The 144179-nt window shown below is 42.4% G+C and overlaps 1 protein-coding gene across 3 annotated transcripts; it reads right to left on the reverse strand.

Moving 5' to 3' along the window:
• Window positions 1-11382: 11382 nt before the first annotated feature.
• Window positions 11383-120231, reverse strand: PASD1 (PAS domain containing repressor 1). 3 transcript variants are annotated; one of them, XM_075259053.1, is made up of 21 exons: window positions 119758-120231; window positions 57488-57541; window positions 55966-56022; window positions 52469-52623; window positions 51269-51360; window positions 39518-39607; window positions 36921-37041; window positions 35782-35895; window positions 34387-34505; window positions 32104-32186; window positions 28261-28367; window positions 25687-25834; window positions 23471-23552; window positions 22524-22641; window positions 21808-21914; window positions 21624-21710; window positions 21157-21315; window positions 20020-20214; window positions 15253-15770; window positions 13468-13675; window positions 11384-12275 (listed from the first exon to the last, which is right to left on the reverse strand). In XM_075259053.1, exons 3-21 carry the CDS (start codon window positions 55995-55997, stop codon window positions 12120-12122), a joined length of 2691 nt encoding a protein of 896 aa, XP_075115154.1. In that variant the 5' UTR covers window positions 55998-56022; window positions 57488-57541; window positions 119758-120231; the 3' UTR covers window positions 11384-12119. The 3 variants fall into 3 exon arrangements, with proteins under 3 accessions (XP_075115155.1, XP_075115154.1, XP_075115156.1); XM_075259054.1 differs by lacking the exon at window positions 20020-20214 and having other exon boundaries at window positions 11383-12275; XM_075259055.1 differs by lacking the exons at window positions 51269-51360; window positions 52469-52623; window positions 55966-56022; window positions 57488-57541; window positions 119758-120231 and having other exon boundaries at window positions 36921-37037; window positions 39518-39609.
• Window positions 120232-144179: the final 23948 nt, after the last annotated feature.

Below are 144179 nucleotides of genomic sequence, written 5' to 3' on the forward strand. Positions count from 1 at the left end.
TGTGGCTGGAGCAAAATGGCGATCGATTCTCTCCATCTTGGTGGTTTAGGTTCAAAATGTGGTGCCGGGTTCCCTTTAACTCCAGTCAGTGCTGCCTACAAAAAGCCATTGAGAGCATGTACAATCATTGGGGCTCTGGTAATACAATCTCTGATCTTGTCTGTAGGGCGTTCTTGAGACATTGTGTGCACTGATTTTGCAAAAGAATACCAATGAGTAAATCGGAGGCGAGCCACTTTACCTGCTATTTTATATTGGAGTCCGTCAATCGCTAAGAACTATCTAGGAGACGTTATTGCTTCTAGTCTCAGTATGTGACAAATGCAGGGCTGTCCTTTAAGTGTCTGATAACTAGCTGGTACAAATGCATTTATCTACAAGTAAATCTACTAACACTAGTGAAAATAGGAGAATAGAATAATAAGGAAATATTCTATTACATGACCATTGAAGGATGAGAATACTCCGCTCCTTGTGTACTTACTTTAATACTTAAGAACATGCACTTATTGGAGGCCATTACATAACAGGCCCAATGTAGCGAGCCTCAGCTAAAAAAAAAACGCTGTGGTCTAGCTGCGACGAGATGGCAATGCAGGGTATTGGCAATCCGTCGTGGCTTTCTGCTGCTGATCCAGGGTCCTGTATCCACATGGTTATACAGGACCCCCATCCTAGTGATGGGTGGGGATGCCAGTGATCATACACCAATCTCCTATCTCATAGAAAGGTATATGTTTTTCATTGACCACCCCCTTTAAGTTGTAGTGTCATATTGTGGCCTGTCAGACCACTTCTATATCAGTACATCTTACGGCTACCCAATGACACAGCGCTGTTAGCGCGGCCTCCATGTTATACTCAGAATGTAATGGTAGAATAGGAAACTGTATCCACATGTAGAATTTTTGGAGGTTTTCTTCAACAGGACACGCACCAAGTGTGAAAAAGTGGGACCATACTCTGACCGGAATGAACCTCAAGTCACAGCTGCTTTACTTGGGCTACATTTATACGCGCTGCATTTTGTCATTTTATTTCTGCATTTGCACTTTTTTTATTTTTATTCGTATTCTGTTCATGATAAGACTAATGTAATTGTTCTGGTTAATAAACTCTGTTTCAGAATCATCAGTTTTCCCATTTCCCTTCTTACTTCAGTCCTTTATCGCCTAAACATCTTATAACGCATTGACTGTAGTCGCAGTAACATGAAAGCCTTGCAAGTACGACGTTTGGGGTCAGGATTACATTGAACATTGTGTTCTGGTGAATTATCAGCCCACAAGTACAAAATCATACAGTATGTGATAGAAATAATATATCAAGTGCGTATCATCTACCCCAACAGAACGGAAACGTAAAATATAGACTCGGACAGTTGTGATGATGTCACAGAATTCTTTATTTCGACATTACATGTTTAAGAACACAAATCATATACCCGGTTAGTTAGGTTATATAGCTTGGGCGTTATTTTCCCCACAAAAGGAAGGAACGTTCAGATCAGTGGGGATCCAACCTCTCAAACTCCCACAGATCAGACGAACTGGGGAACCTTCCTCACCGCATCCTACTATTCAGTAGGTCAGGATGAATGGGCCTAATCAGTAAGGAGTCTCGAGACGCGGACACTGCGGTGAATGAGCCGCGGAATCCACAGTAAGATCGAGCAGGATGCGTCCAATCCAAATTCATGGCAAATAAAACAGCCTTAAGAGAACAGTTCCTCATATACTGATTTATGCCTAATGCGGGACCTGAGGAACAGGGATTTGAAGAACACCAAAGATCTTTATGTCATGGAATGGACAAAGGATCTTTGTAGGTTTGCACATAGACGATAGTTGGCGATATGAATGTGAATCTCGATATGTCTTTGGAGATGCAATAAATTGGCTTTCCCATCCCATCTTCCCATATATTCACATGAGATGTCTGATAAATGAAGTCCCACCTCTGACACCCTATTTTAACAAAAGGGGTTGAAAAGGGAAATGTAGCATCTGTTGTCCTCTTCATTCGCTCCTACGGGATTTCTGAATGTAGCTGAGCAATCATGCCTTGCCTTATTTTATTTATTATACACTAGCTTTTACCCGAGACTTCGTCCGTGGAACCCCGACCCCCTGTGGGACCCACCTGGAGCGGTGCGCAGGCTTGTTCCTTTGCCTTGTGTTGGCAGCAGGCCCTTCCTACACCTGTGGGTCCATGGACTTTTGGGGCCCACCCTGCGGCCCGCTGGAACTGTTTACCTCCTCTCCCTCCTGGCACTCGCCACCCCCCTTTCTCCCTATCCGCTTCCCCATGTGGTCACTTCTTCCTCCTACCCCCTGCCCCTTTGCCCCCCAGGAACATGCCCCCTTCCCCCCCTAACCCCATGCCGCTTCTCCCGTGTTACCTATTCTGTGCTTTTTTTTTCCCCCTACCCCATGCCCCCTTCTTACCTACCCCGTGCCCACCCACCCTGCAGCCCGCTGGAACTCTACCTGGTCTCCCTCCTGGCGCCTGCCACCCCCCTTTGTCCCTACCCGCTTCCCCATGTGGTCACTCCTTCTTCCTACCCCATGCCCCCTTCCCCCGTCTTACCTACCCCGTGCCCCCTTTTCCCCCCCACCAGACCCTGCCGACCGTGTGTTTCCTTTCCCCCTACCAACCTGTGGCCCCGTCCTCACCACACCCTGGACTGCCAGTGCACCGATGTTCCGACTTGTAGTGTCCAGAGATGACAGACGCTGCGGGACACTACAGGTGACCCTCTGTCCGGCTGCGGCAAAGTACTGCGGTCCCGTGGTGAGGCCACACAGGTGGGGCAGCGTATGGACTTGTCGCTGGCCCAGAGTAGAGGCCCTTGTTCAGGACGCTCCGGACCTCTCAGAGACGCCATGTTGGTGTGGACGGCGGCCGGATGATAACTCCGCCCACATAGAGAAGCGGCACCCAATCAGGTGAGCTGCTGAAGGGGCAGGGATGACGTCATCCCAGATCCTACAGTGAATTGAACCATGAGAAGCATCGGGCACGGGAGTGAATTGTGGTGTTGTACAGGAATTCCATGCAGCCTATCGTTCAATCCGGGACCCAAGGTATGTATGTGCGCATTTTCAGACAAATCCATTCGCCCGTGTAGGTGTGATTGAGGAACAAACATCCAAACACTCAAACATGCGAACACACATAGCTTCACCTTTATAATATTAGTAGGATTTTATTATATTTTTTTTTCTCCTTTTTTTTTTTTTTTTTTTATTTTGGAGATTGACGATAACCCCTTAAATATGGCTGTGCAAATAGGTTAACAAATTCCCATTGGGATAAGTGGAGTTTGAATTAAGTTGACATTGTTGGTGTTGTGTAATATGTTGAACAATAGACGTCAGAGATACATCAGTGTTCTGATATTTATCCATTTTGTCCCATTTGCATTGCTTTTGTGCTTTTCATCCAGATTAAACCACCAGAAATAATCTCACTCGGGTTCCGCAGGCTTTAAAAGTAGTCTTTTTATTTTTTTATCTTTTTCAAAATATTATATGCACTCTATTAAAGCTTTTATTTTTTTTTCACGTTGCAACAGGCTCAACAAGAAAGCTTGTCCAAGACCAGAAAATAAATCTACCAGCCTGTCCTTTATAAGACACATTTCATTACAAAATTATATCAATAAGAACATTTATAAACGCCTCTATTTAACATCATATAAAATAAACTAATTTCAATATTTGACTCGAGATTTGTACAGGGGACATTTACAATATGTACATTGCAATAATATAACAAGAAAAATTGGTTATTTACAAAAAAAAAAAAAAAACAAAGTCAAAAAGTGCAAGGCCGTGTTAACCCTTTAAGTGCCAGTCACAAGTTTTACCCACGTACAAAAAGAAACAAAAAAACAAACAAGCCCAACAACAAGAACAAAAAAAAAAAACAACTGTAATGGTAACACCAGCGATGGGGGACGTTTAATAAACTGGAACTGTAAACAAAAGGTATATGGAAGAAGAGAATAAGGAAATTTCAAGGGGTTGAACTTTAATACTTGCAATACATTTCGCAGTATTATATGGCTACGGCTGGATTCACGGCTTCACTTTAGGATGCCGCTCCCCATTCCGCTTGAAAAATGTGGAGAGAAAAGTCTACATTTTTTGGGTGGAAAACTAATGGAACCCTTTATAGTCTATGGGTTCCACAGCATTCCGGGAAGCGGATTAGGTTTCCATTTTTCGGTCCCCATGTGGAACTGAAGAACAGAAACCCCAGTGCAGGTGTGAACCTAGAGTAATATTTCAGTTTTGTTCCAGAGTTGATGTACCTCACACTGTGGAATATTGAACCCAACATATAGGAACCCGCAAATCCTTCCAATATCAATAGAACACTGCAAAATGTTACAATGAATTGATTGTTTGACATCTTTGTCACAATGGATAATCTATAAAAAAAAAAAAATTCTCCCATAGAAACATGTTTTCCTTCCAGTAATACATAAAACCTGTCTAAATGCAGTGTGTAAGCCTATACCGCGTGGAGGGGATGGCTAAACCTTCTTCCCCCTTGTATTTAGCTCAGTACCAATCGTCCATAGGCTTGAAGACCCCTGTACATTGCGACAGACTGGTTACTACTAGGGAACTGCACAATGTCAACCCTGCCAAAAAGGTTTTACCTGTCATTAGTGTATCTGTAGCAATACGGATCTTTGGTGATTGATGGCTATTTAGTATAGAAGGGGAGCAGCACGTTGGCCTCAGTCACGCCATGCTGGTCTCCATCTTTGCTTGTGTTGTTGATCGGTTTTCTATAGACTATAAATACGTATATTCTTATAGGGGGATAGTGTGGTTGTGGAATGGTTGAAAACTGAAATATACATTCCAATATATACATTGAATGAACAAGAATAGAGCTAGGCCACAATTTTGTATAGGCTGCCTCCTTTATCGACTATCCCATGAACTGGGACTACTAACTCTGTTATAAAAATAATAAAGTACAATATGTAGAATATATTAATAAAAATTTGATAACACTTTATAACAGGTGACGCGTTTTAGGCCCGGTTCACATCTGCATTCGGGCCCTTATCTGCATGAAATATGCGGAGAGAAAAGCTCTGCAACCACACGGACCCCATTATAGTTTATGGGGTCCGGGGGTTTCCTTAGGTAACCGCTTTTTTATGCGGATAGGTTTCCATTCAGGCAGTCCCAAGTGGACTCCCCGAACATAAACCCGAACACAGATGTGATCCAGGCCTTAAATAGGCTTTTGTTCAAATAATTCAAACTATTTAAAAGAAAATATTTACTTTATAGTTAATGGGTATTTTTTAATTGTTATATTGTTGCTTTCTTCCAAAAACAGTGCTACACCTGGCCTCACAGGTTGTGTGTGGTGTTGACGCTCCGGCCCATTTACATCATTGGTGTCAATCAGAGATGAGCGAACACTGTTCGGATCAGCCGATCCGAACAGCACGCACCCATAGAAATGAATGGAAGCACCTGTGACACTGACTTTGCCGGTGGCCGACCGTCGTCACAGGTGCTTCCATTCATTTCTATGGGAGCGTGCTGTTCGGATCGGCTGATCCGAACAGTGTTCGCTCATCTCTAGTGTCAATCTGCAATACCAGATACAACCCACGCACCGGTGGGGCACTGTTTCTCAAAGAAATAAGCTATGTCTATCTATTCCTGGACAGGATTTATGGTCAGGTTTGGATCCATTTTGATAATAATGTAGCGTCCTAATATAATAATTATCTAATCCAACACTGCAATATTAGAATTAGATTAGTATTGTAATTAATTCAAGAAGGCAGAATAAAGATGGTCGCACACAACCGGGAACGAACGACACGGGCAGTGCGCGAGGGACACACAGATATCACCCATGTGGTTCCACGGATCCCTTCATTCAATGAATAGGAGCCACGGAAACAGGGCCACAATTCGGACAGGAATAGGACTTGTTCTATATTTTGCGGCCCATAGAAATTAATGGGTTGGTGTGCCATAGGGGTAAAACTCAGATAGCATATTGATCATTCATACGGTCGTGTGCGAGGGGAACATAGTGTAAGGAAATGTACTAGTGACAGCACTACAAAGGATGCAGAAAGAAACCGGATATCCCTGCCATTAAATAAAGAGAGAATGAGAATTAGGAAAAGATCTCATACATTTTACCAATGTCGCCTGCTTCGACGCAACACAAAGTGGGAATATACAGTATATTTCTATGGCAGTGACATCTGGTACATCTTAAATACATTGTAAACTGGGTGACAGCCATAGATTCAGTACAAACACTATAATTTAATGTCATTGCCACAGGGCTGAGTTCTAATGTCGTCGTCTGACATCCGAAAACTATAGGTTGGCCATAGAGCTGGGGAGTGGGAGTTTGTAGACTGGTGACTATCGTACATTGTACTAGGAGATTTCTTACAATGATGGACATATATTTAAGAACTCGTTCTTATGGTAACGGTCAAGAACATTGACCCTGATACAACGAAGTAAATAAGACCCTATACCTGTATATCACATGTCAGAGAGCGTACCTAAGAACTGTGGGGGATGTAGTTAATGGGGAGATGGGGAGCGGTCACATATAAGACTATAGTATTACATAAATACATAGGACATGTGCCATGTTGGAACTTACAGTGTTATCCACTTCAGTATCTATGGGAAGGAATAACTATAAGAAGCAAATAAACGGAACCTGCCAATTCGGCCAAGTTGACCAACACATGATCTTATAGATTGAAGTGTAAAATACGTATAAATTCCCTGAATTATAGTACAATACCTCACAATGGAAACCATTTCATCAATCTCTGTCTATTGATATGCCATAAACTGATGGATAAGCCATATGAATTTAACAAGGTTAATTTCTACCTTATGTGTGTGACGTATTCTTATTCGGTTAAAGGGGTTATCCAGTTTATAAAGTGTATGGGCCAAATAACAGGAAGCAACAATACAAAACAATTCCTGTTTGCATTCAGAACAGTTTATCGGATTTATTTTCAGGTCATTGACTTCACCTGTGATGTTTCGTTTGCAAGCTCACTACCCCTCCCTGTGAGCAGTTCAAATCAGCAAACAAAACATCACAGCATCATGTGACCTTAGATGTGGGAGGGATTTATTACCTGTGATTTAATTGCAGGGGATAGTAGAGAAGGGAGCGGTGCACAGAGAGGGAGAGCAGACAGATGAATGATGGGAAATGTAGTTTATCCACAGATTCACTGCATGTAAATAACAGGGATACAAGGAGCAGCAAGTAAAATAAAGCCAAGCAAAGGGTATGCAAGGGAACAGTGAGGATTGAGCACTTTTTGGAAGCTGGATAACCCCTTTAATACATTGTAAAGCCTCGTTCACATCTGCATTGGTAATACAATTGGGGGAGTCCGCACATAGACCCCCCTGAACAGACTACTCAACGCATTGGCAAGCGGTGTGCAATGAAAGCACACGGATCCCCATAGACTATAATGGGATCCGTGTGCTTTCCGCACAGAAACATGCGGACAGAATAGTAGTTCACAATCTACTTTCCTGTCCAAATGTCTCATGCGGAAAGCACACAGACCCCATTATAGTCTATGGGGATCCGTGTGCTTTCATTGCACACTGCTTGCCAATGCGTTCAGTAGTCTGTTTGGGGGGGTTCCATGCTGACTCCCCCGAACAGATTACCGACACAGATGTGAATGAGGCTTAAGCTAGCTGCGTTTTACTGCACTAGACATCCAGGGTGTGGCCCACTAGGATATACTGTTGAGTCACTCTGAAAATGAGCCAGAGCAAACATGGCACACCTAACACCAATGTGCACAGGACCCAACCACGTTGTATATTAACCAAATAAACAGACTCTCAACAAATCTGCCTTCACTTTTCACCAAACCAAATTCACCCCTGTGCGAATGACATCTAATAACATATTGCAATAACATTCACATGAATCTGCTCCACTGTACAAACTAACGTAGACCCGACTTCTTCTGCCAAGCATAGCGGTGACTACTACCATGCACCTTGTCAGGTCACATATGTAATACATATTAATTCAGTCTACATCATGGCTGCCTCCAGTGTAATCCTTAAAATCTGCCACCTCAATCTGGTTTTGGTCTGTAGCTTTTTCTATGATTGTTCTCTATGATCTGTACAAGCGTCTTCATGGCCAATAATGTGTCTTATAAGAAGATCCCTGAATTACTCGGCAAAGTGCTTTCTGGCTGTAGGAATGGACTGACCCTATTAGCAGCTCCCACATCACAAGTTCTCTATGATATAAATGGATTGTCAGTGGTTAGAATAAAGGCGCCATCTGGATGCAGATATAGAAACCCACTCAGAAATAGCGCCAATGGGGTCTAGGGGCTGTTTCTGATATTGCAGCTGTGCCCAACTTGAATGGATAGTCGTAGACAAAAATGGCGCTATACTGTTTATTTTCCAAAAAAAAAAAAAGTCACTGTAGGGACTTTTAAACATTAAAAGGGTTGTCCAGGATACATTTTTATGGCCTATTCTTAGGATAGACCACACATATGATTGATGGGGAACCACAGGCGGTCCTGCACCAATCCTCTGTCCAGGGCATCTCCCAACACCCATACTATACACAACACAGGGTTGGAGCAGTTGGTTCCGGGTTCTTTGTAGCGGCCATAAAAATATACATCCTGGACAATCCCTTTAAGCACCAAGTCAGACTTAAAGAGTTAGAAAATGGTCAGCGCCGTTCACCATTCACTTTTTCGAATAATATAATAATATGCCAAAAATAGTGCACCAAGGTCCAATAAATTTCACCTTGTGCCTGAACATTGTATTTGAATATACTTATGTGAATACATTGATAAATCTGCCCCATTGTCTAAAGCAGGGGTAGGGAACGTACAGCTCTCCAGCTGTTGCAAAACTACAACCCCCAGCATGCATACTGGCTCTGCTGTTCTTGCAACTCCCATGGAAGTGAATGGAGCATGCTGGGAGTTGTAGTTTCACAGCACCTGGAGAGCGAAGGTTCCATACCCCTGGTCTAAAGTGACCCACAAATAAAACATTCGGCAATTGGAAATTGGTGGATTTCTGCTTGCTAACACTGTACATCTGACCTCTGTGGTACAACGTGCACCAGCAATCTGCAGATAACAGCCCTGTGTGTGAACATGACCCTAGTGCGTCCAACAAATGCTTAAAGGAGTTGTCCGGGATTAGAAAAACATGGCTGCCTTCTTCCAAAACCAGTATCCCTCCTGTTCATGGGGAGTGAATGGATCGGAACTGCAAAACCACAAACAGATTGCGTGATTTTCTAGAGGAAAGCAGCCATGTGTTCCCAGTCTTAGATAACCCCTAATAGCCCTTATGTACTATATGGCTTGAAACGAGAGGTCTGCTATGTGTATACTTGTTTTACAGGACTCTAATCCTAAGGGAAGGCAGCCTTATAGTATTCCTATTGTTACTCGATACATTCCAATAGAATAAATATCTGGGCATTTACTTAATATACAAGTCACATAAATAACAGGTGTACCATAGATCATACACAATACAATACATCATAAAGGTGAATTTACAATCTGCCACGGTTAGGTGTACACGAGCTCGGTCGTCCTCACTAGACATAACCATAAACCATGCTCGGATGGACAATTTGTACGACGTGACCAGATGTGCGCCTGTCACCGGATAGGGGTGAATGACACGTCCCTAGCTGCCCACTCGCTTCAGTAGTCATATACATAAGCAGGACGAGCCATAACACATGAGCGATTGCTCCATAGTAGGAACAATGAGGCAGAGTGAGCAGCTGGGCAGCCATTACCTCTTCTCTATAGGAGGCACTATCGAATAGGGTGGAACATTTACTTGGAAACGACGAAAAATATAGCTTTAATAACACGTATCAATGCAATAAATATATTTATATAACAAATATAAATCATAGATCTGTACATTCTTATTTGACCATCTATTTTAACAATATCTGGGCACGTAGGAAATCAGTGCTGCATACCTGCATATTAACCAGCACGCAGCATTCATGTGAATTACAGTGCAAGTAATTCCAAAGCAACACGGCTTCGTGGATAGTATAGATGTGCCCATCAACGAACCGGCCAATCCATCTATAGACAGACATAGCAGGGCTGAATGACACATACCTTTTGATATTGCAGCACAAGTGACAATCTCAGCTCTGCTGCATTGACAAGCAAAACTGACAAGCAGAGACAGCACTTCAGAAGAGCGCCTTGTTTTTGGTGTTTTTGAAGTCATTGCTAACACAGTAAATGGGGTGTCCTAAGGCATCAATATCAGATCACCGGGAGCTGAGCTGCAATTGCATGGCATGTCCAATAGAAATTTTGTGTTCCCAACTGGTGGGTAGGTCAGGTGTTAGACCCAAACTCAGGGGCGTAACTGGAAGGGGTGCAGAGGGTGCAGTCGCACAGGAGCCTTAGGGGGCCCATAAGCACTGGCATCAGTATTAAGATTGCAGCTTCTATCTGGCCCATAAACCAAGGAGACGCGCAGATTACCCTAACCACGCTAAAGTGGATTAAACTCCTTAGCCCCCATAACTATCACTATCAAGAATTCACTATAGGGATGAGGTAGGAGGTCCCGGACAAAAGATTGCACCGGGGCCCACAAGACTTTAGATACGCCACTTCCCAAACTGATCTGATATTGATGACCTATCCTAGGGACCTCAACTCTTGGACAACCCCTTTTAACAATATTTTGGGCATATATACATCCTTCTTCAGGAAGGCCGCTGTAGAGAAGGATATGAGGCAGTTGTTAACAAGGAATAAGGCCTGGGCAAGAAGGACTTCACGATAAACCCAAAGTTAAAGATAACCGTTCACCATCTCCAAATGCTCGCATTTCTTAACAGGTGCTGCGGCACTAATCCTGGAACATTTTGGATTATTACCCACCCACCACTGCTCTGTACTGTCATGTCTTTCTGCTTCAGCCTAGGCCTGCCTACCTGACAGTAGAGAGCATAACTGTGCTGAAACTAATAGAAATGATTGCTCTGGAATGGTGAGGACTAGAGAAAAATTGGTGAATCTGTGCCCTAAGGGTGGTGAAAGGTCCTCTTTAAACAGAAACACGTCGGCGCTGAAGACGACCCTGAAAAGGGGCTACAAACTCGATGCCTGTGCATGCCCTACATTACAGTAAGGGAGCCTGAAGAAGGACATATCACCCGAATCACTATTTAATAAATCAATAAATCATAAAAGCCAGGACATCTTCTTAAGTGTGGTCTCCACTTTCTGAATGATGTTTGTGAAGAGGGCAGGGGGTATTGCTGCCATCAACCCCTTGGTGTTTATGCGGCATGGACAATATCAGCTCTGCTACATCTAGAGATGGACATGTCAGCCAACCAGCACCAGGCTGGAGCATTGCGACCAGTTTGGTTATACGTTGGGCACTTTTCTAGTTACTCTTCTGATATAACTCTATATAGAATACTTTGGCATTCAACTCCTGACTGATACAAGGGCAAACAAAAAAAATCACTATCGTAGCATATACCTCTGAATTTCTTCATAAAGTAGGTGGGAAAAGTTGTGGCTGTGTAATGTACATAAAAATAGTGCCTGAGGTTATTTTGACCATAGACTGCCACCCCGACCCGCCGAGTGCTCTTCTGGAACATTCTATGCTTAACCAAAACCACTAGCTTTATGGCTATCTAGTTTGCTGGGCATAGGTAGTTGTAATGTAGTTCATAGTCACTTACTGGGTATGCTTTGGCAAACCAAAAAGAAAGCCCCTGACATACACTTTGGTGTATAGGTAACATCAGAACTCGGAGTTACTCTCGGTTCTTCTTGAAGGCAGCTGGGAATCTATAATATAATATATGGGTTTGATATCTTCCTCCCCATCTTCAGTAGACACTTCTCCATCTCAGCCCTTTGCACAATCTTCAGTGCACTGGGCACGCTGTAGAGAGACGGCCGCTCGGCCCATCAGTGTCTTCTACTACTGTTGCACATGGTGCACACGTATAATGCCTGACGTCCTAATCTCCTTCCTCTGCTGTCACGGGAGTTGCATCTCCGGCATGTCGGAGATATTACCAGATTGATTCTGTTGTTGAGGATGCAGGAAATAGCCCATGGCGTTCTGTTGAGGGAGGTGAGGCTGCTGAAACATACGCTGAGACTGGCTCGATTGCATTGATTCGGGATTCTGCATCTGAAACACAATAGAAACAGTGAGAACTGATACCAACAAGGGGCGGATTAACCATTAATATATTCCATGTTTTAGGACTGGGCCCAGCATGGTGTGAACAACATGCAGCAAAAACTGTGAAGTTTAAACTGAACTTTTACACAAAGGCCTGGCAACTTTTAGTTATATTCCACATGTGTGAACACAATCCACTCTAATAGAGATAAGCGAACACTGTTCGGATCAACCGTTCCGAACAGCACGCGTCCATAGAAATGAATGGAAGCAGCTGGCACGTACACTTTGCCAGCGGCCGGTCGCTTAACCCCCAGTGTGCCGGCTACGTCCATTCATTTCTATGGGAGCGTGCTGTTTGGAACGGCTGTTCCGAACAGTGTTCGCTCATCTCTACACTCTAAGTATCACCAGATTGAAGTCTGAATGAATAAAGCTGATGTATACGCTAGCTTGCCCTTCGTTCACATCTGCATTCAGTGTTCCGTTCGGGGAGTCTGCATGGGGACCTACCAAAAGGAATACTGAACACAATTTCAAGCGGTGTGCAATGAAAGCACACGGACCCCATAGACTATAATGTACTATCCTCTCTGCATGTTCCCTGCGGAGATTGCGCAGCAAGCACACGGACCCCATTATAGTCTACGGGATCCGTGTGATTTTAATGCACAGCGCTTGTAAATGCGAGTGTTATTCTATTCGCGGGGGGGGGGGGGGGTCCCATGCGGACTCCCCAAAACAGAATATCAAACGCAGATGTGAACGAAGCCTTAGAGAAACACACCTACATACAGAGCTATGGTGTATATAGTGGGTTCTGCTTTAATGGAGGGAGAAAGGTAGGTTGGATACATCGTATAGACAAAGAACAGGTTGGACTAGTATAATTGGCATAACATGATTGGTGGAAACGTTGTAAAATAGTTCTGGCACGTGGCTATTAGATAAGAAACTGGAAGAGAAGTCACCTCCCATTAAGGCTGAGGGTGGATGTGAGCTCTATAAACAAAGAGGAATGTAAAATGGGTGCAGGCATGGCCCTGGAACCCAAAATGGGGGTTATACAAGCTCACATCCTCCACACATGTCAACTCCCCATTACACAAATAACTGGGAGAAGCCAGCCCAAAAGTCCAGATATGAGGGGCAACCAGTACCCAGGAGAAAACAGTGACGCTCCTACCATTTCCATTACCTGCAGATAGAGATGCTGTGTTTGGACCGGCTGCTGCTGACAATGCTGTAGGTGAATGGCAGTATGGGTCTGCTGGGGGGTAAAGCTGGCTGGGGGGATCATAACAGAGGGGGTATAGGCCGGAGCAGGGGACGCTGCAATCACTGTGCTACATGTGATCGGTTGCATCTGTATTGACGGCGGCCGCATTTGTTGGTCCTGGACAAACCTGTCACACAAAAACGACATGTAATAAAAATTTACCGTGAAACTCACAATATAATCGTAAAGGAAAAATGGGATAAGCCTTAATATTAGATATTTTTAACATTTTATAGAATAATTAGATAAGTTTTCTGGAATGATATGTGATGTTTTATACATTGGTCTTCAATTCAGAGTCTGCAAAACCATCCATACCTATTTCTGCTCTCATCTGAGAAGTGTATACAACAAGGGGGGGCTGCAGAGGGTGCCATCGCATCGGGGCCCAGGAACCTTAGGGGCATCTGTATTGAGATTACAGCTTCCATCTGCCCCATAAACCAAGGAGACCCACAGATTCCCCTAACCACACTAAGGTGGATTAAACTCCTTATCACCCGTAACCATCACTATCAAGAATTCACTGTAGGGACATGATAGGGGGCGCAGACAAAACATTGCACCGGGGCCCACAAGACTTTAGTTACACCACTGTATACAACTGTATCCAGGATAGGCAATATGAGCTAAGCAGCATGGACTTCAGACTGATACATTGTAGCAAACTACCAGTAGCTGCAGAACCTACACATGTATGGCGCTTATAGCTGCAGTAAAGACATATTTATCATTGTAAATGCAAGTGAAAATACGGAATCAGGATGATTATAATACAAATAATAAAGGAAACACTTTATGCAAAACATACACGTGTCCACTTTTAATTTAGCTATAATTTGCTAAAGAACTCAATTTTTTCAATGAACCATTTCAATACCATATGCTTGAAAGGCTGCAGTTCACAACATAACCACTAGGGGGCAGCTACTGATCTCAGGACACACAGTTCTTGCCAAGAGGATTGGAAAGAAAAACCGCAATTGTAGGATTATGTTTAGGAAAAAGTGGATAGGGTTCCAGAAGCAAAGCAAGCATGAGGATTTTCCACCTCTGACTGGCACTGTTTTATCCCACACCAGTGTATATTACACCGTTCCCATTCATTCCAGAAGACTCTATGTCACACTGGGGCATAAATGTGTACTTATTCACTGTATTCTGTAATACAGCTGAATATCAGGGGATTGTCACCAGCAAACAGCTCATTGCCAGGGAACTTTTCGAGGCCCCAGTTACACAACCGTAGTATTGGTCCAAGTGCCCCATAACAGGAGACAGGATACTGACGCATTCATTTCTATACACGAATGCACATGTCTGTAAGGTTCTCTATAGGAGCCATTTCAATCCCTATCCATTTTGTGGCTCAATCCATTCATTCTATTGATAGGGTTACATATCTGCCATCTCTGCTGTTATCCACAGACCCGCACACAACTATGATCACGTGCGCGGGGCCTATAAGAGATGTTCCCATCTTAATGTATTTATGGGATATCGCCAGGATATGTCATAAATATCTTATAGATGTGGCTCTCACCTCTCCAGACCCCTCTGTCTGCCTGGTGCAGTGGCTTCTATGAATGGAGTGGCTGTGCATGCTCGGCTCTCTATGGCGGTAAACTGAGCACACTTGTCCACGTATATACAAGTGTATAAAGTATATGCCTAGACATTGCATAATCCTATAACAATGCATACCTCAAATGCCGGTCTTGCGTGAAATCAGATGTTTGGGATCGTTCCACAGTATCTGTTGAAATCCGTGAAGACCCAGAAGCAGCAGCGGCAGCAGCAGAGGGATGAGTTTGTGGGAACATCATGGTATTATTATATAGGGGCATCACAATGTTGCCGTGAGTCTGTAGCACAGTGGCCTGCGGCGTCTGGTTTCCTCTCATCATCCGCTGATGCCTCTGTAGATGCTGGTGCTGATGTTTCTGGAGCTGCTGTTGCTTTTGCAGCTGTTGTTGGTGATGCTGCTGCTGGAGCTGCTGCATTTGCTGCTGGTGCTGTAGTTGCTGCTGCGCTTGTTGGACTTGCTGATGCTGGTGTTGCGGCGTTTGTTGTTGTAGTTGCTGATGCTGGTGCTGCGACACTTGTTGCAGTTGCTGGTGCTGCTGCCCCTGTTGTTGTATTTGTTGATGCTGGTGTTGCGATGCCTGCTGCTGGATTTGCTGACTGTGTTGGTGTTGTTGACTTTGCTGGTGAGAGGCGTTCTTTATGTCCAAGTGAAATAAAAAGAAAACCAGAGTTAATAAAAGCAGCAAATACCCTTAGTTTATCTTATTGCCATTGTTCAATATATGACTCTGCTTGGCGGCATTTTCCCTAGCGATAGTGTCAGTGGCGTAACCAGGAATGGAGGGGCCCCGTGGCGAACTTTTTACATGAACCCCCTCCCCACCCTCAATGATGGCCCCAGACATCACTTGAGCCGGGGCTTGTGTCTCCACGCATAAGGAAGCAAGCCCCGGCCTACATGACATCTGGGACGTCACACAAGTAGGCATGAAGCCTTCTGGAGCCAGGTGAGGTACTGTAGGTAAAAGTGTTTCTAGTGTTCCTTCACCTCTCCTGGGCCTCTGATCATTATAATTGGGAGGTCCGAATAGACCCCCTGAGTGTAATGATAGTGTTTGTGGGGATCAGGGGCCCGCTGCCTTACTTATCCATCCCGGCTCCTGCTTATAGCCACCTCCGCAGAAGGGGAAGCGCTGGTGGCCATGAGCATCGGTAAGTAAATAGGGCCCGTTACCTGCAGGAATTATTCCAGCACGTAATGGCCTATCCTACTAATATTATAAATGTGAAAGTTTGTGTGTTTGCATGTTTGTGAGTTCGGATGTTTGTTCCTCAATCACGCTAAAACGCCTGGACGGATTTGCGTGCAATTTTCCACAAACATAGTTTTCCCTTAGGATTGAGTCACAGGCTACTTTTGGTGCCACTAAACAACATGGCTTCCTAGCAGGAGACTCACAAAAGCAGGACTCCTAGCCCCAGCTATAGACTCACACACACTGCCTGGCATTTCCTGCCTCAACCTGCCTGCACACTCCTTACTGTCACCTCAGGAGTAGCCCTCACTCTACTCACTCACATTTACATATAGCTTTCCACTATACATACACAATACAACACATCACATTGTAATTACATGTATCTCCTATCACTGCTATATACAGTACCTGATACATATATACTCCTGTACACAGGCTGTATATACTATATATTACATGTATCTCCTATCACTGCTATATACAGTACCTGATACATATATACTCCTGTACACAGGCTGTATATACTATATATTACATGTATTACCTATCACTGCTATATACAGTGCCTGATACATATATACTCCTGTACACAGGCTGTATATACTATATAATTACATGTATCTCCTATCACTGCTATATACAGTACCTGATACATATATACTCCTGTACACAGGCTGTATACACTATATAATTACATGTATTACCTATCACTGCTATATACAGTGCCTGATACATATATACTACTGTACACAGACTGTATATACTATATAATTACATGTATCTCCTATCACTGCTATATACAGTGCCTGATATATATATACTACTGTACACAGACTGTATATACTATATAATTACATGTATCTCCTATCACTGCTATATACAGTACCTGATACATATATACTCCTGTACACAGGCTGTATATACTATATAATTACATGTATTACCTATCACTGCTATATACAGTGCCTGATACATATATACTACTGTACACAGACTGTATATACTATATAATTACATGTATCACCTATCACTGCTATATACAGTACCTGATATATATATACTCCTGTACACAGGCTGTATATACTATATAATTACATGTATTACCTATCACTGCTATATACAGTGCCTGATACATATATACTACTGTACACAGACTGTATATACTATATAATTACATGTATCTCCTATCACTGCTATATACAGTACCTGATATATATATACTCCTGTACACAGGCTGTATATACTATATAATTACATGTATTACCTATCACTGCTATATACAGTGCCTGATACATATATACTACTGTACACAGACTGTATATACTATATAATTACATGTATCTCCTATCACTGTTATATACAGTACCTGATACATATATACTCCTGTACACAGGCTGTATATACTATATAATTACATGTATTACCTATCACTGCTATATACAGTGCCTGATACATATATACTACTGTACACAGACTGTATATACTATATAATTACATGTATCTCCTATCACTGTTATATACAGTACCTAATACATATATACTCCTGTACACAGGCTGTATATACTATATAATTACATGTATTACCTATCACTGCTATATACAGTGCCTGATACATATATACTACTGTACACAGACTGTATATACTATATAATTACATGTATCTCCTATCACTGCTATATACAGTACCTGATACATATATACTCCTGTACACAGGCTGTATATACTATATAATTACATGTATTACCTATCACTGCTATATACAGTGCCTGATACATATATACTCCTGTACACAGGCTGTATATAGTATATAATTACATGTATCTCCTATCACTGCTATATACAGTACCTGATACATATATACTCCTGTACACAGACTGTATATACTATATAATTACATGTATCTCCTATCACTGCTATATACAGTACCTGATACATATATACTCCTGTACACAGGTTGTATATACTATATAATTACATGTATCTCCTATCACTGCTATATACAGTGCCTGATACATATATACCCCTGTACACAGGCTGTATATATACTATATAATTACATGTATCTCCTATCACTGCTATATACAGTGCCTGATACATATATACTCCTGTACACAGACTGTATATATACTATATATTACATGTATCTCCTATCACTGCTATATACAGCGCCTGATACATATATACTCCTGTACACAGGCTGTATATAATTACATGTATCTCCTATCACTGCTATATACAGTACCTGATACATATATACTCCTGTACACAGGCTGTATATACTATATAATTACATGTATTACCTATCACTGCTATATACAGTACCTGATACATATATACTCCTGTACACAGGCTGTATATACTATATAATTACATGTATCTCCTATCACTGCTATATACAGTACCTGATACATATATACTCCTGTACACAGGCTGTATATACTATATATTACATGTATTACCTATCACTGCTATATACAGTACCTGATACATATATACTCCTGTACACAGGCTGTATATACTATATAATTACATGTATTACCTATCACTGCTATATACAGTACCTGATACATATATACTCCTGTACACAGGCTGTATATACTATATAATTACATGTATCTCCTATCACTGCTATATACAGTACCTGATACATATATACTCCTGTACACAGGCTCTATATACTATATAATTACATGTATTACCTATCACTGCTATATACAGTACCTGATACATATATACTCCTGTACACAGGCTGTATATACTATATAATTACATGTATCTCCTATCACTGCTATATACAGTACCTGATACATATATACTCCTGTACACAGGCTGTATATACTATATATTACATGTATTACCTATCACTGCTATATACAGTACCTGATACATATATACTCCTGTACACAGGCTGTATATACTATATAATTACATGTATTACCTATCACTGCTATATACAGTACCTGATACATATATACTCCTGTACACAGGCTGTATATACTATATAATTACATGTATCTCCTATCACTGCTATATACAGTACCTGATACATATATACTCCTGTACACAGGCTGTATATACTATATATTACATGTATTACCTATCACTGCTATATACAGTACCTGATACATATATACTCCTGTACACAGGCTGTATATACTATATATTACATGTATCTCCTATCACTGCTATATACAGTACCTGATACATATATACTCCTGTACACAGACTGTATAACACATCACATTGTCTGTATCACAACATACACAATATAACACATCAAATCACATTTGCTAGCCCACCAAACTTTTTAAAGCACTTTTACAGTTTCACACGACTGTGTCCGCCCAATACTCAACTCACCGCAGACGAAGTCGCGGGTAAAAGCTAGTTAAAAATAAAATAAAAATCTGCAGCGGTAGCGACTGTCGCCGGGCCCCCTAATGTCCCGGGCCCTGTAGCGGCCGCTACCATTACTACCCCGGTAGTTACGCCCCTGGATATTGTGCAGCATCGGTGACATCGGAAGTAGATAACATGCATCAGCCAATAGTGAGAATGTGTGACCATCATAGAGGACCAGTATAGAAACCATAACATCTAGTCTATCTCCAGTAACATGGATCACTACAATAAGCTTGACATGGCGGGACGATGAAAGGTGACATATTCAGAATGAATGAGTTACCTGATTTGGTGTAACATACTGGTGCGTGGAGCTTATCTGAGATCCACAAAAGCGTTTGGAGCTCATCATGGACTGAGATTTCTTCCCCATTTCCAGACCTTGCCTGGCCACTACTCCAGACGTGCGTGACACCCGCCTGGAATCGGACGGCTGAACATTATTGAATCCCATTGGGATTGGTTGCTGCATAAACATCTGCACAAAAAAAGGACAAAAGAAGAAAAATAAAATTAGATTTATATGGCATATAATGCTACATTTTATTCTGATGCACTTTGTCCACTCTTATCTAACACTAACACTCCATAGCTCTATAAATATTTCAGTGCTGCTCGCTGCTGTCCATAGGATATGAAGGTAAACTCATTGGTAGTATAAAAGGACTTGACTATATCAATATGGCAGATATTCCTCTACCAAATAGTGAAAGATTTAAGACCACTTCTGCTATCTAACTACAGTGGTTAGCCTGGTGGTGTCAGTCCCTATTCCCTACAACCGCTATACTCTTCACTTCACTGTGACTGATGGGTAAAGGAACATTGCCTCTGTTATCTCAATAAGTAAATCCAGAGATCACTGAGCAGATGCTCCTTGCTAGATCTGTACATCACATGGGCTAAGGCTGCCCACCAAATTGTCACTGAACGCAGGAAGTACATGGGGAGAGGAGACCAAGAGAAACCCTGAAATGGGTAAACCCCTTTAAAGCCTATTAATACTTGATAATGTGCAATCGATCAAGAAATATTGCACCTGTCCAAAATCTGAACTGGAAATGAGGAATATCTTTTAATAGTTTAACAGTGCACCATGTACATCAGGGCATCAAGAAAAGAAGAGGAAACATTTTCCCCATTTATTCTGCTTAGATTCATTGCCATAGGAAAAGCAGAAATGGAAACTAAGATTAAATGCGCAGGACTGACCAATCTGTAAACTCAGGCTCGTACCCGCTCCAGACACCAACCACTCCTACTGCTCTGAATTCTAATAATCCAGGATTACAATCCAGGGAGGAACTACTATTAGCAATAATCCTGTTATCTGTAGAGTGTGCTTTAATCTTCTTGAAGGAATGTTGATTTCACCAATATCTTGGAAAGGTTTTCCCTAAGCAGACCTTATGTTTGATACCTGTAAATTGGAGTCCTGCACTAGCTGTAGCTGTTCCTTCAAGACGTCTAGCTCTTGCTGTTGGGTTTTGATGTCTGCCTGTAATATCCGTGTCCTTTCTTCCAGTTGCTCCTTCAGTTGGGTCACCATTCCTAGGTGAGTGGGGTAATGACACACCGGCTACAGAACATAATGGTAGATGTTATTGAGTGGATTAATAAAGAAATCAATCAATAGATACATATTATCTCGTAGATGGTTAATTGAGTGACACATGCTTCGATCACTGATAATGTGCCCTAGACGTTGAATAGGGTGGCAGTCGATCATGGTCCCGGCCACTCCATTCAACTCTTCCAAGTGGAGGTTCTCTAAAGGATCTTCAAGCTTCTTATTGTTATATGAAGATCTTCGGTGGGCAGGATCTATCCCAATCTCACTAAGAACCTCAGAATCGTTCCAGTCTTAAAGATATATTTTATAATTACCAAGATAGCTTGCTGTGGCGAAATAGTTGGCTGTGGAACATGATGCTGGGGTATATGTTCAGCTGGAGGTTGAGGTGTTACCACCGGCTACAGAAAGACACCGAAGACATTTTGCTAATGTAAGACATTTTGGTAACAACGTTAATGCTTTGCTGTAGTCACATACAGTATATACTGTGCATACCTGGTTGGCAGTGGGTGGCATTCTTATTTGGGGCATGTCTTGCTGACTCAAGGTCATCGAGTGTCTTGAAGGAGTACTGGCCTCTGTGCGTCTCATGGATGATGTGGCTAAAACACATGGTAAAATAACATTAGGACATGAACACGTCCATAAATTACACCCTGTATCCCAAGTCATGATTTACAGTCCCGGTATTCAGGTTAGCACTACAAGAAGGCACATATATATACCATGGCATGGCTCATAGTGTATATAGAAAATAGATATTAAAAATCTGCAGACCCTGGGAAATGGGGTGGGAATGCAAACGTTGGAGAAGAGGCCAAACTCTCTGCTGGATGGAGACATCCCAACTCCCATGGTTAGGGTCGGTCAGGCCACCACCGATGAGCAATGTGTTCTGTTTTCCAAGGATAGAGGAAATATACGTTTGGTGGCAAAACTCCTTTAACAGAGGTTTGTTAAGCAAGTCATGGCACCATGCCATATTTGTCATACAATGAATACCAATGGTCTTTGACAAACCCCATTGACTCATAATAGAATCCACCAGAGTTTATTGAGTTTGTGGTTATTTTGATGGCAAGAATATTTCTATTCTTGGATGGATCCCAAGGAATACATCTGAACTGAGCCTCAGCCATATCAAAAACACACATGAAATAGACATGTTAAAGAATAAGGAATAGTCTTATGCAGTGATGGGTCATACGTACATGCAGAGTCCGAGAGGGCCGTGTGAGACGATCTTCGGGAACTATGTGACGACACGGATACACCTTCCCTGCTCGGCTCCTGGTTATTTGTACATGGTCTAATATCTAGGTAGGTGCTCTGGATTTAGAAGAGAAGGCAACACTGTTATTAACTCAATGCAGATGGCGAGTACAATACAAGCGACAGGTAAGTCTACTCCATAGGTCACTGGGTTTAGCACTGGATACTCTGCTCTTCCCAATGGGCCCAACACAAATAATCCTAAATATCAATCTGAAATCAAAGAGTTCACTCTGATTGTGTGATATTTCAGAGGTTTAGGTGTGGCGTTCTGTAGATATGCCACTGGTTTGGATTTCTTGGAATCTTATCCACTTTGCTGCTACTATACATCACAATGGATTTACTGTGAATGCACTAAGTGTACGTAGTGTGGACATTACCTAAAACAGAAAACTCACTAATATGCCCTGGTGATGGCTTTGGACCGAGCTTATAACTATTAAAACAGTACATGGGTCTCTAAGATATTTATATTTTAGCATTGATATTACGGCTGTAACACCCGGACCTCCATGTTGCTCAACTGATCTGAAGTTTTATCACTACAGAGCCCTATAATGAACTACCTACTGTTTATAAGAATGCAAAGAGTTTGGGTGTTAACCTGTAAAACAGACCCTAAAATGTGGTTTACTATACTATAAACCAGCCAAAAGATAGTATTGGCTCATTGCTGTACATTAGGAACCTTGTACCTAGGATATGTCTGCAAATTGCACATAGTGGGATCATGGGGTCTTGGTATCCTGTTTCATAGTAGGCACAGGACTTCTCTATCCTCCATAAAATATAGAGCAGCAGATAATGGAAAATAACATAGTGACCAGCTATACAGCTCTAATAATATACGTCCATCATGGTATAAATGAAAGGCGCTCTCTACCTTTAGTGACGAGTCTGCGATTTCTAGAGCGGACTCCTCCAGACCCAGATCTCTTCTCCTCTCTGCTCGGACTTCAGCATAGCTGTAAATAAGAGTATGGTAATGTTATAATGCACGTACAATATAATCTACGCCAGTTCTATGATTACTCTATAGATACGTAATCTAGGGATATAGGTTATAACGTATATACAGTAGAGGTAACCTGTATACACATGAAGATGCAATGACCACTACACATATTCATTATTGTAATGCAACTGACATGTAAAGCTGTGTTAGCCTCATTGAATTCTCAGGCTTCCATATAGATTCTGGCACTCAAAAATGACCATTAGAGGGTGCTGTATACCAGATGTAAAGCAGGTAGATACTTGCACATGCTCATTAATCTATATGTAGTAGAGTATGTATAAAGGGTTAATGCCATCCCACTTACAAAACCAGTTTCTGTAATTTTATATCAATTAAAAACCTTGCGACAGAGTTGTGTATTAGTCACTAAATATTTCCATCTGCATTTTGTAATATAATGATATGTACAATGATAATGTAAGTAGTAGGGGGGCATTAGAATATTGTAAAATAAATATATTGTATAGGGAGGTCCAATGTAATATAATATGAACCCTACATCACAGGGTACCCCCTGATTTCTATTTAGTCCTAGGGAGAAGAGCCGGGTTGGCCCTGTCTAATGAGAGGACGGTTTATATTAATAAAGATTTATCATTGTATAATAAAAATAAGTTACCATATATACTCGAGTATAAGCCAAATTTTTCAGCCCAGTTTTTGTGCTTAAAAAGCCCCCCTCGGCTTATACTCGAGTCAGCAACAATTTTTTTTATCTCCCATAAAATAGTGCAAAAAAAAAAAAAAAAAGCTTTAAAAAAAAATAAAAAAATAAAAGTTGTAAATCCCTCCTATCCCTAGAATACATACAAAAGTAGAAAATGACTGTGACACACATACACATTAGGTATCCCTGTGTCTGACAGTGCCCGCTCTACTGAATATAGGGGATCTGCAGTGCTCCTGTTCTGTCAGGAAGAGGTTAATAGAAGCACTGCAGATACCCTATATACAGCCAGACTGAATTCCAAGTGGGGGGAAAAAAACCCAGTCCTCAAGCTCAGGGAAGGGGCAGACAGACAACCAAAACACCCCCTCCCCTTTCCCAGCAACTACTGCACCCAAAAACTCCGACCATTTTAATTTTTGAAATTTTCCAGTAGCTGCTGCATTTCCCCCCTCGGCTTATACTCGAGTCAATAAGTTTCCCCAGTTTTTTGTGGTAAAATTAGGGGCCTTGGCTTATATTCGAGTCGGCTTATACTCGAGTATATACGGTATGTCAGTTTCTAACTATATTTTATGTTTCAATGACTCAAAATTTGTAAAATCTTTGCTTGCTGTCATAACAGCAAGCATGAGGGTGCAAGCCCGGCCCACATGATGTCTGTGATGTCACCAAGTAGGCCTGAAGCCTGCCGGAGCAGGAAAGGTGACAGTGTTTTTTAATGTTCCCTCACCTCTCCTAGCCCTCCCATCATTATACTAGGGGGTCTGAAAAGCCCCCCTAAGTATAATGATAGGGTTTGCAGGCCCACGGCCTTACTTACCGCTCCCGGCTCCTGCTCACTGCCACCTCCGCAGAGGAAACACTGCTCACTGCCGTGAGCAGGAGCCAGGATTGGTAAGTAAATAGGGCCTGTTACCTGCTGGAAAAAAAAAATCTGCAGCGGTAACAGTCGCCTAATGTCCCGGGCCCTGTGGCCACCGCTACCGATTCTACCCCAGTAGTTACGCCCCCTTTAGGCAGGTGTTTATCCCATTTAGAGTTACATTAACTTACTATATATTCCCCAGTTTTTTTCCAAGCCTCGACACAACCACTAGTAAGAAGATTTCCTTTGTAACAATTTCCAACATTCTGTCCAGGGAATACATAGTTTAATTTCTTTACTAAAAAGTAGTATATACATCGGCGAGCTTTGTTATGGAGTCCTAGGATATTCCAAGTCGTACAACAAGTTTTTCAGCCTTAGTTTATCTTACAAAACTTCAGAAATGATTTAGACAGAACTGAATAATAAGAAAAACACACGGCCAAACAGCTGCAAGGTTTTGGCGCAGCGTCAGGATCTGCTTTGGTGTTCAGTTCGTAAACTACAGTGATGTATAAAACCACTCAACAATATGGAGACTCTTACCTAACAACCGTGTGTGTACAAACAATGAACTCGGGTTTGGAATTCCACTGGTGGTAGGTGATGTAGTAGTGCGTCTGCAGCCAGATCCACTGTTGGCCTTTGGTTAGAAACCTGTAGTAACAGGACTTTCCTTTCCCGTATTGCATCACTAGTAGCCAATAGATGGAAAACAACATAATCAGTGACAGACATATAAGGAATACCGAAGCCAAGAGACTTGCTGAGAATCTTATTAGAACACAGCATACAATGAGCCTGGACAATAGAAAAACATAAGGCATGTTATTATAATCCACCGCTCAGCGTATTACATATGTAGCAAAGTTACAATTGCACAAATTTACAAGTGACAAACTTAACCCTGCCATATCTGACAGCTCTGCTACATCTTATTATATTATTATTTGTTCCTAGGTCTTATTTGCAACCTATAATAACAATTGCAATAGAAATGCTGGGAGTCAGACCCCTATGATCTGATATAGAAGAGTGATCGATATTAAATTCCCTTTAGACCCCATAAACTACTTCTCAGCTACAACCTACAAGACTAGAAAAACATGGCTGCTTTCTTATAGAAATCATGCCAATCTGTCCGTGCATTGTGCAGCTCCATTGAAATGAATGGGATTGAGCTGCAATTCCACAAACAACCTGTGGACAGGTGTGGTGCTGTTTTTGGAAGAAGGCAACCAGGTCAAAAATGCTATGTGACAACCAATATTTGCTTTCATTACAGGTTGGTAAGCAATGCACATTTGGTCATATTTGTTGTTGGCTACCTAATTCAACAAATAGGTAAAATTAACAAATGTCTAAGATTATTTTAGTAGTCATGTTAATTTTCTTTAATCTGCTGAGCCCCCTTGTTCTTTCCTATGGATTATATACAGCGGTTTACTAGCTATTGATTTTTCCAGAGTAATTTTCTCTTGTCAGAACTGCCATTATTGGGTATATCTGGCCGGTGCCCTCCACATGGCTAGTGAAAGACGTATTGAAAAATAATTGGAATGGATTCACTCTTGGACAGAACTTCACCTCTACATTCATTGCCAGAAGATGTTATCCAGAGCAGGATTTTTCATAGGCTGAGCGGCTGCAGCACAGCTCTCCGTGCGGCTTGGTAAACACTTGGGATTTATCGGAGTATTCTGTCACTTTATTTTCAATTGTATAAAAACACTTGGAGCTGAGATACCAGTCTGCATGGCGTATAAAACAAGGGAAATAACTGCACCACTTCAGGAGCCCATAGAGAGGGTGCATGGTGTAGACAGCTTGTAAATCATAGACAAGGGTGGAAGCCTTCAAAACCTGAAGACTAGTTAGCGTTCAAGGCTACACATCTTGAGATGGAACAAGATTTGGAGTTCTGTGTTCTTCTACTTTTATATATAGTCTCTAGGTCAGTGATGGGGAACCTATGACATGCGTATCAAAGGGTTGGCTACATTACACCCAGAAGGCGGAAGCGGACAGGACTGGAGGGTGGACAAGTGAGTAAAAATTATCGACCGCTACTCTGTGTGGGGGTGGAGGGAAAAAGGGTTCGTATACTTTATGGGAGTATAAAAGGGGGTCATAAACTGTCTAGGGGGTTTAAAAGGGGGTCATAAACTGTCCAGGGGGTATAAAAGGGGGTCATAAACTGTCCAGGGGGTATAAAAGGGGGTCATAAACTGTCCAGGGGTATAAAAGGGGGCCATAAACTGCCCAGGGGGTATAAAAGGGGGTCATAAACTGTCCAGGGGTTATAAAAGGGGGTCATAAACTGTCCAGGGGTTATAAAAGGGGGTCATAAACTGTCCAGGGGGTATAAAAGGGGGTCATAAACTGTCCAGGGGGTATAAAAGGGGGTCATAAACTGTCCAGGGGGTATAAAAGGGGGTCATAAACTGTCCAGGGGGTATAAAAGGGGGTCATAAACTGCCCAGGGAGTATAAAAGGGGGTCATAAACTGTCCAGGGGGTATAAAAGGGGGTCATAAACTGCCCAGGGAGTATAAAAGGGGGTCATAAACTGTCCAGGGAGTATAAAAGGAGGTCATAAACTGTCCAGGGGGTATAAAAGGGGGTCATAAACTGTCCAGGGGGTATAAAAGGGGGTCATAAACTGTCCAGGGGGTATAAAAGGGGGTCATAAACTGTCCAGGGGGTATAAAAGGGGTCATAAACTGCCCAGGGAGTATAAAAGGGGGTCATAAACTGTCCAGGGAGTATAAAAGGGGGTCATAAACTGTCCAGGGGTTATAAAAGGGGGTCATAAACTGTGTGTGGGGGGGGGCATACAAGTTTGACATGGCACCAGAATTAAGGTAGTGTTTTTTTTACGAATTTTGACTCCCCGAGCACAAAAAGTTAGTCATCACTGTTCTAAGTAGTAGGATAAGACTACAGTAGTTTGCATCATGCCTGGGCGCTACTCTTGGTAAGGTACGTAACTAAATGCCTAAACGCACTGCACTTAATGCATTATATATGTTTCACTTTCGCTTACAGATGTATCTAAAGCCATAGCTAACTGCATGAATGAAATCTGGAAGTTCTGAGAAGCAAAGCAATGAAAACTCACAGTGAACATGGCATCTTGCTAGGAGCTCCAGGTCATCTGCGTGGTAGTAATCATACCCCGATGTCCCCAGCACTTCAAAGGGTAAATAGCCAATTATAGGTGGCGCCCTGAAATGATAAAAGATCGATGTTATTGGGGGCTGCATTGGTTACTAGAACACCAAAGAACACAATGCTCAATCTAAAAGCAGCCATCTCTGCAGCACCCTATAGGCGGACACATTACCAGGAGCCAGCAACCTGTTTTAATGACAATGACAATGGTTTGCTGAATGTGGTCAGTGTTTGTGGTTATGTGTTATGGCGTTTTATCCATGTATCATGTAGTAGAAACCATTCAGGACGTGAATATCACTGCATTTCCCAAGAGCCCCACAAATAGAAACTGCAGCTGTGAATCCAGGAAGCAGTATACTTGCCCAAAGCAAAATACCTGGTCCAGGTATATAAAGATCTACTTCCCCATTCTTTACAGCAAACAATCATGGCAGCCTTCCAGTGCTAGCCCTGCAGACATTGCTAAACCTGAGAGATTTGACAGCATTATATGCCCTAGAATCCTGGTCAGAGTTATCTAGGTTCACTACATGCCTGAGCAAGCTGTAGCAAGGTTGTCTTTCACCTGGGGCAAAGGTTCAGTTTGATGCCCTCACCCTGGCTCTAAATACCATGGCCAAAGAGGGCAGGTGAATCCCCTGGCGGGTCCTTGCGTGCGCCCTTAACCCCTGCATACAGATAGCATGCAGCATCTTAACCTGCCTATATGTCCATAGTAAACTGTGCAGCTTATTTAACAACATTTTGGTTTATCTTATACAGATGCATATGGTGGTTGAGATGAAATCTAGGCATAGAGTATCTTAGAGTATCTAGAATACCTTTCCTCCCCAGAATCCGCCAGAAACAATCAGAGACAAGGACCAGGCAGCAGACTACTGACAGGACCCCATGAGAGAAACAGTTCGAGGCAAGGGCCAGGCAGCAGACTACTGACAGACACCCCATGAGAGAAACAGTCTGAGACAAGGGCCAGGCAGCAGACTACTAACAGGACCCCATGACAGAAACAGTCCGAGGCAAGGGACAGAAGGCAGACTACTGACAGGACCCCATGAGAGAAACAGCTCTGAGACAAGGGCCAGGCAGCAGACTACTAACAGAACCCCATGAGAGAAACAGTCCGAGACAAGGGCCAGGCAGCAGACTACTGACAGAACCCCATGAGAGAAACAGCGCTGAGACAAGGGCCAGGCAGCAGACTACTAACAGGACCCCATGAGAGAAACAGTCCGAGACAAGGGCCAGGCAGCAGACTACTAACAGGACCCCATGAGAGAAACAGTCCGAGACAAGGACCAGGCAGCAGACTACTAACAGGACCCCATGAGAGAAACAGTCCGAGGCAAGGGCCAGGCAGCAGACTACTAACAGGACCCCATGAGAGAAACAGTCCGAGACAAGGGCCAGGCAGCAGACTACTAACAGGACCCCATGAGAGAAACAGTTCAAGGCAAGGGCCAGGCAGCAGACTACTGACAAGACTCCATGAGAGAAACAGTCCGAGTCAAGGGCCAGGCAGCAGACTACTAACAGGACCCCATGACAGAAACAGTCCGAGACAAGAGCCAGGTAGCAGACTACTAACAGGACCCCATGACAGAAGCAGTCCAAGACAAGGACCAGACAGCAGACTACTAACAGGACCCCATGAGAGAAACAGTCTAAGCAGACTACTGATAGGAACCCATGAAAGAAACAGATTTAGGCAAGGGATAGGCACCAAGACACTACTAAAAAATGTTGGAAATATTTCAGACATTGTGACAGGTGTCAGGTAACATTTGTATATAGTTGTATGGTAGCCCTGCAGAATTAATTTTACCGGAGGATCTTAGGCTTGCATAGAGCTCATAGCAAGTGATGAACTCCCCTGGAGTCTTCTTAAAACATTGAGTAACCTTGAAAACATTTTCTAAAAGCTTTCTTGTACACACTATAGTCTTATATAGTCAATATAATATAGTCTTTATTATATACTACAGCAACATTTACATGTCTTCTCCTTCAGGGTCTGCTCAACCATATCTAACTTCCACTCTGTATTATAGGATCTCAGCTCTTAGCGCTATGTCTGAGGACAAGTCTGTTGACTGCAATGATGAACAGCAGAATTATGAATGCAGCTCTGGGTCGGTAAAGGAGATGTAGTGTACTGTAATGACCATTAGCTATGTGCATGAACTATACATAAACTATAAAGTAGTGACCAAAGGGTGCATGATCTGTGGGGTCGCCACTTCTAAAGGGGAAGTGCGGGGGGGCACCAGTGACCCTGAAATTTAAGCTGCATTGAATTGGCTACTGTAGATTCCCTGGTTTAGTTTTAGGGTTATGTGTGCCCTGTATCAAAGTCTTATAAGGGGGAAAGAGTTAATAGAGAGAACTGCACAGGGCACCCTCCAAACCTGGTTGTGAACAAAGATGAGCAAAATACACTACAAATTTACAAGTATAACCCATAAAGAATCGCAGCTGTAGATGAGGTTTATACAGGCGAATCACACAGAACTTAATCCTCTTTCTAATCCCAAACCATAAACTAAACCCTGTGGCTAGTCAGTAATTCAATCTACAGCCGGATTACTTCTTTCACACACTTCAAAATTACTGTAAGAAGGGATGTGAAAGTGGACAGCATGCTGTGTGCAGGTGCCGAAGTGTGCTGGGGACATTATGGTGAACCCTGAAATTCGGATCACACCCTAAGTTGTGTAGATGATAAGTCACAGAACATCTCCCACCACCATCACACATCTGCAACAGCCTTAGTCTTACAATGTACCATCGTACTGCGACCCATTACGTCATCACATTTAGTTCAGCCTGCCTGTCTTACGTCCTGGCAGTGAACTAAGTAAATACGTGTTTGCTCATTGAGAAAGAGACAAAGATTTGAGCAACTGTGATAAACATCTCAAGAAAAAGAAAGTCACAGGTAGAAATGACTGAGAAACTGGATGAAATATTACTAAATGAATGAATCAATGACATTACATGTAGATAACACTGCAGAATTAGCTGCCCATCTTAATGTCTACCTAGTAGGATATAATGCAGATTTGTAAGTCACCATACAACTAGGGTTGAGCCGATCTTGAGATTTCAGGATTGATTTTAAAATCTGATTTCCGATCATTTTCCAGTGGATCGCGATTGTGAAATTTGCTTGATCGCCGATGGGGATCCAATCTTTCCCGATCCCGATCGTTCAACCCTAGTCAATGCTTCGCTATGGGAAAAGTCACTTTTAGGGTTGAGCTGATCTTGAAATTTCAAAATCCGATTTTCGATCATTTTCCAGCAGATCCCGATCGAAATCATGAAATTTGATTGATCTTTTCCAATCCTGATCGCTCAACCCGACATATGACTTAATGGGGCTGAGACTGAATTCTGGCTGAAAATAGGTGCAGTTTAGGCAAAAAGTGCTCTGAAAAAGTCTGTGGCTGAAACGCGTTGTGTTTTATTTTGCAGCATTCACAGAAAGCCTGCACCGTTTTCCTTTGTGGACTTTCTGTCCATGTTCTACCTATACAGAAAACATCAGCGTTTCCGCAGGTATAATTGACATCGCACGTCCACTGGGGGTGATGAGATACAGGGTACAGAATCCATACTTATAGCTTTATATCATGCCTACGGTGTATTCCCTCATTGTACTATGATAACTGTGTGTTCTGCAGTATTCTGCACCTTTGATACTTTTAGATGTGTCTCGCCCTTTCTTTTGGATCTGTAAAAGGAAATTGCTTTTACGGTCTTTAAGTTTGATTTTGTTTTTCACCTGTGGTCTAAGAAGAGAAATTTCCACTCTAAACTGTGCCTCGAAGTAAATTCTTCACAAGGCTCTTCTACATTGCACAATTCCTGCAAACATAGGAAGACACAAATGAAAATCCTATTGTAGCAAAAGAGAGATTTGTTATAGCAACATAAAGTCGTATAAAAGACAAGGAGAAGTATAAAGCAAAACAACGGATTATAATGTAAGGTCTCAGATGTCGAAGGATGTCTAACAAAGGAAGTGAATTGTGTCTTTGTAATGCCGCTACTTCATCATGGGACAACATACAGAGGGGGCTGACTTAGAAGCAGAACCCATTTTATAGGTCTGTATGTGAAATAATGGAACTTTGTTGGGTGTAATCAAATTTTATTGAATTTTTACATGAAATAAAACAAATGCAAAATGTAGAGCACAGGAAAAAGTGTGAACGTCATTAACATTGCTTCCATGGACCTACAGGTCCAAAAACAATGGCCTGTATCCTATAGGAACAGCAAGGACGAGTAATCCCACTAGAAAGGGCCTTTCCCCAATCCAAATAAAGCGCCCTGTGCGTCTACATTTAGCACAATTTGGCAAGTTCCTAAGAGGATGTTTTATGTTTCTTATTCTGGATTCACGCAACTAAATACTATAATAGACAAGGCCGAAGTGGAGTTCGCCATTGGTGAACCTGCCTTAATTTCTGAGAGGGGAACACTTCCAAGCACCACCACTTTTCATTGTGTCTGGGTCCATGGGGAGATTATGGAGCACATTCTGGTTGGGGGACTTTCGGTTTCGGCCTAACAGCGGGCCGGAGCCTATTTAAGGAGGGCTCTGGGTCTGGACCGCTGATGGCTATTCTATTGTACTCTGTTTCCTGATAGTAAGCATTCTCCTGTTATCTGATTACCTGTGTTTCTGACCCCATTGCCTTTATCTCTGACCTTGCCTTTGCCTCCTGATTTTGTGCTGTGCCTGCTCTTGTTTATGACCCCGGCTTGCCGCTAGACCTCTGCTTCCTGAACACTGTTTTGTACTGCTCTACCACTCCTGTTACTGACTCGGTCGGCCTGACGTTCCCTTTGGATTTCCCACTGCACTGTGTTGCCCTCTTGTTGACAACCTGGACTACGCTTTACTCTCTGCTGACACTTGCTGACCACCCACCGCAGCCTTCTGAATCCTTGTACATTGACCGCAACCTGAAACATCTGCTGATAAGAGACCTCATTGTCTGGTTTACTGTGTGTTTGGCATTTCCCAACCCTTGTTGCTCCACTTGGCAATGCAGCCAAGTCCATCTCCACCATCTGTGGTTCTGGTGAACACCATTGTGGGGTCGGAGTTGGTGCAGCTCGTGGGGTGTAGGACACATGGCGCCGTGTTAACCATTTAAATCTGTGTATATAGTGCTGGTTCTCACTTTGGCTCTGAACTGCTATCCTAACAATATGTCATAGGGACTGAAGGATACTCTCCTATACTAAATTAGGGTTAAAGGGATTCTACCATTAAAAAACTATTTTTTCTAGGTAACACGTCAGAATAGCCTTTAGAAAGGCTATTCGTCTCCTACCTTTGGAAGTGATCTCCGATGCGTCGTTTGTTCAAAATACCGGTTTGTACCGGTATGCTAATTAGTTCTCTCGCAGCGATGGGGGCGGGCTCCAGCGCAGGATATGCGATGGGGGCGTCCCCATTGCTGCTTGAAAACCGACTCCAGCGCCGCCTCTGTCTTCTTCTGCATCCGCCTTTTCCTTCTTTGGCTTGACGTCGGACGTCTGCGCAGTACGCGCTGTTCGGCGAACTTTGTTGAACGTACTGCGCATGCGCGAAATTGCGGTGTCGGCATAATGTCTGAGGGCATGCGCAGTACGTTCGGCGGCGTTCACCGAACAGAGCGTACTGCAAAGGCGTCCGACATCAAGCCGAAGAAGGAAGGGGCGGATGCAGAAGAAGACAGAGGCAGCGCTGGAGTCGGTTTTCGAGCAGCAATGGGGATGCCCCCATTGCATCTCCTGCGCTGGGGGACGCCCCCATGGCTGCGAGAGAACTAATTAGCATACCGGTACAAACCGGTATTTTGAACGAACGGCGCGGTGGAGATCACTTCCAAAGGTAAGAGACGAATAGCCTTTCTAAAGGCTATTCCAACGTGTTACCTAGAAAATCAAGAGTTTTAATGGTAGAATCCCTTTAAGGATGTGGTGGACAATTTGTCATATGCACCCAAGGTAAGAAAGCACCTTATCCCACCCCAATACCTGCATATTATAAAACCCTTATTGTACTCACCTTCAGAAACTGTGGCGTGACAAGACGGACTGTCGCTACAAGACATATCTGCTCTTCCGTGGCTGACCGGAACGCCCTTGCAACAGCTGACTCAAAGCCATTATATGAGGATGTAGGCACTGTAATAGAAGCAGACAGGTGGCCACATCAGCACATTTAAGATGAGATTTTTCTACTGATCAGAACACAATTGTCCTTGTGTCAGCAGTTCAGGTGCACACATAGCACGACATGATCTTATCATAGCTGCACCTTAAGGTAAAGGTGGATTACTTTAAGCTGCGACTCTGGGGAAATAATATTCCCAAACTTACAAGTGTTTGTTCATCCTATAATTGTGCGACTTTAATGCAACGTGTTGTTACATTGCTGTGGCACAATGCGATTTTGCCGCTATGTTGTTATTCCACACATGCGTTTGCAATGTGGGGTCTCAGCCTAAGAAGGGCCTTGCACTGAGTGCAATTACATCCTTACCTCTACATATCAGTTCAATGACAAACTGCGATCTGTAGATCTGTTTTTGTAACCAGATTTCATGGTATGCAATAATCATTCATGCATCTTATACTACATGACAAATCTCTGCTTCCGTGAATAATGACAAATTCATGTGAATTTACACATCTCATCTATTAGTAACCCAATTCCTGATGAGATAAATCTCATGTCAATGCTGTGAATAAAGAGACTGAAAAACAAATGCTGAGACTTATAATGAGATGTTTTCCATTGGTATTGAATAGCACAATAGTAGAATTACTCACATTGATATAAGACATAGAGCCATGTTAGTCACTGACAACGCTAGGCCGCTCATTATCACATTGAATATGTATGGATGGCAGAAGAGCTCTTGGCATAAGGTTAATTGGGAAACACTTGTAAATTACCATTTTACATAAGGTTACCGTGTTGTTCATTATAATAGCGTATGTGTCCATATAGCTGGACGTAAGACTGAAGCCAACATAAGAGGCGCATCCACAGGCACCAGCCTGTCTTGTAAATCATAGGCCTGAAGTGGCTTGAGCTTTACAAGACATTGATGGGTTTTAACTAGATCGGTGTCTGCAGACACCTTTCCAGTTAAAAGCATTACTGACGGTCCCGAAGTGGGCCCCACAGAGTCAGTAGGCCCAGGACAGCCACCCCTTCTGCACCCTGGCTAGCGACACCACTGCTACATCTCTACAGCAAAGTTTTGCAGTATCGGCTGTATCGTAACAACAAAAGGTTATCTGTTGCTACTCTTCACAATCACTATATATATATATATATATATATATATATATATATATATATATATATACACACTATATATATATATACAGTATATTTTATTTAGTTGTGCGGTCATTACATCTAATAATATTTTACAAACAAAATACTCACCGTGTGTAAAAAACTTAAAATCTACGACAAATTTTACATATTCGTAAGTTGGAGGTTCGTTTGGGTCCAGGCTTCCTCTCGCTAAATGACAGCAAAATTCTACTTGTTTGTCATCTGAAAATGGAAATGTCACACCACAAAATGAGTACAAATGGTCAATTATAAAACTATGTAATATCTGTTCATTGTTTTCTACCACTCATTACATTGAGTCCAATTTCCCCTCCTATTTCCCACCTTATAAAACTGTGAGACAATGCATTGTTCATACAAATATGCCGTTCATGACATACTTTCGTTTTATTGAGAAGTAAATTTAATGAACCGCATATTTTGCATGTATTTAATAGGGTGCAAGTTTACAACCTCCTATAAAGTGCTCCAGAAATGTCTCCACCACTGGCCCTCACCCCTTATGACTGGATACGATGCTATAAACACTTCCAGGATTCAGACGCAACGCGTTTCCAGATTTTTACACAATTTATTTTAACCGTTGTGGCATATGGATATATAGTAAAAACCATGGGCGGAAAAATACGTCTAGACAAGGCTCACAGCAGTATGGGCAGCCAACAAAAAACAGACTGGTGGGTCCATATTGGTCTACAATTCTACGGGGAACTCTTTCTCACTGTTGGACCCTCCAATTGATGTAGGGTATACACAAGTCCTCCTCACTTTGTAGTTCTATATACATCTCTGTCTGCTAAATATATGAATATATTACGCCTCATAGATACCAAGGATGGACCTACAAACCCCTTCACCACCCTAGACCACCAGGGATGTGGCTATGCTAATATTGACTATTACTTTAGTCAAAAGACTGAATGCAAAAATAGTCATCCTGTAGATGTCTACCTGCTATAGGACGATTCTGGTCCTGGACCTCATGTATACCATATGCTCTCCATACTATACCATGTTAGTTATGCGTCACGCGTCTCATAGTAAGAGGCTACCTTAGGAGTCGATGCTATAACTCATCTCCATCTGTACTGCAATATCCGGAGCCATGGCAATGAATCATGTGTCTGTTTTTAGTGTCAGATTTGTATATTTTATCAGTATTCTAGGACATCCTGAACTAGAACAGAATCTCATACGTCATCATGATCTATTACGAGTTTACTTACTGTTGAAAAATTCTGGAGTGATCGGTTCCGTCATGAGAATATGTGGAGCCAACATCTTATACACTTCTCCATGTTCCCGCTCCGGCAGGAAGTTCAATATATTTTGGTCCACCAAATCTGACTGATACAAAAAGATGTTCAGTAAAGAGAAAGCCTCGTATAGGACTGTGAACGTACAGGATAATGCGACTTACAGTGTTCTGCAAGTTTTAGGCAGGTTTGTGAAATAATGCTGAAAAATAAGAATGCTTTCCAAATTAGAAGGTAGCTGCATACACTGACATACCGGCTGAGACTTCATGGCATAACCCTGGCTTGACGGAGCTACTCTGTCTTCCTGATGCCCCTTGTAGGAACAGTATGAGGTCTCTGTCATTTACAACCAGGGTGCTTTTACCACCAATGCACAGAATATCCCAAGAACTCAGTTCTTCTAGTTCCTTCAACTATGACATGATGACCCCCCAATTTTCCTAACCTGATACTCAAATCTCCAACTATCCCCTGATAGGTTTTCTCTGATCTCATGGACGCAGGGGTTTCATTCCTGGCCTCTATGCTCACCTGATTCAGGCTAAGATGTTCCACTCTGACACATCTGCGGTCTCTAATTCTCAATCTCATAGACAAAACTTACTAGAGAATCCTGGAATCAGCCCAATTTGTTTCCCATCTAAGAACATATCAAAGCTTTGGCCCCACGTTGCAGAAGTGCAGCTTTTGTTCTTGCAGATTTTGCAGCGTTTTTTTGAGTCAAAGCCAAGAATGGCTACAAAAGGAATGGGAAATATATAGGAACCCTGTATACTACTACCTTCTACTCAATCCACTTCTGGCTTTGGCTCAAAAAGCCACAGCAAAAAACACTGCGTTTCAACATCTAGTCTTATCCAGGTTTATATACTACACCAATGGTATCTGACACCTACTCATTTACACTAAATGGGCCGTGTATCCCACCTAGGATGCCTTAGATACTCACATAGATTTCTGGCATAGTGTATGGGCATGTCCTATTATACAATCCTTAGGGACCATGGATCTCCTTTCAGCAGTATTGGATATGCCTATTCCGTCGTCCCCTGACATCTGCCTAGTTAGTATATTGGATGAATTTTGTTAATTGACAAAAAGAAACTATTAACACTTCTATTTCTGAAAGCATTCTTACTTTGCAGAATTTTACCACACCTGCCTAAAACATTTGCGCAATACTGTATATCATACAGACACTTCAGGATCAGTTTATATGACGGGTATAATGACAAGTTATTTTATGAGTTTATTTGATGGTTATAAAAGTCATGAGGAACGTTCTTATATTGTTCTTTATATACACATGTTATATATATATATATATATATATATATATATATGGATATAGTTACCATTACTGGGGACAACAATGCAGTTACAATCACCTGGTTCTACTCTTACTTGTTCAGAAGAAGTGGAGCTACATCTAAGTACGCAGCTTTCAGAGGTACAAAATCGCTATGAAACTTATAGAGGCTGGTCTAGAGAATCCATAGATGAGAGCAAAGAAGAGCTCTTTACTTTGGAGGACTCAATGCGACCATGTAGCCTATTCAATTACATGCACATCATGTACTACCGTATGACGCCTGCAGAGGTCACTGTTGGTAGAATATAAAAGACTACCTGCAGCCTCTCCGGATATAAATAGGTGATCATTAATTTCAGGCAATTAATCAGCAGAAATGAGATGTGAAACAGGAACTGCATGTATTAGTTATAGGGGTCATCTAAGTTTCAGATAGATGTTATTGTTTGTATAATGAAATTTTTTTACATTTTTCCACTATATTTTCTGTATCAGTTCCTCACAGCTTTCTAGATCTCTGCTAGCTGTCATTCACTCTATCTATCTATCTATCTATCTATCTATCTATCTATCTCCTATCATCTATCTCTCTCGCTATCTATCTGTCTATCTATCTATCTATCTATCTATCTATCTATCTATCTATCTCCTATCTATCTATCTATCTATCTATTTATCTATCTATCTATAGTATTATCTATCTATCTATCTATCTATCTATCTATCTATCTATCTATCTATCATCTATCTATCTATTATCTATCTATCTATTATCTATCTATCTATCTATCTATCTATCTATCTATCTATCTCCTATCTATCTATCTATCTATCTATCTATCTATCTATCATCTATCTATCTATCTATCTATCTATCTATCTATCTCCTATCTATCTATCTATCTATCTATCTATCTATCTATCTATCTGTCTCCTATCTATCAATCATCTATCTATCTATCTATCTATCTATCTATCTATCTAGCTATCATCTATCTATCTATCTATCTATCAATCAATCATCTATCTAGCTATCATCTATCTATCTATCTATCTATCTATCTATCTATCTATCTCCTATCTATCTATCTATCAATCATCTATCTATCTATCTATCTATCTATCTATCTCCTATCTATCTATCTATCTATCTATCTATCTATCTATCTATCTATCAATCATCTATCTAGCTATCATCTATCTATCTTATCTACACATATTGATCTATTAATTGATAAGTTAGATAACTTACCGGTAAATGACCAAGAAGGGACGAAACGCTGTCAGAAACGTATATTATCATGCCGTCTGTGGTCAGCGCAATGAGAAACCCATCCAGAGCCTACCAAACAAAAACACAAATTCAATCTTCTCTTGAAGTGTTAAATCAAACCGCGCATTGATTTTTTTGTAAAGTGCCAAGACTTGCTATTTATAGACCATGCAGATGGCAATTCAATTTATTTTTATCTAAGCTTATTTTTAGGAAAGGCTGAAATCCGCCTGAAGCAGGCCATACAGTCACACAGAATCAATGTCACATATATGCTGTATGTGATCATTAGAGCACTCTCTTTTATAATATAGCTCGAGCAGTTTGGCATCATTATTGTCAGATTCAGAATATTCTAATTGTCAGCTCCATATCACACTGTACGTATACATGAAGCCGATGTCATAGCAGTCGCGTCTTCTTCATTGTCAGATCTATATCACTATATATTTTTATCACTATTGTCTTCTCTGGGTTACGACTGTCAGGTACTTACCATTTAGTAACATAGCTGTCAGCAGACGTCAGAAAGAAATTAGAAAAGTTCTAGCTACAGCAATTGTGTTCTAAAAATGTGACTGGTTTCTATTCCGTGCCCTCGATCAAGACATCAGAGCTCACACAATTTACACATCATGGATGTTCTTACATCACTTTGAGTCCATGGTAGTCTCTTTTTGCAAAGAGCCAACAGTTAACCCCTTGTTCAATGGATAATTCATCTTGTAATATTTAAGAATATCACAAGAATACTCTACAATCTGTAGGGAAATGACTCCCGCCAACTAAAGTGAATGGGGCAATTTTCCCATGCACTTGGCTGTATGGATGCATCACAGTGCTATAGAATATTGTAAAGGGGCCACAGACTCCTCATAAGACTTTTACCATGTCATGGTGACATGCTAGAAGTTTTGATCATTGGGGCCCAAGTTATAAGAACCCCACTGATCACTGAAACAAATGAACAAGGGCTCAGTTGAGTTTGGTGCCCTTTGGCACAGCTCTGCTTTACACTGTCTACAATAAGTATTTGGACACCTGTGATAGAATAGAAAAACAACATTTATTCATATTCAATAGTCAGTAGACCCCAGTAGATACTTCCTTACGGATGGTATTGATGGACACAATACTCCTGGATGCCTGGTGACACTCCTGGTGTATGTGAGCCATCGGTTGGGTGCGGTTTCTCTGGCCAGCACTCGTCGGTCTCTATCTCCCAGTTTCGGGGGTCTGCTGACTCGGGGCACATTCCAACAATCACCGTTCACCTTCCACTTTGTAATCACAGAGGCCACTGTCGATTTTGGGTAATTCAGTTTACTTGCTATATCCCTTAAGGATCGACCATTTCTGTGGTACCCCACAATTACCCCTTTCTCATAATTGGACAACTCTGCACTTTGTGGCATCTTGCATGTGACTAATGCCAATGCACTAATGTCAATGCAGTTTCCTATTTAACGGCGGAAGGCGTGACGCACATCACGACCACAGATATCTTCATTTGCATGGGTGTCCAAATACTTATTGGTAGACAGTGTACTGGAAAAACAGTGAACAGACTCAATAGACTTTCTATGGCTCTATAAACCACTTGCACTGAGAAGAGAGAAAAACACAGCGCCAAGCACTAATAGCGTGATACTGTAGAATATAAGGAATAAAATACCAAATACGGTAGAAGGCTCACCTTCTGTGGTTGTGACAATAGTTCACAACCACTATGTAGACATGTAAGTGATTAACCTCCAGGGTGTGGAGAGAACCTCTACAAATAGACGGACCCCAGCAGGCCTTTGATATGCCAAATAACCTGTTTGGGCATCTGGAACATCCAATGTAGAAAAAAAAAGGAGGCACGCTGGTATAAACGTAAAACCTTTATTGAACACACAACGCGTTTCGGGGTTATGTGTACGCACTTGAGAAAGGTTGATAAGCCCGAAACGCGTTGTGTGTTGAATAAAGGATTTACGTTTGGACCAGCGCACCTCCTGCCTCCTTTTTCCTTGTCCATTGGATCTATAAACACTTAGCTTTGTGGAAAGAGCCGAGCAAGGGTCAAAGGGACAAACTACGCAAAGCTTTGGACCTGTATGTTGTTACTGCTTATGGCGGTGTAACATTTAGGTAATGGTCATCTTCATATTTTCCCCTTTTGTATTGGTGTCTCCAGCTCTTTGGAGCAATGAGAGCTTCGTTGTTGCTCCATAGAGCTCATCCGCATATTGGGATAAACAGATATGTTGGCAATGGAGTCTCCAACTCAGGGACCTTAACCTATCTATCTGTGGGGCTAGGTGAAAGAACATAAGACATATGGTTGACATATTTCCTACTGTACAAACCCTACCGTAACCGAAGCTTCTTCCAATATCTCCCATATAAACTCCGTAGTATGCGGTGACTGATTTTTTTTTATTAAAATGTTCCAGGGATAGATCATTTTTAGAATCAGATAATTTCTCCTCTTTTCCCTACAGTACGTATAGATATAAATAAAGGAGATTTCTCTGTTGTCCAGGATAACTACAGTAATGGCTATTGCAGATATAATACAATTCCCATTATAGCTGCCATGTTTTATTGATTTATTGGGTTCTACAACTCCTTCTTTATGTCCGCTTCCATGTGTACGTACACTACCGTTGCATTGTGGACATTTTTTTGCTACAAATTTTCAATGTTTTTCTGGCAATTTCTACTAGATGGGAGGTAAGCCCTGCTGTGTCCGACAATGTAACATGTGGCCACTGAAAGGCTCAGCGTGTTGATTCACACAATAGGACATTACCAGTGTAATGGAAAATGAGGGCTTTTCACAACATAAAACTACATAAAAATAGCGCAATAAACGTAAGCACTTCCCCGCGGAGCCCCTTGTGTAGATATTTGTGTCTCTCTGTTATTACAATGCGTGAACTCGGAGACATCTGGAGTTGGGTAGACACATTGTTTTGTGATATTCTCACTTTTACATACAATCTCCGCTAAAGTCAAGGCAATAAAACAATATGAGTAAAAGCGTAATTGCAATGTGGATTTATGAGCGCAGGCTGCACCCTTACTAAAATTAGAAAGAAAACTTCTCCTCCCGCTCGTCATCATAAATGATGGTATTAATTATGTTCAATTTTGCTTAAAATGCTACTATCTGATCTCTCTTTCAGTGACTGTATGGTACAGAAAACGGAGGGTGATTAAATTTTTTTTTATTTTTTTAAAAAAGGAGTTTTTGGGGACCCAACATCAGATTGGTGGGGGGTCAACACCTAGGACCCCCATAATCAGCTAATTAAAGAGAATGTAGTGCTTATCCTCATTGCTAACGTAGCTCAGGGCCAGACACTTAAAGCCCCACTCCAGTAATTGTTTTTAACCCCCAACCCTTTCATATGGGGCATACTATAATGTTGTCCTTCATTTTCTTTAGCTTCCAAGTGGGTGACCTACCGAGTCACACTGCAACCGGATGGTACATGAATCAGTAGGTCAGTCTGTTGATCACATGACCAGCCGGGGGACCACTTTTGAAGTTAAAGAAAGTGAATAATCTCACCCATCAGTATACTCCAGTATGTCTTGTACTAAAGGACTGGGGGGTTAAAAATTGACTGGAACGAGGGGGCTACACGGTGGCTCAGTGGTTAGCAGTGCAGCCTTGCAGTGCTGGAGTCCGCTTAGTGTGGTTTGGGTAATCTGTGGGTCTCCTTGGCTTACGGGCCAGATGGAAGCTGCAATCTCAATACTGATGCCAGTGCTTATGTGTCCCCTAAGGCTCATGGGCTCTGGTGTGACTGCACCCTCTGCACCCCCTCAAGTTACACCCCTGTCTGTAAGACAAGATTAGGCTATGCTCACAACTGCATTGGCGGTTCTATCAAGAATTACAGGTGAAAAAAGGCATGTTTGCAAAATGAGGCCTGGAATGGACTTCTCTTTTCGGAGACCCCAATTAAAATTTCTAAGCCACATCCCTTCTTTACCAGCACTGCCCACCCATTTTCAGGTCCATAAGCTCTCTTTATTGACCCCCATACAGTCTATTTCCCCCTATATTAGACTACACAGTATATTCCTTTCAATACTGATCTCTACACATTATGTTTCTCCCTTCAACTGGCCCAATAGAGTATATTTCCCTGTTTCACAGCCCCCATATTAGGTCTTTACCATTTGGACTATTCCAAAAGGTAACGTTAATATTCATTCACCCATTCCCACTTTTGTTCAGTACCACCTCCGCTTCATCTTCTAGGGGCTGCCGTACACTACATCTGGATACTGAACAATATCAGGTTGTGATGTTTGGACGTAGTAGGTGGTACCCCCTGGAGTCCAAAGTGGATTGGGCATGAACAATAACCGGGATTGGTGAGTAAAATGTCAGATGCAATGAGTTGGAATAATCCAATACGTAATGAGTAGAGATGAGCGAACAGTGTTCTATCGAACACATGTTCGATCGGATATCAGGGTGTTCGCCATGTTCGAATCGAATCGAACACCGCGTGGTAAAGTGCGCCAAAATTCGATTCCCCTCCCACCTTCCCTGGCGCCTTTTTTGCACCAATAACAGCGCAGGGGAGGTGGGACAGGAACTACGACACCGGGGGCATTGAAAAAAATTGGAAAAAGTCATTGGCTGCCGAAATCAGGTGACCTCCATTTTAGACGAATAGTGGATTTCAAATCCGGGTCATATGAGAATGTGAACTTTGTGACTATGAGACAGGGATAGCTGTACAGGCAGGGATAGCTAGGGATAACCTTTATTTAGGGGGGAATGTTATTAAAAATAACTTTTTGGGGCTCTATCGGGTGTGTAATTGTGATTTTTGTGAGATAAACTTTTTCCCATAGGGATGCATTGGCCAGCGCTGATTGGCCGAATTCCGTACTCTGGCCAATCAGTGCTGGCCAATGCATTCTATTAGCTTGATGAAGCAGAGTGTGCACAAGGGTTCAAGCGCACCCTCGGCTCTGATGTAGCAGAGCTGAGGCTGCACAAGGGTTCAAGCGCACCCTCGGCTCTGATGTAGGAGAGCCGAGGGTGCACTTGAACCCTTGTGCACCCTCGGCTCTGCTACATCAGAGCCGAGGGTGCGCTTGAACCCTTGTGCACACTCTGCTTCATCAAGCTAATAGAATGCATTGGCCAGCGCTGATTGGCCAATGCATTCTATTAGCCCGATGAAGTAGAGCTGAATGTGTGTGCTAAGCACACACATTCAGCTCTACTTCATCGGGCTAATAGAATGCATTGGCCAGCGCTGATTGGCCAGAGTACGGAATTCGGCCAATCAGCGCTGGCTCTGCTGGAGGAGGCGGAGTCTAAGATTGCTCCACACCAGTCTCCATTCAGGTCCGACCTTAGACTCCGCCTCCTCCAGCAGAGCCAGTGCTGATTGGCCGAATTCCGTACTCTGGCCAATCAGCACTGGCTAATGCATTGTATTGGCGTGATGAAGCAGTGCTGAATGTGTGTGCTTAACACACACAATTCAGCTCTACTTCATCGGGCTAATAGAATGCATTGGCCAATCAGCGCTGGCCAATGCATTCTATTAGCGTGAACTGAGTTTGCACAGGGGTTCTAGTGCACCCTCAGCTCTGCTACATCAGATTGCTACATCTGATGTAGCAGTGCCGAGTGTGCATCAGATGTGTAGTTGAGCAAAACTGACTCAGCACTGCTAAGTCTCTGCATTCGCATAGGAATGCATTGGCCAGCCTTCGGCCAATCAGCGCTGGCTCTGCCGGAGGAGGCGGAGTCTAAGGTCGGACCTGAATGGAGACTGGTGTGGAGCGATCTTAGACTCCGCCTCCTCCAGCAGAGCCAGCGCTGATTGGTCGAGTTCCATACTCTGGCCAATCAGCACTGGCCAATGCATTTCTATGGGGAAAAGTTAGCTTGCGAAAATCGCAAACTGACAGGGATTTCCATGAAATAAAGTGACTTTTATGCCCCCAGACATGCTTCCCCAGCTGTCCCAGTGTCATTCCAGGGTGTTGGTATCATTTCCTGGGGTGTCATAGTGGACTTGGTGACCCTCCAGACACGAATTTGGGTTTCCCCCTTAACGAGTTTATGTTCCCCATAGACTATAATGGGGTTCGAAACCCATTCGAACACTCGAACAGTGAGCGGCTGTTCGAATCGAATTTCGAACCTCGAACATTTTAGTGTTCGCTCATCTCTAGTAATGAGTCCAACCTATTTATTTATTTTTTAAAGGCTATAATGCAACCCACCACTGAGGGGCCCTCTGTGACCTTCAGGGCCCCACACAATTTTGTGGGCTGCATTATGGTCAGCTAAACCCCTCATAAGATATACCTGGCACACCTCATTATAGTCAATGGGGTCCATTTGTGTCTTATCAAGATTTCTGTTTTTGTGATGGAACGCAAACATAAAAACCCATGACAGAACTGTGATCATCGCCTTGCACAGTAGGATGGGAGCAGGAGATTTAGCTCATAGTAAGAAAACATGTTGCAACAATAGACTTGGCACAGACCTGCTGCATTTCATACGACCTGAGATGCCAGCAGCGGTGCCCGTCTAACTAGGTATAAATAGACTGTCATCCCCAGAAATGGTCATTGTCTAGCACAGGTTAGATGAAGGACTAGGTAGTATTAGTTAATCCATGCTTGCATTTTAATCTACCAATACTTTTAGATTATTTTTAGGTTATGAGCCAGCCATTAAGATTACATAAAGCTGCTAGTCCTGGTCAGTTTCCAAGAGACCCAGAGCTGACCAGGTCGCAGTGTGTTCTTATCCTCAGCCGCGCTCATTATTATCATTGCCTCTCTCTGTTTCCTTCCTCCTTCCCAGAGTGGTGCCAAGTCTGTATTACCCTTCAGGCAAGCGGTGCCTGTGGAACAGCTTCTTCAAATGCTTACGCTATTACCATGATAATTGCAGAATTACCGATGCCAGCTCTACCCACTCCCTTCTTCACAGTGAAAACAAGCCTTTTACTCTTGACATACTGTGCCTCCACTTGCCCAAGTGGAAAAACAGAAAAAAAGGCTGGATTATGTATAGAGCGGGATTCATTGTTTCCCAGAATAAATTAGCCTGATGACTAAAGAAGAGCTGGCACTGATTTCTAATGCATGCAAATCGCTAACACAGGCAGAGGATCCAGTCTGCTAATACAGACGGCAGGACGCTGCAAACCTGTGGTTCTCAGGCTCACATACTCATTTACATTTTTCTTTGGCGATTCATCTTCTAAACTCGGTTTTGGAGAATAAAAGAACATAGTTGTGGACGTGTTACTGTTGGTTTAAGAACCTCTGATCTCTTTATGAGCTCTGTCTTGGGTCTTGTATTATACATACTAGGCAGATTTATTGAAAGCAGGTTTTTTTTGCCATTGTGTAGGGGGTGGTGAACATTTTGGTAATATACTTAATTAACCTATCTAACTTCACTTTAGTAGAAAACAGGTTCTAAAATTTTCTCAAACTGAGCTGTTAATAGGGAAATCCATACTCATTTGTATTAGGAATATGTAGAGCTGTAGGGTCACTTCAAATGGATCTATCTCTGGTTTTATACTGCCTTAAACAATGGCGTAACGTGTCCGCCTGTTCGGGTTTCTGCACCACCCTCCACTCATATGCTGCGGTGCAGGAGGTGTGTTCCATTTGATTCCTTGCTTAGGGTTCTTGTTCTCTGTCGGAACACTGCTCTATTACCACTTCTCTGTAATTGAATTTCCACCACACCCATCTCCTGCACCTTTGCTTCCTTTGCTCCTGAAACAGCTAATCGTAGGCTGAGTTCACACAGGGTTTTTTCGTCAGGATTGTGACGCAGAAAATCCTGACCAAAAAAAGTCTTCCATTGCAATCAGTGGGTGCCGGTTATTTCTTTTTTCCGCGAGCAGTCTGTCCCCGCTTACGGAAAAAAGAAGCAACATGCCATTTCCTCAGGCAGATTCTGCAGCCGGTTAAGCCGCGGATGTCTGCCTGAAGACACTCCCTCCTGACTAGGCCCATTCACTTGAGCCTATTCCAGAGTGGCACCGGCATCCAGTCACAGCTACCATTTTTTTGGTCTGGAATCTGAGGTGGCCTCGGTGTCAAATTCCGGTCCAAAAAATCCTGTCTGCACTCAGCCTTAGCCTTGTCCGCGTGATTGACAGCCTGTCTCCCAATCAAGTCTGGGGCGGGTTCTGGACTTGTTATATTCAGGTCATCAACCAACATGGGTTTGCTGGCTATTGTGACTTTGTTCCTTCCTAAGCTGTTCTCTTCTTATTGTATTGTATTATTGACTTCTGATCTTTGGCTTCCCCTGTGACTACTCTTTTGGATTACGATTTGGTACTGCTTTGTCTCTCTGGCTTTGACCCTTGATTTGCTGACTCCTTTTCTTTGTTGTTTGTCTTGTTCTGTGCTGTTTCTGTTCAAAGAAGGGACGGTTGTTAAGTTGTCCTTGTATTAGGACCGTTGTGGCCAGTAGGTAGGGGCAGGGACTGGGTGAAGTTTAGAACTCACTGTCACTGTCTTCCACTTCCTCCCTGATTTCCGCAGCAGCAGCACTGGGAAATTGATCAATTGGCAATTCCCTAACAAATGGTTTTGGTATCAACGGAAAGCTGAGAGTATCAGAAGATTGCAGTATTGCTGATAAAATACCCGAAGATGTCTTTAGTCAAAAACACAGTCCGTCCCCATCTCTATTTGGCAAGTGCTACAACTCTGCATACTGCATTAAGTACAGGTGTATGGGACAGGCTGTCCCTGGCAATGCTTGGAACCTGTTTTCTATTAAAAGGGAGTTAGATAGGTTAATTAAGTATATTACAAACATTTCACCAAACACCTCCCTATACACAAGTAAAAAAATAAAATAAAATAAGAATTACACTTTAAATACATGAAAAGTATGATTATGTATCTGTATACTACATTTCTGTAACTCCATGTATAAAAAATATAACTTAGACTTTATTAAGAGCAGCAGTCACCTCTCCTGATAGGTATATAAGGCTGGGGCTACACTGTGACTTTGGCGTTGACCTCCATTGCTTGACCAAAGACCGTAGTGCAATTCCTTCACAATATAAGTGAATGTAGTCACATTATGACCCCAAGGGTGCTGCGACTATGATTTCCAGTTACAGAAAAACTGAACAGCACTCGATCTATTAGTGACTAGAAGTTGCAGTTGCAGCAGCCCTGACCTAGGGCTACACAGAGACTTTGGCCATGGCTCCCATCATGTGATTGCCAGGTTGCCCTGTGAGTCCTTCACAATATAAGAGAGAGGAGTCTGCAACTCCAAGGGTATTGCAACTGCAGCTTCTAATAGCAAAAAGTTTGAGAAGTGCTGGACTCTTTTGCAACTAGAATATGCAATGGCAGTGCCCCCGGGGTTGCAATGTGATTCCACATGAATGCACATCCACCATCATAAAATATCTGTGCAATTTACTAACATGATCCAAACTGCAGTGAACCTGAGAATATATAACAGGCAAAACATTTTTCACAAGCTTTATCGTACTATTTGCATAAGGGCCTTTGAGGTTGAGCTGTCACTTCCTGGAGAAGAATTCTTCTCTGTAGTACATACCTGTTCATTTCAATAGTCTTCATTCACACTGAATTTGCAAATATTAACACCCATAAACCTATAAGGAATCAATACCACTGTAACCTTTGTCAGACTTGGGGCTCAAGTGCCATTATAGGATAATGATATGACCCAGGTAATGCTATGTCATTGTACTGTCTGCCTTATACAACTTAAAGAGGGCCTATCAGCTCCCCAAGCATATTCACCCGTCACCATAGTGTTACAGAGCACATAACAGTGATCAATAACCTACCTTAGTTACTTATGTTACTTTTGTAGATTTGGAAAAAACTATTTACTATGTACTAATCTTATTTATACTTTATATTAGGAACTTGGTGCACTGGGGGCGGACCTTCCGCTCCCTGGAACTTTGCTCTAGCCCTCAGACCCCTCCCATCTCCTGCCTACACCAATGCAGTGAGAGTTCATCTTCCCACTGCTATGCATTCTACATGAACAGCTCCCATGGTAAAAGTTCCGCCCCCAGTGCACCAATTGCCTAAATTTGCATAAGATTTCAAAGTTGTTTTCCAAATCTATCTAAGAAGGTATCTTGTTTATCACTGTAATGTGCCCTGTAATGTGGTGTGGCAGTGGAATATGCTTGGGATCGGGGGTCGACTCCCATTAAACAGGACCTGTCACCCATCCTGCATATCTAGTGAAGTAAATATGTCCCTACGAAACAGCAATGTTAGAAAACATTTTCTATCAGCTATATATTAGGCTGCTCCTCTGTTATTCCTGTATGTATGGAATGATAAAGTCGGCATGTCCATTCCCTGTCATGGGTGCGCCTCTAAAGAGTCTGACTCATCGGAAAGTATAAAAATGGGCAGGAACACACCCTACTGACAAAGAGAATGGGAACACATAGGGGGAAATATACCATGCCTTGTGTTCTGGAATGAAAGAGTTGCAGGTTTTGGTGTAAAATCACAACCTGTGCAAAAAAAAATGCCACTTTTTAAAAATGCCTCCTTAATGTACAGAATACACAGAGCGTAAACTCCATGTGAAGGGGCCCTTAGCCCTCTTTCTCACTTTCCTGAAAGGGTATCAGGACCCATGGGATGTGAGAGATCACCAGCCCTGTCAGATTTATGATCCCTTATACCAGGGGTGCCCAATACGTCGATCGCGATCTACCAGTCGATTGCAAAGGACGTATAGGTCGATCACGGGATGCAGCCAGGGATACCCGGTGTCTGCTTGTTCACAGTGCAGGCTGAGAGTCGACTCTCAGCCTGCTCTGTGAACAGGCACTCCAGACACTTGCAGGCCGGGCAGCAGCAGCTCCGGGGGATGACGCGCTCCCTGCTCTTAGGGATGGAGGGGGCCCCGGTGTCTGCTTGTTCACAGCGCAGGCTGAGAGTCATCTCCGGACACTGGCAGGCGGGGCTGCCGCAACCCCAGCCTGCCAGTGTCCAGAGATAACTCTCAGCCTGCGCTGTGAGCAAGCAGACACCGGGGATCCCTGGACAGCCACAGGACGCCGCTGTCTCCTGCTCTCACGCTCCCCCGCCCACATGCATGACCCACCCACAGACACGCCCACCCCCGCCCCGCCCACAGGCCTGCCCTGGTCCCGCCCACAAGAAGTGGGTAGTAGATCTTTTGCCTTGGTCAGTTTATAAAGTAGCTCACATGCTGAAAAAGTGTGAGCACCCCTGCCTTATACATACAATCTACATTGGCTAGGCATACGTAGATACCTCCTCCTATAAATGAGATGCATCCTCCGGCAATGCAGAGAATATCGAGACTGACGTGTTAAATTCCAGCCTTGATAAATTCCCATTGTAGTTGTCAATTTATCCATTTATTTTTAGGATGAATAACAGAGGAAAGTACAGAAAAAAGTTCTAAGAAAGGAGGTTTCAGCATTTTTGGGGAATATATTATGTACTAAAATAAACTATGGAAAGTAGCTGACAGGTCTGTATCCAACAGCAGATCCTACAACCGAATTGAATCATTGCGTTTGCCATATAGACAGTGAAATCATTTGGTGCCCCCATTTTCAATAGACAAGTCAGCCATGCTTATGAAAGTGCATCTGTATATAATGATATAGTAAGTGCTGTCAAATCTCTATAAATAACAAGTCTTACCTCTAACATCAACTGGGTAAACTCTTCATTACTAAGAAAAGAAGGTTTCCAGTCCTGCCGGATTTCACATGCTTCTGTCTGTGCTGTAATTTCTAAGGGAGAGACATATACATTGTTCACGTGAATTCATCCCATAGGACATATTTAATAAGTGTGATACTGTATAGCATATAGTACCACAGCTATGGATACACAGTATATGTTACAGCAGTTAGGAAACACCATGTAGTAACCCAACAGTATGGATACACCATATAATAACGCAACAGTATGGAAACACCATGTAATAACCCAACAGTATGGAAACACCATGTAGTAACCCAACAGTATGGAAACACCATGTAGTAACCCAACAGTATGGAAACACCATGTAGTAAACCAACAGTATGGAAACACCATGTAATAACCCAACAGTATGGAAAAAACATGTAATAACGCAACAGTATGGAAACACCATGTAATAACCCAACAGTATGGAAACACCATGTAGTAACCCAATAGTATGGAAAAAACATGTAATAACCCAACAGTATGGAAACACCATGTAATAACCCAACAGTATGGAAAAAACATGTAATAACGCAACAGTATGGAAACACCATGTAATAACCCAACAGTATGGAAACACCATGTAATAACCCAACAGTATGGAAAGACCATATAATAACCCAACAGTATGGAAACACCATGTAATAACCCAATAGTATGGAAACACAATGTAATAACCCAATACTATGGAAACACCATGCAATAACCTAACAGTATGGAAACACCATGTAATAACCTAACAGTATGGAAAGACCATATAATAACCCAACAGTATGGAAACACCATGTAGTAACCCAACAGTATGGAAACACAATGTAATAACCCAATACTATGGAAACACCATGCAATAACCTAACAGTATGGAAACACCATGTAATAATAACCCATATGGATACCATATATACCAAAACAATCTGAATAAATGATATATGCCTGAGCAGTTTGGATACTTCATATGTACCAAATCAATTTGGATAAATGATATATACCACAGCAGTTTGGATACATCGTATATGCCACAGCTGCACAGGTACACTATATAATACCAAATCAGTTTGAATACACCATGCATACCATAACAGGATAGATACATGATATATACCACAGCTATATGGATTTATCACACTATAATACTATCATAGAATAGGATACCTTTCTGTTTCTGCAAGAAATCAATAGTTCTTTGGAGAATGGTGGACTTGTCCATCTTGAGGGGGTGTCCATGGCCATGCAGCATTGTACACAGCTCCTTAATGAGGACATTAAATTGGTCTCTTCTCTTCTTCTCAGATTTATTCCGTGAAGCCCTGAATTCAGATGCCAGAAAGAAACATCAGTTTAGGAAGGGAAAACAGCAAAACCTGCCAGTGCATGAAGTAGGACGATAAAGCCAGTACATGGCTGTAAACATCTGACTGCCGAAATGTGGGAAACTTCCTCCTCATCCCAGGCATTTCTGATACAGATTTGCATAGGACACATCTATTTAAATTGGGTTTCCAGGAATGAAAAATGAGACTGCTGAATGAGATATTTTTCAATGTTGCAAGAATGGTCTGTAGATTGGTCTTTTTTGAGAGACAATAAATGTTACAAAAAATAGTAAATCTGTATACACTGCATACAGATGGTTTTATTATTATCACATGGCTCTGCAGAATCTGCAGCTCCCCGTTTAGTGTATTGCATAGACTGCTGATATTAAGCTTGCCTTAAATCCTACCTATTTGACTACCATGTACATGTACTTACTCTACTTTATAATACATTGCTCTATAGTGCCACACACATCTGTTTTAAGCCCTACCCACACAGCGAACAGCATGAGAAAAAGTACAGTAAATACAATCTTGGGTGTACTCATGTGTCCATTCCTACTTTTCCTCTTGGGTGGATATGTCCAGACGTCATGAGATAAGCAGCTTTTAAAAATACATGATTTTGTGATACTATGCCACAGGATGTCTACATTATATGTGTCTAAGTACAGACACCACCCAGTGGTTGTGATGTGAATTGCAGCCCGTCAAGGATTTTGCTAGCATGTTGCAATATTTTATTGAATTTATTTCATGACAACTTTGAATTACTAGAAAGAGTCTCTCATGACCAAAGCTTCTTTTAGGCTGGGGCTGCAAGGGTCGGAAATGCCGCAATTTGCCCGCAGCGGAAATGCCAAGGGAAGAATTGTGGCGTTTTACAGTAACTGCAAAGTGGATGGGATTCTTCTGAATCCCATACTAACTTTGTTGTAAGAGCCGTGGCACGGACATGACGCGATTTCCAAAACCGGCGTGGTTTTGGAAATCGCAACATGTCAATTATATCTACGGGAATGCTGATGGTTTCCCTATAGATATAATTGTAATGGAAAGTCCGTAGAGGAAAACTTCCCAAACTTTCTGTTCAAAGTGCTGCGATGCGTTCCCACCACGGTTTTTCCAGCTTATTCTGTTGTACGAGTGGTTACTCACATTACTGCACATATCTTACTTGTATGAACATTCCCACCAAGGCTGGGGAGTCGGAGTCAGAGTTGGGATCAGTTTTGAGTGGAATTGGAAAAACGTTACCGACTTTGACTCCGGTTTATAGTTTGTTGCATATTTACTTTGAAAGGGATGCAACCACTGACTTTTTGTGAGTAAGGGGATCTCTCCTCCTTAAGTCTGACCATTTGTGAAGTAGTCGGAGTCGGGCGGTGTGCTTTGACCTACTGACCCCAATGCCCTGCTTGCTGTGAGAAATTCAGCTTTCCATGTGCAAATAAGCTGTTTGGTGCACTTGTAACAGGTTCACACCACAGTCCTATCACACATATCTATCACATTGAATTAAAGCAGTCTATCCCTATACCATGACTTGGTAGTGTCACTCAGTTTTGGATTCAGGAAGCAATATACCGAGATATCGTGTGCACATCACCCACTTCATGACCCCTCACGTCACCCAAAAAATGTGATCTGCAATAGGGATTTCAATCTGATTCATGTGGATTTCAGTAAGTACATATGATTGCAAGCAGCGGGTCTGCTTTGTGGGAGCTGCATGTAATGACTTTGTAAAGGTCTAGAGAGCTCCGGCATTAGTCACCGGTATATCCACAACTCATGTATAATAGAAATCACAATGACTGGATGAAAAACATACTAGCCAAAGCCAAGAGCCACTGGCTGACATACATAGGTACTCGTAAAGCGTGCTCCGACCAAACCAAGGAATTGTCAGCCTACTGGTCTACACCGGAGACATGACGGTATATAGTTTACAAAAGGGATCTCCTGCGGAGGTAGAGCAACCACATCCTACTTGGTGTTCCACACGTCTGTGCCACATCAGGACAATATAAAAATGTAATTGAGGATGATATCATTGATAATTACTGTGAGTCTATGAAGGCTCAGGCCTCGATGACTACATAATAACACCAGGCTCATCATTCTGGTATTCCAAACCATTTCAGAATGGTGACTGAAATCTCATGTCTTGTGATGCTGGAATATTCTTTACGAAATCGCTAGGACTTGTTCAGACTTGTATGCTGTAATAAAACATAACTCTAGAATATCGGTTCTCAAAGTTATTTCAAGGAGAATTCAGTATTAAAGGTCAGACTGTGCCGTATTGACAGGATCAGAGACCTTGGTGATAGTGTGACACTATTGTGTACTCCCCAACCCCTGAGAATCACGAAAACCATGAATCACAGATTCAAGTGAAGGCGCCAATGGAGAATGGATGGTGGACAGGAAAAGCCATGGGAACTGCTTGTACCTATCACTGGATTAAATTATCCTCTCAACTACCCTGGCCTGCCTGGGCCATCTGGAGCCTGGTCACTGTGTATGCGTACCCCTTGTAAGTAATGTACCGTCACTCGGTTAATTTGTATGGTGCCAGAAAAAGGCTTCTCATGGCCATAATCAACAATAAAAGGAATTTCCGGCACTCTAAGTTTAATGCTTCCAGTACAAGATTTATTAAATTTGACAGTGTTAGAGACGTTTCGGTCATGAGAGACCTTCTTCAGTGTGGTGGTAAGAGAAGTTGGAAGCTCAAAAGCAGAAAGTATGGAGTCCAGATGAAGTAGTAGCATACTATATACTCCATACTTCTGCTTTTGAGCTTCCAACTTCTCTTACCGACACACTGAAGAAGCTCTCTCATGACCGAAACGTCTGTAACCCTGTCAGATTTAATAAATCTTGTACACTGGAAGCATTAAACTGGAAATTCCTTTTATTGTGTATGCGTACCCTCATATAACCACTAGTCCTAGTACCTCCTAACATGATGGACTAGATGGAGGACAATCCATAAAAACAACCATCCCACTCTCAGTCCAATGATGTGTCCTCTCTCAGAGTCTGTCAACTGGGCAAATTGTCTTCAAGTGCATTGTAGAGGCAACAAGAGGTACACTACCCAAAAGTTGCCTGAGAGTCCTTTTAATTAGGACAACGAGATAAGCACTTTTAAAATCAGACCACCCCTGTAATCATTTCCATATCTGCATGAGTCACATCAGCTTGTCAAGTTTTTAGGCAATCCAACATTTCTATCTGTATGCCTTATTTTGTTGGTTTTTCTCATTGAGTGTCCATTTATATATTACAGCTCTATACTACTCTCTGTATTGCCTCGCTCACCTCTTCGCTCTGTCTTTCTCATCTTCATCCATCAGATCGTTTAGACAACACAGGATTCTAGAGGAGAAAATAAGACAGCGGTAAATGCAATTATTGAGAATTGAGTTTAAGAGCTAAAACAAAAATCTATAAAAGTGCAGCTAATGTGTAAATAAACATTGACGTTACTGACACAGATGTGTCTATTCCCTGCAGACTCTCGGTAATCGCTGCTTGGTAATGGGTATCATCGAAACATCTGCTCCTGCAGCACAACTGTGACATGGCCCGTGGTCTCTACTCCATTAAAGTGACAGACGCCCGGGTACAGATACTTTATACTGCATGGGGACTGCGCTGTCATTTTACAGCCTGGATTTGTGCTGACGTTCTACACTTGTGGATGGATGATCGTTTCCAAAATGCACATTTTTAAAATTTTGCAAAACTTTGGAACAAGAAAAATAATAAATTTCTAAATATAATGAATCATTATTTTTTCTATTTTGCTCACTTGTCAATCGCTGCCCATATGGGGCTCACAATCTAAATTTCCTTTCCTCTTATCCAAGAAGGCAGAAGACCCCGGTGTAAGAATAGTATGTGGGCCTCTACTGTACTTGCATCATAGCACCGCCTTGCAACATTACCAGGCACCGGTATGAGGTATGAGGATGCTTGAACCACACCAGGATTCTGTCATGGTGCCAGGAACGTATTCTTTCATGATTTTGTGACAAGAGGGTTGGTCTGATGTTTAATAATTACTTGTATTCTGGGGTCTGAAATAGATTTGTGTGTAGGGGTCTGAAAAATATTTTTGTGGGGAAATCTGTCAAAAGAAAAGTACTGATAGGGAGTGTAATCTGGGATCTGAATAGAACCTTGGAATCTCTACTTTCATATGACACCAAAAGCAAGGTTATAAGTTTTATAATGTCCAAGATATAATTGTTTGGAGTGACTATCCTCCACCCTCAATTTCTCTACATGTTAGGCCCAGTTCACATCTGCATTCAGGTTTCCGTTTGGGGAGTCCACTTGGGGACCCTCCGAATGGAAACCTATACACATTAAAAAGCGGTTACCTTCAGGAAACCCGCGGACCCCATAGATTATAACGGGGTCCATGTGGTTTAAGGACAAAACATGAGAAGAGTAAAGTGATGCTTGCCAGAATTTTCTCTACGCATGTTTTGTGCGGAAACCACACGGATCCCATTATAGTCTATGAGATCTGCAGGTTTCCCAGGTAACTGCTTTTTAATTTGTATAGGTTTCTGTTCAGGGGGTCCCCAAGTGGACTCAGAAACCCAAATGCAGATGTAAGAGACAGAAAAAGCTCTCAATACCGATGTCACAGAAAGAAGCCAACATTTGGTAATAAAGTATATAACAATTGTATGAATGTATTAAGTTGCCCGAAAGTTTAGTTACACTTTAATAATTAGAATTCACTGTATTCATCAGAACTTCATCTGCACATCAAAATGCTACAGTAATCCTTAAAAGCCTAAAACCTAATACACATTATAGTACTTACACATCAGTGTTCTTGGTGAGACTGGACTCAATGTATTCTGCTTCTTCCTGTATCCTGGAAAACAAGAGATAATGTATTCATTCATTAACGACATTAAATTATAGTATAATACATATGTAATAGTCAAGAACATTCTACACCTGATATATGATCACACCCAATTGTGACATGGTTCACACCCAAAAATGAGCACCACTTTAGACCCCAATGGGCTTTTCGTCGTCAAGCTTTCTGAAAAAGAGTCAGGGTCTAGGGCAGTGATTCCCAAAGTGGTCCAGGTGGACCTACAGGGGTCTCAGCCGCGATGCAAATTTCCATCGTTAGATCTAATCTTCACATTTTTTGACGAGTTTTGTGAATATGGTAGAAATGTAGCAGCAGGGGGTCCACCGAAACCAGTAAAATTTTGAGTGGTCTATGAGAAAAAAAGTTTGGGAACTTCTGGTCTAGTGTGTCCATGAGCCACAACACTTCCTGACAGATCCCCTGCCTTATAATGGGTCAGTTTGGCTTCTGTAAAAGTTGCAGTATTTTTGATGGCAAAAATAGCGAAACTCTTAATGAAGCTAAAAATACCAGTGTGGACGGAACCGTAGGAACAAAACCAAATAATGAAGTTTTATTTTTACATTTTTATATATTATTTTAGGAAATTATAAGATATTATTGGTGGAAAAAGCTCCTCTAAATTGTACAAAAGCAAAGCCCAACCTAATGTTATCTAGAATCCATAACAAACCTATCAAAGTGCTAAGCACTAGAGATGAGCGAACAGCGAAATATTTGATATTCGATATTAGTTTCGAATAGCCCCTCAATATTTGACTATTTGAAAGAATATCGAACTCCATTATAGTCTATGGGGAAAAAAGCTTTGTTTCAGGGGATCCCACTCTTCGACTCAGGAGAGTCACCAAGTCCACTATGACACCTCAGCAAATGAGGACAACACCTCTGCAATGCAACTGGGACAGCAGGGGAAGCATGTCTGGGGGCATCTAACAAGCCCAAGTCCCTGTATTACGCCACTAATAATGCAGGAGCTGACTTTTTCCATAGGAATGCATTGACCAGCCGGAGGTTCATCTGTGAGGTCGTGGAGTCTAAGATCGGTCCACAGCAGTCTCCATTGTGGTCCGATCTCAGGTATAGCAGAGTTGACACAGCTCTGCTACATCTCAGGTGTAGTAGAGCTGTGCGCTTAACTCTGCTACACCTGAGATGCAGCAGAGCTGGCTGTGCGCTGAGCTCTGCCACACCTGAGATGTAGCAGAGCTGTGTCAACTCTGCTATACCTGAGATATAGCGGTGTAGCAGTCTAATATAAACCAAATCTGAAATCCACTCTTCGTATAAAGTGGAGGTCACCTGATTTAGCCAGCCAATTACTTTTTCCGATTTTTTTCGATGCCTACATTGTCGTGGTTCCTGTCCCACCTACCCTGTACAGTTATTGGTGCAAAAAAAGCACCAGGAAAGGTGGGAGGGGATACAAATTCTTAGTGTGTTTGCCATGGTATTCGATTGGAATCGAATATCTCGAGCAGCCTGATATTCGATCGAATACCAACTCGATCGAACGCAGTTCGTTCATCTCTACTAAGCACCCAAAAAACAGATTTCAAAAACTGCACCCATAGGCTTGTGTTGAGTCCATCAGGCCGTAAAAACAGACAATAGTAGGACATATCCTATTTTTAAACTGATGGCAATTGCTGAAAAGTAACAAAATACTGACGTGTGTATATACCCATTGACTACCCCACTGTTCTAAAAACAGACATGTAAACTCTGCCCCCCCCCAAAAAAAAAAAAAAAAACAACACAATAACACTCAACTAGTTTCATGAGTTTTGGTGGCCACGTGACCAACATAACAAAGGTTGGTGTTATCTGAAGAAACGCCAAGGAAATAACTGATACACCAAAGCCAGAAGTCATACACTGCTCCTTTAGGCCCTATACTATAATAAAGAGGTATCACTGACCCTAGGTTCACCTTCGTGCTCGGGGCTCTGTCGTTCCGGTCCACATGGGGACTCAAATGACTGAAACTCAGTCCGCTTAAACAACGGTTACCTGCGGAAACGCGTGGACCCCATAGACTAAGGGAAATCTTAGCTGTGACCATAACCACACCCAAATCTTCTAACCTTATTATTAAGAAAGAAACTAAATACTTTATAAAACACACCTAAAAATCAGTATCTGCGCTTAATAACCCCAGGTAACGTACTGTTATGGACCCGATTTCTAAAACCACGGAGAAGAGAATGGTGGTCATGACATCACAACACTTCCTCTATCAATTGTGGGACTATAGACACTGTACACAGGTACATGCAACTCATGATCATAGGAAATTACTGTAAATCCAGTTCCTTAATAAACAAATGAAGAATCACGAAAGAGATTTGTAAGATTATGTTCACACCATGTTCAGTAAATATATGGGAAAGTTCTCAGTGCATTTACTGAATGTAGCCATAAGCCCTGATTCATCAGACAAAAGCCTAAAGATTCCCCTTATGACCTCTGGCAGTGCAACATACAGCAGCATATGCAAAAGTATACCACACGGTACATGATTGTGGCCAATAGCTGCCAAAAGCCACTGCAAAGGTGCATGGTGGAGGTATAGGATGGGAAAAACTGACATATATATCGGGGAATAAACTAACCCAGCTACGATTCTGGCTAATCCCATCCACACACTGCAGAAAATAAACCACGCGCCTTGAAAAACATTTGCATTTTTGCAACTCACAGCATGTCAATTATACCTTCGGAAATGCTGGCAGTTACTTTACAGCTTTAATAGAAGCGTAAGATCCGCAGAGGAAAACTCCAATGCATACACCGTTTCTGCCGTGGTTTTTCCCACTGCGACTCACTAGTTGTGGCCTTTGCCTGCACCAGCTTTCTTGCACAGATGGGTGTAAATGTGGCGCCTTGTTGGCCTTTCTTATGCCAATGATACACCACATTGTTCCTTCTATGCCCCACTTTCCACTTTTTGCAAAAGTGGAGCAAGGAAGAGACCAAAGTGGGATGGGTTGGAGATTGTCAGAAAAATCCAGCCGCCTAGACAAAATATCCTCCTAAAGTATGAGAAGCAGGACATTTCTCTCCACCAATTTCAGAGGGAAACCCATTGTCTGAGGGGTCTATAGTCTACGGGGTCCATTGGTAACCATTTTTTAAGCAGATAGGGTTTCTGTTTTTTCTGGTCCCCAAGTGGACCCAAAGAATGGAAACCAGAATGCTAGAGCCAACCTAGCGTAACACACCTTGCCTTTTATAACTTTAATGGTAAAGGGGACAAGGCTTCATGGAAGAAGGATGTGGTTTATTAGAAAATGGTCAGGACACGGAATGTGATACTTGCATTGGACAAATTTACTGTAACCAGGCGCAAAGAGTCCCCACCCCAGCCCATCTTGGTCTCTGACCTGTTCTGTCCTGTGGGACACAGAAGGAACAACGTGGCACAGATTTGGCACAAGAAAGGGCACACTTACACCCACAGTAAGTTTTCCCCAAAACCACACTTTGCTTTACTTCTGGCTTTACATGCTAGTTCGGCTGCACTAAGAACAGGTTACTTGACTATTTTAATTTCAGTTTTAATCTTATGCATAACAGCTGTGTCGGATGTATTAAGATATATCATTCAGATAGCAAAAAATACACCAAGGACTGACTCTCCGCGGCAAAGTCTTAATTGTTAATTAACTGTACAGAACTTCAATTAAATAAAGCTTCATACAGTACACGGACCACAAAATCCCACATAGACAATATATGAGATCCATCTAAGTGACGGTCAAAGATATTTTGATTAGAACTAAAGATCACAATGTTGACTATCAGCCCATAGGCACCTGTAGTGAGCGGTAATGGTGGAGAGACTGTCTTCGCCTTTTCAGCTAAGCAATTCTCGAGTTCTGATTAATGAACGTTCATGTACTTTGCAACATTTAATTAATTTTCTCTCTCTTTCTTTCAGTCTTTCGGTTATGTTGCGAGTTATTACCGCTATTGGCCAGTTCCTTGTTGGACATCATATACAACGTGACATTTTCATTCTTTGTGCTCTGTGTTCATTCCCGAGCAGAAGCAAGTTATAAAACACAGATTATAAATGCTTTCCAGCGATTTACTCATCCGGATACTGAAAAGAAACCTACACAACTTGTCAGGCAGAATTATAAATATTTCAGGAAAATGCCTCGTGTACGCCCAACTATAATGACACCCTAAAGAAAACTGCATAATCTCTATGTAAATAAATGATTACTATGTCATTAGTGTGTGTGGTTTGACAATGTATCCTATATACACAAGGATATACACTGTATAAATATCACTATTATCCTCGACGTGTGGAGTATATTTATATGTGGTTTTTCCCATGGGCTTATGGTTGTGCATACAGGTTCTGTAAAGTATCCGGTGCCATATGTGCCCATAGATGTTACAGATGGGTCTGAAGATCCTGCACATTGGTAAGATGGCGACACTGACATCCCATCTGGTCCCAAAAATATTTGATTAGCAATAAATCTGGTGGCAAGGCTGGCTAAGGAAGTATGGCAATATGGCGGACACATCAATTGGAAACCCTTGCTTTGTGTGGGTGAGAATTGTTCTGCAATAAATTGCCAGTTGGATTCCCTGCCATGAGAGGCAACACATGTGGCTGCAGAATGTCCTGTCCGTATCACTGAGCTGTTACTGAACCTCAAATCACTTCTAGGGGTGGCCGACTGTTGTATGTAGTAACTCCCCAAATAATGACACCAGCAGTGGGGCAGTGTGTCACCTCACAACAAAGGCAACATTGAAGCACTAACCACAAGGCCTCCATACTTAAACCAGATGAAACAGTCCTAGTCCATAGCAGTCCAGGCTTCTCATGTATAACATCACTGCAAACTAAGGTGATGGTGGCTGAATGTCAATGGTAGGACACATGATGTGTGCCGTGACACCATGTCCTTTTTCTAAGCACAAGAGTATAATGATGACGTCACTATGGAGAACCAGATAAATGTGGGAAAAGATCCTGCTTACTGGCAGATCAAACAATCCCCTCCACTGATGGTGGACTGTTGTACGGGCCATGACCTAACCACTGTTCCCAACATCTAACCGCTAGATATCAGCCAATTTGTCAAAATGATAATCACTAAAAGTACACTACCCAAAAGTAACTGCTTTTTATAGGGAAGCTGGAGAAACAATTTTTGGTTCCTTTGTGGCAAAACCCAGTTTCTAACTGGACCACATCTATAATTTACATCCCTTAGCCATAACTGCATACCAAGTTTCGCAGCAATCTGACATTCCTATGTAAGTGTATTACTTTTTTGTCAGCGAGTATATTTTTATTTAGAATTATTCTTATTGTTCACAGAAGCTTCCAGGTCATACCAGAGCCATTGAAGAGTTCTCAGTTTTAGAATGGACCCCAATGAATCTTGATTGATAACATTTACATATCAGCTTTACAGTCTTGCACTCCAAAATACCAAACCTTCTATCCAAAAATGAAAATCTCAAGATTGACGACAGGCTCAAGCTCAAAACAACCTCTTTTGACACTTTAATTTGTTGCAGGAAGAAAGATTTACGTACGATGAAATCCATCATTCTGTGACATCTACCAATAGAAGACAGTCGGATTCAGCCACGTTTTATCTCAGACATTAAGTGATTATGAGGAACTTTCCTCAGCTCCCTCCTACAGATGTAGCAATGGGTACTAGACTCCAAAAAAAGTTAACACATTACATGCAAGTCACCATACATTGTTACTATAGATTCCTCAACAGTGAGATTGTGTAAACACGGCACATACACATTATAGATATCATACACTTCCATAAATATAGGTTTCTTAAAGATCTTGTACAGCCTTGTTTACTGTCTTATTTGGAATAAGGCTAGGGCTATATGACTACTTTGCGTGTCCCTCTCCAGTGCAGGTGAATGGATTTGGATTGCGACCACAAGGGTGCTGCAACTGCACATTTTTGTTGCAAAATGATCGAGCACTGAAGGATTTTTTTGCAACCAGAAACTACAGTTGACTTGAGGACCACAATGCTATTCCATTCACGTACATTAGGGAAGGAGTCAGAGGGTGACAGAGTCACCTTTGATCGCCAAAGTCACCATGAAGTCCAAGACTTATATGTCACCATTCTCCTGTGATGATGTTGCATGCTCTCTCATTTTTAACATTCTATCCAGAGTCTGTCTATCCACATTTCTTAAAGTTTGAGATGTAAACAGAGGCAATGAAGAAGACTATGGACTGGATGTGCCATGCCGGATGGGTCGTACTATGAGCATAGTCACCTTCTTATTCTATAGTAAGTGGGTTTATACATATAGGAGAACACTTCATGGGCAAGACTTTCAAAACATGTTATTCTAAGGTTTAGGCTACTTTCAAGCTCTAGTTTGTAGAAGGGTAGAAATGTGATAATGAGTCATCATTGAAAGCAGAGTATAGCTCTAAAGAGGTTGGGCAGGATTAGAAAAACATGGCTACATTCTTAGTATTACAGCTCAGCCTAGCTTACATCAATGGAGCTGACCTGCAATACCAGGCATAACCAATGGGCAGGGGTGGCGCTGTTTTAAGAGAAGAAGTAGCAAAATTGTTTTTCTGATCCTAGCCTTTTAACATGGTTGTTTTGTCTTGTAGTGAAATAAATACTTCTTTGTTTTATATGTTCTTTGTTATATTACACTACAATTTTTTTTAAGATCTACTAAGTAGGGGAGCTGATCAATAGGTATTGTCCATTAATCCTATTCACTTCAATCTGAAGAGACCATACACACATGGCCTGCTCAAAATTTTAGAAGGTCCAACAACAGGTCTACTGATCAAAAACATGGCGAGAAATCCCCTTTTTTGATGGTGAGGATCTAACCTTTGGGATCCTATATTAAGATTAGACTGGCTTTATTTCAACTTGCCCATGAGAATTGCTAGTTTCACTCTAACGGTTGGGTCCGATTGGGGATCCAAAAAATGGAAACCCAACCCACTGACTTGTGGAAACCTACAGAGCCCATAGACTATAATGTGGTTTGCCAGGTTTCCACACTTGAAATGCGGAATGGGTGACGGAATCCCCGATCGGAGTCCGAGTGCTGGTGTGGTCCTAGCCTTACCAATTCTTGACAATAAGATGAATGAATGAAGGTTATGGAAAGTGAAAGAATATTGTAGTCTATGTAACCCCTATTAGAGATGAGCGAACACTGTTCGGATCAGCCGTTCCGAACAGCACGCTCCCATAGAAATCAATGGAAGCAGCTGGTACGTACACTTTGCTGGCGGCCGGTCGCTTAACCCCCCGCGTGCCGGCTATGTCCATTCATTTCTATGGGAGTAAGCTGTTCGGAACGACTGTTCCGAACAGTGTTCGCTCATCCCTAACCCTTATTGTTTTACAAAAACATGGTACGAAAACCCCTTTTTATTTTTGAAAAAGTAAAAGATTTTGCCTGGAGCACCGGCCGGGCTTGTAGGTCAAGTTCAAGACATTCACCACCCCAACCACTGTAGACCCCATCTTGTCCAATCCCCAAGTCCATATACTAGATGGCCTTATATTTCGAGCTAACAGGTTTTTAAGCATCCTTGAGTTCGAGAGATAAACCACAAAAGCAGAACACCTAATTATGACCATTGTGCAATTGGTGATGTGTCAACATGTACTTTAGAGAAGATAACAGCTAAACTAAGGTCCTTGCTTCACAAATGGAAAGAAAATAGAAAATTGCAGTAGGCTTTTGTCCCCTTTCTTTCTTTGTAAAAGATGAAAGAATACAGCTCTTAAGAAAATTACTTTTCCATGGTGACATTTCTATCCGGGGCTAAAATCAGCTTTGTGACCATCGTCATAAACACATAGCTACTGTTTAATAGTAGCGCTAATTCTAAAGCAATGTAAGGGGAAGGGATGTAAACATCAGATATAAAGCTTGGAAATAATAGCTTGATCAGATAAACGGCGCGCAGGAACCTGTTATTCCGACGTACAAGCGTCCTGATATAATCACTTGTAGACCATCTGTACGGTAGGAAGACTGAAGCCTTGGTATAAATGTCTGCTGATATCTGTTCACTCGGCATTACTATTTTTACACTTGTAGAATGTTTGATATTTGATTTGTCTACAACTCCGCTATGGAAAAGTAACGGTTGTCACAACATGAGGTGGCGAGAAGACAAATAGCAAATCAAAGAAATCAGCGGCAGAGTTTGTCTCCAGCAGTGGGACATCGGAGGACCTGGGCGCCCAGAGGATTTGGTTGCTGATTAGTTTGGTCTTTTTTATTTCTCCTATAATTTTGTTTTTGGGGTGGAGAGGATTGGGAAACATGACTCATTGCTTGGTAGATATATATGGGACATTTCTTGCTTCGAAAATACAACCTAGATTTTGTTTGGAAAATTACTTGTATGAATAACAGTGTAAACTTTTATAGCTCTCCGTCAGGGTTTGCACTTATTTAAAAGGGTTTTGTGAAATTTACAAAAATTTGGCCAAATGGAGGGTATGGGATTTTTTTTTCTTTAATTTCCCCAGTGCTCTTTGCCTGGTTCTACTTACTTTCTGGCAACAATGATGTGTTGTACATGTGCACGTGACTACTTTAGCCAATGACTATAACGGGTCCGTGCACTTTAACTGCACATCGCTTGCAGTTGTGCTGATATTCCGTTTGGGAGGGGGTCCTCCTGCAGACTCCTACTGTATAGCATTCGGCCAATCAATGCTGGTTCTGAATTGAATCTTTACTGCGAGTAGGAGTAGTATTCGACCGAGTACGAGTATTTTGAATACCATAGTATTCTATCGAATACCTACTCGATCGAATACTACTCGCTCATCTCTACTAATGAGGCGACAGAGGTCACATAAACATGTATGACATGTCAGCACTGCATATCAGTATATAGAGAATAGTGAGGACCACTGGAATAGAGTAGGGGGTCAAAAAGTAAGAATCATATTCCCTGCTCTTGACTTGATTTTTGTAAATTCTAGACAACCCCTTCAATTCTAGATTACTTCAATGCATCTAAAAATGAAGCAATAAGTCTAGATCACAATATTCTACCATTTTGTGTCTACGTCTATGGTTCCTATACATGCCTGTGCATCTCTGTTGTCCCAGACTACAAACAAACCCTGTGTGGTCTGATGTAAAGAGTATGACTGCAATACTCTTTTCCATCAGTGTCCTGCTTCATCTTAGTGGAAATATGGTAGGTTAGCAAGAACTAGGGGAAGGATGGATAGATGGGAATATATAACAGAGATCTGTATAGGAGTTGTATACATAAGCAGATTGGGAGAAACTGATCAATGTTTTATGGCAGTTTTTTTGCTGTGAAATAATTGCCAATTACTGATTTGTGTTTTTTGTTTTTTTCATGACAGTTGTGAATAAAATAGGTGCAAGTGATGGTTAGGCACACATCTCACTACTGACCACAGAAAGTAGGTGGGGCATGGGATCAGGACATAGGCGTCAAAAATGGAAGGAGCTGGCTTAGATTTTTGCCTATGTGCAGGGACTCCTTGAGGGTATGCCTAATCCATGATGTGGCTTGCAGGGACTCTCTAGTGCTGCAGGGACTCTCTAGTACTGCAGGGACTCTCTCAATAGTGATTGGTTAAGCAGTATCTCTAAGAATTTCCTGTCTGCACAGGTCAACATTATGTGAAGAACAGCAGAGAGCAGGGTAGTATCTGGTTTGGAGCAGTAGGGGATCAGGTAAACATTTTGTTATGGTATGCTAGGGCCACCATTTTATTTTTCTGGAAAATCTTTTAACTTCTAAGTTATCCTTAGGGTACTCCATCATGTTGTAATCCTGGTGGGCTCCGAACTAGAACCCCCATCAATTAGCAGACACAGTCATGTACTGTACATACAAGTGTGACTGTCCCTGGTACTGCAACCAGATCATTCAAGTGAACAAGGCTGAGCCTTGTGACCCCTTCATACTGTGGACTGTGGGGATCCTGAGAGGGGGGTCCGACCACCACTGTTATATACTGAATGTGCATTTAACAGACTACGTACACAAAATAAATAAGTGCACAATATACTATAATAGACTGGAAAACAACCATAAAGAAAGACTTACACAGTGACTTGTTGGGATTTCCTGGCCATAGTGTGGACATGTATAGTTTGTCTCAATGCAGATACAGACTAGACATTCATAGAAAACTGTAACCTCACCTGCACACCAGCTAAAATAAAATCTTAAAATACAGATTCCTCTGACAGTCAGCTTTTATGACAACCATCGCTAACACCTCCAGAACCTTCACTGACCCTTGGCTTAGATTTGGCTCCTGCAATTTTAATACTGTGATGACCCGAAGGTCTAAAATAGTGGTGAACGTCCTCCTGTCTGGTTTCAGAGATGAAGTCGAATTAACCTATCTAACCTAAGCAGCATGATCTCTCTGTACACAGCACAGGATGTAACATACTGACCTGACCGTCTGGATTACCGCGCCTTGTTTTACCTCAGAACGCTGCTTATATAATGAGCATTGTGGCACAGGATTCTTGGGAAGATCATACAGGATGAAGGCCATAGGTTTTTCTATTTTTAAATAAATTCTTAGTAGCTATTCTTAGGCTGATCCTTATAATGACATATAGTATAAACCACTACCCTCATACACTACATTACATACTAATAATGCCCAGGTAGCTTCAAGGCAGAGGAAGAATCTAAGAAGTTATAAAGTCTTGGAACTATGTACAGATATCGCAGGGTTAACCTGAACTTCTGCAATTGGGTAAACTGCTGCAGCGGGATATCTGATCACAGAAGACAAAAAAACAACAAAAAGTCATTGCTAAAACATTTTTCAATGAATTTTCCTTGTTTTTTGTTGTCTTCTGTGATAAGATATCCCGCATCAGTGGTTTAACCAATTGCAGAAAATTGGGTCAACACTTCTATATCTTCCCGTTTCATTACTGGTTAAAGGTGCTCTTTCATTAGATTTTCCGGTTTGTAGATAAACATATGCCTGAATAGACTTTAAAAAGGCTATCCAGGTGCTGCTAATCGTTTTTGAACACCCCCCCCCATTTTTCGGAATTAACGTTAAAACGTTTATGTAACTCGGTCCTACCGTGCATGGTGGGCGTCCCGTGCACACCCCCCCGCCCCCGCGTCATAGCTTGTTCACTCCCTCCTCTCTTCTTTGACTGTTTCCTCCTTGAGATTCACCGCCTCCAGCCCGGCTGTTTCAATTGAAATTTCGCGCATGCGCAGTAGCGCTCCCTCCGGTGCGCCACTGCGCACGCTACAGCGCCATTTTTGTGTAGAGAACTACTCAGTTCCCCTGAGAACTATGCGAGCATGCTGAACATGTGCAGTACAGTCGCGATGTTCTCTACAGGAAAATGGTGCTGGAGATTTTGTTCGCTGCAGGCGGTGAATCGCAAGGAGGAGTCAGTCAAAGAAGAGAGGAGGGCATGAGCAAGCTATGATGCAGGGGGGGAAGGGGTGCACGGAACGCCCCCCGTGCATGGTAGGACTGATTTATATATACTTTTTTATGGTAATTCAGAAAAATGGGGAGGGGTTTAAAAAGGATTAGCAGCACCTGGATAGCCTTTTTAAAGGCATATGTTTATCTAAAAACCGTAAAATCTAATGATACAGCCCCTTTATGGTTTCAGCTTTCTCCTTTTCCGTGCAATTTTTCCTCCTTAAGGCTAAGGCCCCACGTTGCGGAAACGCGCCTTTTTTGTTGCAGATTTTGATGGGGTTTTTTTGAGTCAAAGCCAGGAGTGGATTGAGCAGATGGTAGAAGTATAAGAATTTCCTATCTATTTCCCATTCCTCTTGTAGACATTCTTGACTTTGACTCAAAAAACTGCAGCAAAATCTGCAACAAAAAAAGCAGCTGCGTTTCCACAATGTGAGGCCTTAGCCTAAGATTATCTGCTGAGTATACACAAGTCTCTTTAAGAAAAAAAGATGATTACCAAGAAATTCCTACACATATATTGTGGAAAATGAGCCTTATAGGACTAGAAAAAGTAGTTGCTTTCTTCTACAAACATGCCCCGTATGTCTACAAGTTGTGTTTGGTACTGTTGCAAACTCAGTAACACCAACGAAGCTGAACAGCAATTCCAATGACAACCCTATATTTTTTTTTTTTCAAAGAAATTAGCATTGTTTAATCCTGGACCGCCCCTTTAATAAGGCCCCTTTAATTATTGAACTGAATAAAATACTGAATGCTTTTATATTTGCTTTCTTACACCTTCCAGTGATCTAATGTTAGCAAAACCTGTACAAACAGCACCAATAATATTGTACGGCTTGTATCAAATTGCCTATATGATGTATAGTACAGGGTTTCTATGAAGACAGAAATCTTTAAAGATAGGAAGAATAATCTGACTCACTCTGTATTTATACAGAAATTATAACCTAGTATACAATAAATTCATTTGGAATGTAAATGTGAGTTGAACATATAAATCTGGTTTATGAGACGTATTCTAATATCCCCGTCTGTATTATACACAGGCGTACATCAATATATGAGGTTTTACTGATTCCCATCATATTGGGTAGCACAGTCATTTGACCTTGTCTGATCATGTGATACACATGACTTTCACCGATCCACTAAGCAAACCACAAGTATATCATTTCTGTTCTAATTGATTTAGCAGATGAATCAGCATTTTGGTAACACGACGGCATTTACTAATGTCACGTAAAATATGCTACAGCGCAAGGTTATTTTTAGGTCTATCGAGGGTCAATTGACAATAGGCGATGTATTATACAGCACTCAGCTCTTACAGCTAGTAATATGAATGGGGGCAGAGTGGGTAATATGTAGCATTTAGTATAGCTGTGAATGTTCTCATTGTAATACACATTTTTTATGCTACTGATCTGTAGGTAATAAAGCTTTGGTCATATACTACATGTTCAATTTTGGGAAACCTTTGTTTTTGTTCTATACCTTCTAACAAAACAGAACACAGCACTAGATCAACAAAGCCAATAGTAAAAACTTGAACTCTTGATTTTGCCCCCAATGGTCATCTGTACGTGTGAACCTTCCAGAAAGCATTCAATTTCTATGTGGCACCACCAAATGGAAAATTAACGTTACACACTTACCATTGCAACCAATGGACAATACATAGAAAACAATAAATGTGCTGGGCACTCCGGGTGCTGTTTTGGCTAATAGACATATAAGAGATCCCCCCTTAGGATAACTCAATTTTGAAATTTTTAGGGTACCTAAATAATACATAATTATTGGATTATTCTACATTTCTATACACTGTATCAAATCCAATCCTCTAGTAATAATCTCGTGTAATATACCTGTGGCGGAGCAGTATAGGTTAAGACATGCTTTCCCATAGATATGAGCCACATGTTGAAAAGTTACAACACTACTTGGTTACCTAATCTGTTCCGGGAAAACCCACTCAAACTTCATATACGTAAGCCGTCACACCTTCCTGAAACCATCCAGATATCTACAGGATTACCTGCGAGAGGTGAAGTCTTCTATTGATAAATGGGTAGATCCTTGAAATAGTTCTGCCAGTCTTTCTCTCTCTTTTGGATACATATATATTCCCAGACGTGCGGTAATCCAACCTTTACTCCCGTGTGCCAGTATACAAAGTGCCAAGTCACTTGTCAATTGCTGTAGAAGGATCATTATGCTTTGTCATGGCATCATCACGGGCCAAATGTGGAAGCGCTTTTATTGGATAAGACGCAGTCGTGGGAGGAGAGAATGGAAAGTAATAACACGAGTCATCCGAGTAAATCCAGGGCACGGTTACGTCACTGCGATAGGAGAGTCACATCGGGCAGCCTATCCTAAATTCTAAGTAAGTCAGGGAACAGGTCGTGAGAAGAAAGTTCTAGAAAATATTTTATGCCCTATCATTATATATGTTATTTAATAAAGTAAAATCTAAAGGTCTACACAATTTTAGCCGGTGAACTAACACTTGTTACTTACAAAATAGCTCCTCCAAGTGACTTCTGGTTTGGAAAACTCGTGCACCCTTTTTGAGTATTCTGAAATAATCTAGGAGGAGACCCATAATTCAGACCTATATCGATTAGAACACAGGGAGCCTATCAAAATGAGCATCATCTGGGAGGTAACTTAAAGGGGTTGTCCCATCACAAGGATCCTATCTATACTGCTTGTTAATGTGGATGTAAGACTTTTCCTAAATACACTGCTTCAGCAAAACTGCTTTGTTTGTCCACTATCCTAATTTATTCAATTAATTGTTGAAACGGCCCTTGGGCTTATCTGCTCAAAAGTCAAGTGCCGTAGCTGCCTGCTCTCAGGGGGGAGGGAGGAGGGGCTAAGTGCATGGGAGCGAGCCTGTGTTTCTAGCTATTCCTGTGTCTACACCACATGACCTAGCTCCCTGCTCTCAGATAGGGGAGAGGAGCTGCTTTCATTTCTGAACTCGTCTTCTGTTCTCCCAGTTATCAGGCTAGCTAATTCAATTGTGTTCATTATGGCAGAGACAGGCAGTCTCTGTATACAACACAGAATGGAGTTGCTCCTGCCTGTACTTCATAGTCCAATATTGTGCATATAGTGTTGTTTGAGGACCTTTGATGACATCACAGGCCCTTCAGCCACCCCATAGGATCACGCTATGCGGTGGGCAGAGCTACACGCTAATTTGGTGGCGGAGCTAAACTGCAAGTTGCATATGAAACCCCGCCCACCAAATGACGCAAGAAACCAGGAAGAAAGAAGATTTTACAGCAGGGAAGACTGGTGAGTATGCGACGTGGGAATACCCCTTTAAGGGGGTACAGAGGGTGCAGTTCCACTGGGGCCCAGGAGCCTCAGGCGGCCCATAAGCAGTGGCATCAGTATTGAGATTGCAGCTTCCATATGGCCCGTAAGCCAAGGAGACCCATGGATACTGATACATACCCACGTATACACATATATATGTAAGTATATCCAGTATATATACAAGTTACACATATTATGTTAATACAATAAGCTGTAGACACCAGTCCAGTGAGCTATCAGCCTTCGTTCCATCATTGCGTCCAATTAAGCTTTGTGATAGTGTCAGGCATGAGGTTGCCCTGCATTGCATCATATATTTGTTTAGATACAAGCCAAACTTTTAATGACATGTTATTGTTTCCAGCTCATGATTCATTGTCATTGACACATTACTCGAGTATAACACTGGCCTAATCCAGTTTAGAACTCCTGGCCACATTCACAATGTATATGTAAAAATAATCCGGCCGCGGAAGAATATCACATAGTAATTTCCCACTTCGGTCCTTGTTCATGACTTTTTGCTGCAACACTAAGTTGTAATGAGTTTTACATTTGTTGTAATTCAGATTTGTTTCTATTTCGTACTCGTGAATCCAGTAAAGCCTCTTCCTCCTGTTTCCGCCTACAGATCTCTGTTTACAGATCATCACTATAACAGTTTATTCACACCGTTGAGTTTCTCGGCCATGTGGTGCCTGTAATCTGAGAAGAAATAGGACATGCCCTATGTTTTTTGACAGATCAGCCTCTCAGGTCCATTTCATGGACATAATTCACCCATAGACATGAATGGGTCTATAAAAACAATGGATCCCACACGGAGACATTAAACACATGACTGAGTATCACCTCAACTGTATGAATAGAGGCTAAATTCTCTTTCACATGAGCAAGTGCTGTCCTTGAAAAAACTGATAGCACACGGACAGAACATGGATCCATTAAATTCAATGGAACTAGTCACATGTCCATTTGGGATCAAAAACAGAGTTAAAATCGGATGTACAGTGGCAAGAGATTCAGTATTCCATAAATAGGATTTGTATCACTTTTAATGTTCTTTACAACATTAAGCCAGAACGATCTGTGCATTATTCCAGAGTGGTGTTCCCTCATCATATGTAAATTTTCTTAAATTAAATTTTCTTCCAATTAAATAAAATTTTCTTCCAATTATAAAATAACTTTTCATAAATGAACAGTACAGAATATAACAAACTTTGTAATATATCTTATTAATGAAATCTGTTTCTTTCTCCGCTTATTAAAGAGGACCTTTCATCAGATTGGGCACAGGCAGTGTTATATACTGCTGGAAAGCTGACAGTGAGCTGAATTCAGCGCACTATCGGCTTTCCCGATCTGTGCCCCGGGTGAAGCGCTATCAGTCCCGGTACGGTAGCGCTTTACAGTCAGAAGGGCGTTTCTGACACTTAGCCAGGGACGCCCTTGTGCCCAGCAGCGCCTATCGCACTGCACAGTGTGAGCGGGGAGGAACGCCCCCTCCCTCTCCTGATACTATGGACGAACTGTGTGAGCAGAGGGAGGGGGCGTTCCTCCCCGCTCCACAGCACAGCCCGATAGGCGCTGCTGGGCAGAAGGGCGTCCCTGGCTAAGTGTCAGAAACGCCCTTCTGACTGTAAAGCGCTACGGTACTGGGACTGATAGCGCTTCACCCGGGGCACAGATCGGGAAAGCCGACAGTGCGCCGAATTCAGTGCACTGTCAGCTTTCCAGCAGTATATAAAACTGCATGTGCCCGATCTTTAAGCTGCTCTCCTCCTCTTTATCTCCTTATCAGACTGTTTGTTTACATAGAGAGGGAGGAGGATAATGTTAATTGATTTATTGCCTCATTCTGTGCACTGATAGTTATTATCTTAAAACACTACCAGAGTCACAGGTAGCAGAGTGTGGCAGCTGCAGTTAATTCTTGCAGTTAATGCTTGTTCACCAACCTGTGCTCTCTTCACTTCCTGGTTTTCTCAGCACATTGGTGGGCAGGGTTTCACTTGCTCTGCTATCTGCTATGTTTGCAGTCAGTAATAAGGGATTGGTGATAAATGAATTACCACAGTATGAAGCTGATGTAGAGGCTGATGTAGCAGAGCTGTATTTGAGTCAGTTTGTAATACATACAGAGGTAAAGGACTCCTTATCTCAGCCCTTATCAGCCAAATTCAATTAAACCGACTGATAAGTGGAAGAGCAGGAGATAAGAGCTCAGAAATCCCGGAGCTCTCACCTCCCCCCTCTCCTATCTGAGGAGCTCCGTTACTTGTCTGTGGGAGACATACACAGCTAAGAGCTGCTCCCAGTACTCAGCCCCTCCCTCCCCTCCTGAGAGCAGGCAGCTACATCACTTGGGGACTGAGCAGATAAACTCAGAACTGCCCCATGGTTATGGAGACACAGTGTAAACAATGAAGTGAATAAATTAAGATAGCAGCCAAACAAAGCAGTTTTGATAAAGCAGTGCATTTAAAAAAAAGTCTTATACCCACATAAACTAGCAGTATAGAGAGGATCCTTGTGATGAGACAACCCCTTTAAACAGAAGGATGGTAGCCATACAATGTTACTGCAGCTCAGCTCCCATCTATTTCAAGGGCAGCTAAGCTGCAGTGACATCACATGGCCACTATACAGTGTACAGAGCTTTGTGCGACTGGCTCCATACCATGAGTGTAGCTGTAGGGGGGTGCAGAGGTAGCGGCTGTTACCTGGCCCTAGAGGTTAAGGAGGCCCAAAGGCTATAATAAAGCATTATCAGACACCACTAGCACATATTTAGTGGGGGTCCTGTTACAGATTTTCACATTGGGGTCTAAGAGCTTCTATCTTAGCCTCTGCTCCATACACTGCATTGTACTGAGCCCAACAGCCAACTAGCACATCTGGTCAGTACAGAGGGCAGGTGTCTCCTCCCCCCCTTTCCCAATCAAATATGGCCTGAAAACAGGCCATAAAAAATACTCTTTAACTAGCTTAATGTACAAATTGTAAGCGTTAACCTCCATAGCAGTGGCAGACATTTCTCATTTAACTCAAACATAAGATGAAAATGAACTGAATGAAAGAAAAATACAATAGTATTCAAGGGTGCACAGTCAAATACTATCTAGTGCAAGGCCATTTACAATCATGCAAAACCTAATGTAATCTAGGAGTATATAAGAGAGGAAGCGCAGAAAAAAACTGAAAAACACAGTGAAACTGGATGACAGGGCTTAGAACCCCAAGACTCTTCTAATGGAACCCCAAGACTCTTCCTCAAAGCAGATACTGGGGGAGATAAAGATCAAGTAGTTAGATTTCGACGTCTTAATCCTTTCGTTCTTGGTTTTGATAAGACGTGAGCCTCAGAATCATGGTTTTTTTTTTTTTTTTATACCTGCTTTCATAAGCCAGTGATACATTGTTTGCGTCTAATGACAGTTAATTATAAAATAAAGGATTTAGAAATTAGGCAAAACTTCATTTACATATAATGAAAATCATCAATGTTATGCAACAGCTCATCTACCACCCCCACAAAATGAATCTGCCTATTGCTAACAGTAGAATAGGTAATCGCATCACTTTCACGTACAGTAGATTCTCGAACATTCTGGATGGAGGGGGAAGTAAACCAGTTCCTTAGTTTTGGGCCAACAGTAACAATTTTCTGCCAGCAAATTGCAAAATTAGACACAATAGGAGTCATGTGATTGAAAGTTACTGTCCCTCTGCTCAACCAGAAGTAACTAGATGTGACACTTATACTTTTATACAATGTGTTTTATTGTTTGCTAGGGTGTTTATACAGAAGAGCGTCCTTTATTATGCAATAAATTATATTAACACTAATAAGGCTAAGTAAGAAGCTATACAGTATCAATGTATTATACGTGATGAAAGTATACAGTACATGAATGAACTGCAGAGCGATATGACATGTTGACTTAGTGCAGGGTGGATAATGGGAGTTAAATATGCTAGATTGTGAACGTAGGATGGTCAAAAGATTTATAAGTAGCTTTACTTAAAAAAAATTCCCTATTTATTCCAATGGATAACCTTTACATCTGATTTTTATATACAAGGAATTGCAGCCTTTACTAAGTCCTTTTTAACAACTAAACTGGAGATCAGTTAAATCTGGTAACATCACTATATCCCTATCAGGTAAAATGCCCTTTTCCCCACTTACTAGGTTCTTTTCATCCACTTGCATACCTCCCAACTTTTGAACAGCTGAAAGGGGAACAAAATATGTGGCGCGCTTGCGTGCCACGGCAAACTTAGCTCCGCCCACTTTTATGTTGACTCTGCCCATTCCCATTCATTTTTCATGTGTCCCCACACATTATAATCCTCCTATATTCACCAGTAAATTATATTCCCCCTGCATCTCTCCCACAGTTTCATATAACCCCTTTATCTGCCCCCAGTTTCATGTCCCCCCATCTCTTCCCCAAGATTCATGTCCCCCCCTTCATCTGCCCCAGTGTCATGTCGTTCTCCCCCCCTTCATCTGCCCCAGTGCCATGCCATTCTCCCCCCTTCATCTGCCCCAGTGTCATGCCATTCTCCCCTCCTTCATCTGCTCCAGTGTCATGCCGTTCCCCCCTTCATCTGCCCCAGTGTCATGCCATTCTCCCCCCTTCATCTGCCCCAGTGTCATGCCATTTTCCCCTCCTTCATCTGCTCCAGTGTCATGCCGTTCCCCCCTTCATCTGCCCCAGTGTCATGCCGTTCTCCCCCCTTCATCTGCTCCAGTGTCATGCCGTTCCCCCCCTTCATCTGCCCCAGTGTCATGCCATTCTCCCCCCTTCATCTGCCCCAGTGTCATGCCATTCTCCCCTCCTTCATCTGCCCCAGTGTCATGCCATTCTCCCCCTTCATCTGCCCCAGTGTCATGCCATTCTCCCCCTTCATCTGCCCCAGTGTCATGCCATTCTCCCCTCCTTCATCTGCTCCAGTGTCATGCCGTTCCCCCCCTTCATCTGCCCCAGTGTCATGCCATTTTCCCCTCCTTCATCTGCTCCAGTGTCATGCCGTTCCCCCCTTCATCTGCCCCAGTGTCATGCCGTTCTCCCCCCTTCATCTGCTCCAGTGTCATGCCGTTCCCCCCCTTCATCTGCCCCAGTGTCATGCCATTCTCCCCCCTTCATCTGCCCCAGTGTCATGCCATTCTCCCCTCCTTCATCTGCCCCAGTGTCATGCCATTCTCCCCCCTTCATCTGCCCCAGTGTCATGCCATTCTCCCCCTTCATCTGCCCCAGTGTCATGCCATTCTCCCCTCCTTCATCTGCTCCAGTGTCATGCCGTTCCCCCCCTTCATCTGCCCCAGTGTCATGCCATTCTCCCCCCCTTCATCTGTCCCAGATGATTACACAAATACTTACACTCACCTTCCAACGCTCCCCCACCGCTCTCTCACTCCACTCACATAGTTGTATGTCTTATGTGATGTCATCACATCGCGCCTACAAACGCCAGAAGCCGGAGCTCAGCAGAAAGGCAGGAGCTGAGCTGTGACAGCTCCTGCTTTACTCGCATATATGTTCAACTCATCGGCGTCGTCCGGACGCCGATGAGTTGAAATCAGGACATACCTCCCGCCGACCGGGACAGGACACCGAATTCGTGAATGTCCCGCTGAAATCGGGACGGTTGGGAGGTACGCACTTGTCCCCTCTTAATTACATTTCCTGAAATTTCTGTCAAATCAGTCTTAGTCTCCCAAGACAGATCCCTTTAGCTAATATTAACGTCTTTTTTTAATCTCATTCCAAGTGCCTTACTCACATTAATATTGCTCAGTACTTCTCTATACTTTCCTACACTGTTTCTTCGGAGTCAATGAGTGTGTGAATGAGAGAGAGTAAGTTAAGAAGCCACATCTAATATCTTATCAATGTACTGTCTAGGGGAGACATCATAGCAGCTGGTCAACAGCCACTACAGCCACTAGTTTGGGGACCACTAAGAATTATAATTGCTGCATAAGGAAAAGCATAAAGTCATGGCTGTTGTGGACCCTAAGTTTTCAGCCTTGTGCTATGTGTACTTGTTAATCTGCAGAATTTTCTGAATGTTCCTGAATCAAACAGCCCTGTAGATAACACAGGGATATTCTGCCAATGGGCTTCATGTTCAGCTAGTTTATGGCTGAGTGTGGGGTTTAGTCAACAGGGACAGTAACAGTGTACTACTGCTCCAGCCAGTGGTGTTACACCCAGACACAGAATAGTGAGGATGAGGAGGAGAAGGGATGTAGCTGAGCTCCTGGGGCTTGTAGCAAAGTTTTAATACATCAGTTTTAATTGTACTATGAGGCAAGAGAGAATCAAAGGAGGTGTGGAGATTAAGATAGGTATGGAAAATATGCTATTTTTTACAAGCTAAAGATAGCCAAAAATTCATAGTTTGCGAAGAATTTGTAACTTAGATAGCTGCACCCTAATGAAACGATTTGCTGTAGTATGTGAGATAAAACTGTGAAGTCACTGTGTTGTTTTCTGCAACTCACTTCTTAGATTTGCAGTACAGACTGGGACAGGGTCAGCAGAGGCATCTCATTCCCATTAATGATATTATATCTACTGTTAAAAAAAAGCAGACAGCACTTCAAATAGTGTGAACAAAATGTAAGCGTTGCTGTTCCCTTTCAGATGTGTGTTCTGTAACAGATAGGGTTAAAAAAAAATACCACACCCTGCAGTCAGGTATAGCTGTTATTAGGTTCGCTGAACTCATTTGTACATCATTTTAACTCTGTCCTTTCCAAAAAGCCCAAAATGAACATTCATCAATGTTTAAGCCCCCAAAGTGGAGCCTTTATCAAGCGGGGCTTGGGGCTTGTTTTTCCACATTATATGAAATGTTGCCTGCCCTTGTCATATTCTATGATTGGTTGGTGGCCTTCACTATAAAGCTTGGACCCACCTATACATTACACCTACAGGAGCTTTTATGACATCTAAGTCTACCTTTATTTGCAGCTAAAACAGATTTATTCTCCTGAAAAGCCTTTTTGCAAAATTGTGGTGCGAGCCTGTGGGAATTTTTACTTCTTTATCCAGAACAGCATTTGTGAGATTGGGCACTGATATTGGACAAGAGGGGCTGCAGCAGCCAATGGATCGTTATCAGCACCCATCATCATGGGTGATGGAAACAGTTTTACTCCTAGTCAAGCACTGCCTACTCTATAGCGGTGATGCTGGGGTACTATATAGCTGAACCTATTGTTTGAATAGAAGCAGAGCTACTTCTGACCATGTAGTAATAGCTTCTAGCACCCGGAGGCAGCTCAAGAATCTGATCTGTGCAGGGTCTGAGATATTGATGATTGGGGCATTGTGGTGTTTTTGTGAATGTGATCTACCTCCACTATAACCCACACCGTGAGACATTATCCACAACTCCATTCTTAATTATCCTTAATAAAGAGCCATGATTCATGTTGGGTTATTACTAAACACTGTATTGCACAACAGAAACTATCACCATTTATCTCTATCTGTTTCTCATTTGGCAGATCTCATGACTAGATGTTATTGTGTTCTCCTACGTGACTTTATGACTAAAGTACGTGGGCACCGGGGTAACTTTTTAGGGTGATCTCACAAGGGCATAAGAACTTCAGAGGAAAGGTTTATCTTAACCCCTTAAGGACACAGCCCAAAAGTATGTTAAGGACCAGGCCTATTTTTTCAAAATTGACATGTGTCATTTTAAATGGCAATAACTTTGAGACGCTTTAACTTACACAAGTGGTTTTGAGACTGTTTTCTCTTAACACATTATACTTCATGTTAGTGGTAAACACTAATCAATATTTTTGTATTTATTTATTAAAAAAATAGGAAATTTGATGGAAATTTGGAAAAAAAATGCAATTTTCAAAATGTGAAATTCTCTGCTTTTCAGGCAGATAGTCATACCACCCAAATATAGTAATAAATATTATCTCCCATATCTCTGCTTTATATCGGCATCATCTTTTGATTGTATTTTAATTTATTTTGGACGTTACAAGGCTTACAAGTGTAACAGCGATTTTCCAGATTTACAAGAAATGTAACTATGTTTGTTTTTTTTACACACTTTATTTATTTATTTTTAAACTTTTTTACATTTGTGCTGTAAGCACACTAGAATCAGCGATCAGAGAGGATCACTGGTTCTATACTAACTATAGACTTGCAATACACGTGTATTGCAGTCTATAGAGGAAGCTAGCTATGCAGATGCCTAGACTAGCTTTCTCTCGTCCCAGCATCCAAGGGGTTAACCCTCCCCCCATCGGAGCGAGCTCCGATGGGGGGAGGGATTAAGGAGCAGCGTATAGCTGTAAATTACAGCTCACACAGACTCCTTATGCAGCCGGGCAGCATGCTTTATGGCCGGCCAAACCCCTAGGGTGCCATGATCACTATGGATCATGGCACCTTAAGGGTTAAACAGGGGGGGGTCGGTGCAATCACCGTCCCTCCTGGCTGTCAGGTACAGCCGGCCTCCTGTGGAGATCGCACGGGCTCTGCTTCTGAACCCGTGCGATCTCCATCACGTACAGGTACGTGGGAATGCGGGAACTAACCACATTCCCTGACGTACAGGTACGTGATTTAGCGTTAAGGGGTTAAAGGGGTTATGCTATGAAATGTATTAAAGGTATTCTATCAATGGGAAAACTAATTTTTAACTAAACATATACTTGCGTCACCCTTAGAAAGGTTATTCCACACATACCTTTTGTATGTTGATTGTCTCAGTAGTTTTTGCATGAGCCTGTTTTTATTCATATGCTAATTAGCCAGCAACGAGCACTGGAAGTCTCAGTGAGCACTGTGTGCTGTGTGTGAGAGCAGGGAGACTGCTGCTGCTGATGACTGATCTCCCTGCAATCACACACAGCACACAGTGCTCACTGAGACTTCTGATGCTTGTCGCTGGCTAATTAGCATATCAATAAAAGCGGGCTCATTGAAAAACTACTGAGGTTATTAATATACTAAAGTTATGTGTGGAATAGCCTTTCTAAAGGCTATGCAAGTATATGTTTAGTTAAAAATGAGTTTTCCCAATGATAGAGCCCCTTTAATCTTCACTGATCATGAATTTGTCCCCTATTTTACTAATAGAGGATAAATATATTTTGCGATATAACCTTTTAAGAGCAAGAGCTTGAGAACAGACAGCGTTTCATCCCCACTCTTAATGTAGCCATGGTAAAAGGAGCCGGAGCACCTGGTCGATGCTGATGGGCCCCTCACTCTATTCATTTCAATGGGTGTGAGGGAAATGGTCAAGTGCTGTACTTTGGCTATTGCCAATACTCCCATTGAAGTGCATTCACCATGGGGTCTGGTTGAGTTTCCTGTATGGGGTGAGGGGGTAAAACTCCCCTTCTCTCAGGATCAGTGGGGGTCTCAGGGGTCAGAATCCCACCAATCAGAAGATAAATATGTTTCATGGTGTAACTCCTTTAAAAAGAACCTGCAACAATGTTATCCAATCTACGGGTCATCTTAAAAAAAACAAACAGGAGGAACTGTGCAGACTGATATATATCAAATGGTAAAAGTAAACTGTGAAACAGTGGACATAACGTCTTGATAGCACACATGCCTTTCTCCCTGGCCATTTATGTCACTGATCAATTAAGGATTGTCCAGTTAAAAAAAAAAAATTCTGAATGATACAAAAGGTAGGTTTTTTTTAAATAGATTGTGAGGCCCATATAGGGGTCACAATCTATATTTTTCCCTATCAGTATGTCTTTGGAGTATGGGAGGACATCCTTGCAAATACGGGGAGAACATACAAACTCCTTGCAGATGTTGTCCTTGCCAGGATTCAAACCCAGGGCTCCAGTGCTGCAGTGCTAATCACTGAGCCACCGTGTTGTCCAACGAAAGAATTTATATTGCCAAAGCTAATGCACAACTTACATTATTTTCTTTGCCCAATCTTTTGTTACAATAAGCTGCTCTTTTAGCACTGAAGTTAATGTCCCCCTTCCTTCTGTGTCTGTCGCCTCCTACATCTCTCACGCTGCTCTTGAGTTGCATCAAAAGAAATAAAAATTGTCGGAAATATTTCATCCACCTGATGACTTAACCGGGCTTTGGAGAGTAAAGCGCTTGGCCAGGGAAAGAAATGTTTCCAAATGATAACTTCTTTATAAACACTTTCTTTTAATACATTCTCATTAAATATTTCAACATCTTATGTGACTTTTTTGCCTCTTGCTCCTTGGCAGGAAGCTTCGCTCTAGACACAGAAGGAAATAGTCCCTGTGGATTTCGTCTTGCTCCAATCCGTCTGTCTCCTCATGTCATCCCAGACAGACTGGATGTTTCTGAGCTCAGGGCTCCGTGAAGGCCGTATCATCACTTCCATAACTCCTGCTCCGTCGGGAGGTCACACCGAATATTGACTTGGTTTCTCTTCTCTTTATTTTTGCCAATTAACACTTCAATTTTTCAAAGCATTCTTAAAATAGGACTAAAACCTTTGCATAGTTCTGTATATTATAAAAATTGCCTGAAATATTTGGAAGCAGTCGGATGATGACGGACTCAGCAGGGAGGGGGAACATTTCCTTCTGTGTTGACAGAACAGTTTACTGTAAAAAAAAAAAGTCATAAAAGATGTTGCAATTTTAATGACATGATACATTACATTTGTTTTATATGGCAAAAAAAGCTTAGGAAACTGTTTTTTTCTCACTGGACAACCCTTTGATTCCCCGAGCCGTGGATTAGTCACCAGCCATAGTCAACTCAACTATTTAAAAAAATTGCTAGTCTATTTGTCATAAACATTGATTTAACCAAAAATGTCCCATTTCCTGAGAATTATCAGCATGCTTTTCCAATTCTATTCTCTTACCATTTTGAATTACATATTGTATTCAAACTAAATGGCTTCAACCAACTTTTTGTTATTGAAGCAATAACAAAGTCATATTGTTTGGTGTCTGCAGCTCCAACATAGGTATATACACAGTCCAGTCATATTAATGTGACCACCGCCTACTTTTGACGTCAACGTTGACTAACCATCGCAGAAGGCACGTGTCATCAGCCATCTGGGTGCACTCATCATTGTGGAAGGCACGATGGATCAAAATTAGTATGCATCTATCCTTGCGGACCATGTTCACCCCTACATGCGAATTGTTTTTCCTCATGATATAGGTATCTACCAGCAGGACAATGTGACGTGTCATAAAGCTCGCAGTGTACGTGCGTGGTTCTAGGGGCACCAGGATGAGTTTACCGTACTCCCTTGGCCAGCAAATTCCCCGGACTTGAACCCAATCAAAAATCTGTGGGACCACCTCAATCGGGTTGTTCGAGCCATGGATGCTCAACCATGTAACCTTGCACATCTGGCCATGGCACTGGAGTCGGCATGGCTCAACATCCCAGTGACATCATCACAACATCCCCTCTCTTCCTGCACATCTCGCAGCGTCCGCTCTGCCAAAGGTGGTTATTCTGGATTTTGACAGGTGGTCACATTAATGTGACTGGACGGTGTATATTTCTATACAGACAACAGACGTGATCTGATCCAGATGTCTTATTTTCTTCCATCACGCCCCAATTCTTTGCTAACTTACCAAGGCTAGGTTCACACCTGCACCCGGATTCCGTACGGAGATTCTGCTCCTCATTCCATTTGAAAATGCAGAGATAAAAGTCCATCAAACAGCGCTTTTCTCTCCGAATTTTTTCAGGTGGAAACTGGGCGGACCCCATTATAGTCTATGGGGTCTGCAGGTTTCTGCAGGTAACCGCTTTTTAACCAGATTGGGTTTCTGTTTTTCAATTTCCCAACTGGACCCGAAGAACGGAAACCCGAATGCAGGTGTGACACTATCATAAGAACTAGAGAATAGATGTGACTGCAGGATCAGACTACACAGAGTTTATTGTCAGTTACCATGGAAAAAATATAGGTTTGTTAAGAAATTATAGATCCAAAATTTATATTTTTTTCAAATTTAAGCTGATTATGGAAATCTGTCTTTTTCAATTTTAGATCAGCACAATAAAAACTTGGACAACGCAACCTTTAAAGTATTGTCCCATCGGTCCGATTTGAGATATGTGGTCAGCATGGCAATGGATTCATCTGAGAGGGGATCTAGGTGATGCGACTGTACATGTCCACTCCAGAGATCACCCAAATCTTTGCAAATTTCATCAGCTCATTTCCAATAGGCTCCTATTACGTAAAGGTGCCATGTTGGTGGAGAATACCTGAGCAGCACTGTCACGGGTAAACATACTCCAGTAAAACACGTTCCTTCCATGACAGATATTTCTTACTTTCAGATCTAACAATATATGTGTCTATATTCCAGGTGATTTGGTAAATCTTTGTTTGTGTTCTCAGTTGCCATCTGTTCATGATGAATGCGAACATCAAGCCATAATTTCCAGCACACAATTCATGAGCGGGATGTTGCCAGATATTGGTATCGTAGGAACCACATGTATTATTTTTTATATTTGACCATATCATAATGCTATAAATTTCACCTCTGGAGCTTAAAAATGTTAAGTAATCTTCTGGTCTCTTCAGCTGTCACATTATTTGCAATTTTTGTTGCAGTTTTTTTTTTTTTTTTTTAGCCAAGGTGAAGAGTGGATTTGTTAGAAGGGAGAAGTCTAAGTACTCTTGTCTTGGTTTAAACAAGCCTAGATTTCTGTAATCGAATATCTTTCAATGATGTACTATTTATATAGTGTATTATATTCCCTAAACCAGGGTTAGGCAACCTTCAGCACTCCAGCTGTTGTAAAACTACAACTCCCAGCATGCATACTTGCTCTGCTGTTCTTGGAACTCCCATGGAAGTGAATGGAGCATGCTGGGAGTTGTAGTTTCATTGCAGCTGGAGTGTTGAAGGTTGCTGATCCCTGCCCTAAACAATGAGCTGCTAATGGTGGAAACAAGGATCCAACAAGATGGATTCTTCCAGTTCCTTTTGTTGATTATACATAAATAGCATTATAGTTTTCGCATCTAAAGCCCAGTTCACATCTGTGTTCGATGTTCCATTTGGGAAGTCTGCTTGGGGACCGCCGAATGGAATACGAAATTAATTAAAAAGCGGTGAGCAATGAAAGCACATGGACCCCATAGATTATAATGGTGTCCATGTGTTTTCCATCTGGTGTTCGCACAAATCATTGTGCTTGAAATTTTTCAAGGTCTCACTTATTAACGTTGTATGTCTAGTTGATTCCGTATAACAACCAGACCTTACACATTACATATATAACCCGTCATAGAACAATTTTCTGCTAATTGTTACTCAAGTGGCTGTTAGGGATGATCTCATGTCGGCAACTCCTTGCTATATAAATATATATATATATATATATATATATATATATATATATGGGTTCTGCCGCCCATATTCACCTTCCATGGGTTGTCACTGGCCAAAGTGAATCCATCCCCTTTTACTAGTTATCCAGATAGTGAAACATATCATTAGTTTCTAATCTGCTTTTACTTTCTGGGTGTAGCTTTCTATTGTATGTAATATACATGACTATGGAGGCGGCCATCTTGCCTCAGCTCTCTCTCAGAGACAATAAGACAATGTATCTTTTATTACTGGATGAACATTGTGAGGAGACAAAAGATACAGTTCACTTAGTACATCGACTGATATCAATGCAATTTTCTTCAGATAATATGGGCTCTTTAGGGCCTATTCACACTGTCTTTGCCCTGTATATTTACCATTTACTACTGGTATGTATATTAAATGGATCCATAGGCTGCCATTATATTGCTAGAGGCTGAAAGAGTGTTCTTTTGGCCTTCAGCGCTATATACTGTATGCAAGGTTTTGCATTATTTTCTTAATGTATGGAATAGCATAGCAAATGTATGACATGTATAACAGGAATCCATTCAATGTAAAGACTAAATGTACAGACTATATTATAATATCAAGTATTGAAAAGCCATGAAAATGTGAAGCTAAAGTTTCTCATAACATTGTATTTACTGCAATAAAAGGAATCGGTCTCTGCATTTCACCCCCAAACAACAATCTGTATCTAATATCTCATTTGTTCTACTCGATTATGTTCATGCCACTATCTACAAGAAAGTGACTGTGCCTAAGTGTTAAGTTAATGTGTGCTACATCTGCGTGCTCTGTAAATGTATGGTAAACGCACACCGCACGCCCTAACTGGGTCTGTAATCTGCTATGAGTACTGGGGATGTCAAGGATAGCGGTTGTAACTTCTATGGAAACAATATTTAATACTGTGGGGTAGCTGCTTAATTTCTGCTCTTAGGGATGAAGGGGGCCTTGGTGCTGCTTGTTCACAGCGCAGGCTGAGAGTCATCTCCGGACACTGGTAGCTACCACAGCCCTGACTCGAACGAGTGCAAGGCCCCGGCCTGACAGTGTGCAGAGATGATTCTCAGCCTGTGCTGTGAACAAGCAGACGCCGGAGAGCTGTCTCCTGCTCTCACGCTCCGCCCCGCCCACAGGCCCCACCCCTGTCCCCACCCCTGCCCACCCACAGGCCCCGCCCACAAGAAGTAGGTAGTAGATCTTATCTCTTGGTCAGTTTATAAAGTAGCTCACATGCTGAAAAAGTGTGAGCACCCCTGCCCTAGAAGCTATTGACAAAGTGATTCCATATTGTATTGCTGACAGCAGACCGATCTAACCCTAGGACTATACAGTGCTAATTGTGCTGACATCTTGAACATATTCCATTGCGGTGCCCATGCCAGATTGTAGGGAATGTCCGTCCCCACACTTCTTGTCCCATTACAACACAGATATGAACACTTCAGGAGACCATTGGCTGTAGCGGTGGTAAACACATGAATATGTACAGAAACCAGAGGTGTGGTATATAATTGGATGAGCTCATTACAACCACATATACAGCAAAATCTTGCATTAAATCCAAGCAAAATTCAAGTAAAAAGTAACAAGTACTAAAGCAGATCAATCAGGGTCCAGCGAAATAAGATGATCAGGGCATTACGCTGCAGCCAAAGATTGGCATGGTCTGTGTCGAATAGAACAGGCCCTTAAGGTGCATGAGGGCCATAGCTGTGCATTACTTCTTTATACTATTACCAAGGTGTTTTTCAAAAAGAGTGTTAAATATCTGAGCCTCTCCTGCCGAATCTTAGACTCTGGTTTGTCAAGGTGTTGAGAAGTTAGGAGCACCACAAAAGAAGCCCACAAACCACATATGACTCCAGAGCAGCCAAGTGGCCAACTTGACTATATAGGAATAGAACACTGGAAAACACGCCGTGGATATCTTAAATGTCATTAAGTTTTTCTTAGGCTTAGGCCCCATGCTGCAGAAACGCAGCTTTCTTTGTTGCAGATTTTGTTGCATTTTTTTGAGCCAAAGCCAGGAGTGGATTGAGCAGAAGGTAGAAGTAGAAGAGCTTCCTATATATTTCCCATTCCTTTTGTAGCCACTCTTGGCATTGGCCCAAAAAAACACGCAACAAATTCTGCAACAAAAAAAGCTGCGTTTCCGCAACGTGGGGCCTTAGCCTTAAGCAGTTTTTTATGCAGATTTCAAATCTGAAAACCGTTTTGCTCTGTCAGGTCAAATTCTTAAGATATTGTCGAATAAATGTTTTTATTTTGCTTAAATAGGACTACAAGCTTCTGACAGTATACAAAATTATATGATATATATATATGTTCTCTCTCTCTCTCTCTCTCTCTCTCTCTCTCTATATATATATATATATATATACTAGCCTCTGCCCGCAACTTCGTCCGCGTGTTGTTGTTAGCAAACACAGCATATACGCATGCAATTGTTGCTGGTGATGATCCGCTTGCGCCCGCGTCTCGGCTCTGCTACATCTCTGTATATGCGCTGTATACCCAGGTGTATCCTATCCGAGCCCATCTGAGAATGGCTGAAGGACCTGTGATGATGCCTGGACATAAGCCTGAACATAAGTTTGCTTCTAGCGGTCGGGAACGCTGGGCATTTACCTGCATAATAAGTAGCCTATGTTTCATTCCAGGTCATAATCTATGTATGTGGCAAATGTCAGCCAAATCCATTCAGCCATTTTGGCATGATTGAGGACCAAACATCCAAACACACAAACTTTCACATTTATAATATTAATAGGATATATATATATATATATATATATATATATATATATATATATGAATATTGCACTGTAGTTATTTATTAAAGGGGCTCTATCATTGGCAAAAGTCATTTTTAACTAATCACATCCTTTCATAGCCTTTAGAAAGTCTATTCCACACCTACCTTTAGTATGTACATTGCCTCAGTAGTCTTTGAATAAGTCAGTTTTTATTCATATGCTAATTAGCTTCTCAGTGCACAGGAAGTTGTCAGCCAGCTCTCCTCTCCCTGCTGTGTGCTGTATATGCGAGCAGGGAGGAGTCAGCAGCAGCCTGTGCTATATATACACAGGAAACAGTGCACAAAGAGACTTCCGGGGTACATGGAGAAGGCTCATTAGCATATGAATAAAAACAGACTTATTCAAAATCTACTGAGTCAATTTACATACAAAAGGCGCCTTTCTAGAAAACCTAGGCATAGTCAGCGATGAACATGGCGAGCGCTTCCACCAGGACATTTCGGTGATGGAGTCACGCTATCAGGGCCTGTAGAGTGCAGCAATGTTGGCAGACTACTGTTGGACACTTCAGCGTGATTTGTCAACTTATCAGTATAAGCGGAAGTCCGCAGCCAAGAACTTTATACCATGAACATGTTTAATGAATTTTTGCCCGTATTTTACAGATATTAGACTTCAAACTGAATTTTTTAAAATCATATAATTCTGTATGTTATATATAATTTCAGTAGCTATAGCCATGTTTACGTTTAAAATTCATGTAGCAATAACTTTTAAAATACAAGTTTTTGTGCAAAAATTAAATTTCTTATGTTTTGAAGTAATTAATTGAAATTATAAAATTTAAGATAGTGGATATTTCAAGAATGGCGGGTGATAGAGAAAAACGGTTTGCATATTCAAAATCAGCATGTTCAAATTGACTAAGATCGATTATTGTATACTAAGATATCCACGGAAAGTTTTTTTTGTTGTTGTTTAGTGGAATCCTTCAATTCTTAGGACGTTACTGCCAAATCAATAACTTGTAAAATTTCATGATAAATCAATTCATTCAAACTGTAGTAGAAGTGAATAAGATTTCCAATAAACTGCAATACAGTTGTAATACTACAATACAGAGTAAAAACAAATCCCATAAGAAAATACCGCAAATGAACCCCATTCTGAATTTTTCATCCAGCTATCCAGAACATTGTGCAGAATATTAAATAGTACCATTGTGAAGTAAAATATGTCCCACAAAAAATAAGCTCTCATACAGATCTGTGAATGGAAAAATAAAAAGGTTCTGGATTTTGGAAGGTGGGGAGCTAAAAACAAAACTGAAAATATAAAAAATGTCTGCAGTGGGAAGAGGGTAAAATGGTTGTCCGAACATAAGTTATCACCTACAGAATCCATAGGATATAAGAGAAGTGTATGATTGTTGGGTCCCATAGATACTGAATGAAGGGGCAGTTCATATATTCAATGGGACCCCCATGATCAGATATCACTGTAGATATATGAGAAATTAGGGTGGAACAACTCGTTTAAGAGAACCCTCAGTGCACATTCCTGGGCTCCCCTATTAAAATGTACACGACTGAACAAATTAGGGAAATGCAATAACATTATTTTAGTACATACATTTTATAACGCATACACATACATCAGGTTAGTCCTGACATACAAGATTCCCCCTCCTTGGGCAAAGCTGCCATAAAGGTTTGCAAAATTTTAGAAATGTGGTGCAAAAGATATTATTGATACATGACCCCTGCTGTATGAAAACATTGCAAAGTACCCTAAAAAGCTGCAATCTGTGAATAATATTGCAGCATCAAAATTCCCTAAACTTGACCAATGCAAATTTCTAAAATTGAAAGCATTTGTAAAGCAATCCCCCTTAGTTCTCCATGACATGTTTACTACGAGAATACTTCCATGTTTGCCCAATACCTCCCACACACATCTACACTGCCAGTCTTGGCCATTTGTTTGATCTTCTTACGCCCCATATCATTGTTTTTCTCGTGCCTGCCTTGTTTCCTTATTGCTCAATGATGTATTCCTGTTATGCCAGTCTTGGTGCAATCAGGTGAGTGCAATAAAGAATTCTTTGGAAAGAAATCCAGAAGGATAGTAAAATGCACGAGAGGAAGACAATATTTAAAGGATTTGTCTTATGAACCCACACACATTAGCCGGGTAACCTGCAGTCAGACAATTCTTTCTTCCAGATATCAGTCATGGGATGCCCAGCTTTTCGAAACAATGTGACACTGACTTTCAATGTGTCGATGTTTGCAAGCTTTTCTTCTATATCACAGTAATGTATTGAATTTGAGAAATAGGAGTTCACCAAATTAAAGCAAAGTGTGGACCCATCTGTGTAGCATAACATGTTTTTTTGCAGTAAACATTGCAGGCAATGTGTAACATTGAAGATTTAAAGGAATTCAGAAAACTGAATGACAGTCACTAAGGGCATATCATTGTTTACATCCTGGAAGGTTATCACCCTTGAAAATCCAACATGTATTACAGCAAGATTACTCAGAAGAGCCCACACAAAAGGACACAAGACAACATCTCAGGAATGTACAGCTACTGAAATGTTCTGCAAAGTTAAAGTGCTTTATGTAGCTATTCAGTGGCCAAGAGCAGATCATGGACCAAGGTTAGTGGTATGTATTTACGTGATGTGTTCCCATAGAGACTGTGCAGCAATTCCAGAAATCCACAGCAATAGGTGCGCCTATATTTGCAGGGGTGAATTTGGCTTTACTTTGGCTTCAAGCAAAGTTATGTCTTCCCCTTAGCGTCCAACAACGAATTGCTTCCTTTATGTCCCCCATACAGTATGCCACTTACTGCCTCTATGTTCTGTATAATGCCCCCTTAGTGGTTCCCAAATCATATCAGTTTATTCCTCCACCCTGCCACCACCACTCCTACTCACTGGACTGGGCTGTCCAGTTGTCTTTTCCAGACGACATGTTTCAGCTCCTTCCAAAGATGCTCAATAGGATTTAGGTCAGGGCTCATAGAAGGCCACTTCAGAATAGTCCAATGATTTCCTCTTAGCCATTCTTGGGTGTTTTTAGCTGTGTGTTTTGGGTCATTATTCTATTACAAGACCCATGACCTGCGACTGAGACCATGCTTTCTGACACTGGGCAGCACATTTCTCTCTAGAATCCCTTGATAGTCTTGAGATTTCATTGTACCCTGCACAGATTCAAAACACCCTGTGCCAGATGTAGCAAAGCAGCCCCAGAACATAACAGAGCCTCCTCCATGTTTCACAGTAGGGACAGTGTTCTTTACAAAGTATGCTTCATTTTTCCTTCTGTGAACATAGAGATGATATGCCTTGCCAAAAAGTTAGATTTTTGTCTCATCTGTCCATAGGGCATTGTCCCAGAAGCTTTGTGGCTTGTCAACAATTTTAATTATTACTTTTGTCAGGTTCAAGTTATTTCTGTGACCATTGTGGATTTTCCTTTCATTGAACAAGGGGTACCAACATTTTTGTCCACGTGTGTGTATACAGATGCGGACAGCATTAGGAATTTGTGGGGCTGAAGAAGAGGATCCAGAGGGGAATATGAATTAATACTGCATGTTACCTATGTACATAATCCAGTGGCCAACCTAAAAAAACAAAACAGAAAAAAACACTGCCTATCGGTATGTGGCCCCCTGGTCTCTAGGGCCCTATACAATTGCATGGGTTGCATGATAGGTAACATAGACCCTGTATTTTTGTTTACATAATATATGACCTTAGGTCAAGATTGCATTTATGGGGTTTCCCATTATGGGACATGCTCAGAACCAATACATGAATAGATATAGCCACAGATACAGAGACCAACCCTCAATTAACTCTTATCTGGGATTAGTATATAGTTCTGCTTTTTTCCCCAGAAATAAAGTCGGTCTTGTCCATGGATTATACAGATGTAGCAGAGTTGAATTTGACACGTAATGCATTAATAACACTGCGGCACAAGGTGTTAAAGGGGTTTTCCAGGATGTTTTTTTTTTACCTACAACTCTACTACCAGGCAAGTGAACCGGAGCAGAGCTGCCGCACCCTAAGACAGCTGCCATACAGTGGACGGTGCAGCCTGCTTCTGGCTCCGATCTATGTATAGGTCAATGGCCCAGATTTATGAAGACTGGCAAATCAGTCTTCATTGCTCCTCGGCCAATGGAGGTTGCGCTTCATTTATTCACTTTATTCATAAACAATGGTGGCTTGCTCAACCAGTAACTGGCTAGAGGGACCGGGAAGTAAAAACCATTGGGAATGGGGAAGCCTTGAAATGTGAGTGGCAGGAGATTGGCGAGGTGAGTGTCAGCTCTTGTTTCTTTGGGCCTTTTTTCTAGATAAAAAAAAAAAATTCCAACAGACAAGCCCTTAAATGGCAATAAATAATTCCATCGTATTTATATTAATAAAAAAAAATGGAAGAGGCCGAGGTAATTTCCTCGCAGTTTTATCATAGTTTTGCCCGTTCACCGGGAGAGAATCCAACAGGAATGTGAGGTTTAAAATTGTTCTTTATAGTTCTCTCCCATGTTGGATCAAATCCTGATGTTGGCAAAAACAAAACCACAGGCGTGACTACAAGCTTAGAACTTGACATGTTCTGCTCAATTGGATTTTACAGATTATAGGATGATTAAAATTTTTACATCTGATTTTTTCTGCAACCTTGTGTATTATTGGATCACTCACTGCAAAGTGAGTCATTTAGTAGATAGTACATTCCTTTACTTGCAGAACATCACATCAAGGAGGTCCAGGTTCTACAGTCTTAGGTACACAAACATGTGAGGGTGTGGCGGGATAAAAGGACTAAATTACCACCTGACTCAAGCAATAGGAAACTCAATATGACCTCTAAAGATGTTGTGGTACTTACATGGCCACTATGAGCACACAGCTACACAAAAGTGAAAGACAATCTTGAGGACCTAAGAGTAGAACCTCCCAAGTCCCAAGCACCACCTCTATAGAAAGAGGATTTCCTTATCCTGCACTAATGTAGGCTAAAAATCCAACCCAACATGGAAAGAACACTTCTGTGAGCATTGGGGTAAGTTCATAAGGGGTTCTTTGGTCCGGAACCTGAGGCGGAGGCCCCCTGATGTCCGGAACCTGAGACAGAGGCCCCCTGATGTCCGGAACCTGAGGCAGAGGCTGGGTAAAAAAACTGGGTAACTATAACTGAAAGACGGTGCACTGCACCGGCATCCAGCCGCGCACTCCGCTCCAGATTAGGCCCAATGAATGGGCCTAGTCCAGAGGAGGGAGTGTCTTCAGGCCGAATCGCGAGACAAAACGGCCTGAAGAATGAGCACCTCGCTTCTTTTTCCAGAAGTCGGAACAAACCGGCTCCCGGAAAAAAGACCTGAGCAGCTCCCATTGATTTCAGGCCGTATCCGCCTCAAAATCCTGACCAAAATACTACATGTGAACTCACCCTCAGGCCTCATTCACACCTCAGTATTTGATACGTATTTGTGATTTGATTTTTAGGCCAAGGTCACATCTGGGTGAAACGCCGCAGAAAACAAACGCGGCATTTTACAGTCACTGTCTAGTCAATCCCATCCATACATTGCGGAAAAATACAGTTACAAATGAGGCCTTAGGTATTATCTCAGCAGTATACAATACGTTCTGATGCATAGCTGGCACCAGTGCATGAGCATATTATAATGTATGTTAAGCCCTTCACTTAAGAAGGTATTATGGCTTGAGACAGGACCTAGTTCAGTGCCAAAATACTGCCAATAAGGAATATCTTCACTGACATCACTTTTAGTCTCCTGGATGTTTCATGTAAGGTGTGCCTTGTGCTACTGAAAGTGGTGATGCAAGTCCATAGCAGCGCCGCACCTCCCATGAGGCGACCTGAAGCGACCGCTTTAGGCCAGGGAGGGCGGCATTTTTGCTTACCTAAGCCAGTCCAGGACAAGCTGTCCTGGACTGGCTTAGCACCGAGCGGTGGTTTGGGGAGGCCACTGGAGCAGCGCTGCTCCGACAGCCTCCCCTCACGCTCAGGCAGAGAGCAGGTCCTCTCCGTGCCTGCTCTCTGCCTGCGAACGGCACTAAGCCCCGCCCCCTCGCTTCACCACGCCCCTCTGCTCCGCCCCCTCCTTCTGGGGGGGCTTTCTGTAGTTCGCCTCGGGCGGCGAAAGGGGTAGGTTCACCCCTGGTCCATAGACAACCTATATATTACCTATATAAAGCAAGCGCCAGAGTTGTACCTACATTTCCACAATTCCATAAGGTGCGCACTTTACCCACTATGTGCATGTTCCATTAAAAGGCTCTATAAGGTGCTGTGTCTTTTTATTCTGTTTTTGTTGAGAAGGTCTTGCTCTTTTCCAAAATTGTTGGTGTAAGGTGTTACTAACCTGTTTGCATGTCATGTGCGTACTTATTGTCTGCAGCGAAATGTGTCCGGTGAATAGTGTACTGTGTAATACCGAGATGGACCAAGACCCGTTCCATGCTAGTGGCCAGTGACAGACTGGCTCACCAATATAATACATTCTGATGGCCTACCGCATAGGCAAAAATTACCAGACACCTGTTTGCAATTTCCTACATCTTTTTTCCATAGATAAATAGCTTTCTGCCTAGTCCTTGTATTAAAACCTAGGATTATGGGAAATTGAGGCCCTGCGGTAACATTGTGAATTAAGGACCAAAGGAGGGAGAATAATGGTAGGCCTGCCTCTGTGCTGAGGTGATATCTTAGCCTCCCTATGTATCTATATACCGTAAAGATAAACTGGGTAGTCTGATTAATAATCTACCCAGTTATAAGACACATACACTGGCTGAAGTGCTCTGTGCTGCATATCTGTACAAGTAAAGCAAGGAGCTGTCACAGCTCAGCTCCTTGCTTCGCCGCTGCAGGCCGGCTACTGGCTGTGTAGACGCGATGTGATGACATCACATCGCATCTACAACTGTGTGCAAGAGAGAGAGAGAGGTACGGAAAGAGCAGCGGGGGAGCGAGGAGAAGGTAAGTGTAATGAATGAGAGGATGGCATGGCACTGGGGACAGAGATGGAGGGACATGAAACTGGGGGCAGAGATGGGGGGACATGAATTTGGGGACAGAGATGGAGGGACATTAAACTGGGGGCAGAGATGGGGGACATGAATCTGGGGGAAGAGATGGAGGGACATTAAACTGGGGGCAGAGATGGGGGACATGAATCTGGGGGCAGAGATAGGGGACATGAATCTGGGGACAGAGATGGAGGGACATGAAACTGGGGGCAGAGATGGAGGGGGGACATGAAACTGGGGGCAGAGATGGAGGGGACATGAATCTGGGGGAAGAGATGGAGAGACATGAATCTGGGGGCAGAGATAGGGGACATGAATCTGTGGACAGAGATGGAGGGACATGAAACTGGGGGCAGAGATGGAGGGGGGACATGAAACTGGGGGCAGAGATGGAGGGGACATGAATCTGGGGGCAGATGAAGGTTGTATATGAAACTGGGGGAGAGATAGAGTGGGGACATATAATTTACGGGTGACTGTAGGAGGATTATACTGTGTGCAGGCACATGAAAAATTAATGAGAATGGGCGGAGTCAACACAAAAGTGGGTGGGGCTAAATTTGACACGGCGCGCTACGCGCGGTGCACATTTTGTCCCTCTTTCAGTTCTTCAAAAGTTGGGAGGTATGCAGTAGTGACAGTAGGTGTGCTGCTCATGTAGGGGGCTTGTATGTCCACCATAGCATACAGGCCCATCAGGAGAGTCACTTTGTCCTCTGTTATTTTATCTGAATGACTGTGACTATCTCAGCGGTATATACGCGATTGTGAGATGACCACAAGCTATTTCTAACCTGAATAATAAACAATGAGATATTTCTGCACAGACAGCGAGACAAACACAACGTACTGGCAAATACCTGGCATATCTGTTTCGTAACTGATCCCTTGTAATATTTCTAACTCTTTGCCTTCATCTTTACACAGATCAGACGAGGAGAAGGAAAACAAGATTTCAATGTTCAATGTGCAAGAAAAGACAGTAAATGACGTGAGATTGTTTTCCATGCAAATACATTTAGTGGGAATAACCTTTGGCACATACACATAGACACGTATCTGTGATCCTATTTAAAGGGGTTGTCCAGTTTTGGGGGGACAACAAACAGTGGATATGTGTAAAAAAAAAAAAAAAAAATCCAACTTACCTCCAGAACTCCCCGGGGCTCAGTCTCTGCTGCCGTCCACTGGTGTCCGTTGATGGGGTTGATCATGGGTTAAAGGGACGTGACCACCGCACAGCAGTGACGCCATATTGACTGGGCCACAGTCATTGTGTCAATGGCACCTAAGCCAGTAAGTGGCATCCCTTGTCCGTCATCATGTTTTTTTTTTTTTTTTATTTGAAAATGGACAACCCCTTTAACTATCAAAGAATACATTTACACCTGGCACGTCTTTCTACACTCTACCGCTATATAGTGCACCGAATTTGCACATGCCTCTTTTTATTATGCTGTGCCAGCCTTGCTGGGCGTGATATGTGTAACACATTCCATATAGGACAATAGACAATGTAGTCTGTGTCATTGTCAGGACAGTCAAAGAAGGCAGCAAAACAAACTTGACCTAGTAATTACAAAACAAGTAGTCCCGGCCTCCTCCAGACTGAAGCTACTTTGTCTACAGGCGGCTATATTTGGAATGTGACGGTGATCTTGTAGTTCTGTAATATCCAAAGCACTAAGGATATTAACCCGGTGCTATTTCAGTGCTCAGTTTTAATCGTGCAGATTGCTGGCGACTTATCCAAGTCACAGACAATAAAAACACGAAGGGATGTTAAGCAGAACCTGCATGCTGACCTATACAGAGTCGAGTAAGGGGGAAAAGAATTTCCCTATAGAAACCTATGGTAGAGTTACAGTCATTATATAGATACTACTGTGACTACTCTATAGGGACCTAAGGGAAAATTACAGTGTAGTATTACAGTGTAAATTACAGTGTAGTATAGTATAGTGTATAGTATAGTATAGTATAGTATAGTATAGTATAGTATAGTAGTATAGTATGTAGAATTCTGCATGATATAAAAATGAGTTGAAAAGCTAGACTTACCCTATTGAATACTATTCAATAAATCACATTACTATTCTTATAAATCACATTACTATTCAATAAATCACATTACTATTCTTATAAATAACATTCAACGCTGTATCCACGAGTCTTCAGCCTGTGACTTAATGGTTAATATAACACACTCTCTATAATAAATTAATAGTACAGGTAAATCAAAGGAAATTTTGAATATATCCAAGATAAATGCTTCTTTCTCCACTTATAAAGCCCCTTTCCTCCTCAACTGTTCACTCACTCTGAATTCTATACTAAATCTGCTTTGGAAACCAAGACGGACTATCCGTTCCCAAAGGAATCTCATTATGTCCTAAACAGTCTGTATAGGGAGAGGGGAAAAAGTAAGAAGAGAATGAGAGAAATACACACCAACATGCTGCTGCAGCTAACAGTAAGTTTTCTATCTCACCCCAGGCATAGTATTTACATCCATACAGTTCAGTAGTGGTGCATATTGTTTCCTTGATGCTTTTCAGTGAGTGAGTTAGGGAGCAAAATCTCCAGATCTTTCCTTGTGCTATATAGGAGAGACAGTTATAGAAGGCAGTTTCCATCTACTCTGACAAATGGAGAAGGAACGTGCTAAAAAAATACAAAATACAAGTGTATTTATCAGAAATAGTGCTAGTCTTCATGTACATACTAAGTAACTTTTCATGAAATGTCACCTGAAAGCATTGAACCCCAGAGTACAGGCAAACTTCTAAACACTTAAAGGGGTTTATTGGGCTACAAAAATAAATAACCTATCCGACAGATAAGTCATTCATATCACCTTGTGGGGGTCAGACACTCAACACCCCTCACCAATTGGCTATTCTCGATGGCTAATACAAGGAAAATAGAGCAGAAGCAGACAGCACTGTTCTCTGTGTAGTGGCTGAACTGAGTCACTGCAGCTTAGGTTCCATTGAAATAAATAGGAGCTAGTTTTCAGTACCTGGTCTGACCACTACACTGAGAATAGCGCTGTCTTCTTCCTCTTCCATTTTCTCTGCATCAGTTTTGAGTCATCGTACCCCCACCAATCTGGTATTGATGAACTATCCTTGGGATAGGTCATGAATATCTTTAGCCCAGAGAAGCCCTTTAAGGTGATGTGATACAACATGATATACTGTGTTAAGTATTCTATTCTGTGAACATTACATCTCTCGCAACACGCTGTAGCACAGCAGAGCTTTGCCTTACAGGACGTGATCTACTCAACACTCGCAATATCATAAATCACGGATTTGCATTACATCTCAGTGATTTCGGCTACAAGTTCCCAATATTAAATGACTTACAGCATTTCAACGTTGCGGCCATTTGTCTATGCAGATTAAATAGCTCACCCATAAATCTACAATCTGCTTTCTAAAGCGAAACATGTTTTCATTTTGGAAAGAGAATCAATCACTTTTATTTCAGCACTAGTTTCATATCAAAAGAAACCTTTATCTAAGCGCCGAGAAATGCCAAAAATCTCCAGGTCTGGCAAACACATTACACAACGCCCCACAAATCTGCTCGTACAAAGAATGGGTAGAATGTCCAAGCAGAAAATCAGGACAATTCTGGCTAATCTCCATCTCTGCACATATAAAGCCAGAATCATAGATTATCCTGCTAACATCAGGACAGATGGCAGATATCTCTATACAGAGACGAGCACAGAACGATCAGAACTATTGATATATCATCTTCAGTATATCAAGGCTACAACAGCTTGGGATATCTGACAGTCAGCCTGGGAGTCATTTCACTCCATCTACCACGTAGGCTGTGTATTAGGAGAAACGTAGCTCAGGGCCTTGTTAAAGGGATATTACTATATTACAAAGTGATGCCATGCTGTATATGATTAGAAGCGTCCCAGCGTTGGGAACCTTCCAAGCCAATGTTACCATAACCCTTTGCCAATTTCATCACAGAGCCTGGGTCCCGTTTACTCTCTAGGTCGGGGAGAAGAACCAGAGCTTTGGAGGGGACTGATGATCAACGGAGGGTCCCAGCGCTTAGTCCCCGGGAGTGGATTAACCAAAACCATAAGCCCTGGGCTGTTGGAAGATTGTTCTATAGGGTTGAGCCGATCTTGACTTTTCAGGATCGATTTTAAAATCCGATTTCCAATCATTTTTCATTCGAACCCGATCTCAATCCCAATTCCGATCCCAATGCAAGTCAATGGGATTTTTTTTTTTAATTGGAGATCGGATTTTAAAAGCAATCCTTCCCCCTGGTGTCCAGAGATGGCTGGTCCTGTGCCCCATGCCTTCATTCTTCGCCTCGCTGCTGCTCCACGCTGCTCTTCTCTCTTCGTTGCCCCCTCCCTGCCAGGTTAGGAGAGTGTGGGCGGGTTAGGAGAGTGTGGGCGGGTACTGGGCGGGGAGACGTCACGTCTCCCCGCCCTTTACCCGCCCACACTAAGCCACATGCCCCGCCTACCTAGCACTTTAAACACTAACCTGGGAGGCGGGGCAGCGAGGCAAGAAGAAGGAGGGCACCGGAGAAGCCATCTCTAGAGGTAAGTAGCTGCTAGAGATTTAGTTTAGCCTTCCATTCGAATGAATGGAGGCAGCCGGCGCAGGGGGTTTAAGGCTGTGTGTCGGCTGCTTCCATTCATTCCTATGGAACTGCAGCGGAGCCTTCACACTGAATATACAGCGTATACTCAGTGTGAAGGCTAAGCAATGCATTGTGGGAAAAATCACCGATCTCGATCCCACATAAAAAGATCGTGTTCGGAATTCCGATAGCGATTGTGAAATTTTCTCGATCGCCGATCGGAATCCAATCTTTTCCGAACACGATCGCTCAACCCTAATTGTGACCCCTTACCAGGTTAAAGTTTTCAGGACTGATTATCAGATGAGAGTAGCAGAAGACAATTTTAATTTTACTGCCTACCGGGTACAGGAGGGGGGACTACACAATGAAAAAGCAGCAGACTCCCTCTCCATGCACTGTCCACACGATCATGTTGCCCCCTTCTTTATGGGAAGACTAGTTGCAACCATGGTGTGTTTAGTTGTACAGTATATTGAGATGGAACCTCTATTGTCACCGCAGGCCACTTATTAAAGTTGGTGAGAGGTCTGAGTAGCCATGGGCCTCAACGGCCACCCAAAAAAGCAATATTGTAATCCACTATTGTTGATCCCACACTCATCAGTTGGCATAAACTAGTGTAATGGAAAGCCAGTCCAAAACTTATCCAAATATATCTTTAAATGCCTGGGAAGTACAAAGGCACAACCAAGCAGAAGACATAAGTAACAAAACTTCACTGTTATGTGCTTTTGTGTTCTTCACCAAAAACACATTCGGTGGTGTCTCGCACCCTTCTTGCATATTGAACTTTTATGGTCGATAAGAACGGTCCTTCTGTCTTAGTGTGCCCTGACCTTACCTGATGCATGCGATAACTTCTGTATTCGAATACACCATATGTTAGTGATATGATATTGTCCTAACGGTGAGAAAACTAGACGGCTCCACTGTGGGAAATGATTTTTCAGATCTGCTTTAATTAAAAATGATAAGGTTTGAAATTCCTGGAACAAGATCCGTGTGCCCTGGACCTATTCCCCGGAGCCTTGCGCAATCCTATATTACACACAAGCAAACACCAATCCTTATTAAGTGTAACTTATCCATTTCCTTTTTAGAACTCTGCATATGTATTGTTTCAGATTCACATATTCTGCCATAAGCATCTCCAATATATTTTTTTTAATTATACCAGAACATTTGACCAACCAATTACAGATGTAGTGTTTATTTTTGCAATAAAAAGGGAATTGGCCACTATGGTTTACTCCACACATTGCTGTAAAGGCAGGATAGGTATAAAAATGCTGGTTCCAGATATGTAATTTTTTTCTCAGTACATACTGACACTCCACCGCAGTCAGCCTCCAAAGGAGCCATGTACCTTGATATCCCCTTTATAAGAGTGATGAGAACAGGAGTCGTAGGTATTCATTAGAATACAGTACACAGACCATTTGTGGACTGACTGTTGAGGGTTAACCGTGAGTAGGTATCAAGTAAAACATTACATATTTGGAATCCGTGTTTTTTCTAATCTATCGGCCACTATAGCAGTCGGGGGTACAACATAGTGATAGATTCCAATTAATTTAAGAAATTGCAAAAAATTGACAACGAAACAAAAATTTCAGGGCCTAATAAAGCAACACATTACACAGGGATGTAAAGGACACCAAAGAGATTCTCTGTTTTATGCGTTGCTTCCCACTCAGATACCACACAAGGCATTCTGGGTGTGGCAATTCAATCTTTCAAGAACATTACACATTAAATTAAAGGGTATGACAGGAAAAGCCTCAGGTAGACAAGTTTCTACCTTGAGTGCAAAAAAGTTGCATTCAGTTTCATGCTACAGTCATTGTTGCTTCATTTATTTTAGACACCCCAAAATGCAGTTTGTAACCTGATTCTGCTTTCAGTCCTTTCACAGGGTTGGTTCACATCTGCGTGGCAATCCGTTCGGGGAGTCCACATGGGGACCCCCTGAATGGAATACCAAATGCAATTGCAAGTGCTGTGCAGTAAAAGCACACTAAACAATAGACTATAATGGGGTCCGTGTGCTTGCTGCACGCTGCCTGCACGAAACATGAGGACAGGAAGGTAGATTGTGAAGTACTTTCCTGTCCGCATGTTCTGTGCAGAGATCTTGGCGACAAGCATACGGACCCTAGTTTATGGGGATCCGCGTGCTTTTACTGCACAGCACCTGAAATTGCGTTTGGTATTCTGTTCAGGAGGGTCTCCATGTGGACTCCCCCGAACGGAATACAAACGCTGATGTGAACGAGGGGTTACATGTTGAAGTTAGTAAATGATTTTCTCCATATCTCTCATTGTGGTTCTCTCCTACCTATCCACACAGATGAACTGCCTATGTGAACTCCACCTTCTCCCCATGCAAACTGTCTTGCATATGCTTTACACCCTAGGTGATCTGACAACCTGAAATGTTTCCCCCTCTATCCGCTGGTGTAGAACCTCTATCCACTGCTGTTATCTCTAATATTGAAATAAAGGATGGGAGAAAACCATGAGAGCTGAAAGAGTCCGAAGCAGAGCTCTAGTGGATTTACATCAGAAGCAACAGGACAACCAGCTAGGTGAAAGAGTTACACAGACACACAACATAATAACAATAGGGCATTTTTATGGAAGACCATTTAAAGTGCTTAGTTTTGCACCAATGATAAATGAAGTGCAAAGATGTCCAGAACAAGTAAACCAAGACATAAAATACAAACAATTTGTTGATATAAGTCTTGCAAATTTGTTAAAGGATGTGTTCAGCTTTTGGTAGGATAGCGGAGTAACATCTGACATAGCCAACCTTTCTGCTTTTGTAGAGGGGATCTTATCCAGCTTTCCCAAATGCCTGTTTGTGAACCTGCATTGTGGGAACTGCTATATACATTATGATGTAATCTGCTGTGGGCAGATTCTTCCAGTTGGGTGACAACTTCTGTAACTGCCGCCATGCTGTAACAACAAATATATCAAGCGCGGAAAAAAAGCAAGGAAACAAGATCCAATCCAGCAAGTTCATTCTACTATCCTACAGAAAAATGCTAAATTCCTCTATGAAGTAGATGTCAGTTGCCTTATCTTAAGGAAAAACATCCTTCCCATCTACAAATACGGCAGAATGGATAGTTAGACAATAGTTAATGTATACTATACTTATAGATAACACTGGACAATCTCTTTGACGTATCTTAAACCAGCTGATTCTATTTCCTTAGAACAGATCCAGGAGCAACGAATTTGAGCAATCTCCAAAAACCACTGGAGGAAATTATTTTTCCATAAATGAAGTTAAGCGATTTTACATCAATTTTAACCTTTACAAATGTTGTCTTGAAAACCATTTACACAAAACATTTGCACGATACAAAAACCTCCTATATTTTGATAATTCACGCTCTTTCCTTTGAGGTTTCTCGTATTCTGCACTGTCGCCATGATGAAACGCATCGTTTTTGCTAATTAAATGAAACAGATAAAATATGAAGATCGTTTAGAATAAGACATTTCCCAAATGTTTGCTTCAAGCTTAACTAAAAACAACACATAAAAACAGAGGGTCACACTGTGTTTGCAGTATACACTGGGGGGTATACTGTATATTGCGGTATATGGTTTTTCACCAGATGGCTCTTTATGGAAGAGCATTAGAAATCGGCAAAATCCTCATGGGGTTTTTTGCCTTCTTCTGGATCAACACTGTAGGGACTGTAGGGTTATAGGTTGGACTTGATGGACTGATGTCTTCATCCAACCTCATATACTATGTGATGACGTAACAATGAATATAGCTGAAATATAAAATATACCAAGGTACACCAGTCCAATAAAAGCCAAAAGTACATCCTTTTGGCACTTATGGGGTGAAATGGACCCTATAAATATATTAGGCGAACGCACTGATCTATACACCAAATAGTCACCACAAACACAGTGTGAATATAACGCTAAAGAAATGAATGTTAAAGTATATCTCTAGGATCTAACATTCTGATCAGTGATGGTTGACAATTCTGACCCCAATTGATCTGGTGACCGAGGTACTAACTGAGGTTTCTTTGGGGTTTCCATTATACCGTATCTGCAATCACATTCTGTAGGTTTCATTCATTTCACAAGCAAGCCTCTCCACTAGGGTTGAGCCGATCTTGAGATTTCAGGATCAATTTTAAAATCAGATTTCCGATCATTTTCCAGTCGATCCCAATCGTGAAATTTGCTCAATCGCCGATCGGGATCCGATCTTTCTCGATCCTGATCGCTCAACCCTATCAATGATATATACATGAATGGGGTTGAACCGATCTTGAGATAACCTCTGACCTTGATCCCGCCGGAGAAGATCAGGATTGGAATTTCGTTCGCAATCGTGAAGTTTACTCGATCGCCGATCGGAATCTGATCTTTTGCGATCCCAATCACTCAACCCCACTCTCCACATGCAAAGCCTCCTCTTCACATACATTGGGGTGAAAGGCTGCCCAATGTCCATTTTACATGTTATGAGAAACCTTTTGACTCTGCCAAACCACTACGTTGACCCTTTCCTGTGTGAAAATCCCCAATGGCTATAGTATTCCATTAGAGCCAACCCAACAATATGACGGCCCAACAATATATCAGCTCTTGTTTTTGATGCACTTTTTGGAGTCCTAGCCAAAAGAGGATCCAGCAAAAAGGAGAAGTAAAAATCCTTCCTTTATATTTCACATTCATGTTGAATCCACTTCTGGCTTTGGCTCAAAAAGGTGTATGAAGAACTGCATACGTGTTTCCTGCCTTTGTATGCAGGGGAAACATATAGACAGTTAGTATGTGGATTGTCTCATACATAAAGACGTCCTATACAGATATGTAGCATGTACATAAACCCTTCCAATTCCGCTTCCCGTGCCAGGCTGCCGAGACGGTGACGCTAAGCCAGTCCAAGACAGCTTGTCCCCCCGGGGGCCCCGGCATAGTGCCGCCTGAGGCGGTCGCTTCAGGTCACCTCATGAGAGATGCGGCGCTGAATGGGAGGCTTTATATCTGCGCGGATTCTGACGTGAATTCTGCATCAGAATCAGCGCATGGAAACTCTGTGTGAATGCTCCCTAAGATGGTGGGCGGAACAGGGCAGATATCAAGATGGACATAAGGCTGGCATAGATTTCAATTCTGGCTTACGGGACCTTCGCGAGCCTCTTCATAATTCTGACTCCAACATAGGAAAAGAATAAGTATGACATAGGGAACACCATTCTTAATAAATCCCTCGCGAGTGATCTGTGTATTGTCACGGAACACACTACAGCTTTAAGAAAACACACACAAAAACAAAACCATCCCTTTAACAACTTGCAGATGTGCAATACTAACAACTCTCAAGAGGCCTGCAAAAAAGTTTACTACTTCTAATTACGAGGATTTCCAGAGATATTTTTTAGAACTTATCCTATTTACAAAGCTTTAGAACTATACAAGGAACCTTTAAAGATTGGGACTTCAGAATATACAAAGAGGAAGAAATATATGCGGATATAGCTAACAATTTAGAATCACAGTAATGGCTCTTGGCCAAGAAGTCAGTTACATAAGCTTGTTTCGAGCGGGCTACACTACTATGCTGACACCTGCAAGCTACAATCCAAAAAATGTCAACTATTGAGGTCATTTACAGTTCTATTGCCTGACGCTCCATAGGCTAGAGTTATGTATAAGTATAAGAAGTTGCTGTCGTCTTATTAGTGAGCGCTGACTCTTATGTGTTCCTAATTTTCTTACGCTATCAGGGATTTCTGTCTTTGTTGCATGATGATGAGGCCCCACATTGAAGAAATGCAGCTTTTTTTTTCTTGCAGATTTAATAAGTTTTTTGAGCCAAAACCAGGAGCCAATAAAGCACAAGGGTGAAGTATAAGAACTGCCTATATATTCCCCGTTCCTTTTATAGCCATTCTTGGTTTTAGCTCAAAATAAACGCAGCAAAATCTGTAACAAAAAAAGCTGTGTTTCCGCAATGTGGGGCCTCAGCCGAAGAGTTTTAGTCACTTATGTAATTTATCTGAATCCCTGGAAGTTATGATATTACCAGGGACAATTACCGAGCTGGCAGCAGGGCCCAGGACATTTCTTTAATAGGTCTTTACCTGCTGGAGTAACTCCAGCAGGTAACGGGCCCTATCTACTTACCGATCCTGGCTCCTGCTCACGGCCCGCCCACACATCCCCTTCTACAAGGGCATCTGTGAGCAGGAGCCAGGATCAGTAAGTGAGATCGCGGGCCCGCGACCCTACAAACACTATCTTTATACTCCCCCCGAGTATAATGATCGGAGGCACAGGGGAGGTGAGGGAACAAAAAACCCCACAGTTACTTACCTCTCCTAGGCTTGGTGCCTATTTGGTGATGTCTCAGACGTCACATGGGCTGGGGCTAGCGCCCTTACGCGACCCAAGCCCAGCTCATGTGATGTCTGGTCCATCATTGAAGATGGCTGAAATCAGCAGGGAGTGTGTTGGAGCCAGGGAGAGCTAAGTAACAGTGTTTTTTATGTTTGTATCCTCCCCTGGGTCTCCAATTATTATACTAATTGTTCATGGGTGTCCACAATGGGGCATAATACTGTGTGCAGGGGCCACTATAGGAAATAATACTGTGGGAAGGCCACTATAGGGCATAATACTGTGTGCAGGGGTCAATATGGGGCATAATACTGTGTGCAGGGGCCACTATGGGGGATAATACTGTGTGCAGGGGCCACTATGGGGCATAATACTGTGTGCAGGGGCCACTATGGGGAAATAATACTGTGTGCAAGGGCCACTATAGGGCATAATACGGTGTGCAGGGGCCAATATGGGGCATAATACTGTGTGCAGGGGCCAATATTGGGCATAATACTGTGTGCAGGGGCCACTATGGGAAATAATACTGTGTGCAGGGGCCACTATAGGGCATAATACTGTGTGCAGGGGCCAATATGGGGCATAATACTGTGTGCAGGGGCCAATATCGGGCATAATACTGTGTGCAGGAGCCACTATGGGAAATAATACTGTGTGCAGGGGCCACTATAGGGCATAATACTGTGTGCAGGAGCCACTATGGGAAATAATACTGTGTGCAGGGGCCACTATAGGGCATAATACTGTGTGCAGGGGCCAATATGGGGCATAATAATGTGTGCAGGAATGTGTTTTGGGGGGGTCAGTCGATGTCTTCGAGGGGGTAGGGCATGTCAAAAATTCACCACGGGGCCCCGCCATTCCTAGTTACGCCACTGCATATTACATTTACCTGCACCAAAACATCAGGCCAGAGGAGGCCTCCCCAGTAAAATCTGCTGATTGGTGGGGGCCAGCAGTCGTTCTCATAGCCATCAGCTGATCGACAGAGTGTCTCAGTAGGAAATGGTTTCTCTTCTCACTCATAGTCTATAACTGCGATAAACTAAGTAATTTTTGCAATCAATGATATAAAACAATCCATTATTTGCAACAATTTTTCTGTTCACAATGAGCAAAGAGTTAATATAAAATGTTAAAGTAAGAAATGACCACATATTCCTCATGGCTGGCTACGTGAGGTCATACATGGATCTCTAAGCTGTTGTGTAAGTGACTGACACAAACCAGGTCAGGGCGTTCTTAATAGTTCCATCTAATGAATTCACAGATTTAAAGGGAGACTACTGCATGTCTGATTCTTCTCAATGTGGTCACAGCAATCCTAAAGGACACAAAGTCAGAACCCAGAATGAATCCATATAAAAAAGAAAGAGCGTTGTATGTCCCGAACCACGTATTCAGACAGAAAATATCCTATTGTGTTGGTTTATACAATTGGCTACAAATATTTCTCTATTTTTTGGATACATTCAGAATACACTTTGATGGGTAAACTTTCATTGCCCTTCACTCTGACAGCTTGATATTTATACTCGAAGAATGACAACATTACAGACTAAAAGTAGACAATTTAGGTCAAGTTGTTTTTTTTTTTTTTTGACACGGTATCCAGTTACATTTGCTGACATACAGAATGATAAATCCATTTGCCCAGAGCGCATTCACTTATCTCCCCTAGTACACATGACTGCAGCATGATTTACATTATGGAGGATCTGTCACTGGAGGACAAAACACACTTATCTCTGCTTCCTTATGACATAGAAGTGCCAGCTAAAAATTCTAGTTCTTGCCCTGGCCTCACAGTATACATGAATATGTCAGTGGGGTCCTTCTTTTGCTCACCCTTAAAGGGATTCTACCATTAAAACACTTTTTTTTCTGGTTGACATGTAGGAATAGCCTTAAGTAAGGCTATTCTTCTCCTACCTTTAGAAGTCTTCTCTGTACCGCCGTTCTGTAGAAATTCTGGTTTTTGCCGGTATGCAAATGAGTTCTCCCGCAGCACTGGGGGCGGACCCCAGCGCTCAAACAGCACTGGGGGTGTTCCCAATGCTGTGAGAGAACTCTCCAGTGCCGCCTCCATCTTCTTCAGGAACATCCTCTTCACGCGTCTTCTCCCGGCGCAGGCAGTGAAACTTGTAGGCCTTGTGCAGAGCCGTCAAGAAAAATGGCTGCTTACACAGTAAGTAAGCGGCCATTTTCTAGTGGCCTGTGGGCATCAGCAGTCAGCTCTGCCCAAGGCCTACAAGTTTCACCGCCTGCACCGGAAGAAGACGCATGAAGAGGACGTTCCTGAAGAAGATGGAGGTGGTGCTGGAGAGTTCTCTTGCAGCATTGGGGACGCCTCCAGTGCTGTTTGAGCACTGGGGCCCACCCCCAGTGCTGCAGGAGAACTCATTTGCATATCGGCGAAAACTGGGATTTCTACGGAACAGCGGCGCGGAGAACACTTCTAAAGGTAGGAGAAGAATAGCCTTTCTTAAGGCTATCCCTATGTGGTAGGTGGAAAAAATTGTGTTTTAATGATGGGATCCCTTTACGGAGTAAGAAGAGCTGGGACCTGGTCTTCCTACATCACAATAAAGTAAAAAGCTTTCAAACGCATATGATAATTTGTATCTTGAAAAAGCAAACATTGTATCCAATCAGATATCTACCTTTCTTGTGTAGATGACATACGACCTGTCCACCCATGGTAATAAGGATTAAAATGATTGTCTCACACCCCATTTGAAAATGAGCCTGTGTGCAGTATAATGTTACTGAATAACTTACTGACAACTTTATTGTACAGTTATGTGCTCCCTCTGGAGCACTGGCCTCCTCTCTGCTCCTCTGATGCACACAGTGTTTCCCGTAAGAACAGGAGAACTATTAATGCAGGTCTATGGGAGTCAGATTGAGTCTAATCGACTTGCTTTAGGAGATTTACCTTCTATTCACACAGCAAACACTTCGCAGAGAAGAGGCTGATGCTCCAGAGGAGAGCATATCACTTCACAATAAAGCTATTAGTAAGCCATTCAATAACATTACACTACACACAGGTTCATTTTTAAACAGAGGGCACATTTTTTATTACTGGAGTTCTTCTTGAAACTTTCTAGCTTGTTTTTAAGTAAAAAAAAACATCTTTGAGTCTCTGATCTGAAGACCCTGTGTTCAGGTCCACCAGCTGAAAGACAAGTTCAATTTGGATTGAACAGAAATATAGGAATTAGATTAACACCTTTGAACTTGTTGGGGTTGTCCAAAAAGTAGAAATTGCGAGTCATAAACGTATAAGACATATTATAAGATGAGCTGATTTACTGGACAATGTGTGCAAGGTAGAAGAGGATGAACAGACCGGAATAGGAATGGATAGAAAACCATCACTGGCCAAAAATCAACCAGTAAATTAATAGATTTCACAATGATATCCCCAACACTTACAAGTGCAAGTCTTCCATTGCAGAAAAATACCATCACATGTTATTTGTACCTTGGTGGTAGATACAGCAATATTCTGTATATCTGCCTCATGTTCTCAGGCCTGTTGGAGAGGTAATGTGGGATAAGGCAGCTGACATCAGGTCAGACCAGTTGTACACAGTAGATGTGGCAGTAGATAAACATCTACATTGCAGGGTTGTTCCCTCCCCCCTTCCGCCCTACATTTCTGCACACACTATTATGCCCCATAGTGGCCCCTGCACACAGTATGATTTCCCATAGTAGCCCCTGCACACAGTATTATCCCCTATAGTGGCCCCTGCACACAGTATTATGCCCCATCATGGCCCCTATACACAGTATTATGCCCCATCCCCATAGTGGCCCCTGCACACAGTATTATGCCCCATCCCCATAGTGGCCCCTGCACACAGTATTATGCCCCATCATGGCCCCTGCACACAGTATTATCAACCATGGTAGCCACTGCACACAGTATTATGCCCCATCCCCATAGTGAACCCTGCACACAGTATTATGCCCCATAGTGGCCCCTGCACACAGTATTAGCCCCCATAGTGGCCCCTGCACACAGTATTATTCCCCATAGTTGCCCCTGCACACAGTATTATGTCCCATAGTGGCCCCTGCACACAGTATTATGCTCCATAGTGGCCCCTGCACACAGTATTATGCCCCATAGCGGCCCCTGCACACAGTATTATGCCCCATAGTGGCCCCTGCACACAGTATTATGTCCCATAGTGGCCCCTGCACACAGTATTATGCTCCATAGTGGCCCCTGCACACAGTATTATGCCCCATAGCGGCCCCTGCACACAGTATTATCCCCCATAGTGGCCCCTGCACACAGTATTATGCTCCATAATGGCTCCTGCACACAGTATTATGTCCCATACTGGCTCCTGCACACAGTATTATGCCCCATAGTGGCCCCCTGCACACACAATATTATCAACCATGGTGGCCACTGCACACAGTATTGTGAACACCCATGAACACTTCTTATACTTTAGGATCTTTTCAGACCCCAGAGTACAATAATCGGAGTCCCGGGAGGATGCAAACACAAAAAACACTGTTACTTACCTCTCCTTGGCTCCAGCGCACTCCCTTAAGATGTCGGCCATTTTCAATGATGTACGGAAGGTCACATGTGCAGGCGCCTGCGTTGTGACATATAAGGACGCAAGCTCACGTCTGGCACATCATCAAGTAGGCTTGAAGCCAACTGAAGCCAGGAGAGGTAAGTATCTGTGTTTTTTATGTTCTGTATTCCGCGTTAGACACTTTTATATAAACCGGAATGCTGAAAGATATTTTGTAATTATGCCGCAACTGATTTCCGGTGCGCTCCGGCCCAATTTAAGCACTGCATACAGGCTTAGCTACGCTTGCAGGTTTTCAGAATGGTGAGAGGGGAGTATGCCACTGCTAGACAGCTTTGGCGGTGACTTATCTTTGCTGAAAACAAAACAACTGGACTGGTTGAAATCCTCCGACATCTGCAGCATGGGGGTATACATGTCATAATGAATGGCAGTATATGGAAAGTGAACCCTACTCTTTCCTATATATTACAAAAGGTATACGGACTTGTATCCTCGGTGTCCTTTTGGCATCCACAGGGTCTATAGGGCTTTATATCTATTTCATTTGTGTCCTGCCAAATTCTGCACATGGGGAAGCATGTCATGTAAACATAGCCCAACATGACATTTCCCCTTTAATACTCAAGTCCACCTGTGATATAGCAAAGTGTCTTGTAACTAACAAGAAGTAACTATAAGGATGTTTATAGAATGAGTAACAACATCCAATGCAATTCTTGGAACTGTATATCGCTAGAGGTAAGAAAACTCAACATAAAATACCAGGAAATGCTTTGGGATATTTTTCTAATAATATAATTACTTCCTTATGTCTTTTATATACTTATGGTTGATACCGTTAATGTTGCATGTGTTCTACTGGATAGCACAGAGCCTCGCTGTACAAACTCTATGAGTAAAGGGATAATACAGTATTAGAAACTCACAGATGCTTTTGTCAAACATAGCGCCACACCTGTCCACAGGACGTGTGTGGTATTGCAGCTCAGTTTTATTTTATCCAGTGTAACTGAGCAGAAATATAAGACACAACCCATGTACAGATATGGCAATTATTCTAAGCAGCTTTCTCAGGGCACACTCACAATTCCATCCACATTTCAAATAGACAGATGAAACAGTCCTTCATGCTTAGCTTTTTTTGTGAGCCCCATATAAGGATTACAGTGCATTTTTCCCCCTATCAGTATGTCTTTGTAGAATGGGAGGAAATCCATGCAAACACAGGGAGAACATACAAACTCCTTACAGATGTTGTTCCTGGTTGGATTTGAACCAAGGACTCCAGCGCTGCAAGGCTGCAATGCTAACCACTGCCCCATGCACAGCTTTTTTGTCCATCACCACTGATACCCAAAGGACCCCATTATAGTCAATGGGGACCACCAGTCTCCGTACATCACTGCTGTTTTATCGGTCTGTCTGTCTGTTGTTCTGGTCCTCCAGAGAGCTAGTGCCAATGTGAATTTAGCGTCGTCTGTAGATTCTGTAGTGGTAATAATCAGAATGTAATAACGTGTGCCCGCTACTGAGTACAGTAATGGATAGTCGTGCGTTAGCACGAAAGAGACCTAATGGTTATTCTGCCATTGCTGTTTTACTAACTACTTGAATCCCTATGCATCATTATGCTGAGGCACTTCCTTGTAAAAATCTACATTGTGCCCTTCCTCTGTTATTCCTCCTGGAAATGTATTATTCTGTCAGAACTGATTAAGCCGTGTCAGTCTAGACTTTTTTCTCCGCATTTTTTAGGCGGAAACCGGACAGAAACTCAGCGGGTACAATGTCTACGGGGTTCTGTGGGTAATTGCTTTTTAAGGTCCCCAAGCGGACCCAGCAAACGGAAACCCAGGCGCAGGTGTGAACCTAGCATCAGAGGGTATTAGGATTAGGGTTGAGCGATAGGGATCGGAAAAGATCGGATTCCAATCGGCAATCAAGCAAATTTCATGATTGTGATTGGAATTCTGTTCCCGATCTTTTTAGGTGGGATCGAGGTCGCACGTTAGTTCCAACAATACTTGGCTACTGGCCAATCATTGTGGGAAAAGCTAACATTAGGGTTGAGTGATCGGGAAAGATCGGATCCCGATCGACGATTGGGCAAATTTCACGATCGCGATCGGCTGGAAAATGATTGAAAATCGGATTTTAAAAACGGTCCTGAAATCTCAAGATCGGCTCAACCCTAACTAGGACACAAAGTGAATCCAATCCAATTGTCAATAAAGTCACATATTTTTCGGCAGAAACTGATAAATTCCCGGTCTCCTATCTTTTGAGGGAATACTGCAGTAGTATTTTCTAAACCAGACATATCAGGAGGGGTGACAGATTCCCTTTAAGTTGAAACAAAGTTTACATTTAGTTATGAATATTAATATGGAAGGTGTTGCTGTTTTCACATGGCGGTCATACCCTGGAATTATAAATGGCACCTTTGTTACAAGAGGACAGCGGTAAGAAGTTAGTCCTAGTGGCAGGGCCAGTTATAACATAACCCGCACAACCGTACTCACTCCTCCTTGCTCCTCCGCTGCAGGGCGGTGGCTCCTGTTGTCCTTATCAATCCATCTTGCAAGTGCTGCAGGATGATGGCTCCTGATCTAGCTTTGGCTAGTCACGGTCCATGGTACTTGGTTCAAGGTGGAGTTAGTGTCATCCTAACAGGGAGGGAGTATGAGATCGCTGCTGTACAATGAAGGACTACCCCTGCGTTTGACTGCCCCTACCTCCAGTTTCTCTGAATAACCCCTTTAGGCTAAGGCCCCATGTGGCAAAACACAGCAAAAAATTCTGCGGAAAAAATGCAGAGGAAATGTATCACTTTTTTTTTTTTTCATTTTGTGTTCGCTGAGTTTTCTTTTGCAGACTTTCTGCCTTTATTTTACCTACAGAGATAAAGACAGCATTTCTGCAGGTATAATACACATGCTTACATTTTTCAAAAATTGGCAATTTTTGAAAACCGCCACATTTTGTAGATTGTGAGCCCCATATACATTTTTTTTCCTATCAGTATATCCTTGTAGTATGTGAGAAAATCCACACAAACACGGGGAGAACATACAAACTCCTTGCAGATGTTGTTCCTGGCAGGATTCAAACCCAGGACTCCAGCGCTGCAAGGCTTCAGTGCTAGCCACTTTTTGATGCGGTATTACGCTGCATTTTTGGAAGTGGGGCTTCAGCCTTAAGGGTGCATTTACATTTCAAGCTTTTGCATGCCGTTTTTGAACCCAAAATCAGGAGCCTATTGCACTTATCATTTATACCTTCTCTCCCATTATGACCCACACCTGGTTTTAGCTTCGAGAACTGCATGAAAAAAAAAACGAAATGTGCCCTGACCCTTGGTTCACATCTGCATCTGTAATCCGTTTGCGGAGTCTGCATGGGAACCCCCCGAATGGACTACCAAACTCATTTGTAAGTGGTGTGCAGTGAAAGCACACGGACCCCACAGACTATAATGGGGTCTGTGTGCTTGCTGCGAGATCTCTGCACGAATCATACGTCCATTCGGGGGGTCCCCATGTAGACTTCCCTGAATGGATTACCAAATGCAGATGTGAACCAGGGGTAAATATGATCTGCACTGCTTCCTTGGCCAACCACTGTGTCCACGTTCCTCAGTATTGCCCATTTGTAAATGCTGAGAAATACAGGTGGATCCGTATCCATCATGCATTACCATCGGGGAGGCATCTGACAAGCTTCAAATGTATTTTACAGTAGGACAATGACCCCCACAGATATGAACGATGCCTGAGGGACTACTTCTAGTAAGTTTAGGTTAAAGCCCCTTGCACATTACCATGTGCTAGGTCAGTATACTAGCCAAAGTTTTTCCCATATAGCCCACTGATCTATTCATTTCTGTTGACTCTTACACATGACCGTGAATTACAATGAATTGTGGCCGACAGTCTTATTTGTATATGTCTTATTCTGCAGCCATACTTCCGCGGCTCCTATTTATTGAATGAAAATGGCCCCGGAAGTGCAGCCAATGCACAGGCGGCACGAGGATGACATCCGTCTGTTGCCCTTGTGACACTCGTGTCGTTCATTTACGGCCAATGGCCACGGTCATGTGCAACCCGCCTTACACGCTGCTCCCCCCCCCCCCCCCAAATATAACATGTTTTTATAGTATAGAGTGAAAAATTCCACTTTGTGGAAAAAAGGAAGGCTGATAGATAACTATAAACTATACAATGATGAATGTTACATTTCTTGTATACTTTCCTTCGTTTTATACTGGGATGGCAACAAACTTGTACCCAATAGTTTTAGGAGGAGGGCGCATGTCAGAAGAGAGACATATCCTCCAAAAATTTTTAATTGAAGATAACAAAAAAATCCTGCCCGCCTCTCCCATATTGTAATACCAGTTTATACAATGGAAAACCGTATTCACTTCATGCCTATCAAATGAGTTGTTATCCCATCGTTCTCAGAGAGTATCCCAAAAGCGCCTAGATGTCAGGTGACAAAAGCAATAGGTTATTATTTAGTTTGTGGTAAGGAGAGCACACCTTAGGAATGGCCTGTTACACCCTGCTGCGTCATGCCAAGCCATGGGCAGAGAGACTGCATACCTAAGAGGCATGCCCATTACTTTCAGACGGCTTTCATGCCACCTCACACGAGCGCTTCACAGTCTACCGCTCACAGCCTGGAAAAGCATATGACAAAATAAAAAAAATATCCATTCCGGTGGATTGTCTAGTCCGGAGAAAATCCTATTGCAATATTCATTGCCTAAACAGATAGAGGCGAAAAACACAAACCAGCCATGTAGTTTACACTTCCACTTCAGAGAACCTCTTTGTAAACGCCCATGTTAGTCAATCCTTGGAAACTTATTAAAACACATAGATGGAAATAATTTTTACTTTTCGGGAAGGAGGGAGTCGCCTTATGTAGTACTTTATGGATTCACAGTATCTATCTGACAGCTTAAGTGATTCAATGAGCAAAGGGGAAGAAAAAGAAGAAGCAGCTGAAATTCTAATTTGACACGTTCTTCATACAGTCACAAAAGGGAGAAAGAATGGGAACAAAACGCTCTGGAAATTAGAATACAAATCTACATGAAAGTGTTACCTTCTAATTTGTATTTTTTTTTGGTGGAAATTATTTGCAATTATTTCATTAGCATAATACGTGAATAAGAAAGCGCCGGAGAGGAATCGTTTCTTATGCAAAATGGAAAATAAAAATACACAATTGTATTCTTCTCGGTAATAAGACAAAAAATAGAAAACTTGAGTTGTGAATATGCAGCGTTGGATTTATTTCTGTAGGATTCACAGGTTACTGGTAGAAAGTAGAAGAGGAACCCGGCACATGGAAAATGTAATGTAATATGGCGGCAGGATGTTATAGAGCAGGAGGAGCAGAGCAGATTGATGTATAGCTTTGTAGGAAAACATTCAGGAAATTCTGCCATTGACTACCTGTGCTTGGGTTTCTGCTTGGGGACCTGACCTATGGAAACCCAATCCACTTGAAAAGTGGTTATCCATGGAAACCCGCGAACCTCAGGCTATAATGGGGTCCGCCGGAGGAATGAGGAGGTGGAAATTAATATACAACAAGTTCTGGTGAAACTTTTCCCCACAAACCTAGACATGGATCCGCTCTTTCTGCTCTATGACATGCCACCTGCAACTGAACTTCATTTACAATTTATCTTTGGTTTACACCTGCATTGGTAATCTGTTCTGGGGAGTCCGCATGGGGACCCCCGAATAGAGTACCGAACGCAACAGCAAGCGGTGTGCAGTGAAAGAACATGGTTCCCCATAGACTGTAATGGGGTCCATGTGCTTTGGGGTCCGCAAGTCATGCGGAGGTCACACGGAAAGCACACGGACCTCATTATAGTCTATGGGGAACCATGTGCTTTCACTGCACACCACTTGCTGTTGCGTTCGGTAGTCCATTCGGAGGGTCCCCATGCGGACTCCCCAGAACAGATTACCAACGCAGATGTGAATGAGGCCTTACTACTTCCCTTTAAAAATCCATGTGACTTATTCGACAATAATGTGTATGGTCTATCATAGACAATGAAACTGTAGAGCTCAAAGTGTTCAGTAAGGTCCCAGAACCACTTTGTTTAGTGATTTCCAAAACTCAATCCTCAGAGATCCTAGGTAGCGCAGAGCTTATAATGTGATGGACACCTGTGAAGCACCATAATGACCAGGACAGACATTTGTAATGCTCTTCATTCATGAAGACTCAAAGTGTAGTGGCGTCATGGAGTACAAGAGTTAGTGGCTGCCATAAAGGCACCCACCCTCAACACCCACAAGGGTCAGCTGTACAGAGAGACTATTTACTTATCATTATATTTTTGGCATGTGGAAGGAAAACAGAATACACGGAGGAAACCCACGCAAACACAGGGTGAACATATACACATACAAACTTCATGCAGATGTTGCCCTTGGGCATATTCAAACCCAGGACCCCAGCACTGCAAAAATTAGTGGATGTGTCATTAACCTTCATCGATATGTAAAATACTTGTTTATGAGAAAAAAAAAAATCTAAAAAAAACCCTACCAAAACTACCATAGTTTAGATTGTCCATAAGATATCTGGGTTCTACATGGATTAGACCAATACTATCAGACACCAAATACGATAAAGTATTATAGAATATTTTAATTAGATCAACTTGTATTAGCTTTGGTCCAATTTGGCGCATCTAGCTAGGGTTTAAATTTTTCCTACTTGCTAGACAAGTGGGCGTGGCTTCCTGGGAAAGAGGGTGTGTCTTAAATGTACCAACATGCACCAAAATGGTGTCATAAAATTCTGGCTTAGGCTAGGGTCCCACATTGTGAAAACGCTACTTTTTGGTTGCAGATTTTGCTGTGTTTTTTGGAGCCAAAGCCAGGAGTGGATTGAGCAGGAGGGAGAAGTATAAGGACTTCCTATATATTTCCCACTCCCTTTGTAGCCATTCTTGGCTTTGGCTCAAAAAAATGCAACAAAATCTGAAAGAAAAAAAGCTGCATTTCCGCAACGTGAGGCTTCACCCTTAAAGTAAGCCAAAGAAAAGGTGACATAAACAGACTAAACATTTTTTGCTTCCTATTTCACTCATAATCTATAACCAACCTTCGCTCTTGTCCATTCATTCCATATTTTTATATAATATTTCACTCACAAACTATAACCCGACCTTCATTCTGATCCATTCACTGCCTATTTGTATTTAGTAGATTGAGTAGGACAAGAATAATAGACAGCCAGGCTTACTCTGGACGATCTTGACATCTACCGCTACTTTAACCCTCCTAGTCACGTATCGCACAAAAATAGAAAACAATATTAATACTATATCTTTTACTCTTGAGAAATGGTGATAAAGCGATACCGACTGGAAACACAGTAAAGCCTTTGCCCTCTGTACTCTGTTTTCTAGTTCTAGGACCTGGCTATTAAACTCAGGTACACGGCCAACTAGAGCAGGATTATTTCCCAATACCTGCTGCGGCTGAAACTATCTCTTCCAATGTTCTTGTGTTTTTTTTTTTTTTATCCAGTTTGTTCAGTAATAAAATGTTACCAGTTCTACTCATTAAATCAGTCTTTATCTCAATGCCAGGATCCAGGGATGAAGTCCAAGAAGAGGTGTGTTATATCAAGGTAAAAAAATAATAATCAGCATCATCATCAATGACACATAAAACGGCAAGTGCTGATGTGTTAGGAGTGGAAAATTCCCAATAAACATTGATGGAATCACGCTTCCTCGTGATATAATGTATCTCAGTGGCCCGCCATATATAACCAGTCACTTTAAACAAAACCGCAGGACTTCCCCACCCACCACCATGCTCTTAAAGGAAAAACACCTATAGGAGTCAAGAGATGAAATCCACTTAGGACTGATCCCATGAACTTTAGTGGTGCAGATCTTGTAGATCAGACCACGTAGTGGGTTACGCCAATGATGCAAAGTGTTGGTTGGTGGTTTGAAGACTATCAGGACCTACTTTAAGTTAGGACAACCATTAGCGTCGTCAAAAACTATGTTACATATAGAAAGTTGAAGATGATGGCAAAATAGTCATAGGGCACGGGAAAATCTTGATCACTCCTGGTACTATGGTTGCATCCTGTAAGTTTCTTTTTATGCCTACATGTTAATATTTCAATACTATCCCATCACAATATCCATTGACGTCTATAGAGTAGCACTATTCAGAGTCATAAATTTCACAAAATGTGACTTTTTTTGCCAGAAGTATTGTAGCTGTGTTATCTGTTCCAATCAATACATTCCTATGCAAGACAATGGTCCACAGCACAAACTGCAGGTGGAAGTTGTGAAGCAAAAAGTTACTTTGTATTAGTACTGATGTAAGAAACAGGAAACTCTGGACCTCCAAGGATAAACTGCAGATCCAGTCCCTACATACCTTCAGTTCATCACAGCAACCACCATAAACAGAGATCTCAGACAGTAAATCCACTTACCTTGGATTAATTCAAGTAGTCAGTGAGTGGCACTGCCATGCCAGGACCCCGGGACAGTGCTGATCCTGGCTCCTTGTATCAGGGCAATGATTATATCCAACAGCCAGCAAGCCACATAACCCAATCTCAACATGTCATCATGATTCAGTATCCCAAAAAGTATCCAGAAGCCAAAGAGTAATAATCCCAGAGCAGTGAGGGTGGGGGGGGGGAGAGGGGGCGCCCCAAAACCTGCTGCACTGCTAAGTAGTGACCACCTGTGCCAGTGCCAGAAGAGGGCAGGGAGGGCACCAAGGTCTACAGGACAGCACTGCTTGTGTAACTGGTAGCAGAGATGAGCCTGCCCTGCTCCTGCTCCTCCTCCCCGGCCTCTGTGTATGTGGAGTGGGGAAGAGGGAGTGAAGAGAGAGGCTGAAGCTCAGCACAGAGCAGCAACTACTGCAGAAACTAGGTCACATCATTAGCAACCAGAGAGCCGGCTCATACACACACTGCTGCCTGCCACACTGCTGGGTCCTCCTTCCCAACATCCCCTCCTCACTCCAGACTCTGCCCAGCTCTCTGCTAACTTGTCCTGGCACCAGATCCCTCAGTGTCCATGTAACAACACCAGTGTGATCATCACCCGACACAACTGACCTACATTACTGCTCCACACATGGAGGAACCTATATATAATACACACACCACAGGCTTGTATGGGATTGATACATGATAAAGATGAAACATACAGACAGTACATGACAGACAGATCGAGCTAGAAATCTCTAGTATGTCTCTTTCTAGCTTTCTATGTAATGTATGTTGTGTTTATGTGTTACAAACAAGATCTACAAACAAGTGTAATGTAACAGATATCTAATAGATCATATAAATAAAGATATAGAATCCATAATATATACAAACTTATAGAATCCATATTAGAAACCTATAGCATCCATAATATATACAAACACATAGAATCCATAATATATACAAACATATAGAATCCATATTAGAAACCTATAGAATCCATAATACATACAAACCTATAGAATCCATAATATATACAAACATATAGAATCCATATTAGAAACCTATAGAATCCATAATATATACAAACTTATAGAATCCATAAGATATACAAACATAGAATCCATAATATATACAAACTTATAGAATCCATAATATATACAAACATATAGAATCCATAATATAAACTAATAGGATCCATAATATATACAAACTTATAGAATCCATAATATATACAAACACATAGAATCCATAATATATACAAACTTATAGAATCCATAATACATACAAACACATAGAATCCATAATATATACAAACACATAGAATCCATAATATATACAAACTTATAGAATCCATAATATATACAAACATGTAAAATACAATACATAATATAAACAAATATATAGTAAGCATGAGATATGGACATTTTTAATAATATAATAATAATAATACATTTTATTTATATAGCACCAACATATTCCGCAGCGCTGTACAATTTGTAGGGTTCAGATACAGACAGATACATAACAAAGAACTTAATTTCACACAATGGGGCTGAGGGCCCTGCTCGCAAGAGCTTACAATCTATGAGGTAGAGGGGGTGACACAAGAGGTAGCAGGGGCGGCATTGCTTATACAGCACTTCGGTTTAATAGATAATATAATATAATTAATATAAACAAATATTTAAGGCTAGGTTCACATGAATACCGAGTTTCCATTCTTGTGTTCCATTTGAGGACCAGAACAATGGAGTAACAGACCACAAAAATAGCAGAGCCAGAGGGACCCCATTGACTATAAGGGGGTCAGTCGAGTCCTTCATCTTTAAACTGAAATTGAAGCAATTTTAGAAGGATATATGCCCAGGGTAATATACGATATAAACATATATAATACACATAAATATATAATCTAAAGAAATCGGTTATACATAATCTAAAAAGTATATAGTATAAATAATATATACAAATAAAATATATAATATACATAATGTTAACACATCCTAGTAAACACTGTATAAGCCCCTTGTTTGCCTTCTTTTATCCAGTTGTTGTACGTTCTATTCAGTGATATGAGTTTGTGGAAAAACGGACAATTCTATGTACTTTGAGGCCAAGGCCCCATGTAGTGAGCCGCAGCCAATAAAAACACATGGAGAAAAACGTTTTAAAAATCGCAGCATTTCCGCTGCAGATTTTTTTCTGCAATGTGTATATGGGATTAGCCAGAATCCCATCCACTTTGCAGATAATGTAACATGCAGCGGTTTTTGCCGCAGTGTTTCTGCCATGGCCAAAAAGCTGCATTTTTGCAACGTGGGGCTGGCCTTTGACTGTCTGGTCTGAAAAAAAATGTGGTTCAATGGCCAAAATGTTGTGCAAATTCAAAATGTTGGTGCAGTTATTGGGTCAGAATTTAACATATTAAACCAGACCCTCTTTTGAACAACCCCCACCAGCATGTCATATGAGCACAAATTGTTACAAAGTGTCTATTAAACATTGAACATTAGGAGCAAAGCATGTATACCAATTGATACAAAAAATTCTGGTGCATATTTATTAGTTTATCTGTCCTGATGCTCTGTGATTGATTCCAACCTATGTTACCACCTATTTTATTAGGATATTTCTGGTTATACATGTGGGGTTCTTAAGTCACCACTTTCTTCAAGTCACATCATTTTATGAACCGTAATACACGCTGATATCATGAATGCACTGAACCGTCCCACAGCATATCCTTTTTCCAAGTCACCGGCTAATATAAGATATTTTATTACATCTCTTTTTGAAAAAGTTGAGTGTCAGCCATTTTGGTTGGCATTACAGTTTGCTAGGAAGATATGACACAGCTTTCCTAATCCTTGCTCGGAAGGAGAGGAAAGTATATCTAGGCATGTCATCCCAGACAGAGTGGACAATGTTGACATGAGGGCTCTGCGGGGGCCATATCATCACTTCTAAGACTCCTTGTTCTTCCTTATGCTGAGGATAGTTCTCAGTGACATTGGCTGTGTGTTTGGTGTTGTCCTGTTGCAGAATAAATCTGGAGCCAGCCAGACATCTCCCTGTTAGTATTGTATGATGGATAAATATTTGCCTGTGTTTCTCAACATTGAGGACACCATTATTCTTGGTCAAATAACCAACCCCATTTGCTGAAAAGCAGCCCCATATTTGCAAGGAACGATGCTTCACTCTTGTCTGCAGACACTCATTATCTTCCGCTCTTCAGCCCTTTGATGAATAAAATGTTCGCTGTTACTGCCAAATATTTCAAATATTTCCTCATCAGTCCAAAGCACCTGCTGCCATCTTTCTATAGCCCCGTTCCTATGTTTTTGTGTATAGTTGAGTCAATTGGACTTATTTCCATGCCAAAGGTATGGGTTTTTGACTTCATTTCTTCCATGGAGACCACTTCTGGTCAGACGTCTCAGAACAGTACAAGTTTTGATTTAGTAGGGATGTAAGGCCTCATTCACATCTGCGTCAGTAATCCGTTCAGGGGAGTCTGCATGTGGACCCCCCTAATAGACTACCGAATGCATTTGCTAGCGGTGTGCAGTGAAAGCAAACAGATCCCCATAGACTATAATGGATTCCGTGTGCTTGCCGCCAGATCTCCGCACAGAGCAAGTGGAGAGTAAAGTAGTTCACAATTTATTTTACTGTTGCATAATTCATGCGGGCATCACGCGGCAAGCACACGGACCCCATTATAGTATATGGGGTCCATGTGCTTTCACTGCACACCGCTTGCAAATGCGTTCAGTAGTCCCTTCGGGGGGTCCCCATGCAGACTCCTCGAATGGATTACCAATTAGTTTTGTACAGTACTATAGAGAACAGTATTTATAATTTAGAAACTTTCACCCACAACCATCTGGAGAACAAATGCTTTGGATAGTGTATTGGCCTGCAGTCTTGTTTGCCATGTAGATGCTGCTATACTATTTCTAGAAGTTCCATGGATGAATAAATTTAGTGATGAGGTGCACTCTTAGCCGGGCTGTGTGCCTGGGGAAATTTCTGGTTGAAATTATAGTAAGTCTGGCAGGGCCAATGACACATAAGGTGTAGCAAATCTGGGCAAATATTTAAAGGGGCTCTATCATTGGGAAAAGTCATTTTTAGATAAGCACATCCTTGCATAGCCTTTAGAAAGTCTATTTCACACCTACCTTCTGTATGTAAATTGTCTCAGTAGATTTTGAATAAGTCAGTTTTTAGTCATATGCTAATAAGCTTTACCCGTGCATCGGAAGTGTCTGTGATCACAGCCTGCATGTGCTTTCCTAAAAATGACTTTTCCCAATGATAGAGCCCCTTACATTTAAAGAGGTTTTTTGAATCTCGTTTTACAGATAGAAAAAAAATGTGCTAAAATCATTTATCGTACATTGTTTGCATGATTTCAGTTGTTAGCCACACCCACCATAAATATAATGTGATTATTGATGAAAGCAGCATTTGTCTAAACTTTATTAACTGCCAGAGCAGCCAGAAGGAGTTGGGGGCTGGTCATGATCACCAGACAAGCCAGTACCTGGTTCACACTAGTGATTAGAGACAGCAGCAGCATACAAGGTGGACAAGTACATTTTATTTAATTTATTAAATGCATATACAGTATATGTAACTATTTCATGTATATGTGTGTATCTCTTATCTCTTAATTTATATGTGTGTAAATATATGCACATACATAAGTATTCTGGGCGTGAATGGAAAAACTGCTAGGAGATACAATGGGTGGATGCACAGACTCCCACAGCTAGGAAGTAGAAACCAGGAAGTATTGCATGAGTATTTGTCACGGAGCAAAGGTATACGTCTTCCTCCGGATGGTCTTTTGAATCAACACGGACGCAAGAGGTCGGGAGACAACAGCAATTTATTGTAATCCACAAAGTTAGTAGCCGGCAGCGGTCACATCAACCGTAATAACAATAAGTCCACAGAAGTCACAATCCAATGATAACTTTGGTTCCTTGGTCCTGTAACTATATCCTGGCTCTCTGCAGAGCTGTGCACAGGCCGGCTAACACATACTAACTCCAGCTACAACTATATACTAAAACTGTTACACCTATATCTGTGGGTGGGAAGGGCTGAGTCACAGATCCTTCCCCCCTCACCTATACCAAGGAGAGCAGACTCCCTGTCTACTATGGACAATGCACCATCCAACATCTTCTTGGAGACACTGATCAGATTATCTCCACCCATTGTCCTCACTAGTTAGAGGTATTTGCATACAATGTGCTAACACACTAGACCCCAATCAGCCAACTACACATTGATGTATATAACAGGTTAGAGAATACATTCCACATGAAATATATATTACACATTGCCTATAGTATAGACTCTAACCATCCCGTGACAACCCCTCCCCCTCTCAAAACATGTGCATGACACAATTGGCCTACACAGGTAAATTGGGGAATGCACATCAGTCTCTATAGCTCATATGTCCTCCTGCCGGGATAACCCATCTGCGTTCTGGTGTTGGTTCCCTCGGCGGTACTGAATGGTAAAGTTGTAGGTTTGAAGGGCTGGCATCTGGCAGAAAATCCGGTGGATCCATGTTGGCGTCTCTCTGAGCTTGGCTTCGGGTCACTGCTCCCACAAAGTGGCACTGTAGATTTCCAACATCGTTGCCTAACAGAACATCGGCCGGCAGCCCGCTCATCACACCAATTGTGCATCGTTTTGGTCCATAACCATAGTCGAGTTCCACGGTAGCTTTAGGAATACGTCTTTGAGTACCCCCTGCCAACTTGATAGAAATGCCAGGGCCCTCCTCTAGGGCCTCGGGTCGCACAACTCGGGGGTCCGCTACCGTTAGGAAAGCTCCCGAGTCCCGGAATCCAACAACTGTTCGGCCATCCAGTAGGACCTCCTGCAAGTGCTTCCTCTGAAGGTTTGCGGGATGTGTGGCGGAAGGCTGAATCCCATAGACCCCTGGAGGTGGAACAGATGGGTCATTCATGGAGTCATCTGGAAATGGGGCCAAACTTTCTGTCCTAGGGGTGGTTCCCAGGTAGTGAATAGGCCGGGATGCCACGGTGGCCCGTGTCCCCATGTTAACAGGGCAACTAGCTTGCAAATGTCCAGGCCGCCCGCACCCAAAACATCTGCGCTCTAGCATTCTTCCAGTAGGTCGTTGTCTAGGGACAGGGTTGTTCATAGCTGGAGGCCGATGGGCTGGGGCAGGGGTAGAGGGGGAATTGTAATCCTGAGGCCGGGCACGAAAGGTGGGTGGCTGGCTGAAGGGTGTCTGGCGGACTGTGGTAGTTTTCCGCTCCTCTGCAAACAACCTCTTCCACTGCGGCTTGATGGTCAGGCCCTCATCTGCAAGGGAAGCAGCTTGCTCCACTGTGGCTGGGTTCCGTTCCAGCACCCACTCACGGATCTCAGCGGGGCACTGGGAAAAGAACTGTTCCTTAAGTATGACTTGGAGGACCTTATCGACTGTGACAGCCTCCTCTCCTTCTAGCCAGCGCTTGCATGCTTGCTTCAACTTGTGGGCGAACATGTGGAAGGAGCTTCCCCCATTGTAAGACAAAGAGCGGAACTGAACTCGGTAGGTCTCTGGAGTGACTGCATAATACTTCTGCACCGCTCTTTTAATGGCCTCATAGTCCCGCTGATCACTAGGGTCCATGGCTCTGAGAGCTTCCGCAGCCCCATCTCGTAGGTGCCCCACCAGATACCGGACCCAATCCTTCTCTGGGACTTCCATCAGGCGGCACTGGTGTTCGAAGTCCTGAAAATATCCATCAACATCCCCAGCCGCTTCATCAAAGGTCTTGAAGTGTTTATGGGAGACATATGGTGGTTCTCTCACTGTTGGGCTGGGGGTCGACGTTTGATTATAATTCCGCGTAGTTATCTCAGCCATTCGCATTTCATGCGCCATTCTTTCCTTTTCATGTGCCATTCTCTGTTCCTCCTTCTCCGTTTCCTGAGCCCTCTGTAATGCTCTACTCCTTTGCTCTGCAGTTGCTCCTAGCCCCAGCACTGCCAATTCCTCCTCATACAAAACAACCCATCTGCTCTTTTGGGTCTGTACCTGCCACTCCTGTATCTCTACTGTCTCCTGGGGGCAGCCCTCCTCATGGTCGCTTTGCAGGGTCATCTCCTCCAGTGCCTCGATCAGTTGCTCTTTCGTTCTTCCCTGGTAACTCAGGTTTAGTTCCCGGGCCCTTACTTGTAGACTTGCCATAGTCCAGTTCCTGTATTCTGAGGTTGTGGCTCCATTAATCGCTGGGCTGCTGTAGTCCATCTCGCTGTCCGCTGTTGATCCCACCGCTGCCAACCAGTTGTCACGGAGCAAAGGTATACGTCTTCCTCCGGATGGTCTTTTGAATCAACACGGACGCAAGAGGTCGGGAGACAACAGCAATTTATTGTAATCCACAAAGTTAGTAGCCGGCAGCGGTCACATCAACCGTAATAACAATAAGTCCACAGAAGTCACAATCCAATGATAACTTTGGTTCCTTGGTCCTGTAACTATATCCTGGCTCTCTGCAGAGCTGTGCACAGGCCGGCTAACACATACTAACTCCAGCTACAACTATATACTAAAACTGTTACACCTATATCTGTGGGTGGGAAGGGCTGAGTCACAGATCCTTCCCCCCTCACCTATACCAAGGAGAGCAGACTCCCTGTCTACTATGGACAATGCACCATCCAACATCTTCTTGGAGACACTGATCAGATTATCTCCACCCATTGTCCTCACTAGTTAGAGGTATTTGCATACAATGTGCTAACACACTAGACCCCAATCAGCCAACTACACATTGATGTATATAACAGGTTAGAGAATACATTCCACATGAAATATATATTACACATTGCCTATAGTATAGACTCTAACCATCCCGTGACAGTATTAAATTATGAGGAATAGTAAAAATGGTCCAAACACACGTAAAGGCACTCAGTTATGTTCATTCATTCATATAACGAGCATTTCCTGCGTTGAGTCTCATTTTCTTACTCCAGAATATATATATATATATATATATATATATATATATATATATATATATACACTCACCGGCCACTTTATTAGGTACACCTGTCCAACTGCTCGTTAACACTTAATTTCTAATCAGCCAGTCACATGGCGGCAACTCAGTGCATTTAGGCATGTAGACATGGTCAAGACAATCTCCTGCAGTTCAAACCGAGCATCAGTATGGGGAAGAAAGGTGATTTGAGTGCCTTTGAACGTGGCATGGTTGTTGGTGCCAGAAGGGCTGGTCTGAGTATTTCAGAAACTGCTGATCTACTGGGATTTTCACGCACAACCATCTCTAGGGTTTACAGAGAATGGTCCGAAAAAGAAAAAACATCCAGTGAGCGGCAGTTCTGTGGGCGGAAATGCGTTGTTGATGCCAGAGGTCAGAGGAGAATGGCCAGACTGGTTCGAGCTGATAGAAAGGCAACAGTGACTCAAATAGCCACCCGTTACAACCAAGGTAGCCAGAAGAGCATCTCTGAACGCACAGTACGTCCAACTTTGAGGCAGATGGGCTACAGCAGCAGAAGACCACACCGGGTGCCACTCCTTTCAGCTAAGAACAGGAAACTGAGGCTACAATTTGCACAAGCTCATCGAAATTGGACAATTGAAGATTGGAAAAACGTTGCCTGGTCTGATGAGTCTCGATTTCTGCTGCAACATTCGGATGGTAGGGTCAGAATTTGGCGTCAACAACATGAAAGCATGGATCCATCCTGCCTTGTATCAACGGTTCAGGCTGGTGGTGGTGGTTTCATGGTGTGGGGAATATTTTCTTGGCACTCTTTGGGCCCCTTGGTACCAATTGAGCATCGTTGCAACGCCAAAGCCTACCTGAGTATTGTTGCTGACCATGTCCATCCCTTTATGACCACAATGTACCCAACATCAGATGGCTACTTTCAGCAGGATAATGCAATGCCATGTCATAAAGCTGGAATCATCTCAGACTGGTTTCTTGAACATGACAATGAGTTCACTGTACTCCAATGGCCTCCACAGTCACCAGATCTCAATCCAATAGAGCATCTTTGGGATGTGGTGGAACGGGAGATTCGCATCATGGATGTGCAGCCGACAAATCTGCGGCAACTGTGTGATGCCATCATGTCAATATGGACCAAAATCTCTGAGGAATGCTTCCAGCACCTTGTTGAATCTATGCCATGAAGAATTGAGGCAGTTCTGAAGGCAAAAGGGGGTACAACCCGTTACTAGCATGGTGTACCTAATAAAGTGGCCGGTGAGTGTATATATATATATATATATATATATATATATATATATATATATATATATATTGTAAGCTGATGGCTGGTCAGGTAATGGAGGGGGTGTACATCTCACCCAGACTACTCAGGTGGGTGAGATGAGAAAACTCCAGGAATGTTTGTTCTCAGCAGACAGCTTTTGTCTGCTGAGCATTTTGGTAAGTGCTCAGTACTGGGCTGGATTTTTCAGAATGACAGATGGGTTGGTAGTGGGACCTGTCATTCCACGCCCCTCCAGTCCACACTTTGGGGATGATCCAGCAGCGACTCAGCTGCAGAGAGTCTGCTAATCAAGGAGGCTTAAGAAGTCAGCTCCAGCAGCAACACTTTGGCAGAGCTTGGCTGGTGTGCCAAATAGAGAGGTCGTTTTTTGGAGCTGTCCTGAATTGTTCAACTGCTTTTGGATTTCTGTTATTCTGGGTGAGGTAGTTGGGGCAATTAACTGGCATGAGGGGCATGACTCACAGTACCTCCTCCCTTCTTCATATACTCCATACTAAAAAAACCCTTTGCAGGACCCTCTCTTGCATTTTGCTAGTCCCCAAATGACCACCAAATACATGGTTATAGCTATGTCTTGCACCATACGACGGTATGGTTTTGGCACCAGAAGCTGTTCCACAATTTCATTGTTAACTTTGGTGACCTGGTACACAAGATCCCCATTCATGGCAAAATGTGGAAATTTCTGATCAAGCCGATATAGGTGACAGAAGATTCAGTCATGAATTCTGTAGGGTTTAGGCATCATTTCTGCTTTAAGCCAATGTTGCCAGTTTTTGCTTTCTTGGTCCCACAGACTTGTAGCAAACCACAAAATGTCTTCATTGGAAATAGACAGGTTTCATAGTCACATGAGCCGCACTCCAGGACATGCCATATATGGCAGCCCAGTAGGTGGAGGCTGGCAACTAGAAATGCTTCCACCTTCATGTCTTCCCCAGGTTCTGGCTCAGCTTCAGCTCTGCTGGAAGGGCCAAGAAGCAACAATTCATGACCACTTTTACCACAATTTGGAGTGGTGTAGAGGTCTCTGGTTCCAGCCACTTTCATATGAGATGGATTAAGTCATACATCTGGGACTGGGCAGGTTTATCCATGGTGTACAACGCCTTGCGAAGGTATTCGGCCCCTTTGAACTTTTCAACCTTTTGCCACATTTCAGGCTTCAAACATAAAGATATCAAATTTACGTTTTTTGAGGAAGAATCAACAACAAGTGCGACACAGTTGTGAAGTGGAACGAAATTTATTGGATATTTTAACAAATAAAAAGCTGAAAAGTGGGGCGTGCAAAATTATTCGGCCCCCTTTGCGTTAATACTTTGTAGCGCCACCTTTTGCTGCCATTACAGCTGCAAGTCACTTTGGGTATGTCTCTATCAGTTTTGCACACTGAGAGACAGAAATTCTTGCCCATTCTTCCTTGGAAAACAGCTGGAGCTCAGTGAGGTTGGATGGAGAGCGTTTGTGAGCAGCAGTTTTCAGCTCTTTCCACAGATTCTCGATTGGATTCAGGCCTGGACTTTGACTTGGCCATTCTAACACCTGGATACGTTTATTTGTGAACCATTCCATTGTAGATTTTGCTTTATGTTTTGGATCATTGTCTTGTTGGAAGATAACTCTGTGTCCCAGTCTCAGGTCGTTTGCAAACTCCAACAGGTTTTCTCCAAAATGGTCCTGTATTTGGTTCCATCCATCTTCCCACCAATTTTAACCATCTTCCCTGTCCCTGCTGAAGAAAAGCAGGCCCAAACCATGATGCTGCCACCACCATGTTTGACAGTGGAGATGGTGTGTTCAGGGTGATGAGCTGCGTTGCTTATACGCCAAACATATTGTTTTGCATTGTGGCCAAAAAGTTCGATTTTGGTTTCATCTGACCAGAGCACCTTCTTCCACATGTTTGGTGTCTCCCAGGTGGCTTGTGGCAAAGTTTAAACAAGACTTTTTATGGATATCTTTGAGAAATGGCTTCCTTCCTGCCGCTCTTCCATAAAGGCCAGATTTGTGCAGTGTATGACTGATTGTTGTCCTATGGACAGACTCTCCCACCTCAGCTGTAGATCTCTGCAGTTCATCCAGAGTGATTATGGGCCTCTTGGTTGCATCTCTGATCAGTCTTCTCCTTCTTTGAGATGAAAGTTTAGAGGAATGGCCGGGTCTTGGTAGATCTGCAGTGGTCTGATACTCCTTCCATTACAATATGATTGCTTGCACAGTGCTTCTTGGAATGTTTAAAGCTTGAGAAATCTTTTTGTATCCTGATCCGGCTTTAAACTTCTCCACAACAGTATCTCGGACCTGCCTGGTGTGTTCCTTGGTCTTCAGGATGCTCTCTGCTCTTTAATCAGAACCCTGAGGCTATCACAGAGCAGGTGCATTTATACGGAGACTTGGTTACACACAGGTGGATTCTATTTATCATCATCAGTCATTTAGGACAACCTTGGATCATTCAGAGATCATCACTGAACTGAACGGAGTGAGTTTGCTGCACTGAAAGTAAAGGGGCCAAATAATTTTGCACGCCCCACTTTTCAGTTTTTTATTTTTTTAAAAAAAGTTTAAAATATCCAATAAATTTCGTTCCACTTCACAATTGTGTCCAACTTGTTGATTCTTCCCCCCAAAAAATTAAAATTTGATATCTTTATGTTTGAAGCCTGAAGTGTGGCAAAAGGTTGAAAAGTTCAAGGGTGCCGAATACTTTCGCAAGGCACTGTAGCTCCAATTGTGGACCCTCTTGGCAAGAAAAGCTGGAGTTACACCCAAGCGAGCAAGGATCTCCATTTTCAATTTGGTATTGTCCCAGACATCTTGCTTCCTGAGTTCATAGTAAGCCTTTTGGTGTTCAACTGACAAAAAAGGGCACAATTATTTCTGCCCATTTGGCAGTCTCTCTCTCTCTGCTACTCTCGCAATGACTGTGAGGTAGGCTTTGATGTCATCATCAGGTGTCTTTTTTTGCAAGATCAACTGAACAGCCCACCTCACATTAACAGTCTCAGGTGGGCTTACCTCCACTCATTGGGGCTGAGTCACAACAGTCTCTCTGAGTGCAGCAATCTGCTCCATTAACAGGGAATTTGTTTCCTGTTTCTGCACCATGTTGTTGTTGCTGCATATTGGGCTGCTGCTGCGCTTGTTGTTGTGCCAGTAAAGCCTCTGCATGAAACTTTTGTTGCAGTTCCATTGCCTCTTCATGTCTCAGGTTAGCCTGTATCAGCTGCTTTATCACTTCCTCCATGGTACTTGAGGGGCTGTGCAATGCAGTAGCAGCCTTTACCCAGGACATATGCTTCTGACTCTTTTAACGTCTACAAAATGCAATGGTTCATGCATCTGTAATGCCGTTGCCTCTAGCAACCATTCTGCCCGCATCCTCCACCAACTGCAAGGGAGTCCAGCTTACACCATAGGGGGTGGCAATGGCACAGTTCACACTGGCAGAAGGTTTCAAATCCAGGGGTGTTTTATTTAGTGACTTTGGCACAAAACAGTGCAAATAAAACAAAACAAATAAAACCTTAGCCTGTCCGGTTCTAACTGTACTCCAGCATGCCTCTCTAGCCTAGAGCAGGTCAAACATGTCACCAAATGTAGTGGCCAAACTGTACAGACCGTCCCAGGAGTGTTTTCTCTCACACCAGACTCCCTTCCTCAGTAATGACCATGAGGAAGCCTCAACTGTGAACATCTGGGACTAAAGAAAAAACCCGTAGTGGACCAAAGGTGTGGACTGGAAGACTCGCACTACCAACCTACCCTCCAATCAAGAAAAAAAAGTCCATTATACTTAAACAAAAAGGGACTTTGCAGTCTATGTTCTGATACAGCAGCAGAAATCCTTCTGGGTTTCCTTTATCTTGCCTGGCTGAGGAAACCAGGTGAGATATACTCCCCGTCCACCACTTTACCATACACTTTACCACACTATTTTGAGCAGCTAATGCATTAAACAGATAGCAGACAGCTCAATTCTCTTTGTAGTGGCAGAACTGAGTCACTGCACTTAGCTCCCATTGAGGCCACTGTCAGGGACGGGGCCTTGGTGGTCACCTGTATGGTAACAGTGGGTGAATATGGCTGGTCAGATTCAAAGACTAAGTGCTAGCACTGAAGACCTCACACCACATAACAAGTGTTGGTACAAGCTCCTCTCTTAGTCTCAGCAGTGCACAAAAAATTGGGAATTGCCAGGTATCGCGTTCTTATGGAAAAACCCATGGAGTCTCCATGTGGTCATGTTTACAACTGAGCATAGCCAGTGTAGGTGCCATCTTGTTATGTAATATCAAATTCAGTTAAGGTGAAAGTAATCTATTCCATTGCCAGTTGGTTCCATCATAAGTGGGTGCCGCAAGCCCATTTTACTGCCAGGTATTGGGCACTACTCAACTGCTCAGACCAGTTCTGTTTTTGGCCTACATCTGAAGTCAATTTGCAATGAAGTTGACTTAAATCTGATCAAAGACTGAACGTTTTTTCTACACCTTTGAAATTCTGTTCATAAGAAGAAGACTTGGTAAGCACATGCTCGTCTTGGCAGATCTTACAATCCTTTGCCATCTTACAATGCGCTTTTATCATTCCATACTCCCATGTCCTGAGTGATTTATTCCAATGTTCTCTAGGATGACAGCCAAAAATATAGTGTAATCACGAGTAGGTAGGACTTGTCTGTACCCACCCTGTGCTTACTGCTATCATGGCAAGGTGCTTACATAAGCTTCTAGATAATAACTCATAAGAATTCATTATTTAGTATCAGACTATGTAGGATCCCGTGCACATTACCCAGGAGCCAACTTCATAATGCATGTTATATATATGGCAAAAGATCTAAAAGTTACATTTTATGTTTTTACATAACATAAAAGGAAGACAAGAGGTTAACGTGGGCTGCTGCATATTTATGCATGTTACACTAATATGTTACTAATATTACTTTATAATACGCAGCCTGCATATTAAACATTACATAAGACCTTGTGTGTATTACGTGGACACTTGACCTGATAAGGAATCAACCTCTACAAGTTTTAAGCCTGGATTGCATAACTGCGTCTCTATTTCTCGTCCTGGCATTGAACTACAAATTTCCTGCCTGTCTTCACATAGACTATAGGTCTATACAAGGAAGGTGATTGAAGTGTCCCTTGGGAAAGCTCACACCTTCATGAGTGGGTGAGGAAAGTGAGAATACCTTAGTCTTTGCTAGTTTGTTTAGCCTGTGCCCAATCTGTTAGTAACCCAATGGGTTCACTGTCTGTCTGTTAGCCTGCCTTGAAACATATGATATTAATGAAGAAGGTAGTGGTGTGGCAGTCTAGAATCTGCATTCTCTGGCTGCGCCCAAAAGTGACTGAAACAGCCCCCCAAATTAGTGCTTTTCAGGCTTACGATGGCTCATCAAAATGAGTTCCCACCAGGGCTGCTTTCACTATAGGTGCAACGAATGGTGTAGCCCCACCGGGCCCTAGGGTTGCGGGGGTCCCCTCACCCGCCCTGGATTGAGCGGGACAGTCCCACATTTCGGGTGATGTCCCATTCATTCGGATCACAGGCAATTTTTTAACCTCTATCTGTGTCCACCCTTGCCTGATAATGTGGCAGGGAAGTGCAATGAGCGCTGAGACACTGACATTACAGTCGGAGCCTGTAGGCCCACAGGAACGTGGTTCGGTGCAGCGCCGCACCTCCAATGAGGCGACCTGAAGCGACCGCTTCAGGCGGTGCTATGCCAGGGCCCTAGGGTGGGCGGCATTTTTGCTTACCTAAGCCAGTCCAGGACAAGCTGTCCTGGACTGGCTTAACGTCACCATCACCGAGCAGTGGATTGGGGAGGCTGCTGGAGCAGCTCTGCTCCAGCGGCCTCCCCTCATGCTCAGGCAGAGAGCAGGTCCTCTCCCTGCCTGCTCTCTGCCTGCTAACGCTGCTCCGCCACTCCCCCTTCGCTCCGCCCCCCTTCACTCCGCCCCACCCCCTCACCCTGGGTGAGGCTTTCTGTCTTCCGCCGCGAAACAGGTAGGTTCATCCCTGGTTCGGTGAGTATTCTTTTTTGGGAGGAACAGGGAAAATTAAGCTATGGGGTATTTCAAATTATTTGCATAGGGCCCCCCAATAAATTAAAACGGCCTGGTTTCCACTTGTGGTCTCGAAACAAAATTATGCTTGGGTTCCCCCCTTATCAAAATTTGTAAGCTATACCTCTTTTTACCAAAATACCCCATTTGTAGGTCAAAAGATTTGGATAAAATAGTGCAGAATGCTTCAGTAATACGGACTTTGCTCTCAAAATACCGGAAATCTTGATGGAAACGCCGGTGTAACCCCTGAATACAAGTGGGAACCCATGAGCCGTACACACAGTGTGGTTAACCAGTCAGATCTGGTTAAAATCCTTGCAAAAACTGTGACGAATATAATACTCATGGAGCATTTAAGTGAGATTTGCTTGCATATTGCAGAATTATAAGGAAATGACACAATTTCAATTATTTTTAATTTGCAAAATTCTGTTTGAATTAAAAATTCAGGTGAACAAAAGAATTTTGACTCATTTCATCAACTCCAAGCGAAGGCAAGTAAGATACAATTTTTCCTATGACGGAATACTTGCTAATGTTTTTTTGGCCGTGTGATCCAGACATAAGTAAATTAAGGCCAGGATTATGGAGTGTGAGCAATACCCGTGGTCTGAAGGACGGCACATCCAGAACTATTGAACTGTTGAACTTGCATGTAAATAGCTGACATTCACTGACTACAGAAAGCAAAGCGCTCTTATGTGTCCAAGAGGAGATCTTATAAGGAAAGCAGTATGCCTACTAAACTTTACAATCCAGCAACCGGTGGCCTGTGCTGTTTTTGTAACCCATCTGCATAATACAGTATAACATGAAATAACTTGCAAACCTCTTCCACAAAGTAGGTCAGTGCTCTCCCAGCTAAGTAGTTTATGACCTTATTAGGGACAGGGCAGACTGGATCAGACTGAAATGCATGACAGATGAATGATTCATCTGTTTCTTGCTCTCCCAACTCTTCGCAGCCAGCACAATAATTCTGTAGGGATCTCTAATATTTTGCGACATTGTTGGAAGACGGTTCTGGAGTTCTATATGCTATGCACCTTGCAAACTTACATATCCAGGTTCAAACTGGGATAGTACTAATGAGACAACCTGTATCCTGATCAACAAAAGTGTATTACACCTATGTAAATAAGGAAGTGCAATGTATCCATGAATCATGTTCATCCTTTACAAGTCTGCGTAGGTTATTGGAGCACTGGAAAATAGACAGTGCAAGCAGAATCTACACTGTTGCGTTTGCTCAATAAGATGCATGATAACAATCTCCTAAAATAATGGAGCTATAAGAAGTACATCCATTTGTAAAAAATAAAATCACATATATTGCAACATTATTGGAATGCAATGCAACTTTTTGGAGTTATATAAGCTATTCACCTTGCACACTGACATAGCCAGGGTTAAACTGGGCTAGCACTGATGTGCAAACCGTAGGAAGTAAATCCATTTATAGTGTACCTATCATTACAAAGAAAAAAATAAAACCACACCTAAGGCGGCTGCAGGTGTAAATTGGATGTAGTGGAGCCGGAAATGTTGCTGCATATTTTATTTCTTCTCCTCCCCTCTGTTGGTTGTAGTTTTTTTCTCTCTAAATACTTGCTGAGTGAATGGTTTCTCCTAATGTTAAGCTAAGCATTTGTCTCCAGCCCTATGTGCCCCCTAGGTTCCACATTGACTCCAGTCCTATGTGCCCCCTAGGTTCCATATTGTCTCCAGCCCTATATGCCCCCTAGGTTCCATATTGTCTCCAGCCCTATGTGCGCCCTAGGTTCCATATGGTCTCCAGCCCTAGTTGCCCCCTAGCTTCCATATTGTCTCCAGTCCTAGGTACTCCTAGGTTCCATATTGTCTCCAGCCCTAGGTTCCCCCTAGCTTCCATATTGTCTCCAGTCCTATGTGTCCCCTAGGTTACATATTGTGTCCTGCCCTATGTGTCCTCTAGTTTCCATATTGTCTCCAGTCCTAGGTACCCCCTAGGTTACATATTGTGTCCTGCCCTATGTGTCCTCTAGTTTCCATATTGTCTCCAGCCCTAGGTTCCCCCTAGCTTCCATATTGTCTCCAGCCCTATGTGCTCCCTAGGTTACATGTTGTGTCCAGCCCTATGTGTCCCCTAGGTTCCATATTGTCTCGAGTCCTAGGTACCCCCTAGGTTCCATATTGTCTCCAGCCCTATGTGTCCCCTAGGTTCCATATTGTCTCGAGTCCTAGGTACCCCCTAGGTTCCATATTGTCTCCAGCCCTATGTGTCCCCTAGGTTCCATATTGTCTCCAGCCCTATGTGTCCCCTAGGTTCCATATTGTCTCCAGCCCTAGGTTCCCCCTAGCTTCCATATTCTCTCCAGTCCTAGGTGCCACCTAGGTTCCACATTGTCTCCAGCCCTGTGTTCCCCACTAGGTTCCATATTATTTATCATTGTTACTAGTAGGTTTAGAAAGAATTAAAGAAGCACTCTGGTGAAAATAAAATATTGTCAGTCCTTGAAAACTCCTGTGTGCAAACTTATTGAATCATTTACTGACAGCCTTATTGAAAAAGTTATGTGCTCCCTGCTGGAGACCTGACATCCTCTCTGCTCCTCTGTTTCATGCAGTGTTAACAGAGGATTAAATTCACAATGCATGTCTATAATAGCCTCAATCTGACTCCAATAGACCTGTATTGATAAACTACCTTTTCATATAGAATGCGCGTGTTGCTACAAAGAAGCAGAGAGGAGGTCAGTGCTCTGGAAGGGAGCACATAAGTTCACAAAGTTATTTTTAAATTATTCAATAACATTACACTACACATGGGTGGGGAAAAACGCAATGCCTTTCCACTTTTCACAGAAAGCCCGCAGAGGTTTCCTCTGTGGACTTTCTGCTTCAATTATACCTAAAGGGAAACCACCGGCATTTCCATAGGTATAATTGACATGCTGCAATTTGCAAAAACGCAACAGTTTTGGAAATCACAGCATTTCCCCTGTGCTTATTCTTCTGCAATGTGTGGATGGGACTGTAAAACACCGTAGCCAAACCATGATGTTTATATCATGTTGGTCCCCGCCTTGTTATACTCAATCTATGAAAGGGACAGATGCAGCCAGTGTTACTGGGACATATTGATACTTGTCCAGGGATTGGCTACAGTAATCATGCGTCATCTAGACATTGGGGAAGCAGCAAGAGCAAAGACCAGTGGGGGGCCAGGACAGGAGGTAAGGGGGGTGGTAAGGTGGGTATTGTTCCTTTTGTTATATAAAAAAAAATGGCATCTGATATCCCCTTTAACTTACTATAGCTCTAGTAAGTTTTCTTTAGTGGGAGAACATTGACCACTAATACTTACAGTAGATCACACAACGCGATTGTCATCCTCTGGTTACTGTACAACAGGCCTCGTGTTATCACTGTAAACAAAATCCGATTCACAGTCATTAGTCAGTAAAAATAAAATTTCTCACAACAATAGGACTCCGATTATATTACTGATACAAGCTGAACCTCAACAATACCATAAGCAGGGGTGTAACTTGAAGGGGTGCAGAGGGTGCAGTTGCACCAGGGCCCAGGAGCCTTAAAGGTCCAGTCACACGTAGGAAAATGGTGAGGAATTTGGTGTGGAATTTCAGAGCTGAAAAAAAAAAGCCTACTATTGACTTCAATGGGTTCCTTTTTCTGCTAACTTCCGTTAATCCATCAAGTACACAAGGAGCTAATGTATGGGTAAAATGGCAGAAGGCATTGCATACAACAGGTTTCACCTTAGGTGGGTGTTTGACATAGAGACTAGAGATGAGTGAACAGTAAAATGTCAGAGGTTCAATATTCGTTTCGAGTAGCCCCTCAATATTCGACTACTCGAATCGAATATCGAACCCTATTATAGTCTATGGGGGGAAAATGCTCGTTTCAGGGGTAGGCAACATTCAATCAAATTATACTTACCAAGTCCACGAGTGAGGGTCGGGCTGGATCCTCCGAGCAGTCTTCTCCATGCAGCGTCCCCGCGGCGTCTTCCGGCTCTTTGTTCACTCTGCCAGGCATCGGGCCTGGGCAGAGCTGACTGCGCATGCCTGCAGTACAAGCGGACATGCGCAGTCGGCTTTGCCCAGGCCCGATGCCTGGCAGAGTGAATTCAGAGCCGGAAGACTCCGCGGGGACGCTGCACGGAGAAGACTTCTAAAGGTAGGAGAAGAACCAGCGTTGATTGGCTGACTGTATAGCATTCGGCCAATCACTGCTGGTTCTGCATCGAACTTTTACATTCGAACAGCGAGTGGTACGAGTATTTCTAATACCATAGTATTGGATCGAATACCTACTCGATCGAGTACTACTCGCTCATCTCTAATAGAGACCCTTCTCAAGATAGGCGTGTGGTTTCTTCTGTACCATATTTTTGTACTTTGCTCTGTGCACTATATATTGCACTGTTCACTGATAGAAATGCTGAGTCATTACACTATTGTGTCACTGCCACTTTAAATCTGGTCGCTGAGTCATGTTCTGACAATTTTTGTTCAGAAGGCATCACATTGATTTCTAAATTATGGGACCCTGTTGCAGCCATTTTTGGTACTTGCAGTAAAGCCTATGCAGGATGCAGTATAATCCTTTGCTGTTGCACTGTATTGGGAAGTCCTTTTTTAGGCTAAGACCCCACGTTGCGAAAACACCATTTTTTTGTTACAGATTTTGCTGTGGTCTTTGGACCCAAAATCAGGAGTGGATTTAACAGAAGGAAATCATCTAAACTCCTTTTCAACCATTCCTGCTTAGGCTCAGAAAACCACGGCAAAATCTGCAACCAGAAAAATAGTGTTTCCACAACGTGGGGTCTTGGCCTTAGAAGCAGGTTTTCTGCACTTTTCAGATTTCGAGATTGAATAACATGGATTATCTTGTCAAGGGTTGAAATATATTGGACAACAAGTGAGCAGCCAGTCCTTGAAGTTGATGTACCAAAAGCAGGAAAAATGGGAAATTGCACGGATCTAATCAACTTTGATAAGGTCACGTGACTGCTTAGGCCAAAAAGCAGCCTCAAGAAGGGACCCAAGATGTCATAGATGTGACGTCATGTGTCCTTCACTAAGGCTGCTGGTTGGCGTCAGTGATCATGTGCTGCGGGGACTTCTGCCAGAAGACAACAATAGACCTGTTGGACTGTCCGCATTTGGAAGCACCGGAGCACCTGGGAAAGGAGAGTGTGATATATATATATATATATATATATATATATATATATATATATATATATTTTTATTCTTCCCACGGACTATCTAAAAAATAAATTGTTTGCCCGACAACCTCTTTAATGCTCTCTTTGGTACAAAGATGTAAAAACACAAAGTGAATCTCAAAGTACTGGGCATAGGACCATGTGGATACAGACCAATCAGAGCAGAGTGCCCCGAGCGGACTTCTTTCCAGTGCCGTAAATTCCTGCATCGAGTACACGTACATCAGAACTGAACCACAGTATTTGAAGAATTTGGCTTGGTCTGATGAATCATCTTTTGTTACATAATGTGCACTGCCAAGTATGTGCAGCACTTGTCTGTGGAACAGAGGGCACCAAGATGGATCCAAAGTTCTGGAAAACCAATGGGTCCTGGCAGTCACGATGATGTTTCTTTGATATCTACTCCCAACCTAAAATGTTCTCCGTCGCACTGCTACAACTTTTCAGGAATGTTTTGGAGAACATAAGAAACACTTCATGGTGTTGTCACAGCTTCCAAACGCCAAGATCTCAGTCTGATGGATCACCTGTAAGATATGTTGCCGTCTTCGTCAACAATGGTACAGCACAAATCTTCAGAGGTCTTGTGGAGTCCATTTCTTGATGGGTCCAATCTGTTTTGGAGGCACAAAGGGGACCTACAAATTTAGGGATGTGGTCTTAATGTTATGGCTGTTGGGTGTCCTATTATGAAAATAAACATAGCTACGCCCCACTCTCCAATCTGAAAAACAGAGTGGCATAACCTAAATATATTGGATGAAGTAGAGTATGATGTAACTGAATATTCCGTACAGGTGATCTCAACACATTCTTGACACATATACACACCCAGAATCTATGACACTTTAGCTTGTGCAGGTCGAAAATTATTTTTGTTTTGCTGTGAGGCAAAGAGATGTCTACTAAATGCCAAAAACTGGTTTCATGCGTTGCGATTAGATAACAATTACTATATACGATACTGTATTTGGACTACTAACTCTAGTGGTCACTCAGGACCAATGTTGTTACCGATGCCGACCTCCATGTTTTCTGCTACACGTCTTTGTGTCACGCAGAGCAAGGAAAAACTATCAACCTACACAACATGGAACTCATTTTGTATGGTCTCTCTGACCTTTATATCACTTCTTAGTTGGTCATGACCTAGAGTGTTGAGTTGTCAAGTAGAGCGGTGTGCAACAGAGACGGAGATATCCACTTGAAAATCTGACTCTTGTAGCTGGTAAGGATTTGTGGAATGAAGCAATAACAGATGTCACTAGTAACTTTTTGCACAAAATACAGAAAGAAGCGAATATAGGTCTGCATGTAGCATCACGTCAAAGGAGAAGTATCTGAGCTAAGGTCATCCAGACCGAATCTATCATTTTGTATCATTATAGTAAACTATTAGTAGAACGTTTGCCTAAAAAAGGAGCCTACGCCAGAAGACAGCATATCATCCTGACCTGCAGATAGATTGAATAATACAGTTTTTTTTACCTTTGTGAATGGTTGCCTCCATTGTTGAGATATTGCTGTTTTTGTCAATATGCAAAGGAGCTCCATAGGGCAACAAGGGCGATCGTGAGAACTGCGGTGGTTTGCACCCCAGATTGAATGGAGCAGCTGATTGGAAATCCAAACTGGTGCTCCTTTTCGGCTCGGTTCAAATCTGCGTTCGGGCCATTCTGTTCCCCTCTTCAGAAACCGAGCGGAAACCACACAGATCCCATTATAGTCTATGGCGTCTGCAGGTTAACTAAGGTAACCGCTTTTTTATGAGAATTAGGTTTCTGTTTGGGGGTCCCCAAGCAGATTTCCCTGATGGTAACCCATGCAGATGTGAACTGGGTATTAAATAGGACTGCTGGGAATAGCCTTGTGATGTACTTTACCTATCCATGATGGTCCCAGTGAAATGAATGGAGCGGTGGTGTGAAGTATTCAAGCTGCTGTGCAACACACCATAGTTCTTGTGAATAGGTCCCAATGGTCGTACCCCCAATGATCAGCAAGTTACCTGCTCTTCTTTGAACAGCAGTGACTTTCTATGACCTGACCAGTGGCATAGCTATAGAGGTGGTTGTGTTTGTGGCCAGGTCCATAAGCCCTCCTCATCATGCTACCAATGTTTCTCTATTGATTTGTAGAATTTCTTTCTCCCTATACAGCTATGATGCAGCACATGGCAATGTGTGCATCTTCAACACCCGTGTCTCAACTAGTGGCTCCATAAAGTAGGGAAGGGGGGCAGGAGGAGAATAGAAGACACACATGCTCCCGCATCAGTTCTGTGTAGGAAGAAGTTATTTATACTATTTAGAAAAGATCGCAGTAGTGAGCCTGGACAGAATGTGGGGGCGCTGTTGGGGCTCTAATGCACATGTGGAGGGGGAAACTATTACCTATGTGGGGAAGGGCATAAGACTACTGCTTAAGTGTAGGGCAATATTCACTATATGAGGAGAGACAAGGGGCAGTAGTCTCTTGTGTGGCCACAATGGTAGCACAATTATTGTGTTGGGGTACTGCTGCAGGAGCCCCAATTAACTAGTTGTGGACATAATTGACTTTCAGGGGCCCCTGGCTGTTAGTCTCACTAAAGAGTGAGACAGAACGCCCTTTGCACAACCAAAGATTTTCACATCTTTCTGAGACTCCGTCCCTCCTTTAAGTTAAGTCAATGGAGTTTCACTGTGACCTTGAGGGTGCTGAGACTGAGACTTCTAATCACAAACAGATTGAACAATGCTTCATTTTATTCACTGTCGCAACGTCCTCCTTGATCACAACGCAACTTCATTCACTTACATTAGTGACGTAGTTGCAGCGGATGGCACACCGACCTCAGTCACAGTGTAACCCCAACCTTATAGGTAGAAGCTGTGGCCATGCAAGAAGTTGTAAGTGGAGTGGGATCAAGCTGAACTTTTGCACCATGACCCTTGAGTCTTTAGCTACGCCCCTGGACTACTCCTATAGCAATTTCTAGAAAAGAGAAACAACAGTACAATGGGGAACCGGTAAAGCAGTTGATGGCACTTTGTTCATCGTATATACTGTGTGTACAGTATACGCCACATATACTAATGTATTGAAGTACGTGAAGTACCCCGGTTATACAGTACGTGTGTTTTTTGTTTTGCTTCTCGGATGGTTCACGTGTTATTACTCTGCTTAGTGTGTGAACAAACACTGAAGTTGATTTCGAACAGAAATACAGTAATTGAAAAAATTGAAAACTCAGTAGGAGTTTTGTGAGCCCGATACGCTATTACTGCTTGTTTTTTGTTTGCCTACAAGCGCAGGTTTATGACACACTGCACCATTTCCCTTGGTTTTAGTATGGTTCAGGAGGATATGTATTCAGATTTGTGAATAAAAGCTTTTTATTTTACATTACCGCTTTTGTTGAGATTTGGGAGTGTGTGAATTGATCATTTTGGAGAAGGCGTTACATAGAGAACTTCTAACTAATAAAACAGTAATAAGAAGGACACAGAAGTGGGCCGGTATACGGGTGATAAAAAGTGTATAATAACAGAATTCTCACATTAAGCCCACACACTATGGAGAGCCATTCATCAATCCTTTATGTGCTACCTCTCTATTCAGCCGGTCTCATATACTGTCTTCATTATTGGGTCACAAGTGACCCTACACCTATAGACACAAACACACTCACATACAGCACAGCTCATATTCTGGTTGTATTGTATGTACTGTGGGGGAGATAGGCTCAGCGGTAGCAGCAGCGG

This window comes from Leptodactylus fuscus, chromosome 11 (genome assembly GCF_031893055.1).
Source record: "Leptodactylus fuscus isolate aLepFus1 chromosome 11, aLepFus1.hap2, whole genome shotgun sequence".
NCBI lineage: Eukaryota > Metazoa > Chordata > Amphibia > Anura > Leptodactylidae > Leptodactylus > Leptodactylus fuscus.

What these genes read in the sequence shown, in the direction of transcription:
- PASD1 (XM_075259053.1), bottom strand. Translation starts at nt 55,997, where the DNA reads ATGGATGAAGATGAGAAAGACAGAGCGAAGAG. An exon ending in CCCTTCTTGGTCATTTACCG is followed by an intron (nt 37,042 to 39,517) that starts GTAAGTTATCTA and finishes TTTTTGTATCAG; the next exon opens with TCAGATTTGGTGGACCAAAA. An exon ending in AGTATGTTACACCAAATCAG is followed by an intron (nt 15,771 to 20,019) that starts GTAACTCATTCA and finishes TTGGACATAAAG; the next exon opens with AACGCCTCTCACCAGCAAAG.